Source organism: Poecile atricapillus, chromosome Z (genome assembly GCF_030490865.1).
Source record: "Poecile atricapillus isolate bPoeAtr1 chromosome Z, bPoeAtr1.hap1, whole genome shotgun sequence".
In the NCBI taxonomy this organism is placed as follows: domain Eukaryota; kingdom Metazoa; phylum Chordata; class Aves; order Passeriformes; family Paridae; genus Poecile; species Poecile atricapillus.
Genome location: NC_081289.1, coordinates 10536138 through 10680316, shown reverse-complemented (window position 1 = coordinate 10680316; position 144179 = coordinate 10536138). Strand labels below are relative to the sequence as shown.

Genomic DNA, 144179 nt, shown 5'->3' with positions numbered 1-144179 from the left:
AGTTCATTCAGCACTTCAAATTCCTGCCTCTGTGACCCTGTGGCAAGCCCCCTAAAGTACATGAGAGAAAGAAAGTTTCAAATAGGGATCTGCACAAGATGACCGTCTCACTTAAAGGCACTTTCTGGAATTGCCAAAAAACATGCTGGGGCTTCTGTCAAGCATATTTCCAGAAGGTTTGTTCCATGGGGCAGACCTAAAGCCCATCACACATATGAGCCCATTCACTCAAACCAATTGTCTATTGGATCTATTACAGCATAATAGCTTTCAATTAAAAAATATAGCAATAATGAATATGCTGAGATAATGGGATTTGCAATAAAGAGAAGAATCTGAAAATGCAGTTTGCCCCAGCCTGAGGGTTAGTACAAGCTGGCACAACTCCTGCCAAGATCAGTAAGAGTTATAGTTTTCTTCACTGAGACCACTCTTTGCAGTTTTGTTGCAGCCTAAAAGGGGAAATACTGTCAAATACTACATCAGCTCCTCAGCCAGCTTGTTTTTCTCTTCTGTGTAGTTAGATACTGAAGGTGTTGCCAGTCATGGTTACGGAAACTGTGTCATGCTGCTCCTATTCCCAAGTCATCACAATTTGGGAATGTGTATGTCTATCTTCCTGTAATGACAAATTCTGCTATTGTGCTGATGATAAATTCTGCAGTCATTTCAATAGTACTTCTGCTGTAAATTATGAGCATTTATAAGGTTGAGACAGCACAAGGGATCACAGAAAACCCAATTTTTAGGGTCTGTGGCTGCAAAAAGAGGAGGGTTGCAGCCTCTCCAAGACAGGAGTCCTCTGAGACCTTTCATATTTGGCTGGATGAACTTTCCAGTAATTCTAGTGTATTGAGAAAATTCTGGATTTCGTGACAAATGACTCAATAAATCCTTTCTTTAGGCTTTTAGTTGGTTTCCACCAGAGAGACATATTTAATTTAATATGTCATTGACTACTCTCAGGTATGAGGCTACCTCCACAAATCTTTTTGTACTGTCACCTCTTGGCTGTTTATTAAATTAGTGCTGTCTACAAATTTATTTGGTCATAAATTATTTGATAATTATTGAGAAGTTCCTTGCACCCTGTGTGTCAGATGGTTGTTGGGAAGTAAAGTAGAAATTAATGGGTTTTTTTCATGGTAATTAAAAAGTGCTTGGGAGTAAATGGAATATAAGAGAAATTGCTATGTTAAATATTTGAATTTTGATTTTAGTATAAATGTCAAACAAAATAGAGTCTCTGGACTAGACATCAAACTTTTTATTTACAAGTCAGATTCTTAAGAACTGTTATGTTTGGTTCAAAATAGCCTGATGAGAAATTTTATATCTAATCAACTTAATTAATTGCTACAGCACTACTCTTTCTTTTATTCTGAAATTGGAAATGAATAAGAGCCTTAATGCCCTCAAAATATGTTTGGCTCCAGAAGCCTTCTTCAGCTTCCAATGTTTACAAGCAATTAGCAGCACAGCCATGGGGGTATTGTCTTTGGCCCAGGAAATAGGGATGGTATTTCAGGTTTTCTTTCTCTAGAAACACTGTGAGTCCATTGGACACTGAGTGCACTGAGGAGCTGCAACTTGGCTTTGCCTTTGCCTTTGGGAGCCGAGGGTCTGTGGTGTGAACAGAAGGGTTTTGGGAACAGTTTGGACTCTGATGTGTGGAGTTCACAGCAGCACATGGTGCTAAGGTGGAGATCACATACTCCATTGCAGAGCAGATCACAGAATATCCTGAGCTGGAGGAGATCCACCGGGATCACTGAGCACAACTCAAGATGCTGCTTGCAGGATCTGCTGCCTTTACACTCCACTTGTGATTCTTTCCTGAGGAAGCTATCAACACCCCAAAACCAACCATCCCCTAATACGAAACACAAGTCATCCAGCTTCCACTGTATTTATGATTTTATGTTTTTCTTAGTGTTGCTCGTCAATTATCATTTATGTGATGGCATCAAGGAAAGAATGAGGGAGCATTAAGTAACTCATGAGCAGCAAACAAGTATCACAAGCATGGCAAAGCATAAAGTCTACTGCTGTATATCGATTTTAAAACAAGGTACTGTCCTGGTTCCAGCCAGAACAGGATTAATTTTTGCAGTGAGAGGGGTCATGGCTAGGACCTGGACATTATTCTATACCACCTCATCTTTTCTGGGGCTGGGGGTAAGGTGAGAAGGGGTCTCTTCCTGTTGAGTAAAGGTGGCTGAGGAAGCCCTTGGGTAACACCAGTTCTGAGTATCACTCACCTCTTTCTTGTACTCTTGAAGCTTGAGAGGTGATCACTGAGATGATTTTCAGTGGGCACTTTTTATTTATTTGGACCTACTGTTCAATCTTAAATTTTCATTTTTTCAGACAGAGCTTCCTATTTCAGTATATTTCTTAGTCGGAAGGTCTGAGCTGATTTCAACTCTCTTTCTTTGCTATTCCATGAAGCTTGAAAAGTTGTGTGCAAAGAGGGTTAAGTTGGCCTTGGTTTAGAGACTTATGTCAGTGACAGAGTGGGATCAGGTTTTAAGTACACACAGTTGCATATCTTTGCTGACAGGTTCTGTCAGACCACATGAATGAATATAAATAAACCTATTCCTGCTTGTTAGACATGGCAGTGGAGGATAAGACCTGGAGCTTAATGAAGAGAAAGCACAAGCTTCTCCTGTCAGTCTATGTGGAGATGGAAGCAGATAACCTGGAGGTTTAGCTGCACTTTCAGTTAATCCTTATGAAGTTCAGCTCAGCTTCATGTAGAGGTTGGCTACAGATTCTGTGCGCTCTCCTTGCCCAATTCATTACCACAGTATGACAGTTCCTGCACACAGGATATTGTCATTTACTTGCAACCAGGTTAATTTTTAGCCTGATCAGTCTGGTCATACAGACAAATTGATGGTTCTCTGCTCATGGTTTCTCTAATCTTCCCCTCCACTAAGTTTAAAGCAAATAGCCAAACCAAGAAAAATAATAAAAAAAGAAATATTAAATATTAGCCATTAAAAATTTGGATGTAGCTGGATAACCCTAAATAGCATAAAATTCTTGGCCATTATGTGACTTTTATTTAAAATTCATGTCATTGTTAATGCCAGGCTGGTGGTCCTCTGAGCAAGATGGTCTAGTGGAAGGTATCCCTGCCCAAGGCAAACTAAACTACCAACTATCAAACTACCTTCAAGCTCCCTTCCAACTCTAACCATTCTGGGATTCTGTGATTCTATGTCCTGGGAACCTGAAGGATTTGCACATGGAACACTCCCATACAGCTCAATAGGGCTGTGCCATTAAGCCAAGTAAGTAATTCTCAGCATTTATCACCTGATGACGTCTGTTACCACTAAGACTTTGTTCTGCTTTTGCTCTGATCTTTGGTAGCCATTTATGCTCTTGTAAGATGTTGCATTTGTGGATTTTCAGGTTAGTTAGGGACAGACCAGGATTGAGGCTGTGGGAAGGAGTTGAATGTCAGGACACAGCTCACAGGTCTCAGTTCCAGGTGACTCTGTGCTCTCTGCTGAAGTTCCACTGCCAGTGGGCCCTGCTAAACTGGGCAGTGGAGAGTAGGGTCAGGTTCTGGGTGAAGCAGAAGCATCCCCTTAACTTGATGAGAAAGGCACCACCCTTCTAAAATTTTTTTTAATTCTCCAAGAGCCTCAGATTTTGAACAAAAGGCCAGATGTCTTAGAATTTAAATCTATTAATCCTGCATTTTTTTACCACAATGCTTTTCTACCTTTTTAAAGTTAGGCATTTCCCAGTGGAGATACTGAGTTGTTGCATTCTTAGATGAGTGAGCAGGGAGGCTCAGTTTGCATGGGTATTTTATACTTGGAGCCACAGCTCTGATGCCTTCAGGACTAGAGACACCTCCTGCAAGAATTGTTAGATTAAATCCTCAGACTCTGGTAAATAAATAGTTCTGATGTTTGCATCCCTTCAAAGTCATTTCGTCACACCCACTTTTCTCTGAAGTCCATGTTTTCAGACAATACTGCTGAATATCATCTTCCTTCTGCACAGGCCTAAAAATGTGTGTCTGACATTGAAACTCATTGTTTTATTCTGGTCCTCCCATTTTAATCTGCAAAATTCTTGTTATACTGGCATATTTAGCTAAGAAAGTGATAAAGCCTCTTCCACGGATGCCACTACTTGAGCACAGTATTGAAATCTGCTTAAAAGAAATACTGAGTGATTTGGACCATAAAAAATCTTCTATTTCATTGTTTCTCACTTTTCTGCTCTGCTCTTTTCCTGATGAGCTGCTGATAAAGTAAATTTGTAACAGGTTTATGAGGCTATTGTTCTTTTACCATGGGTGTAAAAAAAGTATTCTCAGGTACCAAGAACACTCTTGTCTCCAGAAGTTTCATCTTGACTAGGATTGTCCTGTTGGAAAAATTCAGGAAAATATTCACTACAGATTTTCACACTGGTTTAAACAGAAGAATTTTTAATTATATATCTTAAAATTACTTTCAAAATATCTTTCCTCCATGCCTCCCTTTTGCTAGACCTGAGAAGGCTGTGGGGCCACCCAGCTTCTCTGGAGGGGAAGGCAACAAGGCTCGTGAATGCATCTCCCTTTCTTCTCCCTTTCTTAATTTTTTTTTTTCAGCTTTTCTTTAAGATTTCCACAGCTTGAAATGACTGCTGTTCAGTACCAAAATCCATGTGAGAGAACAGAAAAACAGACAAACATCACTTTTTTCTGTGTGCTATTTGCATCATTTTTTGTGTAGTTATTTGGGAGAAACCTGGCCAAACCAAATTAATCCCCAGGCTCCTTGACTGAAGAATGTCCTGAATTTCAGTTTCTAGGGAGAGAGTTCTATACCACACAACAAATGTGCAGCCATGATCTGGTGTCCATGATGTCCTGCTTTGGGGTGTCCTGCTTTGGCTGTGACCAGAACAGCTCCCAGCACTCAGTGTCATCCATTCATCTCTTTTGTTTCATCCCACCCCGTTCACCTCTTAAAATTCTTTGTTACCATGAACTTTTACCTCCTGCTTCTACATCTCTCCTTTTAAGCCAGCTGTGAGTTTCTCAGCTGATTGAACTCTTGCTGGGAGATAACTGCACATTGTTTTCATGATCAGCAAGGTCTCTCAGCGACCAGCTTGTCTTACCAGAAAAAAAATCTGCAAAATATTCACGGCACATTTAGCCCAAGCCACAGACTGGGCTTGAGGATAAAAAACATATTGAAAAGAGAGAACTTTTCTCTGTTGACCCTGGACTGTAAGTGATGCCAGCCAGCTCTGCTGAATGAAAGCATGGCTTCAGATCTTCCAGTAGTCATGAGCATTTCTGCCTTTACAAATGCAACCATGAAATTCTTCATATATAGACTGAAATGTATCTGTCCTCTCACAACCTGAGTCGGCTTTGTCAGCTGGCATCTTCTTGTGCAGGCCTGAGGAAGCAGAGTGTTTCTCTGTATCTGAACTGATAATTTTCTGTGGCTATTTTTAGAGACCTGAGGGTGGACTTTTGTTTTTTTCCATTTCTTTCGCAAATGAAATTTCAGAGTGCCTCAGTGAGTTTTGACTGCTTGTTTTATTCCTTATGTCTCTTCAGTTATCATTACTCCAGGGTGATTCACACTGCTTTCTAAGTGCATATGTTTGGATGCCTATTGTGGGGAGCTTAGCAACTGCATCATGCTGAAAGCCCAGGCTGGCTGAGGCACGGCTGATGCTTAACCTTTACTTCTCTTTACAGGAAAAAGGTCACTGCTGTGAGCTCATGACTGAGCAATGTTCTGAAATGTTTGATTATCCTGCTTTGTACCTCTGCTTTCTTCCTCCCACAGTCTTCTCCTTTCCTGGCCACGGTGACTTTTACTCTGTTACCTGTTATCCTTCAAATGAGATTTTGCAGCACAGGCAGTCGTACACCGAGACACCACAGGTACCTCAACAGAGCCCTTACTCTGGGACACTACTATTTCATTTTAATGATGCAACAAGAAGTCACAGGCCAGACTTTCCTCTGGCACACCTAACACTACTCCATTGTTTTTTATTGAATTTTCTGAATGGACAGTCTTCAGAACTCAGGACTTTAATTCCAAGCCTTGCCTACAAGTCACTTTCACAGAATCTTGGCCTAGATTCAATTCATTCTAGTAGACTTCAGTCATATCCTTTATTCATAACATTAGTTTCTGGTTTTCTTCCTAAATCTGCAGGCTAAAATAATTTCAGATAGAATATTTTTATTTCTGGTGACTGACTGACTGATGATTTCTAAAAAATTAAAAAAAAATAAAAAGGAAAGAAAGGAAGAATTTATCTTTTTAAAACTATGTGTGCCATCAGTGTATGTTGTCAGCCCAACATACAGCACTGAAAAGCAAATAGTAATACAGAATGGAAAACTGCTTGTTATATTTTAAGCACAAGCAAAATCATAGACTGACAAACTGCAAAAAGCTTCTTATTTTTAAGAAAAAATGCTCTTTTAGAGAAAAAATTTCTACCACAATTTATATAGGGATAGAATAAAAGCTCTGTAATGGACCAAATGGAGAAGGTAGGCTCTGTTAAATGATATCAGAGGGCCCATGCTTCCCTTGAGTTACATGGGAAACATGAATAAATGCTTCAAGGAAAGCTTCACACACTGTGTGCGTAGAAACTGAATTTACAGCATGTATTCTTCAAGAAATCATATTCAGACATTTTCTATAGCAAAGCCTGGAGACTTTAAGGACAGCATGCTCTTTAAACCATCAATGTGCTGGACCTGCCCTTGGTGGCTGCTTGGCTGATGCCAGAGCTGCCATCTGCTCTCATTCCCACCACAAGAAAAGCTGATGTATTTTGTTTATCTTTCCATCTTTATCTTTCTTTATCTATCCACCTTTATCATCTACTTTAGATTATTTTACTGGGTTGCAATATCAGTGCAGTTAGGTTTATCCTCTTTGCCCATTAGTAACAAGCCCACCCTGAGTGGAGTTCAAGCTGGGCTTGCTGCAGGTCAGGCTCTACCAGCCTGCATGGACCAGTCTCAGTCCTTCTACCACTTGTGAGAACCTGAATCCCAAAAATAAAAGCCTTCCTTTCTAACCCCGTGCTTTCCTAACCTGTTAGTGAATAAATTCAAAGCTCCACATCTGCAAGCCCGAAGGTCAGCACTGAGCCTGAGAGGTTTATTTCTCTTAACCAGTCCCTCAAAGCACCCACCTCAGCAGGCACAAATTCCCTACATGGAAGGTCTTTCACCTTGCTGAAAGTACAAAGAGAAAAACTTGTGTCAAAGTAAAGGAGGATAATGACTTTTGGAAGACATTAGCTGGGTAAGAACCAATATCAACATCAAACACAAATTATCATGGATAAATAATAAATGCATGGATAAAAACAAATTATCATGGATACTGAGAAGTATATTTTCATTTATTTTCTGAACAGACCACTGTGAATGACAGCAAGTAAAATATAAGCAGCAAAACCAGCAGTGGCATACTAAGAATATTTTTTAGACTTGTCCTTTGTTTCAAAATGGAACTGCTGACCTTTTTTCTAATGAAGGTAGAAGTCACAGACCTGCTATTCCTGCTCTTAATTGCAGCCTGGAAGTTAAGCAGCGTTCTGAGCTAATTTTTTCTGATGAAGGTGAATTCTTGCAATTAACCATGTTAAATTCACTTTTTAAATGAATCTAGCAAAATAAATCTGCCATTTTGCATATGGTAGCACACGTGATTGTTCACCATGAGTGCTGCCCTCACATAACATAGTTTACTTAATTCAACTCTTAGTGTAGTAAACCCAAATGTCAAACCTATGAAATTGGGTGGATTAAAATAATGAGACTTTTACACGTAAAAAACCTTGTTTTTATTTTTTTTTTCCCCCTCATTTTAAGATTTCTGATCTTGAGCTCACTTTGCAGAAAATAGAGAAAATGTAGAAAATGTAGAAAAGACCAAAGTTCAGTGGAATATGTCTTCTAATTCGTGCTTGATTGGAAATGGGTTTTGGTTTTGGCTTTTGGGGTTTTTCTAGCTTCTGAATGAAGCAGAGGGGCTGCAAGCTCCGCTTCTCAGTCCAGGTGTCTTGATAGCTGGGTTACCTCCTGCCAGGAATAAACTTCTGCCTCTCTGCTTGCTGTCTCCCTCGTTCTTCCTTTCCACTCTTGTTTTGTTCTATCCCTATCACATGTTTCTGCAAACTTTCTTTCTACATGTATTGGGTGTCACAAGATTATTTTGGTTTAAGGTCATGAGACTTCAAGTTCTGCTTTTTTTCCTACTTTTAATAGGCCTCTCAGAATTTAGTGGTTTCTGTAGCACTGGGCTGTGTGGGCTATCCCAGGCTTCCCAAACAGAGCAACTGTGGCCTTATTTAAAACTCTAGTGGAATTCCAAAGCTTGAGTTGGTGGTTTTAGTCAGGATTTTTTAATTAGTAAAAGAACAATACCTCTCCTTTCTTCTGTAAATCCATGTGTGCAGCTCTCTTTCTGTTGTGGATCTAAGCTGCTCTGTGTTACTCATAGGCAGTCTGTCAAGGGCTTGAAAGGAAGTGGGATATTTGCAAGACAGTGCCTCCACCTGGGTTTGAAATTGCACCTTTCATTCTTTTAATTAATTTTCTGATTTTGCCTTTTGATTTTTAGCACTAATATTTCCAAAGTGTGTGAATAAACTACCCTGCAGCAGGCTATAAAAAGTTTAATAATGGAAACATAGATGCATTCTACTGAATTGAAAAGATGCTTCAGGATTTCCATTGGCAAATCTCATTACCTTGAATTTGTCAGTATAAATCATGACACACCTTTTGATGCTGTAGAATAAATAATTGTATTCATAAAAGGTTACAGGGGGTGTTAAAAACTGCACCAAACACAACAGCCCTTGCCCCCATACAGTGCTACAGGAGACCCTGGTGGTGGATGGCCCAGGTCTTTAACCCCATTTTTCAGAAAGCAGTTATTGGTTAGATTTCACTGTGTTTGTTACTGAAGGGCTCTGACACTAATTCAAGATTCCTTTCATGGCATTTGCTAAGTGCTTTTGTTTAGAATTTGGGACCACACACAGTTTGGTTGTTCAGGTTTTTTTTAATTGACATCACCACTAATAAAATCCAGTATCTGTCCTCGCTACAATTTATTACCTTGTTTTTTGTCATTTTGTTCTCTTATCTTGTATATTTGAGTTCCTCACTTCCAATGCTTAAAATCTCAGCCTTCAGTGTGAATAGTTCTGTTTATCTTCATAATAGAATTAGTAACCAGATATGTCAACAAGATAAACTTGTCTCACAGAAGGAAAAATCTCCCACTTTCTTAACCATCCAGGGAAGTAGGCACTGGATCCTGCATACATTCTGGATGAGATCTTATCCCAAAATGTTTTTGTACTACCCTGATGCTCCAAGAGCTCATTCAGAGCAAACATGCCATCCAGGAAACAACGGGAGAGCACAGTATTCTTGCCAAGCCTCAAATATTTGCTGTGAGACAGCCCTCGTCAGCTGCTTGCACAGGCTGCAGCAGGGCCGGGCACGAAAGCGCTGCCTTCGGGCTTGGCAGCCGGACTGGGGGATTGTCATGCATTTCTCAGACATGGCCACAAATATTTATTTTCTTGCTGGGGCAGTGGCTTGAGTGTAAATTTGTTTGGAATTCTTTAAAACCTCTTTTTTACCTTTTGTGGTTAGATGATTTTCAAGGACATAAGGAAAAAAAAAGAGAAGGGGTCTTGAAATGTCCCAGAGTTGAGCAGGTACAATAAATCTGGTGGAGGAAGGATTACCACCCCAAGACATACAGCTGCTCCACAACCCCTGTGTGGGAGAAGAAATGCTGGGCACAGATCTCTCTTAAAGGGAGGTGGAAATCTCTCTTCTACCACAGCATCCATCCTCCAGACCACTGCAGGAGAAGCCACGAAATGGCTCCTCGTTCACGGCATGTCTGGCAAATGTTGAGGTCAGCCCTCAGTAAGAACGTCCCAGCTCTGAGCTAAGCAATTTCTGTGCGGGGGTGTTCTTGTTAACATCAGTACAGCAAGAACAAACACAGGTTTCATGGAAATTTGATGATCCTGATAAAATTATTCAGTCCAGAAGATAAACAGCAGCACATTTGTGTTCATTTAATCCACCATTTTCTTTTCCTTTGACTATAAAAGATGTGACTTGAAAGGAGAGAAACCTCCACAAAATATCACAACTGATCTTTCAGCCTAACAACAGAAAGTGGAAAATTTTGATTAGAAAATGACACATGATACTTTCAGAGGTAGAGGCAGCTCATGATTATGCTTTGTCTAAGGGATGAAACCCTCTCCACCACAGCTGCAGATCCTGGTGTCTTGCTCTTCTGCACCAGAAGAGGTCTGAACCTGAGGCACCAGAAATGCAAGTGGCCTGCACTGCTGTCCCCACAAAGCACTACACCAGCATTTCTGAACTCTAACAGTACATAACCTGTTATTTGATTTTAAATTTCATGGAAAGCAGCCATTTTTAAAGAGAAATATTTTATTGAAAAAGCAGATTTTGTATTTGTTTTGATAGGTAGATTTTGGATGGCCAGCAGCCTTAGTTGCCCATAGATACGGAACCACAAGTGAAGCTTTGTAGGAGTGAAGATACTGATGTTGCAATTCAGATTATGCTTCAGTGTTGGTAATCACAAAATGGGTATCAACACTCCTCTGCTATCTTATCTTTGAAGATTCCTTTGCAGCTTGTTTCAATGGGTGTGTGCTGGTGAAGAGCACAGTACCACGTCTCTTAGCAAAAGGAGTTTGTTTTCTGGCAAAACAGTTATTCAATAAAGCATATTTTGAATGTAAAACACATAATAATCAGGCTTCACTTTATTTTGGAATATTAAAATTTTCTTGGACTGAGATAAAGTGGTCAATCCAGACGTAAGAATTTAATTTAACCTGGTTGCTAAAGAGAGAAAATATCAATTGCCAAATCCAGTTTGAACCTGCAGCTTTGCAAAGCCTCTGTCCTGAATCTGTAGTTCAAAGTAGATTTTGTCTGAGAGATGGTGGGCTTTTTATTTTTGTGAGGAAAGTGATGTTCCAGGCTATTTCTTTTTGCTGAAAGACTTCCCAAGGTGAAACTCTACAGTAATAAGCAAATTAATCACACCTAATTTTTTTTCTCCTGTGAAATTTTTTGATTGATTCAGCTCTCCTTTTAGTCCCATGACACATGAGGTAAATTGGAGGAGGCAGTAACTCTATTAACAAACAAAAGATATAGGGGATGGTCCCTTTAAGTAAAGGATGGTTTACTACCTTAATGAGAGCCATGGTGTGATGCTTCTGCCCTTGAGCACTCTTTTCCTTCTTTGATGTCTTCTATCTATTTATAAAGCACTCTGAGATTACAAGGATGAAGCACTCCATATAAAGTACAAGGTCATTGTCTGTCTGCATTAAAAAAAGGCAAGACAATTTATGTTTTAAAAAGGGGGAAAGAATTTGGCAAAGAAATCAGCTTTCCATGTTTTAAGATCTGTGAAAAATTGATAAAGGTGACACACTTTTGCATTACAGCCTAAATTACACACATAGCTTCAGAAAGATTCATCTGGTTTTCTACTCGGTGCAAAAGAATCTGAAAAAATAGAAACTAAATCTTAACAATAAAAAAAAAAATGCTGAAAGTTGAAATGGATGCAGAATTGTGGGTTCTAGGCTGTAATTACAGTCTAATTCAGGCAAACTGCAATTATACATAAATAATAAGTTGAAGTTACACTGCCCTGTGCAGATGAAGTACTGAAACCAATCTCTGCTTTAAGGAAAATTTGCTGCGCCAAGCCTGAATAAAACATGCTGAAACAACCATAAAAAATGCTTGGTCTGTGCAGAAGACTATTTTATTAAACATATTGAAAATGATACACCTACAAATATCTAAAATAATGGTTCTTCTGGCTGGTATCATTGATTTTTTTGTTTTAAGGAGCAAATCAAAACACAGAAGATAACTCCTGGATCTGTTCAATACCATGCAACATTTTGATGCTGTTTCCAAGGTATGTGAATCCACACATGCAGGTAACCAGGGTGACAACCAAACCACAGCTGAAAGGCAAGGAGAAGATTTATTTAATTACCTTATTAACAAGTCCAGGTGGCAGAGACACGTGCCTCCATCAGGCTCAGCTTGCCCCACTGCCCACAGGCACACAGGGACACAGGCTGCTGTAGGCTCAGCTCATCCTAGCAGTGTGTGTGTGTGAGCCCTTGCCTGCCCCACTGTATCTAAGAGCTTCATGAATGTGCAGTTTTATCACAGGGTTCTGATTTTGTGGTGTCTGAGCTTTTGATTTTTCTCTCTCTCTCTCCATTAGGAGGCCCAAGAGTGTCTGTGAGAATGTGCTGTATCTTCACAAGAATTCTACTTCTGAAACAAGGAGAGGATGAACAGCACTAGGCTCAATATCTGGGGTTTTCCCACTCTGGCATTTTTAGCACTCTCAGCTGTAAGGTCACTTGAATGAATTTAACTCTTTGACATCCTTGTGCTTTCAACCCTTTCATCCCAACACCAGGTTTTGTCTTGTATTTCTAAGCTAGACCTACCACTTTTATGGCCCAGGTCCTCTTTGGCTGAGGAAAGCTTTAGAGTTTAGGAATCCTACATGGGCTGTCTGGAGTCCTGGCTGAGTTTGTATGATCAGGCTCTTAACCCCTGCTCTGTGTCACTGAGGTTGGCAGGCTGGATGCTCCACACTGCGTGCAGCAAGTCCTGGGCAGGGCCTCCTGCTGAAGACCATCCCATGCTGGATTCCATCTGCCAAGAGATCCATGAACCTCATCCTTCTCAGTTCATGTATCCACTGGCAGGACATTTGGGGCAGTCCTGCTTCAAAAGGGCTTCAAGCACATTGAGCTAAACAGTCCCAGTTCAGCAAAGCTGCCAAGCCCATCCTTCATTGCCCTGCTGAAGGACAAGTGAGTTCAGCTGTCGTGTTCATTTGCACACAGAGGCCAATGAGACTGTCACACTGCCTGCCCTGCTCGAAAGAGAAGATTAAAAATGACACTCTTTTTTCCTGTGTCACAGATTTTCCAGTTCTTTTATATTTAGGAGTTTGAGAGCTGTGTGAGACTGGCTGTTATGAACAAATCCAGTTAGCTGATTATCTGCTGAAAAGCCACCCCTAATAAATACAAAGGATTTTGAAAAAAACCCAGTTCCAAGCCCTTGAGTTGTCTTTGTATTTGAAGTTAGCCATCAGTCCTCTGGTTGACATATATATTACATCAAGTAGCAGAAACGAGTAAATTATTGGACATGGTGTTAATTTATTCTTGCTTAACTCTGGGCCCTGGGTGAGGGCAGCTATTGCTCTGTACGTGGCAGATATTTGATATGGTGTGTGCCCTGCTATTGCGACTCTGTAAAGCTTCTGAAGATTAACAAAGAAAGGATGTAGAAATATACTGCCTGACATGTCAAACACAGTAGTGAAATAAAAATAAATATATAGGAAAAATGGGCATATTAGTACCTAAACCTTTCAGGGAATCAGATAATGTAGGTTCAATTTCTGATTCCACTATCAGTTTTTTATGTGACCTTGGGCAAATCATTTAACTTCCCTCTCACTTAATTCTCTTCTGTAAAACTGAAACCAGGCTTTGTCAAAGGAAAGGGAACGGGATAAGCCTTATTTCAGCACAGAGATCATCTCATGTGGACAATGAAAATATGAATCAATTTTCTTTAAGAAAATAATTTATAATATATGTTCCTCCTGATCTAGACATACAGTATGCAGTACTTAAATTTTCCCTTTTGTGTTGTAGATGTCATATCTGAATAAAATAGATTGTACTGAAAACTAACTGCCCACACCTCCCCAAAGCCATTCACTCAAATGAAAGTATTTGAGCAGATATTTGACCTCTTAAAGCATAAAAATAAGCATTCTACTCAATTTCTTCCCCCATTAAACTGATAGAGTTTTTCCTAGAATAATTACCTTTGGCAAAACATTCATTTGTTGTAAATCTTCAGGAGCTGTGGCAGAAATGGGATCAGAACAGTATCTTACACGTTTCAACAGCAGCTATAAAAATGTTGAGAAGATTAAGGTATATCTCTTGTCACCAGTAGACTTTTGCTAGACCTCCCTTGGGCTCACATAATTTTTTCAACATTTACATGACCTAGGATTTATATCCTAATGGTGTGCAAGTAAAAATTTACCCTAATTGGTATCAAAAAGTCTTAGTGGATGTATTATTTTGGAAAACATTTATTTTGCTTCATGCTGAGCTGAAATCATATGTTCTGCCTTGAAGAACTGCTTCTGTTCCACAGTTTCCATACCATGAATAAATATTTAAATCAGTCCTTCCTATGAGCAAAGCCCAAAGGAGAAATCTTGGCCACTCTTTAGTGAAGACAGGTGAGATGTGGTGCTGCAAGATCCTGAGGGCTCACAAAGAGCTGAGCTTCTTCCTGGCCCCACCACGCTGTGGTCAGAGGAAGTGCCTGGATTGCTCTGTAACCTCCTATTTCAGAAATACCAGGAATCTGACCTGCAAAACAAAAAAAAATGCCTCTAAGCAGTATCAAATTTATGATAAACCGGTATCTTTGAGCTCTTATAACGTGGCTATCTGGAATATCTATGGGGGAAAGAAAACTTAGGATTATATAATTAAAATTATCTAATATTGCAAATACATAAAGACATTGAACAGGGTTGTTTCCCTATTTCTGTCACATCCTAACTTTTCTGTGTTTAACTTGGCATCTTTGGTTGTATCTTTTACTGCTCCTGAGTAATCTGGGCAGCACATGCTCTCTGAATGAACAGATTTTAAAAACATCATTATTCATATTTTTATGAGCAAAACCTCCTTCTCAAACAGTATGTAGAAAAATCACAGTCATCTGAGTATTCAAGGGAAAGGGACTGGAATGGTATGAAATGCAGAAGTTATGCTTTATCTCACCTTCCATAAACTCACTCATTCTATCTACAGCTCTGTATTTGTGAGTCTCAGGTCTGTCTAAATACCTACTAATTCAGAGAAAGTACAGCTTCACTGTTTTCCCAACAGTAATAAAAGAGATGTTTTTATGTGTTCATCACAATAAAAATCTACTCCAGTTTTTTGGTTTTTTTAAAAACGATGATTTGACAGCCCCTTTCTTTACAAGAGTTCTTCCTTTTAGAAGTTGTCTTTCAATGTGTCCCTGAATTTTTTAGCATTATGCACTGATGTGGTACAGGAATAAGGCTGAATTGGAGGCTTTTATTCTAGGAAAATACAGAAGGTATTGTCTCCTTTCTGTCCTGGAACTGTTTTTTTAATGCCTTTCACATTTCAGGGTCAAGGCCTGAGGAATACTTAAGGTAATATGCATTATGAATTGCACATGGCATGCTGACCTCTTTTTCAATACACTCTATTTTTTAGTAGACAAATCCCTTTTTTCCTCTGTTCATGTAAAGTTTGCATCCAGGCAAAGGACACAGCAGCACTCGGTGATCCAGGCCTATGAGTTATTCTGCCAGGTTATGCCTTGTTAAATTTACACACACCACATCATCTTCTTGACCTCATTTACCTCTCAAACAGCAACCGCCTGAAGCAAAGGATATTTAGTTTTAAAGCAGTTGTTTTTGCTTCTTATGTTTAAAGCTATTGAATAAATGTCTCTCTGTAAAAAGGCTGGTGTCCCTGCAGCAACTCTTCTGTACATAGAAAACACCGGAAAGTATTATACTCTACTGGAACAGCAAGCGGGCAACCTTCGACAAAAACATGAGGAGAAAACAGATATGATAGTTACAAACATTCCTGTTCTCAACCTTTTGTTTCATTGCACATAAAGAAAAAAAACTTTTTCAAATGAGTTAATGTGCAAGAATGGCACTATAGTTTCCTGGAGGATAAGAGTCTAAATATAAAGGTGAGTGCTGGCAGAGGTCTGTTCTCCCTGGAATGCAGATGATCCACAATAGGATTTGAAAATTCCTTGAAAAAGTGCACTGGAGTCCTTTGGTCAGAGAGGGTTTGGTTATGTGGACAGGGTGCTCAAGAGTGTTTCTGCTTGAAAGGGGACTGGTACAAATAAACAGGCATGGAGCGCTGAAATGCAGGTGAACTGCAAAAGAAACAGCATATTTCAAAATAGTTCATATGACACACAGTTTATTTCCCTTTCTCAAAATATTACTTCAGTCTCTGCAGCAGCTGGAGGGCTAAAGGCTTCTAGCTCCATCAGAATGATTTAATCATCCAAGACAGGGAGGCATATGTATAAAAAGATAGGTACAGAAAAGGTGGTGCTCACAGATGTGGCTTGTTTATATGAAAACACGTGTTGCTGATTCTGTGTGGTACCAGTGCTACTCCTCAGCTCAGGGGAGACACTGCCACTGGCACTGAGGTGTGATTCTCTTCCTGGGCCTGCTTATCAGATGTGTGTGAAATCATGTAGATTTTTTCTTTCTTCCTTAGGTCCTCTGTATTCTCAAACCCCACCTGCATTCTAGCACAAAATACTGGATATATACTCTGGCATTTCTTCACTGCACCCTAATCTAGTGCAGGCCAATTCACGGATTTGAGGAGAAGAACAAACCACATGTGCTCAATTCTAATTCAGTCTTTCGTTATTTTCATAAAACCAGTGTGTGATTCATGGAATACTAACTACATATTTCTTTTGCAGCCACTCATTCTATGCTCACTTATGGAAGTAATTTCCACCTAAGTCTTGCTTCCATGGCAGTGAATTTTCTGGTTTCCTTGTCTGACCCTTTGTTTGTGGTGTCCCAACACCCACCCATCATAAAAGCCAGCTTTACAAGCTAAAATACAAGCTCTCCAGGAGCCAGCATCCACTTTTCCACAATGGAACAATGAAGAAATGGATATGTGTTTATTACTGGGTTGATGAATTCTTCAAGATTATTTTACATCAAATTCTGCACAATTTAGTCTTTTATTGAGGTTTAGCTTCATTACATTTATCAAATTTCTTCTAAATATTTTTTCTGTTAAAGGAAAGAAGAAAGTGATGAGATCATCTGTACTAAAGTATGACACTCTGGGGATATCATATTATTGATTTGAGATTAAAAAATAACCACAAAAGGAATCAAAATGTTTAGCATCCCTACAGGTATTTCATCATAGTTTCATTCTGTGAGTCTTACAGTTCCCAAAATCTCCCCTTCCAGGAATAAACAATTATGAGCTAAACAGTGATATAATGAATTTATTGCATTTCAAGAGAATTTTCAAAGATTAAAAGTTTCTTGCCCCTTATGTAATTTTCACTTGTTCTATAACGGCTCCTTTAATGGATTTTTTTCCAAATTTTTGACCTGAATTTTGTTATTTTAATAGATGAGTGCCATTAAGAAGACATGAAATTGTTAATTATTTAGTAAATTATATTAAAAAGGAAGATTGTTAATAATAAGATAATGATAATGAGAAGATATTATTTATTTATTCTAAAGGCACAAAATTCTGAATCAAATCTTATTTGAAAGTAGTAGTTAATGATTAGTTAATGGTGTTGCTAATATCTAGCCTGCAAAGAGATTTAATATTTTTCAGTGCACAGGAAGTGATTAAATTAAAGGTAGAAAATATTGATGTCTCCAAGCACTCAGCTGGTACTGCAGGTTAGAAATAAAGCATGAAATGTTTGAGGCTGATAATTGTAACCCAGATAATTTTACAGAGAGATTTTTGTCCTCCTCTATGGCCTCTGTTTTTCAGCATGTTTTCTGATGGTTGCCTGAAGAATGTAAACACAAATGTGAAGGTTGTCATTAATCAGTGCAAGAGTGGGCTCCTGTCTTTTACAGAAAGACACTTCCCAAGCAGGCAAACATATCAGCAAGATCTCACAGCCTTGAATTTGTGAGTTTTTCAAGTAAACGGCAGGTAGAGACCAATTCAGTACCAAAATGATACAGCTCTGGGGAGGATGATAAAAAAGCACTCACGATGCAGAAGATGTGTGGAGTAGGTTATGGTGATTACACTGACCTCACCTGTATTTCATCCTGTGAGATGAAAAAGGCTGTGTCACAATTCAAGGGAACATTTCTTTGCCAGCAGCCAATGATTGCAGCCCTGGCACAGGGATCAGCTCTGCCCCAGCACTCCCAAACAGTGCCTGCTTTGGCTGGCATTGACTGAAATGAGGCTGGAAAGAAAAGGAGGAGAGGATTATTCTGTTCACAGACATGTAACAGTAGACAGTTAAATTACTAGGGCTCTTCAACTCCCTTCCAGAATCCATTTTTGGGTATTGGGATGGTCTTTGTGGATGCATAGGGAGTCAAGATGTGATGCAGGGAACCAGGTTGATCAAGACCTAGAACACATCTGTATTTCAAAGGCATCTATTGCCACTTTAAAATTTAATGGAGTCCAGATTCTTAAAGATCAAGGTATTCTTATTTTCCAGAATGCAGATTGAAGATTAAGTCTTATCTTGATTTGTAAAAACACATATGGATAACACAAACTTCACATACACACTTGGCCTCTTTCAAAATAAGATATTTAATGAGTTTACCTGCAATATAGATGGGGTGTGTTTATGAAAACCAGATGTGGTGCATGTGCACGAGACAAAACCTTAAGTTATGCATTTACAGGCACCAGTAGAGGGTGAACACTTTGTCACTGATGTCAATAGTACACTTTTGCAGCTTACTTGAGATTCAGGCTTTCCTGCTTGTGAGTTTCTAGCAACTGAAGATTTTCCATGTTTCTGATTCCATGATTTACTAATGCCTGTGGGTGATGCTGAGCCTGTTGCACTGTACCTGTAAAAAATATGGCTGCTTGTACACACAAAATATCTGTTCCTTTACATGCTTTTTCAGTCTCATTTTCAAATTATGTCATTTTGCAGAGTGGCTTAGAAAGATAGCCAAAATTCTGTAATTACTGTTTGCACCTCATAGTTTTGTTACTGGGGAAACTGGGGACTTTTACTATGCAAATGCTGCTTTCAGACTTTGAGATATTTATCAGCAGTGCTGCACAGACTTATTTCAATTCCTTAATTTTTAAAGATGAAACTGGAGTTTGAAAAAAATTGAAAAAAAACCCAGTAATGGGTATGCTTTGAGACAGGGCTGAAATACCTTGATGTAAAAAGCTAGACTAACTACAGCAGGAAATTAACAAAAAGGCAGTAAAATGAACTTCAAACCATTTCAACATCAATAAGACTTACTGTCAGAAGGGAGAAAATCTACATTAGCAGTTTGCTGGACCAAGGCCTCAAATACAAATTGATGTCTTGAAACTGATGGCTCCTGAAAGACAATGTGGACACTGAAAGAACATGCTGAGTGCCACCTTGATCAAGACCTTCACTAATCTTTCCTGATCCTCTGTTTTATGCTTCCCTCCCCACATTTTTTTTTTTTTTTGCCTGATACTGATTTCTTATACACCATGATGTGTTAAGAATCAAATCTCAAAGCTCAGCTTCTCTCTGATGTGTTTGATTGTGTGACAGAACAGGAGCAGCAGCTTCAGAGCATCAAAGCTGGAGCCCTAACTGGCTGGTATCACTGAAGTCCAGGCAGACCCCCCTGCTGTCCTCCTTCAGCTGCTGTTAGAGGTCTGCAAAGGGCCATGTGCCAGTCAGACAGAGCAGAACTGTCTGTGGTCCTCCCTAGATCTTACTGGACTGCCAAAATCTTTCCCAGGATGCTGACTTGACCCACAGCGCAGTTTTCTGCTAATATTTGCTGGTACTCCTATTGCTGTCTACAGTGGCTTCTCCTTCTCCTCTGGAGGAATGAATGGAGGTGAGGGCTTTCACATTTTTTTCCCACATCCTTTTCTCAATATGTTCCCACAAAAAAGGTGTCTTGACTCTAGTGCAAATCCTTTCCTAAGCCACTGCTCAAAGTGAGCTAAGTCATAGGAATTTGAGGGGATAGAAGAAAATAAGGAGTCATCTCATCTCAAATGATTATCAAAAGCAATGTGATCAGTATCCTCTTACCCTTGTTGTCTTCAGTATGGCTGCTTCCATCACAGCTAATCACCCTTGGAGTTCCTGCAAAAACCAAACCAGGAAAATAGGCATCTTTAAAGCTGTCACCTGGCCTATTTTATCTTTATTAGACTGCTTCAAAATTGATTCCATCTCTCCATGAACTAAACAGCCTAAATGACTGGCTCTGTGCCTGGGATGCCTGCATTTAATGAGATGAATTCCGGTGTTTCTGACATTTTTTTGCCACGTAATGAAGACTCTCCTGACGGAACAGAGACATCAGTACCTGTTTGTCACCCACACTGCTGTGAAGCACTGTGAGCAGGCAGTGGGAGGAAGTGATCACTCTCCCTGCTATTTCTGGACCAAAAAGGCATGCCTTACTAGGAAAAGTGCAGTGGGATTTTTATCTTATTAAGGGTGGATAGAAAGGGGTGAAAGTCAGCCAGCAATGCCTAAACAGAGGATTTGTATCTCTCAGCATCAGTCTGACATCTCTCACCTTCTATGCTCATCAGAAAAACACACATGCAGAGAAGTCAAAATTGCAGAAAATTTAAAACACAGCAAGAAAAGAAACTGAATGCTTATGAGAATTTCTCAGAAACATGGTTTCTAGAATTAAGATGCCTGTTGTTACCTATTCTTCCCTATACCTGATGCAGTTCTCTGAAATACGGAATTACACTGTTTCTCACTAGATTTTCTCTCATATTTGCTGGTTACTCATCAACAAAATTCCATTTTTGAGTGTAAGTAACAGGAAAGAAAGGTTTCCTTGAGGCTTCTGTGTTGCAGCTCACAAGCTGGTCCCAGCTGCTTGTGAATCATCACCTCCTGGCTGGACACAGCCCATCCCTGGCTCTTTGAGGAAGGCTTTGTAATTCCTTTGGGGAGGCAGATAGGAGAGAGCCTGCCACCTACTTGTAGGCCTGGATTTTCCTGGGATTTAGTCAGCCTGACAAAAGGTACTTCTAGGTTTTGTTTTGTCCAATGCAAAAAGTGCCCGAGAGGCTGCAGAGAGCTGCTGCACTACCTAATTAACAGTAAGTGGAGTATTTTCCATGGATGGTCAGAGAAGAATCACTCCCACAGTTTGTTCACAGGGACAAGTTCTTAATGTTAGTGGTCTTGATTCCCAGCAGGCTCTGACTTTAGGTTGTCACAGTGAAAGGGAATGGTCTTGGCATACTGAAATCAGAATGTTTTAATAACATTACAATTTTTAGGGACTTTTTTTATTCCCAAAGTTTTTCAATCAGCCCCACATTTCCGTTTCACTAGTGCCCCGTTGTGAATCAAGTGAAATTTTCCTTCAGTGGAAAATGGCTCCTGGGTTTCAAATGAGGGTTTCAAAAACAAGGAAGGTGAAATAGAAGCTTGGAAAAATGTTATTTTACAAAAACCTTTCTCTTCAGTGTCCTGAAAGTTGCAGCCAAAACCTAACTTGACAGAGAAACGTATGACTGGATGATTGATCAATAGCCTGAAGATGCTTTTCCTGAAGTTAATTCACCCAGACAGATTCTTTAGGGAATTCTCACACTCTGAAAGATCCTGGGAGGTAAATTGTATTGATGAATCTTCAAATGCTAGTCACATTAAAATAATTTAGTTTAAATTTGTCCTCTGTCTTGTACCTGCTCTAATTGCCTACAGAGAGTAAACTGGATGCCATATCTGAGCATTGGTATGGTGAATGTCTGTGATGTAGATAATACAGAACAGATAGCTTGGAAAACTCAGCCTGTGATTGTCACCCACATTCCAAGGCTAGAAGTACAGGGCTTAATTTAATAAGAATTGTGACACTAAATTAGTGATAGCAGGGATATTGTTCTGTTTCACATGTAGGAATTCCTGGCCTGCTACCAAAGGACAAATTAATATTCAGGAAGAAGCAACTGAGAAAGGAAGTGGTGGTTGCATTTTGTTATTCCTGATTCCCTCAGCGTGTAAATGCAAAAGAGGAGAATCCTGCAGGTCCCTCTCACAGATGCTGAGTTCTGCTCTGACTCTTGCTCCAGGATGGGGTCATTAGCATGAGGTTGCAAGAGGAGCCATCAGGGAGCTCAGACACCCAGCCCCAAGATGTGCTCAGTGGTGAGGCAGGAAGAGCTATCTGAGCCAAAAGGTTTCTCAGATCAGATGAGTCAGACAACTAAAGCTGAAATCTATCTGGAAGTGTGTCTGCTTCTCTTGATCACAGGAAAACGTGCTGAAGCAAGTATTTTCAGTTCTGTGTCTAGACCAGCCATAGGTAACCAGTCATGATGAAAGGAACTCGAATCTCTCAATCTCAGAGGTAGTCTCCCATTTAAAAAAGTTGTTTGGCTCTGGCTCTTAAGCTTCCCTGATGCACCAGCAGGGAATAAAACCTTGCCACATGCAAGTGCAAGCCTCAAGGAATGCCAAGATGAGTTTCCCCAAACCAGAGGAGCAATGTGAGGTGAGGGACTTGGCAGGGCACTAGTGGCTGAAAATAAAACCCCTAAAAGTGAGTCGTGATCAGCTCCTGTTGTACTTTAGTTAGGCTTTTAATGGGAGTGAGTTGCTGCCTGTGTGTTGCTTTAGAACCTAGGAGTGCTAATCCTAGTGCTTTGTTCAGGGAATTCAAGTCACTCATAAAGGATTTAAAATATTGGATTAGAAGATCTGTAGAGAATATTTTTCTAGTGGTACATGTAAGTAAAAAAGGATGTTGTCATTTCAGGTAAATTCCCATTTGCATTTCCTTTATGACTGAGCATAACCTGTGGAGGAAGGCAGATCTGGAAAGCTTTATAATTAGGGATCCCAAGCAAACTGGCACCCTCTCCCTCCCCTGGGCAATCCCCTGGGACTCACTGTCAAAAGTGAATATCCCACAGGATAGGTTATTTCAGTGCTCCTTTGCAAGCTTTTCCTCAGTGTATGGACTTGGAAGTCTGGAAAGTAAAGAAATTGAGGGGTGGGAGGGACTCAGTGAGTGGAGCAGAGGAACCAAATTTAAAACATTAAGTCTTAAATTTACCTCCTGACAACCATGGCCACATTTCAGGGCAGCAAGCAGAGACTTCAGTCCTGGTATAAGCATTTAATGTTCTCACAGGGTAAATTTTGTTGCTCAGCAGATGTCCAGCGGGAGATCTGGTTATTTATACATTTCAGTGAGGGTGTAGTGAACATGTGAAGTGCTTGGTGTGATATCCAGACAGCAAACTTTGGAAGCAGATGTGCAGTGGGGACAGTTGGCTTCAAAAATAATTGTGTCAACACCTGCTGTCATTTCTCTAGTGCAGCACGTATAGGGCTTGGACCTACACTTGCCCCCTTTTTGAGCCCTAAAGACAAGTCTGATGTGCAGAAACTGCTCACAGTCCCTGCCTGCCAAAAGGCATAGTCAAAAAGCCTTTGTTATAATTTTTGTCTGATTCTCCTCAGGAAAAGAAGCCAAATTTAGTAATGATAATTATTTTTGAGATTCTAATATTTTTGGACCCTGAATTTCAAAATGGGTAGGAAAGTAGATGTTGTTGACTATAAAGTGATGTATAAGGTAAATATATAAAGATTTTCATGAGCCTGAAGATGAAATTTATCACAATTTAAATTCCTTTGTAGTTTATGTATACACACTCCTGATAAGAAAGACCTATTTCCTCTCTGTTTTTACATATCAGTAACATTCAAGCATCAAGCATCTTTCATTTTTCTTGTTCAACTAACCATTAATATGGAATATGCTACTCAAGGAATTTGAAAGGATTCCCAAAACCACCTGTAGATGTGCTATAATACAGTACCAAAATCCAAATGAATGGTTCCTACAGCAACTGCTGCTTGTATCACCTGTCACAACCCATTCAGTGATGCCTGAATCAGATACGGGTTACAGTTATGGCATTTTATGTTACAGCAATTTAAAATCCTAATACTTTCTCACCAAGGCTAAAATCACACACTAAGTGGACTATTACCAGACTGTTGCTGTGCTGGGGTGCATTTAAAAGATTGTATCTGTCTGTGGCAAGGATGTTGACAATTCCTTCTAATAGCATTTGACAATTTATAATTGCTAAGTTCTTTCTGAATACCTTCTGTCATGCTCATGTAATCTCTGTCAGAGATTTCCAAACAAAATGATTCATAAAGAGCTATAATTAATTGGAAGAAAGCCAGCTATCTAAAACAAACACTACCATTAGCATCTCCAGCAAGCCCAAAAATAGTCTCTTGAGATGCCACTGTCACAATGAAAAAGCTTTCAAAACAGTATAAAGATGTATGCTACACGTTAAAGGAATTCTGCCCAGTCCAAGACCTTGAGACCCTACATTAATGAAATTTAAGGTGGACATGAACCTCTGGAGTGAGTCCAGAGGAAGCCATGAAGATGACCAGCAGGCTGGAGCACCTGCTCAAGAAGAAAAGCTGAGACAGTTGGGGTTGCTCAGCCTGGAGAGAAGAAGGCTCCAGGGAGACTTTAGAGAATCTTCCAGTAACTAAAGTGGGCTTCAAGAGAGCTGGAGCATGTAATGACAGGACAAGCATGTGAGCATGTTACTGGTATTAATTCAGGGGAAAAAAAACAACCTTTCAGCAATCAAAAGAATGTTTCATAGAAGAAACCCACAGGAAAACAGTACAGATAAATTAGATGGAGGATGCTATTCAAGACTCCTTCAATTGAATCAAACATGCTTCATTAGTAACTTTTCTAATCAATAGTGATACCAAAAATGTACATAGTTCATCTTTTATTATAATGGGCCAAATTTCTACTTCATCAGCAAAAGCCATAAGCAGAAAGTTATGGCTTCTTGGTCCTTTGCCCAACAGTGGCTTGTGAGCTGGTCTGGGCAGCCTTGACACTGCTCGTAAGTGCATCTGCTGGCCAGAGTATCCTCTGGGGAATTCAGAGCTGTGGGTTAGCTAAGTGCACATTTTTATAACCACATTTCCTCTCTGCCCCTCCTTGCGCCCAGCAGTGACCCTGCTTTCAGAGGAGATAAGAGGGAGTGGCAAAACCTCATTTATAACCTTATATATAAGCTTAATAGCTTAACCTAGTATACACAGAAGTGAAAAAGTCATCTTTATGTGGCTCACTTGTAATCTCCTTAGGGTAAAAGACTTTAAGTCTTTTTTTAATAGCGTATTTAATCAGTTAAGATATATTAAGAGTTTTGTAATATAAACAATTAAGACAATACTATAACCCAGTCTTGTAAAGAGATGCTTTCATGACATGTTTTTTTTCTTTTATTAAAACTTTGACAATATTTGCTACATTGAATATAAAGCAGTGAAAGCTTTATTTGTAGTGCATATGCTACCTATTAGAAATCTGAATTAAATAGATACTTTCTACTCTGTTAGACTGAATTTTAAATTCCTCCCAAATTCTGTATGTGCGTAGTGGAGTTGAAGATCTATTTAAGATACTGATGAAAAATATATTACTTCTCTCCAGTTTTCTGATATACCAAAACTAATCAAGTTTTGTTGAAGATGCCTGCAGATATGTAATGTCATTTAGCATGATGCAGAAAGAATTGCATATAACTGATTGGCTAAAGAGGAAAGGTAGGTGATTATGGGAACTTTGTGAGGTGAAACATCCTGTCCTCAATGAATTAAAAATGTGAACGCCTGTGTTGACCTATAGGTGTGCACCTTCCTCCTGGAATGCCAAGAGGAAGCACTAGCAGCAGTCCAGGGTGATGCTAGAGGAGACTGATTAGAAAGTCTGTTTTCACCATTGTTGCCATTCCATTACTGGGAAATGCAATCAAGCACCACCCCTTCCCATTTAAAGGGGGATGCTGGTCTGAAATGTGAGCATGGCAACCATCAAGGGCTAGCACTGCTGGGGGAATGGATTTGTAGATGAGTCCTGCTGATTAGCAGGCCTGTAAACCAAGGTTCATTAAAAGTCTGCTTTGCCTCTGTGCTACTGGCAAACTCTTCTATAGAACTAAGAAATGGAGTAAAAATCAAAGGAGATTTTAAAATTTGTAAGATCTGTGTTTCACCTCTTTCTGTACAGCTTTGAAGATACACTGTTTAGATAATACAGGCAATAAAAACAACATAGCTTTACCTCTGTGAACTGCTCCAAGGGAAGAGCTATTCACTGTATGTTCACTTTCTCTGCATGCAATAACTCATCAGCTGCAGACTCCTTGTTTTTGCAGTCAACTTTAACAATTTCCTTGCCTGCTCCCTGCATGCAATAACACATAACCCCTTTGGTAAAACTGTTGCTTCCTCTACAGGCACAACTGGAATATGTATGAATAATCTGTACACAGTGACTCAATTCTTTCCAATTCAAAATAAAAGCATTTCAGAGTAGGTAAACAAGATTCCTTCAGCAGCTTCAGGAGTGTTTGACTAACTAACCTGGATAACTGTGAAAGTGTCAGAGTCCAACAGAGTACACTAAATGCATCTACCCTGACCTCTAAACTCCTCATTGCAAGCCTACACAGCAAGATGACTGATTTGCTGAGATTCATTCCCAGCCTATACTGTGCTTCCTTCCTGATAGTAAATTAAAAGTGTCTGAAATCACTGTTGGTTTCTCTGATAAGCTCTTAATTTCCATGTTGCAAAAGTTAGAAGAAGTATATTCCATTCACCTCCTGGTTTTATCCTCATGATAATACTATCCTTTTTATCCTCTTCTGATTTGGAAACCACAGACTTAGTGATATTGCCATGTGTAGTTCACTGATATGTTGGCATTGCAGCTGCCTTCCAAAAGCACAATACACTTAGGTTTGCACTAAGCAGGGACCATGTTTCAGAGTTACTGCCAGGATGTTGTCAGACGAAATCTAAGGGATCTGTACATTTTCCATGTGTTAGCAGGGGGAGATGGGCACATGGAGACTGGGAACTCATTAGCTTGATTATCTTAAATCTAAGATGCATCTTTCTCTCTCTCTCTCTCACACTTTCCTGAGACCTAAGAAGGCATAGAGTGTAACTCACCCAAAGATATAAGTCCTTCGATTTTCAGAAATTTGGGATGTATCTTTGTAAGGGATCTCTGAGAGGGAGCTGCAGGTCAACATCTCTGTCCAAGGAGTACATGGTATTGCCGAGAAATGCAATGAAAATGAGAAATGGAATGAAAATGAGAAATGGAATGAGGAGGTGTCTGCAGACAGAGCAGTATTTCCCACTAGCACAAACAGTGAAACTACTGTGATGTATATTATTACACTCTTACTGTTCCTCTTCATTACCTTGTCTTCTTTAGGGTCCTTCAGGATGACTGTCTTGCAGCTGTTGCTACACTGGTATCTCCTGCCAGAGCAAAAATCCCTACTGTGCCTGAATAGACTTTCCTTTTCCAGTGAGAATTTGTGCTGAAGTGGATTATCTTTCCAACACAAGAAATGTTACAAGACATCCGATGACTTAATTTTGCTTTGTTCTAGACGATTTTGCTTAGTCAATGAAAACATTTAGAAACTGTGACCTTCCTCTGGAGGATACCTTGCTTAGTGTTTTGATTTTAACCTACTGATAAGAATAAAAAAAAAAAAGATCTCCATACTTTTATAGGGAGATGGGAAGTAAGAAACAGTTTAAATCCTGCTCTTACTAACAGAAATTAAAAAGAGTGAGAATCTGATTCTTTTTATCTCAACTGATCCACTTTGTATCCAGACTACAGCAAACTGAAATAACCAGTATCTTATGTCATCTTTTCCCCTAGCTGAAGCTGGGGAAGAATGATAAAGCAGCTGTATTCCTGCCCTGAAAGAGGAATTCATCTCTTCAGATGGCCCTTTACATGCTGGTATACTTTCCTCCTAACAGTGCCTGCACCACAGCTTGAAATTCTGGCAGTGACTGAAAACTACACATTAATGAACCTTTGATAAAAATTGTCACCCAGATCCTGTTATTGATATTCAAAGAGCCAAAAACATGTCATGGACTATTTAATGGCAGTAGTTCTTCAATAATTAGGAAAAAATGTTAAATACACTGTGTAAAACCTCATCTGATAGGAAGTCACAGTCATGAAAGGCTTTTTCAATAGTAGAATATAATAAAGATGTAAGACCTAAGTGAAATGTTACTAAAACTATGATCTCTGATCTCTGTCTCCTGTGGCATCATTCACATCTTTGTAGTTATTCTACTGAAGTGTGCTTTGTTTCATTTTTCTTTCTTTTCGTCTACAAAGGCAAAAAACCTCAACTAAAGACCTCACTTCTGTAATGAGAAATGAAGTGTGCAAGCCCTTGTACTCTGAGATCCAAATGTATCAGACTGCAAAGTGAATTCACCTTTAGAAAACCAATTTAAATTCAAATTAAAGTCATATCTTATGAATTTAATATACAACAGTAGTATTTTTTTCCATTGAAGTCTACTAATCACTCTGTGAAGAGTGAAAACAGAACTTTCCAAATGAAAGCGGTCATAAAAGAGAGAAAGCTGTTCCACTTTTTATACAGAAATCAATTTAGAACTTAGTTAAATATTTATATTAGCCCAACTTAAGTCCTTCCCTTCCCTTCCCTTCCCTTCCCTTCCCTTCCCTTCCCTTCCCTTCCCTTCCCTTCCCTTCCCTTCCCTTCCCTTCCCTTCCCTTCCCTTCCCTTCCCTTCCCTTCCCTTCCCTTCCCTTCCCTTCCCTTCCCTTCCCTTCCCTTCCCTTCCCTTCCCTTCCCTTCCCTTCCCTTCCCTTCCCTTCCCTTCCCTTCCCTTCCCTTCCCTTCCCTTCCCTTCCCTTCCCGCACCTTCCCTTCCCTTCCCTTCCCTTCCCTTCCCTTCCCTTCCCTTCCCTTCCCTTCCCTTCCCTTCCCTTCCCTTCCCTTCCCTTCCCTTCCCTTCCCTTCCCTTCCCTTCCCTTCCCTTCCCTTCCCTTCCCTTCCCTTCCCTTCCCTTCCCTTCCCTTCCCTTCCCTTCCCTTCCCTTCCCTTCCCTTCCCTTCCCTTCCCTTCCCTTCCCTTCCCTTCCCTTCCCTTCCCTTCCCTTCCCTTCCCTTCCCTTCCCTTCCCTTCCCTTCCCTTCCCTTCCCTTCCCTTCCCTTCCCTTCCCTTCCCTTCCCTTCCCTTCCCTTCCCTTCCCTTCCCTTCCCTTCCCTTCCCTTCCCTTCCCTTCCCTTCCCTCCCCTTCCCCTTCCCCTTCCCCTTCCCCTTCCCCTTCCCCTTCCCCTTCCCCTTCCCCTTCCCCTTCCCCTTCCCCTTTCTTGCTTAGACATAACAGATAATGAGACTAGGAAGACATTCTTTATATGTACTCTACAATTCTAGGAAATGTATCACAAAAGAAAACAAAGTCCATAAAACTATTGTTTATCTTATAAAACCATGCAATAAGTAGATACCGGCATATAGAAATAAATATTTTCTATCTTCTCAGATACAGTATGAGTGTACAGATAGAGTGTTTGATGCATACACATTTATGCTAATGAAAATTTTAATTCATATATATATGTGTATATACACACACAGGCTAATGAGAAACATGAGAGTCATAACCCATCAGACAGGTATCAATTTGCATTAGACTTTGCCCTAATGGTTTCTTGACTCGCCATTAGATCAATTCCTTGCCCAGAAACATTTTGTCTTGTGTCAGTGAGCAGGGGAATGGCACAAGGGAGCAGCATCAACGTGGAGCAGCAGAGGTTTCACCAGCACAGCAGAGGAGCCTCAGGCATGGAACTTTTCACAACCTGACATTAGCAGCTGAAGTCTCATTCACTGAATTTTGGCCTGTAGGAAGGACAGCAGAGTCAGTGATTCCTGTGGGATATCTGCCCTGGGAAGGGCTGAACTCAGCAAGGCTGGTTCCATTGACTGGACCAGGCTTCACGCTGCGAAACAGAACGGCTGCTCTGGGTCAGACCAGCCTCTCTCTAAATTAGAAGCTTGACTCCAATACTAATTTTAACCTTGAGAGAAGGTCAAAAAAAAGCTATAAAGGACAACAGCAGGATTAACATAGCCCATGGCATGCTTTCTTCCAGTCTTTCATATTTGGAGGTGTCCCTAATGAGGCAGATCACAAAGCAGATTGAATCCTCTCCCAGACTATGATTGTTTGAGGTTGTCATTTAAAAATCATTAAAAAAACATACTTAAGGATATTGCTTTTCAGAAAAACACAGAAATATTCTGACTTGTAATACATAGTATACAATATATACAATACTGCTTGCATGCAGCTGCAGTTCAAAGAGCTCCCCCACCCATAAAACAGGTAGAAACCAATTTCAAATCTGGAAACTATGAGTAGAAATAATTTACTGAAGAGTGTGACCTAATTAGCCATGCTAGACGGGAATTGTAGTAGATGAATGGTATTCATCCTAACAGTCCAGAGTACAGATTCTCCTTCTCCCTTGCACCACTCCCACACGACCTCAGGAACGTCTGTGTGACTTCTGATCTCTGAAATGGCCCCTGTGCCTATATTTTTACATCATTTAAATGGTCCACTCTTTATTTTCAATTAAAGCTTTGCAAGTTTTGAGAATTCCTCTGAGGACTCAAGCACTCTTTTCTCCCTTCTTATAGAACAGGCAGAGCAGCAGTTTTCCCATTGCTGTCTGTGACCTGTGCACTTGTGTGTGCATGTGTTTACTTGTGTAGTTTGGAGGTCATGGAAAATACAAATGTGAAAAAATTCTATTATGATGTACTTTCTGTAATTCATTCTGTTCCTTTGGTTGCCAGTATTGCACTCTATACAAAAGTTGTTTTGGAAACAATATTTTCAAAGAATTCTGACACAGAATTCTGACACCCCTATGTGTTAAGGATAACAATAATCACCTAACAGAGGATTTATTTTTTAAGTGCCCTGAAGTAAGGCTGGTTCACTTTTTCTGTTGCCATTGTTATTTTCTCAAGCTTCAAATAGACTTAAAGAAAACATACCAAAAAATCCTTTTACTCACAAAAGAGCCTTCAAAGTTCTTGAGGAAAGCAAGAAATGATTCATAGAAAGTCCTTGAAGCTTACAGAAACCTCTGAAACTTCAGGATGACTGAAACTCTGAGAGCTGAAATGGAAAAACAGAGGTTAAACCTTGATCTCTACAGAAACTTGGAAAGCATTTGGTTGCTTATTTCTTTAATTTACTATATAAAAATACTTTAAAAGATTTTAGATAATTTTATATAAAATATTTTCTCAATTTCAAAGTGTTTTTTATTATTTTCCCTTCTTTTGTTGATTTGAAGTGATAGTGTCAGCTTTTTTTTGTCTTGCAAATATGAAGTTAAGTGTTTTAACTATGCTTCTAACACATCAGAGATTATGCCTGCATATGCATGTTTATCTATGTTTACACACGTGGGCCATCCCATGAAAATCAGTGGCAAATATGTAAATATTATGCAAAGTTTGTCACCTTTTTCAGCTTTTATCAGAAATCTATTTCCTTTACCCCTTTTTTATACTAAAGGCTAAGAACAACCTATCAGCAAATTCAGTGCAAGTCCAAAATAAACCTCCCAGAATCCACTGGAATCATCTGGGATTTACACCAGAGTCTCCAGGAAATGGCAGCACTTTGCCAATGCCCCTGGCAGGGGGAGCCCACATGCAGGGCTGCAAAGAGCTCAGGGAAAATCCAGGATGGAACTGAGCAGCCAGCTGGGTACTGGGTGCTGGGATGGGTCAGTGCCTCCAGCACAACCCTGGGGGCTGCTCCTGATGAGAAAAGGCAGCAGGCTGAGCTCAGAGCATCCTCTGCCTAAGGGAAATACTGCAACAGCAAATTTCCCTGCTAAACTGCATGAAAATAAAACCATCAATAAACTTGAAATACTTTAATGCAAGGTCTGCTTCACATTTTTTCTCCAGTCTGGCTATAAAGTGACATCAGCACTGAACTCAGACTTTATAGCTGTTCATTTGTCACCATGCCCAGAATTCCCCTACTAGGCAGAGTATTTTATGTAGCACAAACTAGATCCCCAAGGTGATGGGTGGCTACGCATCATGGGTGACTATCTGACAAGTGATTCAGATAACAGGGTGAGATTGAGGAGAGGAAAAACAGGATCACATCCTAAAAATTTCTGCCCCAAGAAAGAACCCAGCAAATTGTAACAGAGAGAAAAAATTTGCAGTGATCTAATATTCCTATTATGTTATGATTATCTGCAGAGCTCAAGCTCTGCAGTCTTTCCCTCTTTCTCTTACTCTAATTTATGCAGGCATTTCTATTATGCCTGTCAGCACAGCGTCTGAATGTCTTCTGAGCAAGAAGAAATAGTAACTTTTTTTCTCCCATCAACAAAATATGGACTTTATCTCTGCTAGCTTGAAGTCTTCTAAAAATGTCAGTGTGCCGAGAAGGGGAGCATGGAAATTTATCATGGATACAACACCTCATTCCCCAGTCTGCTTTCTGCTCTATTTATGCATTGCTTTGAGTCTCTGTGACGATGGGAACGAGCTGATGTCTGTGGTATTTATAGGGTATTTATATAAGGAATGTTTCTTTAAGTATAGCAACAAGGTTAAGTGTGATGTAGCAACTCAAGAAGTGCTTTTGACAGCTGAGTACCCCCTTCCAGAAAAACATTGTCTGCTTTATTTTTATTGCAAATGCCACTTAAATGTAAGATTCTTAGCAATACTGCCTGCAGCACTAGTTCTGTCATACACAGAAAGACTGGTGACCAGAAGTGACGAAATAATCACATGTAATTTTGTAACAGATGTTTTAGTCACATTTTATATGATGCAGAACTCATTCAAAAACAGTTGACAATAAGTTAAGCTGCCTTGACAGTGCTTTGATTAAAGTTTTACCTCAGTCAGCCCCTTCTCTGCTGCTGGCCAGAGTAACCGGGTAGAGCCCTTTTACCTCCATTCACATTTCAAAGTGAATGAAGCTACAAACAATGTTTTGTTTGCATCTTCACTGAATAGAAAGAGAGATAGAGAGGTAAAGTGTAAAGGTCCTTATAATTCTAAGAAAATATATTTTACACTTATGCTTCATATTAGTAATTCAAACTGCCATACTGTACACTTTAAGAATGAGACAGGAAGGAACTTGTTCACTTTGTGAGTTTTTTCTCAGAGCAGTCCTTTGAAGCCTTATTTGCATTGAAAATAGTTATTGAAAAGCTGAGTGTCATGTCAGGGTTCCTATTCCACTCAGAGGATGTAATTTTGCTTTGAAAATTGGTCTCTCATCTTGAACAAGCAAATAAGCATCCTGGTGGATGCTAATTAGATGAACTTTTGTATCCCAAGTAGAACTGCTGAGAGCAATTTTGATGGACTGAATTTGCATCTGAATATGCTTTCAACTGGATCTAAAACACATTGTAAAATCAGATTGATCCAGAGTTCCTTCAATAGAAAAGATTCCAGCAATGTAAAATGGAAAGATTCAGAGCAAGACATTTGGATTTCTGTTTAGTTCATAAGATTTTCTTTTAACTATCCAATAACGTATCTTAAAAAGTCAGTATGAAAGTATTTCAGTTTTTCTAAAAGTAAACATTGAGAATGGTTCCAGCTTTTTGTTTCTGTGCTTTTGGGACTTATCTTCAAGGAAAAAAAAATCAGTAACACTGATTCCTATCAGAATAAACTCATACACTGAAATCTTGAAATTCTTTTGAAAAACAGCTTCCATTCTCAGATTTAATCTGTAGAGGGAGAAGCTTTGATTGCTTAAAATGTTTCCAGCTGCAATAGTCTAAATCAGGAATATAAAAATATTTTTGATAGATGCTGCCTTTGCTAATGGCAGCACTGGGTATAATCACTGACAGGAATAGCACTGATTACTGGTATCAGGCAAAAGCACTTCCAGCTCTGACTGTCTGTCTATCCTTCAGAGCCAGCTTCCATACCATTATGATTTATGCTGTGATCCCAGAACTGCTGAGATTTGTACCAGGGTTTTTGGACACTAGAATGTATAACAGCCTGGACTTTCATTGTCTCCCTGCATCTGAGGCTGATGTTAAGGCAATTCTAAGTAGATTCAGAGAAACTATTTTTGGGAGAAGCTGTTGATCACCATCCTTCCATGAGCAGGCAGGATTGGTGTGCACTTTGAAAATCTGTTCCTCTGCATCCTAAACACCCCAGGCTACAGTAAAAGTGCATAATTACTTCATCTTGCCTTTAGACAAATGATATGCCAGTCTTTTGCAGTAAAAATACTTTTTTCTCAGCTCCATGGAGCTACAGATTGGTGCTATTGATGTACTACTGTCATTCTTGTTCATCTGGACTCACAAAAAAACTCCAACATATTTTTTGAAGAGACTGTCAGGGAAGATGAAAGGAGCTGTACTGCCTCTTAAACCTCTTGTGAATTGTTGATTCTGCTTAGATTTAAAAGAATAGTTTCAGCAGTGGTGGGCATTGCAATATAAGAACAGGTGGTGACCAGTGCTCTGTGGTAAGGGATCACACCAATGGAACAAAGAGTATCCAAGACATCACTCTTGTGTAGTTCCTGAAGTCTAAAATAAAATCCTGTGTTAGTATGAGGCATTAATGCCAGCAATCCCTAAAGGAAAGACACCTTAGTGAACATACAGAGAGTCTCCTGTACTTAAAAGTAGCAATGGTAAAATTATTGTGCTTCACTGAAATGGGGAGAATGAGCAGGAGATGCCTCCCTCCCTTGAGCAGACTCCTCTAAGTCAAAGTTATTTTTCTAAGGAATTTCCAGCATGACTGACCTTATCCAGTGCTAGACCTGGAGGAAGCCCTGATGAAGGTATTTGGTGGCTACCTTTGTTCCATATCTCAGAATAAATACAGCTGAATCAGTCCTTTAAAATTAGCAGCCAGAGGCCAAGGTGGAGAAGTTGTTCTGTGAAAGCCTTCTCCTGTGTTGGGCTGCAAAGATCAGCTGCAGGACTGCTCTGCAACCTGGACTTTCCTGAGAGTGGCCATCCTGAGATACCCCATGGCCCCTGAGATGGCTCAGTTCCCAGCCCCAGCCTCCCTGCTCTGATGGAGTTTTCAAGAGATGGAGTGTAACACCGCTCCTGAGGAGCTGAGCTGCTTTTACTGCCTCCCACAGCACCTGTGTGCACTCAGGAGAAATGAGGAGGTGGGAGAAATGTCTTTCCTAGGTTTTTGTGTTTCCTTTTGAAGGGAGATATTTCTTCAGTCACCACCTTTACTATTCCCCTGTGCTCCTGTGCTATGAGCTGTCTCTTTGTAGCCAAAAGGAGGCTGAATTTATCAGATGCTCTGTTCAGCCACTCAGTCTGTACTGTGATGAATGTTGCCGTGGGCAGACGATGTAATGGCAGGGAACCTTTGAAGAGCCTGCAAGGGACAACAGTGTCATCCTGACATCTCAAAAGCCCATCAGTTTCCAGGAATATAGATCACCCGTATCCGTTCCCCACCCTTCCAGACAAAGCTCTGACCTGTGCTGCTTTCTGAAGGAGAGCCCCACATCCCTCACAGTGGTTACATAAAGACCTGATGCACACAAAGGCAGGCCTGTGTTTACAGTGGCAGCTAGACAAACTCATAAACAATACCTCTCCCAGAAGCAAAAGTTCTTACAAAATCCCAGTCTTCAGTGAGCTGGAAGATAAACATGAATCCGTGTTTTTCTTTTAAATAGAAAATTCTACAGCAAATGATAGCTTTATCACTTTAAATGCCTACTTCACAATTTTGGGGGATAAAGTTTGAATCCTTATTATAGGTTACTACAAGCACAAGAAACATTATGCTGCAGCTAAGAAAAGATTTCAGATGATTATGAGTTTAAAACTTCATGTTGTATATGCTGCTGCATTAGCAGCCTCCTAACTGTGCTGTACTTTTTGTAGCTGCAGAAAATGGCATGTTGCACTTGAATTGTTTGGGACAAAATATCTATTGCATACAGATGGAGAGATTGGGAATTCTTACCCCCAGGAGGGCACTGTGAAATTGAATATATCAAAAGCAACCCTTAAACTTTTCATATGCTCATAAAAATATGCTTGCATATATGCACACATGCACATTTTGGCACATCACTGTCCTATGTCCAGTGACAGAGCTTCATCATGTAGGCCAAGAGTGCTTCAGCCATTTCTTCTCCAGAGAGACCTGGCTGAACATCTTCACCTCGCTTTTAGCCAGCTAGCCTGAGGAGAGGTCAAAGTTAGGGTTACAGAATTTCCAGGGACTGTATAATCAACACTAGGGATAGCCAGCTATAATAAGATGATTGTAGTCAACAAAATTATCCAGGTCATCTTGCCCCTATGAAAAATGGGAAAATAGAAATCCTCTCCAGATGGTTCAAAAGCTTTTGGATTGCTTGTCACAAGTTATGAGGGGAAACATTATCCTAATTGTACTTGAGCTTCTTTTTGTGGTGGTCAGCTGGTGTTGGTGACCTGGCCTTCTCCTCATACAACAAAAAGGGTTACTGGAAAATGTTCATGCAGATCTCTGGGAAAATGAACTGGAGATGTGAATCAGTCTCACTGAAGGCTGCAAGCTTCTCTGGGAAATGCTTTAAGCATTTGACCCTCAGTACACAGCATTTTTTACCTCTCATCAAACAAAATTGCCAAAGTATGAAAGGTTTCCCTGTAAATCACTTTCCTCAGAGGAAGACAGTGAAGCTAATGAACCTGGGAAAGGAAAACTCAGTGTTAGCAATACAGAATCTCTCCTATTTATGAGGAACTCTCTGTTTCAGCCTGCCAAATTGAACAGTCATTATTAATCCCATTTCACAGTACTGATTACATTAAAATTATTCTTTTGTATTGTACAATACTATATAACAGTGAAACCTTGAGGAGGTAGAAGCTAAACAGGGAGACTAACAAGAAGAATCCATTACTCTATAAGCTAAAAATATCTGGCTTGTGGCAGCTTCCACCTGAGCAGGAAAGATCCACTTGCTAATAAGCTATCCAGAGAGAGGGAGAAGGAGAGAGAGAACAGGCTGAACCTTCTACAAGATGCCAAATGGAAGTTTTTTTCCTGGCTAACATATTTTCACTCATGACAACTCTCACTCAATTCCAGTTGAAAGCAGCTGCTTCCCTAGAATGGGCTGCAGCTTTCCCAACTTTTCTCTCTTGGCCTCACGTCTGTCAGAATTAGGCATAAAAACTTGCATTGAAAACATTTATGTAAACCTTTTTTGGTTTTGGTTGGCCATGAAATATTCTTGCAATAATCTTTAAAGGTAACACACAGGTTTTTTTTCCTCAGAAATGTGTTCTCTGTAATATCTTTTTTTTTTCAATATTGTCTTTATGACCACCAGGGCGCAGCTTTTTTTCTTATTTTGATTGTATATATAAATTCCAAGGTACGTTGTTATTCTCTTCCATTAAGTGTATGTTATTTGATTTTAGCATTCAGTTAATGGAAATGGAAACCATGAGGTATATTCAGACTCTCGGCAATTTTTCTTATTTTCACAAATTCTATTATTTACCATTCTTGTTGCAGAACCCATTTATGAAGTAACATTTCAGATTCCAGTTCTATCAAGTACTAAATACTCCCAGCAAAGTGCTCGAGTCCTTCCACAGAGGACCAAATAGCAAGGTCTCTTTGGGTATCAGATTCTCCTTGAAGGAGGTGTCTGGATTCCCACTTATGTTTAGGAAAGTCAATCTCTGCAGCAAAACCTTTGCTGCAGGATTTTCTATTGACTGCCCTGAGCTCCTTCTGCTGCATGCTGGCTCTTGGTAGCTCATGCTCACTTGCTGAGCTGAACTTTTCCCTCTCACTTTGTAGGGAACTTCACCACTGTCCTCAGGGGAGTGAATTTTACTTCAAAAACTGCTTCTCTGTGTCTAAATCCCTTTACCTTGTGTTAACTGCAGCATTCCCCAGCACCCAGGTCTGGGTATCTGTCTGAACTATGAGAGTCCTCACCTTACTTTAGGTTCTTAAGAACCAAGAAATCAAAAAGCAAGGGCTACATCTAATATGCCATATTTTAAAATCTATGAGTCTCTTTGCATTTTGCTTTCTTCTTCTTACTCCTTCTCAATCCATCTGCTGGATCTGTACCAGCAGACAGAACCACATGACTTGCACTACAGGATGAAATGACTTTAAATGGAAATGTGGCACTAGTACAGCAATAACATCTCAGCAGCAGACAGTGTGAGATTAATGTCACAATTAGCAAGTGGATGTTTGATATCTTAACCTCAAGGATTCACTGGGCTTGTAAATCTGTAGGGGCTCAGCTGGGTTCTGAGTTACAGACCACAGAAATAATGTAAACAGGCATTTACTGGGGCCTCGTGGAACTAGAAAGACTGTGTTTGCTGGAACAGTCTTCATAAAGAGTAGAAATCTTGTTATAATATAAACACGAATGTATATGTATATAAACATTGTTTTATGGAATAAAACTTAAGAAACCTAAATTCAGTAAGCAAAAGTTAAAAGCAACTACATATTAAATATCGAAAGGAGAAAGCAGCAGCTCCTTCATACTTGTGAACTTATAGATGGCAAGCAAATATTTTGGGCATAATTCCCCACTGTTCTTGTCAACCTGAACAAAAATATAAAGGAGAATATCAAAATACCTGCACCTGTGCAGCCTTTGAGGTGGGAGAGCTGAGGAATGGCGAGCAGACCAGACTCAGAGTTTTCTGGGTGCCACTTTTTCAGCTGGTGCCCACAGACCCCACTGTGTCCCTAAATCAAACAAAACCCACACATCTGGCAGGGTCTAGCCCTTAATGATGGGACTACTACTGCTCTCTGCTGGTGCAGACTCACACTCAGGGAAACTGCTGAACCAAACCAGCTCTGAAAACAAGTGCTGCTGCCTAGAGCTGTGCAAAGAGTGGGCATTCCCCTTCAGGCAGGTTCTGATTTTCAGCCTTTGTTTTTCTTTCTGATTTTAATTCTCAAAGAGCCAACATAAAAACTAACTACTAATTGATGTTCTATTATAACATACAATGAGCATCAATTTTAAGCAAAACTCCTAAACAAGGTTATATTGGTTTTTCAAAAATAGCACAATAAGGAATATAAAAAAATTATAAAATCAAAGTAATCATGAGGAAATGTATCACCTATAGTACACCATGATGTTGATGTTATGCAGAACAATCCACTAACATTTAATCCATGGTGAGATCTGACCAAAACTCAGTATTGTGAGTATCTATATGCTGGGTGTATCTTGCAAGCCAAATAACTGCCTATTTTACAGGGGAAAAAACTCACTTAAGAGAGACATTAAGGCTTCCTTTTTGCAAATCTCTACTTCTAACTGGAATGAACATGATGTCCCCTTAAGCTGCAGCTCTTTACCACAGCCTCAATCAACATACACAACTTGTTAAACTTGCAAAAATATCCTCAGATTTACTATGTTCTTTGCCCTCATAAACTAAATAGAGTATCAGTCTATCTCATTCCTCCCTAAACATCTTGCCATCACAAAGCCACCCACTGAACAGTCCCAGTAGGTAGCAAATTGTAGGTTAGTATCATTTGAGTAAGATCTCATGTGAACGCCTCTCGTAGCTGAATATTTTCATTTTCCAGTTCCCTGCTCCTGTGTGGACAGGATTTTCACTCAAGGGTAAACAGAGCTAACAGGTTTGATAAATGCATGTTCAACATGTAAGTGCCCTTTGATGTTAGGCCTCAGAGGATCCTCATATGTGCTACTTCAGAATTTGTGATTTGTTTTTAATGGGTTGTAGCAAGGATAAGAAGCTTTCACAATGCTCATCCTCAGAGTATCACTGTCTTGTGATTTATATGCCATTCCTATGTTTTTAAAATGTTACAGAAATGGGTCTGTATTTATGGCAGGTTTTCTATGATGTTACAGAAAGTGGTTTCAGAGCATGTAATACATCACATAAGCACACATTGTAAGAAGGGTATGTTACCTGAGTGTCCTGCCACTTTCATTCACATTAATCAGATTTAAATGTCCCAGTGGATGAAAAAATGGACTGGAGAGATTTTAACACCATCTGTTAGGATAAGTGGCTGACTCAGAGTTGAGAATGAGCATGACCTTTCCTCATCAGTATTCTCTTAGGGCAAATGTAGAGAATCTTGTAATCCTCAGTGAGGAAAATTAAAACTTTGGTGTTTCTTGAGTGGCCTTTCTGGCCACTTTGTCCCCAGTACAGCTGTAGTGCATAGAACAGGTTTCACACTGTTGGAGACACCTGTTCTTCATCATTCTCAGCTTATGGGATCAACTTAGTTTCTAGCTAAGGCAAAAATTGCAGTTAGGGTTAACATTGGAGTGGCTTCTATTATTCAGTGCCTTTTCTAGGGCAGACACATTCCTGGGAAAATATTCCGAAACCTCTGGCTATTTTTTCTCTGGAAGTCATGTTTCATGTTCCATCTAATCTCAAAAATTTGTTTTCCTTGTGAAAAATTCTTTTCAATCACAAAGTGTGTACATAATAAAAAAAGGCTAAAAAGTCACCATGTACTAAACTCACATAGCAGATATCACAGTCTTCACTCTTCCTGTCCTCCACTACAGCCTGTTCACCATGATCCTCCTCACCCCTCACTTTTTGGCCCTTCCAGGGAATTCAGGCTGAGTTCAGATTGCTGCAGGGCTATACAGGGTCAGGCTTCAGTGCAGGTGCCAGTGCAGGTTTGGCCCTGCTGACCACAGGTGGGTGTCTGAATCCAGAAGCTCAGTGACTCCACAGGGTACATTCAGAAATACTTAATGACCTTAAAGGAGTAGCCAGGACTGAGAAGAAAGTGATCCTGCTTGGTCTGTGGGGTAGCTCAGCCCAAGCAGGTGCAGGTGAGCTGGGTTTCACCCCATGCAGTAAGAGCTGCCGCCCTTGGGCCCTGTCTCCCTCTGTGTGTCTGGAGGAGGGAATTAGAGGCATCAGGAGCCTGCACTCCTGGGGATGGCTTGGCTGCTGCTCCTGCCTGGCCTGGGGCTGGGGCTGTGGGTGGCAGCAGCAGCCCCTGGAATGGGATTATTTGGGATACAGGCCCAGGGTGAGATGCCTGCAGCACTGCTGCACACAGCACTGGGTGCAGGCACCCATCCCAGCTGAGTGTGTCATGGGGACACTGACTGGGCTGCAGGACATCCCGAGCACCCCGACCTGTGCTGCTCCCCCAGCGTGTTCCTCAGTGCCCTGGGGTCCTGCTGACACTGCCTGCAGCCTCTTCTCTCAGAGGATCATGAGCTGAAAGATCACTCCTGTCACGGGGCACGCTTAGGCCTCCCAAACCTCGTCCACATGAGCTGGAAACCCAATCTGAGCAGTCTTACCTGTATGAGCTTTGAGGCTGTGGTGTAAAACCTTTTTGATTTCTCAGGCATTTGATGAAGAATATGTTTGAGATATATTTATTCATGGATTTTTTCTTAAAGACCTTGGCTTTTATTATGCCATCAAGGGATCAGGAATTAATGTTGATGTCACCATAGTTCAAATTACTCATTTTAAATTAGATTTATTGCTGGAAATGAATCCAGAATCCTTACCACTGGAAATCCATTAAATACAAACAAGGAATTAATCAAGTGAAGCACTAAAAATGAGGCAGCAGCAGAAATCCCAGCAATGCAAAATGTATTTTGGCTCTTCACATCCAACTTCTTTTGGGAGACCTACAGACCCTGATGTCCCTGCTCATGCAGACAGCTTGCAGGATGCTGCTGTTCAGTGGCCAAGTTCCCTGTTCTAATTAAATTAAGTAAAACACAGGGAGTTTATGGTGAAAATTAGGTTGAAATATATTAAAAAAATAAAAAAGACAAAGGCAGAAAGAAACCCTTTATCAAGGATTTTGTTTAAAAAGTGTTATTTCAAGGCCAAATTTCAAGTTTCAGTTGAATATTTTTAGAACTCTGTCATGCTCTAACTTCAGCTGGCAAATAAATACCACACAGCTGTTTGCTCACACACACACACCAAAACCTGCATTGAGATGGGGAAGAGAATGAGGAAAAGGTAAAGTCTGTGGGTTGATACTAGAACAGTTTAATAACTGAAAGAAAGTAAAATACAATAATAATAATAGCAACAATAGTAACAATAATCATAGTAAGGAGAATGAAAAAGAAAGAGAGCAATAAAACCTTAGAGTGTGGCTGCTCACTACCTGCTAACCCATTCCTTGTCTGTCCCTCAGCATCATCAAACTCTCCTGGCCAATCACCCCCAGTCACTTTCCTGGGCATGATGTTCTGTGCTATGGAATGTCCCTTTTTGGTCAGTTTTTTGTCCTCGTGTCCATGCATGCATCTTGTGGCATCTCTCACTGGCAGAGCCTGAGATGCTGAAAAGTCTTGGATGCAGAATCAGCACTACTGAGCAAAAACTAAACCATCAATGTGCTATCATTATTCTTACACTAAATGCAACACTCAGCACTGTGGCAGCTACTCGGAAGAAAATTAACTCTATCCCAGCTGAAACCAGGAAAAAGTCCCATTCTGTTTAAAATAGTCAAATATTTCCTCTAGTTAGTCACAATGAACCAACAGGAGTTAAGGGAGAGCAGATCTGCATTAGCAAGATCTCTGTGAAGAGAAAGGTGCTCTGTGCCAGAGTCCCAAGGATGTGCTTTTGTCATGAGAACTGTGGGTTTACATCTGCTCTGCACTGGTAGAAGTTACTGCTGCCATTCCTGCTGAGTAGCAGGATTATTAATCACATTTTAAGAAAGTCTCATATTTAATTATAAACCAAAAATGTTTCAACTTGCCTTTGTGACTTAGGCAGAAACTGACAGTCATTATAATTTTTATTTTTTTTTCTCCTTAGGGATTTACAAAACTTGCCTCCATCTTATTGCGTTTAATTTTTCTCAAACTGGGAATTTTGTCAATTTTGTATGTGTGCAGTTTTTATGCATATGTTCTTTAGCTATCCTAACTAAACAGTATAATTAAACATTCAGATTTTCACTGCTTTTCATCATCCACCATCTAAGTGTGGGGAGGTTTGCTTTTGTTGAATCAATGGCATGTCGCTTTCAGTTGTTTGTGTAACACAAACACAAAACAGATTGTAAATTATGTATTGGTACTGTGTAAAGGTATAGTTTTCTTTAGGCTTCAATTGCAAGTAAGTCAGTTGTCTGTTATATATTAACTTTTGTCATCCTATCACTAGAAGACTCAGGATACTGAGGTGTCCCCAGATTTCTGAGAAGTGCTGATTGCCTGCTCTAGTGGAAGAGTTTGCTGCCTATGGCATCAGGGCTGGAACTAGAAGTTCTTTAAGGTCTCTTCCAAACCAAAGAATTCGATGATTCTTTGATATTGATTTAAGTAGGAATGCAACTTCGATTCCAATAGGATTTATCAGCAGCTGTCATCTTTGTAGAGCAGGAACAATTTTTTTAATCTTCTTGTATCTGGAAGGTCTGTGTTGCTCTGCAATGCTTAGGCTGTACCCAACTAATGGTACAGCCAATGGTAATGATGCTAATGGGTGCCTAACTGATATTGATTCTTACCTAGAGGGGCTTTTTATTTCAGCCAGCACATCAGATGAAGAGAGGAAAGTGGAGTGAAGCTCTGAGCAAGGGAATTAATGGTTAGAAAAGCCCACAGTCTTTCAGATTTTCTTTGATTATTATGTCTGTGACTGCATCAAAAACAAATTTGACATTCTGGGTGTCTGTGGCACAGGTCAAGTGACAATATATCTCTTTATCTTGTTTCCTTATGTTCAAGTCTAGAAATTGTTTCTTGATGTAATTTGCAGCATCTTCAAATGTGTTTTGTCCTAGCGGAAAGAAAAGCAAAAGAAGACACATTTTGACTGGCAGGTCCTCACAACTGCAAAGAGACAAGAAATATTTTCTGCCTTTTTTTTTTTTTTCTTTTCTTTCTATTTGAATTGACTTCATGCATTAGGTATGAAAATTTTTTATCTAAACTAGTTTTTCTCTTGCAATTTCTGACACATATTCTCTTGCATATGAGATGAGTTGAATTCTGGCCATGTCTGTCTCATACCATTCTTTCATGAGAAGATGCTTGGATAAGAGCCTTAATATTTAAAGGCTTATATACTGGTGACCTGAGTCAAAGTCTCAGTCTTTAATGCATGGGCTACACTAAACATCTGAATGTGCTTTCTCTCAGACACTCCAAACTTACCATTATACTCAGGAAAGCAGATATTCAGGTGAACTTTTATTATTTTCTCTTGAAAGAGGTCTTTTTTGTTTAGGAACAGCACAATGGAAGTGGCTGCAAAGCACTTATGGTTGCAGATGCTGTTGAACAGATGAAGGCTTTCATGCATTCTGTTCTGTTGAGGTGCAAAAGATAAACACAAGACTGACAAATCTCATCCCCATATGTCATTTTACTGCAATGTTCTTTACTGGAAAGAACCAATACAGTGTAAAAGCCTTTAAATGGTTATCAGAGAATGGGAATGTACCATCAGAGAGTACATTAAAACTTAGCAGCAAAAAGGGCTTTTTGTCTGTTCTGACTCACCACTTCTTTATCTTCCACCAGAACCATGTCATAGGCACTGAGTGCAGCACAGAATATGATGCAAGTCACTCCTTCAAAGCAGTGAATCCACTTTTTCCTCTCTGATCGTTGTCCACCCACATCAAACATCCTTTGCAGAAAAAATAACATATGTACAGTGTAAAGCACTAATAAGGATGTAGTCATGCTTTTAATGCACAGAGTTCAAATGGAGATGAAAAATACCCAGTTTTCTCAAATACTGGTCTGTTTCTACCCCAATAGGTTGAGTGCTTTGTTACTCATGGTTTTGTAGTGGGTATAAAATGAAATAAAAAGGCTTAAATGCCTGCATTTAGGATTAATGGTACTTTGATGTGGCACTTTGTGTTGAGGAAGTGGGGCTCAGTGAAGGACTAAGACTTGCAGGCTAGGATTTAATTAGGGCAGAGTTCTGAGACATTGGTAGCAGACCCTCAAGCTCAGTGTCATTTACCAATTCATGGTTTTGCTTGCAGTGAACTAACATATTGACCATTAGACATTCAGCTGAAGGCCAGTCACACATTGACCCCTGGTTGTTCATGAATAGATGTTGCCATCTGCTCACTGCCCTGGAGTGATCACTGAGCTCACCACACAGCCTGCACCACACCTTTGGAGGGTCCCTTCCCTGTCCATCTCATCAGCTGCTCTTAAGCAGCAATTCCTGGAGAGCAGGAATCCCTTCCTTTGTACAGTGGGAATTGTAGGGCTCTCCTTCTCTGCAATAATTTCCTTCCATCTTTGCCAGGAATCGCTACTGCCTTTGGGTAGTGTCATATGAACTCTCTATGGACTCTCTATGGGATCCAAAGCCAGCTGGGCACACCTAGCTGGGAACTAGTTAGGGCCCTTAGCCCTAGCTCCCAAAACTCACACTTAGATTCGCAGTTCTTCAGTGACAAGGGCTAGGGCTTCCTTTTCACTGTTTTTCTGAAACAAAAGGTGTTAAACTTGAAGATTTTTTAAGTGCATTAGAAAGCAGGGAAAAAAATAAAACAAAAATCAAATTTATCCTGCCCATAGGTTTTCTGTTTCCTAGTGTGCATGATGACTTTTCCCTTTGTTGCTGGTTGTTGAACTTAGTACCGTAAAAACTAATCCCCTGTTGGGTTATCCCTTCCTTCAAGAATATGCATTAGATCTCTGGATGCTGCAGTGTCTGAAAATTAAACACAACTCAACAGCTCTTATAGCAACAAATACAATGGGATTCAGTAAGAAAAAATCATGTCAGTAGTAAACAGAATAACAATAATTTGTTACTGAAATATTTTTTTTTTTCAGTATCTTAATCCTTTGCTTCCTTCACCATCAGCAGTGCAGTTGATGTTTAAAAAGGTTATTTTTTTGTAATTTTTCATCCTTCTAAGAAAAAAATGAAACCCTTTCCAATGCTCATAATGTTTTTTTCATCTGAGGAGTAATTTTTTTTTTTTCTGGTACATTTAATCTCTTTTTTTATTGGGTGTCTATAAAAGTGAATTATTTTGGAAATTGGGAAATTGTTGTGGAACAAGATTTTGATAATAGTAATGGCATTCTTTCAAGCATATCTTCACTGAGTTCAGAAGGCCTGCTGAGGAGTGGGGTCAACACAAATAAAGTATCTTGACTTTTGTCTCTGATTAGTACTCAAAAGTCTCCTATAATTACATGCCTTTCTTGATTTGTGGTGTATAACTGAAATGAGGGTTATGGCAGGAAAAAAAAATTTAAAAGCTTCAAAATTTAATCTTCAGAAAAGTTTTGTTTCAGTATACATAATCATGTGAAGCAGTATTCACTTCCTGTGACCTTTTAGCTTGTGGCTCTTTGAATATTCATGAGAAGTCAGTTAAAAAGGACAAGACCAAGGCCAGAGGTAATGTTAATGGGTAGATTTGCTTCTTCTAACCTTAGTTTGCTTCTCTCCTCTCAGCCCAGAACTTAACACTTGCACATGTAAAACCAAAGTCCCTCCATAAATGATAGAAAATTAGATTATCTTATTTTACTAAGATAGTCAAAGTTAGTCTAGAAATCTCTATATTTTCCCAGAATTTCTCTTGAAAAGTTTAGCTGAAGATGCAGAGTTAGCTATAAACTCATTCAGTGAGGTATACACAGAGGCCTGATGATTGAAATAAAGCTTGATTGATTTCAGTCAAACTCTTCCTAGCACACCAATAGAAAGGACACTAGAAGATGACATATCATAGATCATAGATCATAGCTCAGATCTTTTCTGAAAAACATTAAAATATGTTCTAAGTCAACATTATCGAAATAAATTGAAAAGCACATGGAAGCTAAATTGCACTAAACCAGCAAAGTAACCACTAAACAAGGAGCAAATAAAAATTGATATTTTCTGTGCAACAGTAATTCAGTTCCCTGGAGCGGTACTGGGATTTAGCCTTTTACTGCACAAATACAAAATATTTTCTGTCTCATTCAATTCAGTGAAGGGATAAGTGTTTAGTAAATGAGGCATCTGTTCATGGGCTTCTTGTATTCATGTGTGGCTTGTGACCTGACGCCCCATCAGTGCATCAGCCAAAACTCACTCTGAATGTGTAAGTGCTCCTCTCTTTCGAGATGTTTCTATGGTACTCACCTAACTTGGTGCAGAGACATCAGGATCCTCCAGCTGTTTTGCTTTGCTATGGCAATGCAAAGTAGCAGTACCTGGCTGGTTAACATGGATTTATAATTATTCTGCACCACTTCAGCAGCTCAAACCCCTCAGACTCCTTTGTAGAGATTTTACCTGCTATTACTCAACTGCCTAAAGCCACCAATGAATTTGCTCACATAACACTACTGTGATGCACAGCAGAGAGGGTAAAAACAGCGAGTTTGTGTTTGTGATGTCATTAAGATCATTCCTCTTTTTGCAGACACTCAAGTATCTAAATTCCCAGTTGTGCTGCATTTCAGCTAGACCCAAACACTAATGCTGATATTGTCATATCAGGACTGATAGCATCCATGTCAATGAGGATTTCCCTCTGGTGGTTTCTTTCTCCACCCTGAATTTATTTCTTTCATGAACTATGATTGTAACTGAAGACATTCAAGTTTCCACTGTTCAAAGCTGTCTGGAAATATGTTAATCAGAGAAAAATAAGATGATGTTTATGAAATTGCACTGTATCATTTGCTGGAAACTCATGAATTTTCATGAATGACCAGAATATTGATAGATGATAATAAGTTATTTGTAAGACATCTACCTCAGGATCTCATTTTGTATGTGCAGTCTCTGTTGTGTTAAAGCATCTGCGTGGTAGCATAGATGGTTTGGGGAATGCTTAATTGGCACATGAGGAGAAAGAAAGAAGCCAAATGAAAAATGTAAAAGTTATAATCCTCATGCTTTATAAATCTGTCTGTCTCTACAGGCAGTTTCTTGTCTAGACTGCATTCCTCAATATGTGCCCCAGCCTTTAAATTAAGAATTAAATGGATTTCAGTCCACAGAGAAAAGCATTATAGAACTCTGAAATGATAATAATTCATTCAAACTGTTTTCATGTGCAATTAGATGTTTTTAATTGGTTTACCAAGCATAACTAGATCTTGAATATCTGAAAGTGAAAAACATTCAGTCAAATTTCTCAGAGGCATTATTTTCAAAATTTTTTTCTGAACCTTTTGGTTATCATCTTAAATGAGCATGAAGACATGCTTGATAATGCTGAAATTTCTCATGGGACAGAATTTTTTTTTTTTTAGCCAACTGCAGTGCATTCCAGTGCTAAAAGCAGTTATTTCCACTCTCAAAAGAAGAGCGAAGGTTGAGAGTGCATGTAAATTGGTAGACATCAAATGTTTTTTGCATGCTCTTAAGGATATTTAAGTAAGCAAATTTCATAAATGTCACAATTACTCAAATGGCAGGATATAGCTAAAGCTTTTTAGACATTTACATATGTAAAAATGTCCTTTTAGAACCTAGTATTCTGTGACCTGTTTATAATGGTCCATTATATGCTCAAAGTTGGAGTACTGATGATAAAACCTCTTTCTTTTTTCAGCTGTGTAAACTGTTAAATTAAACTAGATTCAATGATATCACAATGATATCACCTGTGTCAATAAGGTGATAACAAATCAATACCTGTGAAAGAAAATACTTAAGATAAACCCCAAGAAAACTGCAAAATATGGCATTCATACCTGAAGTTTAAATCCTTGAAAGAAAACTGAGTCTCTATTATCCCAGTTGTCTGCACTCGGGAGTGCAGGACATCTTGCTCGGTAGGGACATAGTCTGGCATTGCCAACCTGTCCAAATCATCGAGGTAACTAGGGAGAGTAAGAAAGAAATGGAGGCTGGTGAATTCAAAAAGTGAAATGTCCATTACATAATCACTCCACACTGAGGCACTTTTAAATACATTAGGCAAATTACACATTTAAATACAGTACTTTGGTTTTTGTTCAACTGAGTTCCACAATTCAGAGCTTTTTTTTTTTTTTTCTTGTACATAGAAGTGTAATTCAATTGCACATAATAAAAGATCTTTCTGAGAATTGCAGCAAAGGAAAATCCTTATTTTCCTTAGGGATGCTTGAAAACCACCTTGTCAGCAAAGGGGTTTTGACCATTTTTCTCTCAGCAAGTGGGAATTGCTACCTCAGGGGAAGAATCACAAGCATCCTGCAGAAACAGATGCATAAGGAATCACCTCAGCCTGTCAGACTGGTTACAACAGTATTTTCCTTCCTAAGTGAAAGGGAAGGAATAGTATTTTGGAGGAATTCACTCTGAAGGCTGTTTTCTCTGTAGATCTCTCAATTTACAACAAGACTGTACATGGTGGTTTTAAAAAATATATATTTTTTAGTAAAAACCAGAAGCTTCAATAAAGCTGAGGATCCCCTGGGTTAGTGTTCTGATGAGCCCTTGAAAAACTGGATTATCTGTTTTTACTTCTGGTATACAGAGACAAAATCTGCATAATATGAGAACTCAAGCCAGATCTTTGAAGCATGTTTTTGTCCAACACTTCTGTCTCTTCTTGGGGCAAACAACTTTCTTTAAATGACTGGGCAGAACCTCTGAATCCCACTGGCTGGTCTGGGAATCTGTGTAGAGGGGTTTTGAGCTGACAAAAGGGGAAGAAAAAGTGATGCCTGAGTAACCTCCTGCATTTTAGCCACAAATATTCAAACAAAGACCAAAGCAAGAAACCACACAACAGCTGGAGCATTTTCAGTGTCCAGTTGGCACCTTCCTATTTGTAGTCTCATGTCTCTGACAAACAAAACACTATGTCTCTAATGTCTGTTAGGCTCCATGCCTTCTTTTTCCCTCTCTACACTAAGTCTGCCCTGCAGGAAGTTCTGATGCTCAGTTTAACCAGAATCTTCCAAAAGAAACCTCACAGATCATCCTCTTTGTCTGCAATATTTGATAGATCTGTGTGGTAGTTTCACAGTTAATTAAAAAAAATAATTAAAAAATAGAATAATAAAAGGAAATAAAATAAAAATTAAAAAAAGCTTGAATCTTTCACTTGGATATTTCCAAGTAATGTCTGGAAGTGGGATTTCTTATTTTAAGTCAAATAAACTTTATCCAGTCTGCAAGGGATGTTGAACCCGATCTGAGTAATTCAATATTTCCCCATTATCTGAGGCCAGGAAACAATCTGTTGGGAAAAGAAAAAAGAAGCTATATATCTCTGTTTCTCTGAATAGGGCCTGAGGCAAGCTCAGCTCACCTTTGTGGAAGGCAGAAACAAAAGGCGTTTTGTTGTCTTTAAAGCATGTAAGCACTAAAATAAACACTTGAATATAAAATAAAATTCTGATAGTTCTTAGCCACAAATGCCTAAATTCAATTCAACACAGCCAGCTGTAATTGCAGAAAAAATTAGACCAAGTCAATTATCTAGTTAAAGGAGCAGGAGGCAATTTCAGGCTCTTCCTCGAGCCGTAGGCAGCTCCAAGGAGAGGCTGCAGACCATCACTGGGAAAGGAGGGAATGATAACTGGTAGGTCAGTAAATGCTGGTCTTTCCTTGGCTTGGATGAGGTGACAGGACTCCTGTCCCAAGAGGAAAATGACTGAGCTAGCAAAATGCACCATGTAGTACTGGTAGCTGTACAATGACATTTAAAGTCACAATTTATAATCCCAACCTTGCCCTTCCACAGCCATCATTCCATTTTAAAACAGAATTAGTTGCAGGTGAGTTTAAGGGAGAAATTCCAGCCAAGTTTGACAAAGAGGAAATTTTTCTATTATTCATAACATGCAAATTTTTTTTTTCAATTAAAGCACACAAAGGAAAAGCAGTGATGAAACTTCATTAGCATGAATTAACAGTGAAATATCTCAGAGAAGATAACCTCAGAAAGCCAGTTTACACAGTATTAATCAATAGTCTTTGTAGGATTTGATTCACAGGTGCTGAGAAACAGGGTTGTGGCTTTAAAAGAAATTTAACTGCAGCATTAGATGGTTGATTGACTGTAGCTGACTTTGAACTTATCATTAGAAACCCAGCAGCAAGGGCAAATATTAAGTTGATTTTAATGGTTCAGAGCCAAAGGCTAGAATTTCAGAAACATCAGGTGCCAAAAGATGAAGACAGAGAAGCAGGATTTTCAAGAAATTAGCAGAAATGTTCAAGCAGATGAAAAACATCACGGTAGTTGTTTTTAATGTAAGTCTAGAAATAAATAATAACTACAAATACAATCTATATTAACTTCCTTAAATACTGAAACCTATTGCAAGGTTACAACAGGACACAAAAATAACACTGAAAGGGAATTAATTTAGGTTCTTCTATCTTCTTTGTAGACAACAAAACCTAATTTGCCCGGCAGAGTGTACACAAAAGAATGTCAACTGGTAAACAGTGTTTAGTTGTTTTTGTTTTTTGGGTTTTTTTTTGGTTTTTTTTTTTTAATTTAAGAGTCAGTTTTCCTTTTACTTATTATGGCTAGCTTGTTATGGGCTTTTAGTGGGTAAGGCAGTGGAGCCTGTCAGAAGGGGTACATTAGAAAAAAATTTCTCTGTACCATTCTTATAAAGATAGAGAGCTGCTATAAAATACTGTCAAATCAGGCACAAATCAACATAGGCAGTATTTTCTTTGTTTAGGGCTCTTGCAAAAGGTCTTCATTCTTGTTTGGAGGATATAAAGCGATGAAGAATTTTTAATATTTTTTCTGCATATTCCCTGCACTTTATCTACAATTATTGAACTATGGTTGCCCCCTGGATCCCAACATTCAGCCATGCCTTTCTTTTCCTGCCTGCAGAAGGACGCACCCAACACCTCGGAAAGCTGCACCCTGCAGGTGCCCTCAGGCTGTAGGAGGAGCTCCAGGAGTGGGAAAACCTCCACCTCCAGGTCTCAGAAGATGGATCTCGGCTGGAACAAACCTCTGCCCCAGGTCTGGACAGGCTGGAGCACTCTCAGAAGACTCTGACCCAGTGACACCTCCCTTCATGGCCGAGTATGAGCTGAGTGAGAAGGCAGCTGGACTGCAGTCTGCAAGAACAGCTGCAGGAACAGCCAGGCCAGGGACTCCTGAAAAGTCTAAAGTCACTGGCTACATCTGAGGTGAGATGTGCCCCAGCTGGATGGTGATCCTCTGTAGGGTTGAGCAGCCCTGCTCAGCCCCCTGCTCATGTGTCTGGCAGCCCCCAGGGCTCAGAGAGGGAGCTGGGGCTGTCAGGCTGGAGACTGGTTCAGAGGAGGGGGAATGGTCCAGGGAACACATGTGCATACAGCCGGGTTAGCTTAGAGGAAAGTTTGTATAGTTTCCGCTGGATTTATACTTAGCGTCTTGCAACATATACAAAGTATCACTCTAGATAAAACCTAAGCTGCTTCAAGTCACCTTTCCCTCATTTTGTCAATCCTAGAAATACGCAGAGGAAGCATATGCTTTTTTTTTTTGTTTGTTTACCATTTGTAAAGTTTTACCATTCTGTAAGTTTTTTACCAAAAACTTACTGAAACAAATTGTTTCTGAAACCTTGTTTTCACTTGTTTCCGCCAATTAACCATTTCTGTTACATTATAAACCTTAGCAACCCCCTCTTTTTTCAGGTTAATGAGCCATGATTTTCGCAGGCCATTCTACGTGGGGGCAGTCATTGTGGCAGCAGCATCCAGCTGTGCAGCATCCAGCTGTGCAGCATCCAGCTGTTCAGGAGCCAGCTGTGCAGCATCCAGCTGTGCAGCATCCAGCTGTGCAGCATCCAGCTGTGCAGCAGCTGGTGTCACCTACTAGGCTGCCGAGTCGCTGAGCTGGTACTCGGCCGCCCTGGCGAAGCAGGCCTGTGTCCCCCCGTCACGCCACAGTTGTTTGATGAGCTCAACCAGTTCAGAAGACATGCTGCCATCCTCCAGAGTTGTTGCCATGGCACACAGCTTCCTCTCGTCTTCCTAAAGAGAAATTTCAGTAAATATTGTGCAAGCGCGCTGTGCCCCTTCACCTCCTTGAGGATGTGCTTGGTTTATAATGAGTTGCAAGGGCAAAATTTCTCACTTTCACTGTTTTTTTTTCCAGGTTGCTGCACTGGCCTGTGCATGTAAACATCCTTTTACAAGCTTGCTTCCCTTTAGGTAGTGCCAAGGTTAGACTGAAATTGTGATACACAGAGTTTTCATCTTTTTACTGTTTCATTTTGCCTCAGTTTCATCTTTCCATAAGCCTTCACAAGTAGTCTAGCTTGGATAGAAGGCTTTTATATCAAGAGAGAGTAATAGGGTATCAAAAATTAAGTTTAAAAGTTTTTTAAACCTTTTACATTTAAAGTTAAAATGTATTATAACTATATCAATGCAGAAATCTGTATTTAAAAGTGTTTTTGAAAGTGTTGGTACGAAAAAATTCTTTAGACCCCAATAAGAAATATGACAAAGTGAATATGATCAGTGAATGCATTTCCCATATGTGGGGAAGAAAAAACCTGTACAGAATAAAATCCCAAATATTTTAAATATATTATTCTGTAATTTCTTCCTATCATAGTCAAATAAAAAAATATTTTAAATAATCTATTTCATTAAAAAAATATTTATTTTCAGTAGTTAACAGCTTAGGAATTTTCTGTAAATGAAGAGCATTATTAATATAGTCACTTGCTGTAAATAAAGAGCATGATTAAAATAGTCATTTGAAACACTGCCACAGCAAGGGATAATTATAAAACATAATTCCTTCCTAGTCGTAGAAGTAGACAACTCAAGTGACTTGCAGTCAATAGTTGCAAAAGTATAAATGGATTCTGAGAGACTCTGTTTTGGCAGGGAGTATGTTTTATTCAAAACCAGGAAGCATGTTCACAAAAAAATTTAACAAATTTATTTTAGGAATGCTCTATATCTTTATGTCTCAAGAGAAACTGCAGTTTATGGAAACTTTATAAAAGTCAGAGACAGATCAAAAATTGAACACTGAATTTTTTTCTGAAAGAGAAATTGAGTAGGCACAGAGAGAAAAACCCAAAAACTGGGGAAATAACCACTAGAAAATTGCCTTCACTGGAACAAGGGAGGAGGACAGCAGGATAATTGCCCTTCTACATCAAACAGCAGCAGCTCCATTTCCACCCCCATGCCCTCCTGCAGTGCTGGGATCAGCAGAAGCGAGTCACGCTCTCGTGTGTGCCCGCATTTGTCTCCAGGGTGCACACTTGCTCAGCTGCAAGATAAGAGTTGGAATGTTCTCTGCTTCAAGATATGACATATCACGGAATGATTACAGCTATCCACCTACTAGGTTGTAGGTTGCATGGTCTACAATGAAAAGCCTTGAGTTCAGAGTCTCTAGGTGTAGAGGGTGAATGTTCATTGACTATTATGCGAAAGGGAGAAAGTGTGGATTTTGGTGCTTACGCAATAAAGGAAGATATCAGCAGATTGAATTTATCATAAACCTGATTTGTACAATGGTTTTTTGTTTCTCTCTGGCATTTACAAAGACTTCAGATGATTTTCAAAAATAGATTGGAATGATGTTTTAGAAAGAAATAATTACCTTGCTTCCCAGAACAGATGTTCTGTAAATTAAGTGCTAAGGCCTTTTCTGTACCAGTGAGATGTATTTGCAGGCAGACCTGGAACATGGATAAGCACATTGCTTTTGGGACCAAGATAATCCCAGTCCTTGAATTAGATGATTTTGAGCATCTAAATCTGGCCAGAACACACAGCAAGAACAAAGTCCAGCTGAAATCAAAGCTTATATAAAAACAACTCAAGATTACCAAAGGTTTATGATTTTATGTAAGCTAAGATTGTGGAGGATTTTGTAAGAAAAAAAAAATGTTTACTGGCAATTCAAATAAATGTGACCAAAATTTCTATTTTCTCCAAAAAATCACATCCAGGCTGCTCTTCTGTCATTCTGCGCGAAAAGAAGACAGGCACTGCAAACATTCTGTACAGCTGTATTCAACTGTGTTCCTAGAACCTATCTGCAAAGAAAGCAAGAGTGAGCTGACTGTGCTATAAATGATAAATTTACAAAAGCTGTATTTTATGCATTTGGTTACAGATAATGTTAAGAAATGGACTGGGCTGTTTAACACATTCTCCATGCTGTGAAGTCCCTTCAAAAGAGTGTCTATGTATCTGGCATAGAGTGAACCTGTACAGATATCTCAGAAAATTTGTCAGGGTTGAGAAAAGAGGCTGAAATACTGGGCCACAGAACATATCTCAGTAACAGGTGGCAGAGTCTGCACCACGTAGTGGATATCATGGGCTGAACCAGGCAGGACTTGTGGCCAGTGCTGCAAGGTCCAGCTGTAGCCATGGCTTGGGCCATGCAGGGTGGTTGATGGCTTCTTATGCAGTACAGCACATTAATATTGCCCTGTTTTGTGTGTGCTGTTTTTGGGCCTTGTTACATTTGTTTGAATGACTTGCATTCATGGAAAATATTTAATTTCTATTTTGACAAATGCCAGTATGAGCTTTAGTAACCTTTGAAGATTTTGTTTATCATATTTTAGGTCAAAGTACCACATGTCGTTATAATGAAATGTAGACTTCTGGAACAAGTAAAGTTCTTTCAGATAAGCAGATGTTATTCCCTCCAAGATAAACCTCTAGGGATTAGGCAGAATTTGCCCAAACTGGAATCAATTGATATTCTGACAGGCATTTGAGAAATTCTCAGCAAGATCTGAATTACAGGCTAATCATTAGATTTAAGAGAGTCTACAGTTTTTCTTATGTAGAAGAGAATTAAGCATGGAGAAGAAAAGCTTTCCCTTTGTTTCTGTCCTTGAATATTTGGCATGATTGACAGAAGACGGCAGATCTTCTTCCTGTGGCTTTGCCTCCACATGCCTGTGCAGAGGATTATTGACAGTGTCAGGAATGTTGGGCTCCACTGCCCTGTGGTGCCAGTGTGCCAGTACTGTGTCCACACAGCAGGGAGGTCTCTGCTCCAGGAGCAATGACACATTGAAACGCTCCCAACATGTCTACATGACCTTTCCTTACAAGGCTGAAACCCCAAGGTTTGGTCATAAGAGGAAAATATTTTTTACATTTCCCAATAGCAATAAGTAAGTGTCTAAGCAGCTAAGAAAATGTTCTTTGTTTTTTGTTTTTTTTTCTTTTTCTGCTTTTTTAAAATGTCTTTTCAACTTGAACATTTCTTTTGTAGCAATCAAAATGTGAGTATATGCAAAGGTTAGACCTCAGGCAACAGTTCTGAGAAAATAAAAATAAGGGAGGACATTTTGTCACATGTAACTCACATGGTACTCCGTTTCAAGAGTCATAAAGAAAATACTGGATCCTCTTTGTTCTACTAGTCTCTACTATTATATTACCAAAAAAGAAAAGGTGTTCTAATGCCTATTTCAAGAAAAAAGGTGTCAATACTCACAGTTCTAGCAGGATTTTCGTAACTGATTCCTAACTTAGTCATTGCTTTCACAATAGCCAGGATGGACTGCACTGCATTACTGTAAACAATAGGTCTGAACTCCATGCGTTCCTCATAGGTGAAACCGTCTTTATGGATGATCCTGGTGAAAAAATAAACAACACAAAGCTTATGGGATACTTTAAAAATAATTAAAAAAAACAAAAGAAAAGAAAATAGTAATTAAAAGTTAGGTCAGGTGCTTTTGTGGTCAATGTGAGAAAGAACTGAATCCATATGGCCCTTGGAAAAGCGTTTTTTAATGGTTAATCTGCCTATTCTGCTAGAACAGGAAAAGAGCAGTTTTTGTCTATGTGAGGTTAACTGTCTGCACCCAGTCTGAGTGAATAGATGCTGGTTTTTCCCCTTGGGGAATAATCTAAAACAAAGTATTATTCTAGAACAGGGACCAGGCCTATCTCTGGAGATATAGGGCAAGATGCATTTCCGTACCTAGATCCGTAGTTTCACTATTAACAACAACATTAGTTATGGGCTGTCATTCCTATATTTATCCAGAATCTTACCTAGATAGAAAAAATATTGGAAAAAATGTTTCAACACCGGGAGGCACTTATCAAAAAAACAAGAAAAAAAAATGTTAGTATTTCTTTGTGCATCTTCCAGTTATAGCAATGTCTTATTATATCCAGGCTTTGGAGACAGGCATTTTACTCCAGAGGGTAAAGAGCCTTAGTAATCAATTTCAGTAATCTAATTCTGACAGAGGAACTAGAATTTCATAATCCTCCTTGACTGGAGAATGGCATGTGGCTAAAATTCTCCAAATCAGTGTACAGATTATGTCATGGCTTAGAGGAATCTTTTTTCATGAGTTCTGAAAAGGATGAAATCTTCACTGACTTTGGCCTGGTGTGCTCTCAATGAAAAGACACCAAACTGCTTTGGCTGCTGGAACCAAGGCTCTATTCCTCCTCACCTCAGGTGGTCGGAGATGAAGGCTATTAAATACAGAATTTCTGGGATTTGGGGTTTGGTGTTTTACCCAATCGTGCCTGAGATACACTCTGGACAGAGTTACCTAAGTGGCCAAGTCAGCCCTGTAAAAAAATAATACTCTCACATACACCCACACAAAACCCAAATGTGTCTTATCATCTGTCTGATTTATGGATGTCAGAAAACTCAGAAGTTGCATTCTGTAGGAATAACATCTGTAGGAAAAAAAAAGGCTCTCTAAAATGTTTTCCCAATCACTTCTAGATAAGACAACTCTATGAACACTCTTTTGAAGCTTCATTGTTTGTTTGTTTTTTCTGAGTGCTGTTTTAATCACGAATTCAAACAAATTCTGCAAGATTCAAAGGAGTCCTGTTGAACTTGGGAGAAAGAAAAAAGAGGAGCTCATGGAGCAGAGACCCTCCATTTTATGGATGTATCTTCTGAGGCTTTTATTCACAAAAGCAGGGCTATTATCAGATAGGTGGCTTTGATTCAATCTCAACAGGCACGATGAGTTACCAAATATTTTTCTTCCTGCTTTTCATTCACTGAAGTATTTGTAGAAACTTCGTACTGCTAAATGAGGGCACAGCACAGAGATACACAACTTGGTTTTAAAAAACTTAGATTGTGCATTGGAAATTATGCAGTTAGAAGCACAGAGCTTCAGAGATTTTTTTTTTTAGTAACTCTCATAACCATCCTCATCTTTTTATGCTGCAAGGGCCTTGCAGCATATCTATATTGTGAGTTTCAGAAGATATTTTCTAAAGCTTAGTGGAGGGTTATAACTTTGATTGAGACTAAAAAAAATGTGATTTATTAATTAGAAAATTGTATTATTAGTCATAAAATTATTATGATTTTTCTGGAAATGGTATTTTCAAAATTATTTCTTTTGTAAGCATTTATCAGTATTCTTTAGAAAATGTTATGCTTCATTGAACAAAATTAACTGATATTGTGGGTTTTAACTAAAAAAATTCCTTTAAAATGTCCTTGCTAGTGACAGAAAGATGACATATGAAAAAATACAATTTTTGTGAACAATTTTCCTGTAAAATAGTTCATATTTGTGATCAATTTGACAGGTCATAAATGCAAAAGTCTTTAAATATAACTCTCAGCTTTGCAGTGCTCTCCCCCTCTTCCATGCTGTTAAAGCTTATCAGCCTTCTTGGAGTTCTCAGTTCAGAGGAAGAACTTTAATCTGCTCCTGTTTGGGGAAGCTTTGAGCACAATACACCTCACTGATTTGCTGAGTAGGGAGGGTCTCCAGAATGGAACTCAAACCAGAAATAAATTTATCTACTATTTAACTGGAAAAAAAATTATTTAGTGGATAGTTCTGAATCAGCTGTTTTATGAGTTGCTTAAATAGTTGAAATTGTTCTTATGACATACTATTTTTTACTTAACTCTTTAAAATGCATTGGTGAAGATAATAAATAGGAGGGGAACTTAAGCTCAGAATAGTATTACCAATTGCAGGCTGCTTGATTTTTACACAGGAAGAGATTGATGCTTACAAAGTGGGATCAAATATAAACAGCTGCAATGTACTTTTACTGCATTTGGACAAGTTTAGGAATCAGGCCTGGACCTCTTTATGAAAATAAGACTAAACACAACAGCAATATTTTATCAGGTTGTGCAGTAAAGGAGGACTTTTGCTATCAGTGTAAGTATGGTCCCTTGAACTTTGGTGGATCATTAATTTAAACCAGATACATGATTAGCATTTTTGGTAGCCTTTAAAACAAAAAACATGTATGAATTTAGTTGTAACCTGCTTTACTAGATATGAAAATACTATCAAACTAAAATATAAATCAGCACACACAGGCAGAGAGATTTGACCTTTCTTTGAAGCCAAGGGAAGTGAAGCTCCTGACTTCAGTCTGTGAGGCACCTTAAACACTTAGAGCAAACAACCACAAGTATTCTTGCAGTAGATTTATGATGCACTCACAGTATCTCTGTAACCAGATAATCGGTCCAAATTTTGAACTGGGATTTCTGCATATGAGCTTGTACAGCCTCTCTTGGTTGTTTTTTCCAGGTTGATTAATGCATAAAAACTTTTTGTATTGATAATGTTCTTACTAACAGGAGTTCTTACATCAGTCCCTACCCATGGCATCATGGGTAGCAGCTGCTCATTCTGCAGGCGGCTAAATATATTCTCCCCTGGCCTGTGGGATACCTTTTTAACCTCAGCAGGAGCTCTGGAGACCAAGAATGATCTATAGAGGCCAATTTGGGGAAAAAAACCCAATCAACCAACCAAGAAAACAACCAACACCACCGAAATAACCCCATCCTCCCAAAATAACAGGAAGAAAACCTTCTCTGTTCTATGGTAAAATGTGAATATTTTAATACTTGCTCTTGAAATGCAGTGAAGTCAAATGAAATTAATAGGAGAGATGATTCACAGCAAGTGTAATTTAACTGTGGAACTACTTGCTGTAGAATGCTGTGGATGTTGTTTGCATTGGTTCAAGATCCAGGGGTAGACATGGATTAACTGAGGGCTGCTATAGACACAGAGTGGTGCTGTCTTGGTTTCAGGATGGTTCCCAAGCCACAGACTGTCAGATACTGCCAGGGTATCCAGCACGAGTGTGTTGGCTTGGCTGCTCTGATGGTCTTCTGCAAACATCCTCCATTGGCATCTGCTGGAGACAGGCTGTGCCAGGTGGATCAGCCAGCACTGCTTGTCTCACACAGTCTCACTCCCACTGCAGCATTCCCACCAAAGCCAAGGGAGCAGATTCTCGTCTCTGTGCATGGGACCAGTGCATGGTTTGGTCAGTCAGATTTGACTACCAATCCACCTGTGTGTCTCAGACATTTTGTAATTTTCTTTATATTGTGTTTGAATCGAAGCTTGATTTGAATGATGTTTCTTTGCATTTTATTCAAATAAGCATAAACATTGTAATAAGACTTTAGCTAGACAGCTTATACTACAAATACCAAATTCAACAGCTGATATGCATATTCAGATACTTACTTCATTTGCTTTACAATAGTGCTCTTTCCTGACTCTCCAGCACCTGCAGAAAGGGGAATGTTGAGAAGATATGATTGATAGATGAATAAGAAGCAAGTATTAAAAATAACTCTCTGGAACACAGAATTTTCTATCTACGAAGAGAAATACAGATGTCTTAGTTTCTCATTGTACTAAGTATAAACCCTCTCAAAAGTCCATTTGGATTTAAAAAGAACAAAGTCTAGGTAAAAGTATTAATACTGAAAAGGAAAGGGACACTTGAAGTGAATGTTTAGTCAATTAAAAAAAATTACAGAATTTTTAATTAGCAAGTAAATAAAATATGGATAATATTTTGATTTCATCTCTGGCAGATGGGCAGGAAAACATGAACAAAGTACAGCCTCTGATAGTGTCCCATTTATTACCTGGTTTATAGCTGTTCCTTTAATGTGTATTATGGCCTGTAAGTCAAGTAAACCAGCTCCATGCCCTTCAGCCAGCTTTCATGAGCAGCTGGAACCAGAGTGTAAAGACTTACATGTGGTCTAGCTCATGATGCAAAGGCAGCAGATGAACAAAAGTCTTGACACTTTTTTTTCGCATCAGTTCCTCTGCCACATGGTCTTCTGCCATGAAGTATTGTGGCTGAAAATGGGAAACCTGCAGAGCAGTGGGCCAGCTCCACCCTGGGAATGATTATACAGGAAGACCCCACAGCTGCTGAGGAGGTGCAGGCATTTGCTTACACAGCCAGTTGAAGAAACTAGGCCATAGGTTTGGCCAGATTATGTACTACTAATTAGGCCTTTTATCTCATGGAAAGTGCGTAATCACAATGCAAAGTGTCTCCACTGCAAATCAACACCAGTGACTATCATCTTCGGTCAATGAGAGTGATGAGGGTTGGCAAGAGCTGACAAAGAAGAGATGGATTTTGAAAGCACCTGAAGAGAGGATTTAACTTTGGGAATCCATGGGACAGGATTCATAGCATCAGAGAATATGCTGGTCCTCACAATACACCCCCAGACTCATACCCTGTGCCTGAGAGCATTGTCCAAACACTTCTTGAACTCTGTCAGGCTGGTGCTGTGACCAATTCTCTGGGGAGCCTGTTCTGGTGCCCAGACACCCTCTGGGTGAAGAAACTTTTCCCAATATCCAGTCTAAAGTTCCCCTGACACAACTTCATGCATTTTCTTTAAGTCCTGAACCAGGCTGAGGATGGAGCCTGGTGGAACCCCAGCAGTGACAGGTCCCCAGCCTGGTGTCCCCCCAGTCACTGTGACCTTTGTGCCTGACCCGTGAGCCCATTGCTCATCCATTGTGTAACTCGGTTATCCAGCCATGAGCTGCACATTTTATCTAGAAGGATCTTGTGAGAGAAAGTAACAAAAGCTCTGCTGAAGTACAAAAAGATTAATCACTGCTTTCTCCTTGTAGATTGCCTTTTCCCTGGTGGTATGGTGTCAAATACTTCTGAAAAAACCAAAATCCAAGGCCTAAGTTTTTTAAACAAGGACTTCTCAGTAATTGGAACAAATTGATTAATTTTCAAACAGATTTTATAAAGGTAACAGTATTCAAATGAAAGGGATTAATTTAATCAAATGAATCACAAAAGACAGCAAACCATACTCAAAGCGTTTTCTGAAACCCATGATGTGAACGGTAGAAAGTGTGAGAGAAAAACAAGCCCATGCAAAATGGGCTGATGCTGCCATCTGCCACAGTTTGGAAAAAATGCAAATTTGTTGTAGATCATTTATTATCCTTTCAGTGACCTTCTGAAGAACTTGGTAAAGCCCTGTCTGCAGCGTAGTGTTTGCTACACTTTTTGTAGGGAAGCCTATACTGAGAATTTGTACATTCGCTTCATGGGAAGATGCCAGGAAACATAATATAGAAATTAACTTCTCTTCCAGATCTGAAAGATGGTGCTAAAATAGAGTGAGAGGCATAATTTATATCTTTTGGATGTATTTTTCTACCTCTGTTCATCTTTAATTTTCAATCCAATAATGCTTTTATCTAAACAACAGATGACAGCTTTCAGACTTTTGCTTTACCATGGAGTATCATCTTAGTTGTAACAGCATTTTCACCCCAGGAAGTGGGTCAGGAATAATTTTCTTTGCACCTAATTTTTTTATTCCTTCCCTTCGCCGTGTACCCTCCTCCTTTGGCCAGTCCCCGGCGCAGAAGACCAGGGATAGGGTTGTACTTCCACCTGTTGTGGTGGATTTCTTCTTGCAGAAATAGTGGCAGAAGTGCATCACAAAAGACCTGGTGTGACTACACAGGAAGCTGAAGGCATCTTCCTCAAGCCCAGATTTTCTGAATCATAGACAAAAACTTACGAGAAAGAGTCTTGTTCTGAAGCTCAGAAAGAACTTAATTAAACTGAGTTTTAAAAAACTCTGTCAGCTGTGATGATTTATAGCTCCAGCAGACAGGTACTAGTGATAAATCATTGCCATATTTTATATTTCACATATTTAAGATCTTAAATCTTAACTTAAATTCAGTTCTCATTTCTGTCTCTATTTCCTTGATATGGGTAACTGCACAGAGAATACAGGCACAAGAATCTCAGTCAATGCCTGAAACTCTGGCACAGTTCCTGGGAGCTGAAATATGTCCCCACTGCCAGTAACATCGAGATTTCTTCCCAAAGATCACCTCAAAGGGCACACCACATTCACCTTCAGTGAGGTGCTGAGCTCTGTCTGGCTGTGACCTGCATCTTTCCATGCTTTGGGTATTCCAGAACTGCATCCCACCCTGTGCCAAGCCTGCCGTGGCTCTGGGCATCCTGGGGCTGAAGAGCAGGCTCAGGAGGAGCGGTCATGCAGCAAGGCTGCAAAGGAGCTGTCCCCCAGCAGCTTGACACAGATCTCCCTCCAGCTCTAGGAGTCATGTAGACAGAGCAGAAATAGGAAAAAAACCCAGAGGTGTCTTGAAACCCAGTGAGAATCTCACAAATTCAAGTGGAAACAGAACCCAGGCCCTCAGCTGTGATTTGACATTTTTGTTTTTCTAAGCAGAATTTCCTTGAGTAATTGTGGAGAGTATTGGCTTTCGAAATTAGCATCTGCTCAGAAATTCTTATATATTAAAGGTCTTATGTGTTTCAGATAAAGAATTATTATCTCTTTATAGTTATTATTCCTGTGGAAGGAAATGTTTAGTTTTGAAAATTTTCCAGAATTAAACATAAGGAAATAAAAAAACCCTGCTGAATACTTTGTTTAAAACCTGTCAGAAAAACCACTGACAATGACATAAATCAGCAAAAAGCAGAAGAAAATATTCAAATAAAATTAGAAAATGTTTCCCACTCCTCCCTGAGGTTTGTCTGTGCCATTCAGAGCTCTGGATGTTGTGAACTAGAATGGAAATCATATCTTCCTGTTCATCTTATGAGACTCAACAAACTTAGTCTATAAGAGAAAGAAACTTGAGAAAAAAAATTCTAAGATATAACCCTCCTGAGAGAACGAAGTCTTTAAATACTGCCCCACCCTCCAAAAAAGAAAATCTGTATATTCCCAACAATGGGATTATTGGGCTGTCTTTGTGCCCAAAGTCTGTGTTTCCAGAACAGGAAGTTAAGCTCCTGTACTACAGTAACTGATTAATTTAACTGGTGTTAAGTATCCATACTATAAATTTCTACACTCAGACTACTTACCAGAGACCTTTCATAGTCAGTGGAGAGAAATATTTGTTACAAAAACTAAATCAAACAGCTTCAATTTCTGCTCCCCTGAAGCAGATGTTTAAATTAAATTGTGTGAGTTTTGCCCCAGAAAGGAGTAAAGTAAGATGAGGATGACCAGTTCTGTGGTCATTGTAGATAATGAGACATGGAGTAATACTTTGAAAATAAATAAGTTAAAATGTTAATGATTGTTTAGACTGAACCTAAGTTCTTATTTCTGTGAAACATCACTGTGAGCATCAGCTATTTTGGCCATATTTGGAACGTGCACTGCACTTTGCACACCTATAAATTGAAAGCTGTCATCCTGCCAATAATACAAACTACGTGATATGGCAGGCCAGGTACAGCCCTGATGTAAAGGAAAACAATCACCTTGGAATTTGTTCCAGACCCATAAAACAACCTGATCTTTTTCAAGTATAAATATGTAGAGACCAGATTCTTGGAAATGTTGGGGGATGGGATGGCTTTGATAGCATGGGAACACCCAGCATAGAGCACTTTATGCTCTTGGCTGCTGGCCAGCTTGTGGGGAACATCAGAAAGTGACACCATTTCTCTCCTCACCCATACAAACTTTAAATCATAGTGTGTCTGCCTGGGTCACAGAACTTGACACAAACAAACACGGTGTCTTTTCTTCTGAATATAATTTCTATTTTTTGTAAAGGGATCTACTGGAGGCTGTAGAGACAACAAACTATATTTCAAATATTCCTCTCAGAAAAGAGTCAGAATACACAGTTTTTTTCACATTTTAGGTGTAAGGAAAAAAGTGATAACACTAAAAAGCTTATGATATACATCTCAATTTTTTTCTTAATATTTTCTACCAACCTACCTATTGCAAAAAGAAATGATGATATCTGGTCTGAAATATAAAGGCAATGTAAAGTCTGACTGAAGAGAAATCTAGGACTATGTAGCACTAGGCTGGCTTGAGTAGAGCTGCCCTTGATTTATGAAGTCTAAAATTTGTGTAATTTCTGATATCATCTCAGAGGTGTGGAAAGATAACAGGTACAAATCAGAACATGGTAGATTTAATCCTTTCCTATCTGACCCTTTCACACAGCCCCTATGGAAGGCATGATATGGTGCCCCCTTGAACATTGCTTCAGCATCTCTGGTTCCAGATGTTTGAGAGACACTTCCACTCTTGTGGTGCAATGGGCTCCAGATACACAATTTATTAACTTCTCATTTTTTTAAGAACAAGAAAATTTAGGTTATGAATATTTTTTTAATTTTTTTTTTTTTTGTCTCTTCATTATGTGTTTTACGAAGAGTTTCTGACTTGTTCAGGAGAAAAAAAGCCTTCCAAAACACTATCCACTGACAAATTTGAATTTTTATCATGTGTGACATGAGTAAAGGAAGATACTGTAAAAATCTATAAAGAAGTATTTCAGATCCAAACGACTATCTTGTCTCATGAAAAGAGTGCTTCCACAGCTAATGAAACTGAAATCTGTTCAGGCTGGAAATGAAGCCTTTTTCATGTAGCTTGCATTGAATTTCAAAGTATTTTACTAAAAGTATCTCAAGTATATTAATAGTGTCAGAAGAAGACTGATTATATAGGAAACATTTAAAACTAAATTCCTGAATACTAAATACATACATATGTTCAGTAAATTCACCAATTTACTTGGTGTCCTGCTGTAAACCAGCTTTCAGTAATACTGTAAGGGCATAAAACCTTGAAGATAAAACTGCTTAACTTATATAAATTCCTCTTTATCTGGAAAATTCCTCTTTATCCTATACATTCTTCTTAAAGGATTTCTTACTTTTTCCTCGTGGATAAGGTTGGATAAGGTCAAAGACAGAATGCTGAATTAGATAGATCCTGGTTCTAACTCAGTGTCCCAATTTATTTTTGTAAAACTACATATAAATTATTTTAAATTTATGGAATTTTAAATTAAAACATTGTTCTGGGTGTTTTTGACCAACTTAAACTTTCCTCATTAGGAGCAATATTTTATATTACTGTGGCACAGAAAATCTGTATTCTTAATTGGACTGAAAAGCTTTGTACACTCCAAATACTGATGGTACATAAAGAGTACCAAAAACTGCTGTTTTCCTATTATTATTTGAGAAACCTGCTTGTTCTTCCCTTATTTATTTTTGAATGATAATTGTTTGATTTTTAACAGGTATAAATAGACCTTTTTCCTAAGATACAAAAAACCAGAGTTGATTTACTTTAGATAAAGGATCTAGTTGTCTGAATAAACATCAGTTTAAAAGCATTTGCAAGAACTGCAGTTACAAGAAAGGCAAAAAGAGAAACACTAATGATTAAAGACTGTTTTTCTATTCATTGGGAGAAACACTGTTAACTTTTACAAGAGGCTGTTAGAAGAAAAATAGTAAGACAATGGTGGTGTTAATGTGCTCTTGGATATTCCTTGTAAGCTACAGAGCACCATGGGAATAAAAAGACAAGAATAAAGCTGTATCAAGAAAAAGAATATCTTTTCTTTTGTAATTATAGCCTCTGTCTCCTAATAAATTGATCACAGTGGGAATTAGAAGTAGTAGTTTGTGAGAATATTATCTCTATTCATCTGAGTACTTTTCATTCCACTCTCCATTATACATCAAAAAAAAGCCATTCTAAATCACTTTCTGTGTCTTTAAAAAATGGAATGAAACACTTTGCAAGACAAATAATATCAATATCTTGTGACACATGTGGATTTTTTACCACTTGTCTTATTTAATCCTCCTGCAAATTAATGCATGTAGATCCATGAAAAAAAGAGATGTCTGCTATGTTCTGTGTAAGTTTGTATCATAACATTTATTCTAAATGCAAGTTCTCATTTCTCAAATATATTCAAAGTCAAGGATTTATAACATTTAAAATTTAATACATGCAGCAACATGGCCATTTCCAGCCTATTCCTTGTGTCTTTGTAAGTGGCCATAACCAGAAAATATTTTAAACATATATTACAGAATATTTTTCAAATAAATTAGTGAGAGCTGAGAAATTCACTGTACTGAAATGTAATTCCAGAGGAAAAACAATCCCTCAATGGAAAAGCATTGTGAGCAATTTTTATTCTATTTACCCAACAGCAGCAGTTTGACTGTCCTGGCTTCCCTCTCTGCATCTTCCTGGAGTTTCTTTTCCAGTTCTCTGGATCTCCTGGCCGACTCCTTGCTCTCTGAACTGGCTCCACTGCCCATTTTGAGACAGTAAAAATTCTTTTTATGCAGCTGATTTACTTCTTATCAGCTTTAATTCAGGACAACCATCAGTGCTTAAAGAAAATTTTCAAATCCTGTTCCACCTCTCTGGTCAGCCTTCAAATCAAATGGTCCTTTTTCACCTGTCACATGAGCTGGAGATGCTGTGGGCAGGCATTTACATAGGAACACAAAAAAGAGGTGTTGTGATGTCATACAACTGGAGTTACCCATTCAAGAGAAAACTAAGGTGTACATAGATCTCTCTTCTGGTTCAGGGAGGTTTTGCTTCACACACTCCAAAAAAAATGTGTAAAATGTCTTGAAACAGGATTGGAAATAACTATAGAGTAAAATTTTCAGCTTGTGTAGCAGCATGCATGCCCTGAAGCAAAAACCCCAGCATTTCCACTTTTAAATTTTCATCTTTCTCAGCGATTATAGCTCTAAATATATATATCCTATATTTTCAAATGACAGAATTTGAATTATTTTGATTTATTATTTTTGATTTATTAATTAGCATGTGGAATGTTTGCTGCATTTTCATATTATGGCAAGCACATTTATTTTCTTGGAATGGTAAAGGACACCTTACAGTAATTTGCAATAATTTTGCACAGACATTCCTTCATTAATATCATAGTCTTAGCCATTTTTAAAAATTATTTTATTAGCAATTATCAGTTTTGGCTGAAAGCACCACACCTTTTCTTAAAGAAAGGGCACAGGCCAGGTTCTCCCCATGGATGTAATATTTTCAATTAGTTTCTTCATAGTGCAGAAATGTTTTAATTTCATTTTCATTTTCAGTTTCTTCATAGTATTATAGAAATGTGATATGGTGGAAATATTACCTGACACGTGGTGTCAGCAGTATATTGAGAAAATATATCTACTGTAATAGTGTGGCAGTGAAAAAGTATACAATTACTGCCAGAACTAAAAGATAAAAAATACTTCTTTTTGCCCTTTCTCTTCGGATTAAGGATTTAAATTAAATAAATCTCACCAGTGTGAAAGACTATTATTCATTCTAGACTTATACTAGCTCACTTCATAAGGTGAAGTTATTCTGGTTATGTAAAAAGCATAAACATGAAATTATATTACAATTCTACAATCATTCACTAATACTAGTTAATAAAGCTCTAACTTCACAGTATGTAAATATATAAGGTTCAGCATGAAAATAATGTTTAAGGGTAAAATAAGCATGCAGGTTGTTTTGATTCATGTTAGAAGTATTTTTAGGTCAGAAGATAGATGAGGAAGAGGGCCAGAGGCAAGCTCATCCCATCGCAGTGGAAGGAAACCTCCCCACAGCAATGTGGAGCCCAGATGCAACAGGCAGGCAACTGCTACTGGCTGGGGAAGGTGAGAGTGAGCAGAACAAATATCAGCAGAACAAATATCACCAGTGCACTCATGAGCTCTGAGCTACTGCTGCTGGAGAGAGAGAGCTGTCTCCTGACAAAAGACAGGTCCTTTGCTGTGCTCATCCCCTTCAGCACTGGCTGACTTCTCAGGACTGATTTTTGACCCCAGTGCAGTGAAGACACAAAGCTGTGGCTTGTCTGCATGTTCTTCAGCCAGCAGCACACGAAGCCATGCAGCTTTCAGTCTCCATGCACCAAAATGAGCAATCAGTGCTTGTAAATGGCTCAATTTTTGCATGTATATTCACAATGCAAGGAAATTCTCTGTTTTGTTAAGCTTATGTTCCTACTTTGTTTATCATTTAAAACAGGCCATCATAAGATGTTTACACAGCCATAGTAGTAACTGATTTGTTTAAAAAATGAAAATAAGCAACTTTGGAAGTGTGATATGAGGGCCAGGTGTCTGTTTATCAGAACTGTAGGCAAGTACAGTGTTCCTATGGATTTCAGGGGGGTTGAAAAGTAAGCATTTTTGAAAACTAACAGAACTAAATATTAACTGATATCACAAATCCTGGAGATGAACATCATCTCCAAATTACTGGCCCAATTCACTACTGAGTTGTTCTACACATTTACTAGTGCAATTCTATTAATTTTGCATTTAATTTTTGCGGTATCAAACTGGAAGAGGGTAAGGGTAAACCATTCAGCTCACTGGACAGATGTAAGTGAATCTTAATATACATAATTTTTCCTAGATGGAAAATAATGGAAAATTAATGTCCATCCCAAAATAGATGTTTCCTAACATTCTCTGTTATTATAGCTATGTACAGGAATTGGCTTTAAGTAAGTAGATGTCTAAATCAAGCAGGTAAAGAGAATGTGCATAAATAAAGATAAAACCTATTATTCCATAAACATGCAGTGTCTATATTATCCATTTTATTTACTCAGCTCTACCTTCAAACTTTTAATAGTTTATTGAAAAAAGCCCCACAACAATATTTCTACTTCTTTAGAGAGTAAACAGGATTATGTTTTTCTTTAGACATCCTCTTCCTCCTCATCATCACTAACAATGTTTTGATTGAGAAAATTTCTGCTGATGATTATTAAGCCAGAACTAATAGAGAATGCCTTACAGGGCTCAGTTGATTCTAAAATGCTTTTCAATATATTTTCTTGAGCTCTTCTAGGTGCAATAATAAAAATATGGTCTCGCCTTGCTTTTCTTCTATTGTTTCAGCCACCTTTATTTGGTATGGAAATCTTTGAAGGTAAGTCTGGAAAATGCTCCTTTGAAATGAAGTTCTGCTTTGTAAAGAATATAGGTTTTGGGGCTGGAGTTGTTTCTGGTGATTCGCTCTAGGTGGTGCTGATTAAATATAGAGTGTTCACTAAAACATTCTGCAGCTGTGCCAGCTCTCAGACCGTCTGAAAGGCTGTTTCAAAATCTCTTCAAAATCCTTGGATGGGGCATTTCAGATTCCAGTTGCAAATTTTTGTTTTGTATTAAAGTTTTACTGGTCTGGGATTTTTTGGCAAATGATATAGATTCTCCTGGTAACAGAATTCTCACGTAACTTAGGTTTTAATTTCCAATTTCATCTGAAAGTACTAAATATGTCCTAGCCAAAGAAAGAGGAATAGCTAAGGAAAGTCATACCTTTTAAATTTTGTCTCTTACTTTCTCTCTAGGACTTTGAATTTATAATTTGTTCAGAGTGGAATTTGTTAATATTTTCCATTTTTTCACTAAAATGAACTTTTTGTCTTTTCCTTGATAAAATTTAGTGGAATGACATGGATGAAAAAGGAGGAAGTTTTAGAAAAAATAGATTTCTCTAAATTTAGGAACTTTTAATACAAATCCTTCAATATGTTTCTAAATAAAGGAAGCTTGAAAAATCTCCAGTACAATGCCTTTTAGAATCAGAGGAAACTGTTCATCTCTTTTGTCTGGCTACTGAATTTCTTGCAATGTGCCTCCCAATTACACACTGGCAACATTTCAGTGGGAAAAAACCCACTGAAACATTGACAAACCCATCCAGACTTTAGTAATTTCCAATGTGCAAAGATACCTGCTCAGTGACAGATATTTTAGCTTTTGAGACCTGTTCTGAGCCTTATCTCTGGCACTGGGCCACAGTCACGGGGTCAGAATGTTTGTGGAGCTGAGCTGGTGTCCCCAGGCAGGGCTGTGCTGTGTCCCCTGCTCAGGCTGCATTGTCACCTGCACAGGGCAGGCACTGCCTGCCTGCTGCTGACATCCTCCTGGCAGCTTTGCACAGGAATGTAAGATGGACCCAGAGGAAGCCTCCTAATTCAGCAAGGAAAAGCCCTGGGAAACTTTAAGTTTGAATTTATTTCTACTTAGAGCTGAGGGTTAGACTAGAGACCACAGGAAGTCTCTCCCAACAAAAATAGTTCTATTGTTTTCTTAGAGAAATTTCAACTAGCTTTACCTTAGCTTTAATTTATAAAGCTTGGGCTTTATAAATATATTGGGCTTAAAAAATATATTTGGGCTACCAAGGCCTTTGTTTTACTTCTTTTTTTTACCCTCAATATAAACAAAAACATAGGACCTGATTTTTTTTTTATTTGCTCTGCTTCTTCCTAAGCTTTCTGTTTCCCTTTTCAGTACAGGATATAAATATGAAAATCTAAGTGAAATCTAAGGTTTTTGTGTCATTTCAGCTCCTCACCACCCAATTTGTCATCTTCTCTCTGGGAAACCTTACCAAATAGCAGTAGAAAAAAAAGAAAATCTTGGCTCTTAGCTCTATCTTAGTACAGTGATGATACTGCAAAATTTGCAAAGCCATTTAGTTCTATAAGAAAGGTAAAAGGAATGGTCATTCATTTCCACTTCTCACAGAGGTGAAAAATAAAAAAAGGATAGAAACAACATTACAGATGTCTAAAGAAAATGTTTTTAAAACAATAAAGAGTTCCTACATTTTCAATCCTGTCAAACATTTTTCCTCAAGTATTGATATAAGAAGTATTGATATTTCCCTTTTTGTGAAAATCTTAGTCCCACTATGACCTAGCTGAGCTGCTGTGGCTTCAGTACACTCATTATCCTTTGTTCTGTAATTGCAGTTTATGCTGATTCAATGGAATGCAACACTGTGCGAGAAAAAGTTACTGAGCACTAGGGGGGACTCACTGGCTGAGATTGGTCCAGGTAAGAGCCACTGAGCTCTGACAAGTTTGCCAGTACCTCAGCTGAAACATTGCCTGCGTTATCAGGAGTCCTACGCCAATTTTTGACAGTAGATGTGTGGCTGAGCTGCCGTGTGCAGATTAAGAACTGGTCATTCCAAAAGTCTGAAACTTGATATACATATTTGGCTGACCTGTGGGGAAAAAAGCAACATCCAGTGCAAAGCTATAAAAGCCCAAACCCTTCAGTGTCTCTTGAACCAATATTCCAGTCTGTGCTTACAGGATGCCTGGGAAGTGTTTGACAGAGCTGCACTGAGCTTAGCAGCTTCCCCTGACTTCTCACATAAGAACAGCAAATATTTCAGGCCCTGACCTTTCTACAAAGATTAACAAATGATCTCTCTGCTATGGTAAGTTTAATTTTTCTTGTGGCTTATTGCTGATTCACACAAGAAAATGGAAAAGAAAGGCCAGGAGTTAGTGCATTATAACATGATTTCAGATCTTTGAACTCATGTACTTCCCACTGGATTGTCCAAGACTCTCTCCTGCTTACTCCTGTAAGAGATGCACCTGGTATGTTCAGCAAGGGGAGAAAAAGGGAAGAAAAGGAAAAGGGAATCTTAATGGAAAAATGGGTGATGCCTGCTGTCTCTGATGAAAGAATTAAGTTTCTAGTACAAGGTGAACAGTCAAAAGGTACATTAAAAAAAAAAAAAGAGCTTAAAACAATAAGGAAATATTTTGTCAACATCCCACTCTGAACAGTTCCAATTCCCTGTAGAGCCATATATTGACTCATCAAGTCCCATTGTTCCTTGACAGCCAGAAATTAAAGAGTAAATGCAAACTCAATTCTGATTTGACTTGTAAAACCTTTTAAATAACAAATATTTTAACCTTTGCTTTTAGTGTCAAACAAACATGCAACACAAATTATGGAAAAAAATAAAGACATCTTTTCCCAGCAGATTAGCATTCCTTATCTTTTGTTTGGCAGACTTTTCCCAGCTAAAAAACTTGTGATTTCAATCCCCTCGTCAGAATCCATGCAGCTCTGTACCGACACAGCTGTGTAGCGGCTGGATAAAATATGATTTCTAAATGCTGACAAGGATGCAAGTGTGTATTTTCAGAGCTTGGAGAGATTTCCAGGATGTCAACTCTTCTGTGTGGAAGGTGTCCACAAGATTTTCATAAGAGCTGTTGCTATATTGCAACAATACCTGCAGAAACATCTGTAGAAGAGGTTATTCTGCTGCTGAGTTAACGTACTTCAATCTGTTTTATTTAGCATGGATTCTTATATTACATACTTATGGAGGCTGACTGACATCTGCTGTGTTATATTTGTTCTTTCAATCACATTCCAGGACATAATTACTAAATAAGATCCTTAATTTGATAGGTTTTTAGAGAGGATTTTTTAAACAAATTTTAATTATTTTAATATTTTTTAATGATTCATATCATTGTTACCCTGTGTTAAATATTTAAAAGGATAAAGCATGGCACCTAAATGTGGTAAGGTAATATCTATAATATTGAAATAATTCTGGGAAAACTCTTCTATCTTGTTCAGTGTAAGTTCTAAAAGAAAAGTTATTTCTTCAGAGAAGAAAAGTTATCTTTTATTATCTTTGTGGTTTGTAACTATTTTAGCCTCTGATTTAGTCCTATACATTGCCTTCCTCCATGGTCAGATCTCCCTAACTTTTTAAGGTCTTTAGCTGAATACCTGAAGTGTTTTCTCTCTTGCAGGTGTCCTGCAGTGCTGTGAGATGGTGACATGGTATACCTCATCCCAAACCATGCAGCATATGAAGGTAATATTGGGAATTTTAACTCTTTGGGGATGTTTATTGTATTCTTCCATTCTAGTTATGAAGCAGTGTTCTAATTAATACAAGTCTAGCTGACACTTCCCCTAGAAAAATATGCATTGTCCTGGGAAAAATTCAAGGGAAAAGGGAAATTATCTCATTCTTCTCAGCTCCCACTCCCCTCAGAGAAATTTTAAACAGCTGAACATTTCTTCCTGAGCTAGGCTGGCCTCCACCCCAAAATGTTCCATCCTGAGATTGGGAAGGAAAAACAAAAACAAAATGTTTTTATTACTCTCCTGAATGGATTAAGAACAGATCAAGCCCCCTGGGTATTTGGGAAGGAAGATCCTAAGCACATATGTTAAGAACTCCACCCACATTCAATAAGTTGATGGGAAGAATGTAAATCTCTGAAAACTCAGGTGTCATAAGAGTTGAGGTCTGGACTTCGGCGCAAAGGAAAGGGAAGGGCCTACAAGGCTAGCCAGACATTTTGTGAATGCCAGTAGTGTCTAAGTGTTGTTCCTTAAGAAATCACAGACAGGAGTGGGTCTATGCCTTCAACAAAAGATCAAAAAGAAATGTAATTGGGTAATTATAAAATGACATGTTGAGATGGGGAACACTACCATACCTTCAGTCAGCGTATTAGTCTATGCCTTCGGGGATGATGTTTTTTGCTTCTCAAAATCAACCTTTTCCAGAATTAAAAATCTCTCCTGTTTTATTCTCAGTTACAAGTTTAAGTGGTCTTAGTTCTAGTCTTTTGAGATTTTGTTTTCTTGGCAGCTACAGATGCTTTGTGAAAATGTGTCTTTAATTTCTTCCCTTTCTTTCATGTCTCAAAGTTATCTTTATTTAAGTCTTCCTCTAACTGAAGTGCAGAGCAGAATCTGCCAGTTTTTTTGTACAATATGTTTTCATATTTGCTTGTTTGAGCAATTTTCTCATTACAGATTCTGCAAGATAAGGCTGCAGGTGTTTAAGACACTCTGTAAAATAGCTTGAGTTACTCCATGTTGTAGTGTTCAATGTCTGAAATGTTTTGTTTATTCTGGAAATTGATGTTGTCTTTTTGTATTTATTACTAAATCTGTTGTGGTAGCACTTTCATGGGATGCAGGGTGACATTTTCTTCAGAAGTCACTGCAGTGCCTGTCTCTTATTTTGATGTGCTGTGCAGCTGGCAAGCTTTGTTACTGATATTTCACACAACTCTGGCAGACTATTTATCTGCGTGCCCTCTGCTGCTCCAGAGTCACCCTGATGAAAAGTCACCTGTGGGCTGAGCTGCTGGTTGGATGCCAGGCCCTGCCCTGTGTGATTCCAGCTCAAAAACCTGCCACGGTCCTGCTGGCTAAGCAGTCACGGCTCGTGCTTCAGTGTGGTGCTCTGCTTGGGTCTTATATTTCATTTGGACCTGCTCAGTTTTTAAGTCTCTCTGAAGCACAGATGCTGCAGGGCTGGACCCCTGTGTGGGTGATCAAACAAACATACACACAGATGTATGTATCCAGTCCCATACTCTGTTCAGATTCCCACTTTGCAGTTAAACTGTTCCTTACAGACATGGTTCAGCGATGCACGCTGCTTTTCCACATCACCTGCTCTCATGGAATATCTTGTGGCATGTGACAAAAAGAAAAACACCTTCTTACTCTGTATTTGCCCCCTGCCTTCAGTTATACGTTGAATTTATAGGCATCAGCTGTATTAGTAAACTCAAGAGTGCCTGAGAATTTTCCTGGAACTGGATTCTCTGTGCTTGTATGTCTTAGGACAGTCCCAATAAAGAATTTGATGTGCTTATGATATCCCCTGAACATTTCATACACTTGGCCAGACAATGTTGGCACAACTAAAGATTGCTTACAACCTGCTTGGTTTGAAGAGTGACAGTTTATTTATAGACCTGAGCTGGACTGTGGCAATTGTTCTCAGTTCCTGTAGGTGTGAGTCACATGTTCTGGAGCTGACATGGCACTTCTGTTAGATGGCTGCAGCATCCTGCTTATTTTACAGCACCATCGACCCCGATCCATGTGTGTGGGCAATACCCATGTGACTCAGGAACACAAAACTTATTCAACAAAGTGGTCCTTCAGTGTTCTGTGGGCATCTGGCAGCTCCCTTCCACTCCTGCTGAAACCCTAAGTACTATCAAGCGAAGAGCAGAAACTCCTCTTCCTGCATTTCCCACCAGTTTATTATTCTCCTCTGGCTTGTGGAGAGTCCTCAAGGTTAACACCTGGAAAGTCCTGTGTTCAGAAGAGAACAGGCAGTGATGTGCTCCCTGGTAATCTGTTGAAATTATTGGCCTGCCTGTATCCAGAACCAGCATTTTTTGCTCAAGGCTCTGATCAGCCACGTGCTCAGCATCCTCCCTGTGTCATCATCTTGGGAAATATGCTCCGACACAGTAAGTAAGGGTAAATTGTAAAATTGCCTTGCCAAAGAAGGGCAACAGAGCTGGAGAAGGGTCTGGGGCACAAGTCTACTGAGGAGCAGCTGGGGGAGCTGGGGACGATTATTCTGGAGAAAAGGAGGCTCAAGGGGGACATTATCACTCTCTACAACTGCCTGAAAGGAAGCTGTAAACAGGTGGAGGTTGGTCTCCTCTCCCAGGTAAAAAGTGTCAGAGCAAGGCAAAATGGCCTCGATCTGCACTGTGGGAGGTCATATAAACTGTAAATCACCTCAGCTCAGAAAAGGTGTACCTAAATTTGGATTCTATATATGTTTACTTATTCACTTCAGTAATGAAAAATGTGTTGTAAATATTTCTAAATACATGATTTTGAACAAAACTATTGCACACACAGTATCCTGTGAAACAAATCTCAGAATTCCCTAACACATGTGTACTTATTGACAGACAATAATAAACCAATTATCTTTTTGGTTTTTGATGACCATAAAATAGAATTCACACCCGTTACATGGAAAATACACACATGTATGAGAGTAAGATAAATTATTCAATAACAGAATGTAAATTTCCCTCTCTCTTTCTTTCTTTCCTTCCATTCTCTCTTCCTTTTCACCCTAGCCCTTTATCCAAAACATACTGTTTTGTACTTGTAGTAGGCCAGGGACTAACATACCAATTTCCATGCCAAGTGTGTAACTTACTGATAAAAGAGAGGTTTTGCAGTTTTTGTGTATATGTACTATTTTATTGCTCTCTTTATGTTATGTATACTCTTTATTTATAAATATTTAAAATCATTAATGGTTAATAAAACTATTCTGTCACTGCTGTTACCATCTTGAAATGTATATTTTGACATGAGTTGCAACTGTCTGCAGATGCCAGCAGTGTACAAGCTGACACCTAGACAAGTCACCTTCAGTCATTTTTATAGACAATAAAAAATAATAGACCCTTCCACAGTTCAGTTTTCTCTCATATTTGAAGCATGCAGTGCAGAGTTCTCATCTTTTGCTGCCAAAAGCCTTCAGCAAGGAAACTAAAACCTTTTTGTCTCACTTACACTGTCACAAAAGTTCTTCTGAGCATTTTTCCCACTAGAAGAAAATCCTTTTCCCCAGCACCATCCTGGTTTTTTTCACTGTTCTAAATTCAGCAGCTCTCCAGGGAGAATTTTAATAGTGTCCTTCTCCCATGCAAGTAGCTGGTGCAGAAGCTGTGGATGAACTGATTTTCTCAAAGTTGTTGGACAGCTGACGATGTCAGCAATGTCTAGAATAACTCCAAGAGACAAAGGTCAGCTTCCCAGTTTAGGAAAACACTGTGTAAAGATCTTGAAGTAAGAAGCTTTTCCAGACTTCAGTTCCTGGACACGTCTGACTTGTTAATGGCAGTTTCCTGCAGAGGTTACTGGAGGCTGCCTTCAGTGGATGGTGGCTGCCACACCAGAGACATCCTGATAAACTCCAGGACCTGCTGGAAAAAGGTCCATGTGAAATTAATGAGTACTACAAAAAAAAAGCCTGGAAAAAAGAAAGAAAGTTGTACAATGGCAGAAGCCAGTGATAATTTCCAACATGTTGTAACAGAAATTAAATGACACAGCAATTTTATTGATAAAATTACATATTTTGTTAAAATACTCCAGTGGTTGATCTATGAACACAAACTGAAATGGTGATTAAGGGCAATGGGGGACAGGGAATGTCCCTGTGTTGACAGCTGCATTCATCTTTGTGTTGACAAGAGATCTTTTGTGTGTAGGGTGGTTGGGTTTTTTTCCTATTTCTCAAGTAATATAACACATTTAATTTCCTTTTACCAGATTAATTGTATAGTTTCCCATTCATCTAAATGTCGCTTTTAAAAGGACAGATTTATGTCAGATGTTATATCTAATTGGTAACTAGGAATAGAATCCATCTCTGGGATAAATTCTACCTGTTCATGTCTTGCAGTCTGAATAATAAAACACTTGTTCAGAACTCATGTGTTTCAAAATGAAAACAAAACAAAACAAACCCAACCCCAAAAAGACAGACCAACAGAAATAAAACAGAACTGTTGTCTCTAGCAGAAAAAGAAATATAAATGAACTGCACAAGCAAGAAAAATATTGGTTACTGTGTATCTGACTACACTGAATTATGATCCACTATAGAAAAACCTCTGTTTTACTACAGGCTGAGTTCTGAATTGTTTTGAGTCTCTGTGGGTGTACATGGAAATCATATGGGGAAAAAAAAAAAAAAAAGAAAAAAAGATCAAGTTTTAGGAGGAGGAAGATGTTGAAAGCCTCATTTCTTCATATATACTAAGGGCAAGAAGAAAGTGGATATACAGACATCTTCTGAATATGATGCCTGTCTTAGAGTTACAGATCTGTCATAACAGGCATACCTGAAAGGAATTATAGCTGATAATATCCAAGTCAACATCGTCAAGGAGAGTTCTACCCAGAAATAACAGTACAAGCAGTTAATAAACAGTACAACAGAAATACAAGCAGAGTTTCATAACACAAGGGGAGGTGCTTGGTTTCATATTCTTAGAGAAGCTTCTTAAGTGCAGAAGCTCATAATGGAGGTAAAAGTCTTCTTTCTCCTTGTTACACATTTTCTGATTGAAAATACAGGCACATTGTAGACAAAAGCTTTATGTACATTCACATTTCCACTTTGTAAATAAACACCAGCTGAATGTAATGGGCAACTGACCTCTTATGATCTAACTTTTTGCAAGAAATACATTGAATTTTTTTTAAGTGTTTATCTAGTGTAATATATACAATCTGAAAGTATGACCATAAATTTATTTTATTTGTAATAGTTTTGACAGATTAGATATGTTTTTCCATTATTAACTGATAAAGAATATGCAAGGGGATTATGGTGTTTAGGTAACAAATCCAAGACAAGTTGCATTGGGCATTAGAAAATAATGAGTTTATGAAAATAAAGGTCACAGTGAGAATAAAAAATAGCACTGATTTTTTTAAGTTTGGAAGATAAACTAACAAGGAAATAAAATGCAAAAGTCTTCATAATAGCCTAAAAATACCAAACAAGCATTTTCAAGAGAATGGAAATCAAATGCACAGGTTAGAAAAAAAAAGGTCATCATTTAAGACAGGAAATGTTTCTATTAGATCTTCTGAAAACTTTCTAACTGTAGTGGAAGTTTAGCACTGTAAGATGTTATATGTGAAGTTTATGGAAATCATAACCACAATAGTCATGTATCAGACACCATTATGGCAAACTAAATCCAGCATATTTAATGCAGAGAGACAGAATACATCTTTTGAAGTTTCTGTAGCCCTATGTACTATTACATTTAATTTCTTTTCTAATTCACATGAATTCTAGTGTGCCTTTACAAAATTTAGCTAGCTCAGTGACTTCTTCCTCAACTAGTCTTTTTGGCTATCTACAAAGATCCTCATGATTGTTTCTCTTTCCTTCCTGAATGATACACTGAAATATTGTAACATATGCCTTAATGTAGGCCAGATTAGAGCACACCTCTTTATTTACTTTAAAGAAAATTACAAGGATTTGAGAAACTTTGTTTAGGCTGGCTTTTTCCTAGAGCCTCCAAACACATGGTCATTCCTTGCTTTTCACAGGATTCCAGGACTCAAAGGGGAGTCCTGAGTAAACAATACAGTATTAAAAAAAAAAAAAAAAAAAAAAAAAGATAAGAAAGAAAAAGCTGCACAGAATTTAGTCCAGATTAACTGAGGAATTCCAAGTTACCTCAGTTTGCAGCTGATGGTTTCACCCAGATTCAAAATGACCATTCAAAATGACTCTGACCATATGGATTAGCCACCCCAATATGTGGTAGGGCTGTCCTGGGCCTGTGAGGTGAGCCAGAGTGCTGACGCTGCTTAGCAAGGGTCCTGCTGCAATCAGGGGTAGGAGCCTCCAGGAGAGCGCCTGAACTCTCCAAAGAGGTGTTGAGCGTGAAATTTAGCTCAGACTTTTCTACCAACAACAGAAAATGCTAAGAAGGAGGTCATAAAGTAAGATGTCTCTGTAGTCTAGTGGTTTGGTTCTCTGTAGTGGATAGGCACTCAAGAAAATACATGTTTTTTCTTTATATCTAGTACTTGACAACTGATAAACCAGAATAAGGATGTTCTCCCCTCTTTTTGGAGAGTTAAACTCATCTTTTAAAGTCTGATTGAGGATGAGAGCTAGGTGGAAATACATGTGGCTGCTCTGATCAAGATTACTTGAAGGACCTTATGGCATAAAATATAAATCTGAACATGACCACATTCAGGGTTACATCAAGCTTGACAGTGAATACTGAGATTCTCTTAATTCTTCCCAAAATTCTTAATTGTTCTTCAGGTTTCTCACTGGCACCAAAATCAGTGATCTGAAACTTATCTTGTGTGTTTTTCACAATAGGAGCATATAAGTTTGTGTAAGTCTTATTACCTTAGGAGATATGAATGGATCTTTACTTAAGAAATTCCTAAGATGTTTTGGTTTATTAAGGATGTATTCAAGACTTGAAAACAGCTATTAAGAGAATTGTTTAACTACTTTAAGCTACTTTAACTACTACCTGTTTCCTTCTTTTGTTGAGCATTTAATAAAAACTAGAACATTGCTTAGGTGGTGATAGAAAACAAAGGTCTTGGGCTGAAACCTCCTCATATTTAGGGAGGTGTGCTCATTTTATTGTTCCTGATCTTCCTTCCCCTCCATCTTTTATTGTTTCACTGATTGATAATTACAAAGAGCCTGCAGAGGGAGTTTTGCAAGAGTGGATCTGTTCGAACAAGAATTTAGGGAAGTCCTGTTTCTTGTTATCCAGTTGGAAATTATATTCATAGTTCAGCACTATATTTTCCAGTTATTGGAAGTCCAGGCTTGTGCTGCATTTCTGCTCAGCTGTGCACAGAAAATGTCCTGATACCCACTTGATGCATTTAAGTGCTGTGGTAACACCAGGAATAAAAGAATGGATAGTGATGTGTGTCAGGGTCCCTAGTAACTCAGGGAACATAGGAGCTGACTCCTTATACTGATGGCAACTAACTGACCACCAGGACATTTACAAGCATTAATGCATGCCATCCTTCTACAAAAGCTTTCAGTAATTCCACTGGCAGTGTTTATAAACTATATTGCTGGTCATCTTTTCCATTCTGCCTCGAACCAGAACCTTTTGTTGTATTGTTCCTTCATGAATGCTTAGATGCAGTAGTAATGCACATATCACTTTGTTCTAATTTTGAATGTATTACTTCCTTTTCTACATATTTTCCTCGTCTTCTCTCCCTTAATTTCATGGTGTTACACCAGGAAGTGGTGAGATCCAAAGATAAAGCAGGACTGGACAAGGGACTCCCTGAAGTCCTGTACTCATACTGGATCTGAAATGGGGGACCTGGTGCTTATGAGCATCCAGATAGCATGAGGCTGAAGAGCAGTGTAAAAAGGAAAAAAGACAGAGAATTAATCAGTCCACCCTCTGCAGGCTGTGAGTCCCTCAGCTGCCCCACTTATGTGAGTTTCCCTTAAGAAGAAGGAGCACAAGGAAAGATAAGAATTTAAATTACTGTACCCATGAATGGATAACTGAGAGTTCTGGCCACCTCCTGTTTATCTCAGTTACACAAATCACAGCAGCCCCATCCTTCTTCTGCTGGACCATTATTCATAACCATTCAAATGATCTGAACATTCAAGTAACCAGCAAAAATATGTGGTTAACAGAGACTCAAGCTCAGACTCATCCTGTAGTTTTGGTGTTTATCTGTGTTCAGACAGAGAAAATTCTAAAAATGTAAGTCAAATTGCATGATGTGCTGGCAGTCTAGAAACCCTGTCTTCAATCACAGAAGAATTATTCCTCTGCCAGATGATGCTGTTGAGGAATTCAAGGAGTTTAGAGTAAACTCATACTAGATATTGAAAAAAGAATACTAGGAAATGTGTTAACTTCCTTTTTTGTACTCCACAGGACCTCAGACAAACAATAAAGTCCAGATAAACAATCAAGGTTTGTTAGGCAGCCAAACCAGGAGAAGCCATCTGTGCAGCATGTGTTCCACTAGAGAGCCCCAATGCAGCAGCAGCAGCAGCAGCAGCAGCAGAATTTGGGATTTTCTCATCATTCTGGTTATGGGTTCATCACATCCTCCCTATTGGTTTGTTCAGAGGAACTCAGTGTTGGGCCCTCCCAGTCAGGGATAACCATGAGGATAAAGGCGATACAAAGGTGACTAAATTCTTGTCAGGATACACCATGCAGGTCCTCTTAAGGACTTCCAGGGTTCATTAATATGACATAAATATATGACCACACCTCAAGCCACAGCCCACCAATATAGTCCCCATCCCCAAGATGATAAAGTTTGTCTCTCTCTCTTTCTCCTACAAATCCTTTTTCTTTCCCCATTTTGCCTCTTAGAGTTTTTTGCCTTAGATGTGAGATTTGAAGCAAAACCAAAAAGGGTGTTTGTTACTGTTTTTCTAAAGGTGAAATCAGAATTTTACCAGAATTTATAACATATATGGCTGAGGCTCTAAAATAAAAATACCGTTAAATTAAAATCACACAGTTTATAAAAAAATAGAAAAAGATGAGAAAGCAAATTCTGTATGCAGACTGGGAAGGAACTAGTGAAATCCTCAAGCCATGTTTTTTCACTTGTTTGGAAAAGTACTGAAACAGACACACAAAAGCACATCAATAATAAATATATTTATAAAAAAAGTTTTATATTAGGGTGAGTTTTAGAAGTAGTCTCCCAGAGAAAAGATAAATTATGTCCTTTAATGGAAACCTGAAATTAAATGAAAAATCTGAAGCTACCCTTAGACAGGTAAGTGTAATGCAATCCTCTAGGGGAGATTTCAGAGAAAATAAGATTACACTGTTCTCATCTCATGCTGTGCTGCATCTTCCCTTTTCTATGTTCTATAAAGCATTTAATAGGAAATAAAATGGAACCATAGGATTAATCTTTATTTGCTCTGGAGTCACATTTTTCCTTCAAGTTGTCTCTCAATGTCTTCCTAGAATTTAGCTTTACCTGGCACAGCAATTCCCACCCCTTGAACATAAGACAGAGCAAGCCTTGGAATTAATTCTGAATTTTGCTACTCCAAGAAATAGACCTGGCACAAGAGGTTGTCTGGGGCTGAGCAGCTCCCCCTAGAAGGAAGGAAGAGGAAGGTGGTGGGAAAATGGGTCAAGCTGGGCTAGCTGCTACTGCTCACTCCCAGGAGACAGGGAAATAAAGGATGGTGTCTGAGGGAGCTCCTCCTGCCCCTCTCCCCAGCACTACACACCAGCCCACTCACCAGAGAGTGACAAAACAGCTTTGTAAAGCTGCAGTTACCATAAACCATTGCAGGGCAGAAGATGTTTGGGTTTTTATTCTCTGTCTGCTTTTCTAAGCAGCTGCCTCCATTGCCCATGGGCAAATCAATCATCAATAGGAGTGAGTTAATATCCTGTAGGACTGAAGGGTGATTTCTGACTCTGCCTGTTAGAGAGAAGAGCGAGGCAATCTGGTTTCTCAGAACAACATTGACAGAAATGGCTGTGGGTAGCTTCTCATCAGTTTATCTCAAGTACAACATATTTCTGGCAAGACAAGTCTCCATTTGAGGTGATTTAGCCTTCTTTATGTCAAGGTTTACTGGTATTAGCCCAATCTGTTGAGAGTTTCCTTTTGGGAAACTCATCAGGTATTTCTATAAAAACTACGAACCATTGTGTTGCTCCATTTGGAACATTTTGTACTGTGGAATCCCTGCCTAGAACTTGTTCCTGCTACACCTCATTTGAGTAGCTGGCTTCTAAAATGTCAAGACGCCCCCTTTCTTGTCTATCTTTTTTTCATTTTTTCCCCCATTTTTCTACAACTTTTTTTAGTTTTTACTCTTTTTATCTTATTGAACCTTTGGGTCCAATACCTGAGTTTGATTTTTTTTTTTTTTGTAAGAAAGGGGTGTAAGGATTAACAGAGAGAAAATAGAAAGTTTATTGGTGTTTGCCCTTGAGCACAAGCACATGCTTCTGACTGCAGAAGTTGGTACCCAGGAATGGTCAGAAGGCCCCTTTTTCATAGAGAAATTTATGTCCTGTGTAGATGGATCATTGCTGTCACTGAAACAAAACACCAGTCAGAATACACTTCCATCTTACTCTTTTAAAACTTAAGTGGATTTTATTAAGTCTGAGTAATGTAGTCATGGCCACTGTCATGGACATGGCTGGTGTTCATAGCCATTCATTCATGGCTGGCATTCATCCACATTTTCAGAAATGCTTAAAAACCTTTGTAAATGTTGAATACATTTTACAAACTGACCTTGATTGTTGGAGGCTGTAAACAAAGTCAAGGAATTCCACTTCCCACAGATGATTATCTGTAGCCTTGCTGGTGATTCTCTTTATCAGTGAATACTGCTTCTAAAATTCTTTTGCCTGTTATGCACAACTGTTGGAGATTGCTCTCTAAAAAGAAATATATTGAGGGAATTTCCTTTAATGGACTAAACATCTCTGGTTGTTCCTTCTTATTAGTATTTTCTAGTTGACATAGTGAATATTTTTATGTACTTCTTGAGATGCTTTGTGAAAGTCATAATTTCAAATGCTTCTCATCTTAATTTTTCATACTACTTCTTCACCTAAGCAGTGGCTATAACTTCTACTAGCAATACAATTTCATGTTTATGTCTTTAAGTATTTTTGAGAGAGGCTGCATGGATTTTACACAGTTGTCCTGATGTTTTTATTTTGAGGAACTGCTGCATTATTACTACAAACATCATAAAAATGACAAAAGAAATCAATGAACTGTGTTTAAATCATGTATATGTATAAATTCTAACAAGCTTTAATGTTCTAGTTGTATAGAAACTGGATTTAAACTAATACAGGGTAATACTTAAGAGCAGCTCACTTCTGATTTATTTACATAGATTTGTACCATGAAAACCAGTGAAGCAATTAGGAGTTCCTGGAAAACTCAGATACTTTCTGAGTATTTCTGACTGAGAATTTAAATTATCAGTCTGCTTTTTGAATGAAAAATGTATATTTGTGTTTGTTTTCAAAATAATTCTGTAACTTTGATGATATTGTAACTATTGACAGGTAAGCTTGTTATAATGTCTTCTTTTGAATTGACATTTTAATGACTTCATTACTATGCCTATGAATTTTTCTTCTTCTTCATTGTATCTGCAATGTAGATGCTATGATTTGGTGAAAAAAAAAAACAACAAACCCCCAAAAAACCCATTTCAAAACACCATACCCCCAAACCCATTTCCAGCTGTAAATGGACTTCCCAGATTTGGTTTTCTGTTACCTGTGTGGGACGTTGACCTCTCGGTTTCCAGAATGGTGCCTAGTGGAGCTGCTGCTCTCTGCAAAGTGGCAAGATGTGTGTCACATTCCCTCTGACCAGCAGCCACTCAGCCTTTTGCTATCCAGAGTCCTCTGTCCAGAACAACCAGCAGCTTCTCTCTTCTCACTGAGTTTTTGTCATTTGCACAACTTTCCCTACTAAAGAGCCAGACCAAATGGATCAAAAAGACATTGAAATATATGGTTTTCTCTTTGGAAGGGGGGAGAATATGGAATTTTTTCAGGGGAACAAAAAGCTTGTGGGAGGGGATATATTATTGTTTTGGGTTTTTAGATGGTTTCTTATATGGTTCTTATGCTTTGTCATCTCATTGTAACCTTTGAAAGCAGTCTTACACAAAAAAAATAAAAAAAAAAATTAAAAAATAAAAATAAAAGGGGGAATTCCAGTGACCTGTAATGAAAACAAAAAAATCCAGGCCAGGAAAGCAAAGTCTGAAAAGATACAGAAGGAAAACAGCAGTGCTTTTCTAAAGTAGAAAAATGGGATCCTGGTCTGGACTTTTAAATTACTGCTCCACTATATCATTCTACTCACTCCAGGGAATTTCTTCCAAATCTTCTCTGTATGGGTGTGGAATATCGTTTTGTGCCCTTAACAGTTAAGAAACAAGAATATCAGTGGGGCTGCTTCCAGGATGGAGTTGCAAAAGCAGCAGAAGGTATTTAATTATCCTTAACATGCTCATGTATATGTAATGAACAGAAACACAGAGCACTCGGTTGTTTCTGTTTTCTCCCTCATTCTCTGTAACTAAATGCAACAGTGAATTTGAGAAATGTATTACACTATAGGTGGATATAAGGGTGTTTAGGTTACTTTTAGTTAATTCTGGCTGTCACATGGTCTCACAGAGCGCTTCAGAGGAGCAGTTATCCTGGTATCCCTGCATTTCCCGAGCTAGGGCTCAGCAAACCCCAGGCACAGTACTAGAGCACAGGTCCTTCCCCTGATTGCTCCGTGATTAGAAGCCACTTCCTGCTTACTTAACTCAAAAATGTGATTACTCTTCAAGATGCAGGAAGGCTCAAATTTAGACACAGTTGGAAACTGCACAATTTTTTTTTTTCCCTCAGTAAAACAACAAGGACAAACTGTTTATACAAATATTGACACGCTGTTCTCAGCAGGACTACAAAATGCAGCTGGTCACTGGTTCACTACTGGGAGTAGTTCTGTGCTACTCCCAGAAGCACAGCTATAGACTTAGTAAAACCTGTTCCCAGGAAGGACTTCACAGCCAGCCTGCTGCTTTAAAGGCCACTGCTGTCACTTACCATGCTTTCTTTAAAATTATAGCCATAGCTCCATTTCGTTGAGAATTTCTGTCAGCGGTCCTTTAAAAAATACTTATTTTAGAATAAAGGCTTCTTGTGCAATTGCTGGATCACACATTTCAAAACGTCTGACTCAGCAGTAAACTCATGGAACATCCCCCACAGTTCCCTGCAAACAGTGCTCACTGCAGGGACCTACCACAGCCACTGAAAAATTCATGGAGGTGTCTCTGGATCTCCCAAAAGCCTTTGCCAATGGCAGAAGGAAATTCATCATGCTCAGGGAACTGAAGATTTGAGTTCTTTAGCCTCACACATTTGATATCAAATAATTCACTTTGATTTAGACTATTTCAGTGTATGTAGCAGAACATAATCAGCTCTGCCCTACTCAAGGCAAAGGGATCTTTCTAGCCATGTTCCACTATGAAAAAGAAGATATCTAAAATCAAAACTTTGTGTACTCTAATTGTGTTACTTTGCAAAGAAAACATTACACTGAATTAATAATTTAAAAGGCCTGTTAGAGCAGCTGATAATTATCTGCTGCAGCAGAACACTGGGAAAATGCTGATGCTAAAAAATTAAAAGCTCTCCAGTTTGCTATCAAGGCGGTGAAGAGCTCCAGGCTGCTCATCTTGTCCTGCTTTCAGCCTGACTTTTTCTGGCAGCATTTTGTGCTCATTTTTGGCATAGCAAAAACTTTTTTCAAAAGTTTACTGCACATATATTTTAATTATATATGTAAATTTGAACTCTTTCCCTATTCTATATAATCATTCGTGTCAGCAATGAAAAATGCATTCCAAGTATTTCTAAATACACGATTTTGACCAAAATTTGTACACACACATTTTTCAGAGTGGCCTGTCAAAAAAAATCTCAGAATTCCTTGCCACTTGTGCAGTTATTGACCAACAATAATAAACAATTCTCTTTCTTTTTGGCTCTTGATGAACATAAGTCAGAACTCACACCCCTTACATGGCAAATACATGCAAAATCAGATTTTCAGAAAGTATTCAGTAATAGAATAAAAATAGCTTTTCTCCACATAAATGGTCTCACTTGTATATTCTAATTAATTTTTTTTTATTTTTACTTAACCTTGATTTTTATTTTTATCTTATATTTATGTAAAAAATGTATTTTCCATTTATATGCAACTTTAGTGTGTTTATTTTTATTTTATGTAATCAAAATATATTTTATATTTACATATAACTTCGTATTTTCCATTTATCTTTTCCATTTATATGATAAAGTAGTAGGGATTATGTAATAACAACAGGCAATATTAGATGGGCACCTTATTAGTTACCAGATCCACTATTCTTGATAAGCTTAGTTAAATATTAAAAAATATTTATTTTAGATTTTCCTTGCTAGGTTAGTTTGTCTGACCTGAGATAAAAGAAAGGCACAGACAGCATGTTCTCTGTGCCTCTGTAAAATTTAACAGTACCTAACTTTTCTTCATGTTGCAATATATTTAGTGTCATCCCACTTGAAAAGGTGGGGGAGCACTGGTCACCCAGCAAAGGGAGGGAGTTGGGAGATTTGCTGTCAGTTCTGGCACCAGACATTTGGGCTCTGGACTAGAAAATCCTGGCTAAAGCTGTGACACCCCTCTGAGGCTGAGCTGTGATTAACCAACCAACCACACAATCCCCAGCACTTTGCAAGAAGCAGAATTTAATGTGATTGTTCTCGGGGACAGAACAATACCTTGGGCTTCACTAAAACATTTTTGGTTTTCATTAAAATGTGTCTTCAAATGCGGGCTGCCGGATTAGCGCAGAAGTGAAAGTCCAGCACCATTTGGAGACGACACCGTCTTGGCTAGATGCCAGTTTTGAAGCAATCCAGGGCAAAGGCACTGGTGAAAGATAACCATTTTTGCAGAGTTGCTCTAAGGTAGGACAAATTCACAGCAGAACGCTGAGATGATACATGAAACAGAAAGGAGATACATGAGATTATGACAACACAGAGGGACAAAATTAGCTGTGTGCCGCTCACATGAACTGAAATAAATGTGTAGTCACACTTCACTGCCCACAAAGTGGCAAACATGCTGTAAGACCCAGGAACTTTTCCAAAACCCTAAGAGAAAGAAGAGAGTTAGAAACAGGAGATCTGGTTCCACTAAGCTCTGACTGGCTTTCATGGCTCCCTTGCACTCACTGTCGTAGCACAGTTGTACAGTGGACAGTCTTGGTATGGTGGTGCTCACCAGCAAGAGCTTCTGCTGGGGCAACACCAAACTGAAAGTTTTTAGTCTCTCTGTATGATCTATAACTTTTCTAACAGAATTCTGACAGAATGAGATGCTCCTAAGGTGAAAGCCCCGTAAGGTTCAGGTCTGAAATTAAATGTGGGCAAATGGCATCAAAATTAGTGCATAAATCCTGATCACAACCTGATGCTCACATAGGAGGTTTTTAGTAGGAGGTGAAGTTTGTTTGTGCATAAAATCTAGGAAATCCTTAGATTCTATTAGGGGAAATGTTCTAGTTCCAGTGCACTGTTTTCTTTGAAAACTTAGAGAATCCAGGTAAGTCTATGTTAGGAAAATCTCATGCCCTAAATGTAGAATTAGTCTTTATACTATAAAATTGCATGAACTTCCTTGATAATATGAAACTGTATTAACTTTGACTTTCTGACCGCAAAAAACTGCTAGTAAATGTGTTTTTAAAGACTGAGGGTAAATGAAACTGCAGTCTGAAAACTACTTGAGAGGAAATTGTACAGAGAAAACCAAAACCTCAGTAGTGGTTGATCCATGAGAAGAGAAGAGAGTCAGAGGCTAAACAGTTTTGAACAATAGAAAAAGTTTTTTTTTTTAGCGGATGCAGGATAATGCAGCATTGGAAGACTATGGAGAATCTGTCCTTTGATATTTTCAAAGCATAGCCAATGAAAGTTGCAGCTGGTGAAACTCTTGCTTTAAACAGGAGATTGGATCTGGGACCTCTGGACATACTCTTTTCAGCTAGCACTTCTGTAAACAGTTTCACTTGTGGATCTTCATTCAGCTCAAGTTCAAATGAATGTCTGTTTCCTTGGTTTATCTAAAGATGTTACACTAAAGAAAAAGAGAAGGAATTTACATCAGGTATTACAGGATTGTCCTGTGGCTTGTATGACATCAAATTGCCACTGTTTTATGAGTTTGCAATGTGACCCTAGAACACACTTTGTACACACAAATGTAAGACACAATACTAGTGAGAAGGTACTACAAATTCAGAGTGGCAACCTCTCCCTGCTTAAACCTAAGACAGTTTCACATGTCTAATGCTTGTGTGGAAAAAGTGCATCATTATGAATTGCTTTGCTTTATATTCTTACTTATTTCACCTTAGGGTTTTTTTTTTGTTTGTTTGTTTTTGTTTTTTTGTTTTTTCCTTTTTCTTATATTTTATTTTCCCTATAAATGCTCTTAGTTTCAGACAAGAGTTTTAAGAGTTCTGGGGACTCTCATTTTAACTAAACCAAACTTAACTTTGCTTCCATTATGCAGCTGTATTTTATCTGACAAATTATTGCTGAGTCAGTTGAATCCTGAATTGCAGCATACTTGGGCTAAGCAATTTTAACAGGGAGATTAACCATGGCACCATGTGCAGGAGTTTGGCCTCATGAAAATGATACTCCAGACAATAATCTACTACACATACAGGTATGGGGTTTTTTGTTTGTTTGTTGTTTATTTGTTTGTTTTGTTTGTGTTTTTTTTTTTTTTGTTCCCTGAGTGAGATACTTTGGATTCAAATCTCTTTCTAGATCTGATCCCCAGCTCAGCAATAAAATGCTGCCCTTTTAATGAGCTGTGATAAAAACTACATTTTAATTAACAGTGGGTGATGCAGCCACTAAACATGATGTTTTAGAACATGGGTTTCCTTCCAGGAGATTTCTAGAAACTCCTTATCAATTCTTTTTGACACTAAAGAATCCCCACTCGTGTCTGGATTATGTTGCAAACAACTATGAGGATGGGGTTAACTTGCTCATCCAGCTGCTACATGCCATGTTTAGGTATTTGGCATAAATATGCATTTAAAATAATTAGGCAACCCCTACACTTTTACCATTCTATTTAATCCCTCTGTTTGTACTGCTTCACATTTGGTGTGCTTGGGAACATACTCAGCTGGAAACTAAGCAAGGAATAAAGAGGGGTTTGGTTGTAATGATCAAGAAGAAGGAGCAGATCAAGGGCTGCTGCTTGATGAGGAATGCTTAAAATAACACAGCAAAAGAAGACATTATTATTCAAATCTTTTTTGTAGGGCTGAACTATTTCTAGGAGATCTTCTGTTAGAAAAGAGACAGCTGAAGGTTCTCCTGTGCAGGAGCTCATTTTTCAGTTCTGATTTGTAGCAGTCAATAATCTGTACCTGTGCTGAAGGGACACTCTCATCATGCAGGAATGGTGTCTAAGCTGACCATCTGACGTAAATTGTCTCACCATTTAATTAAAAAATGTGTGGCCATCACCATCACCATCTAAATGCTTGTAACACACAATTATGTAATGTGTATCTCCACTCACTGCTTAGACCAATCCTTTGTGCTGTGGCCTCTTCACATCTATCAGCCCTCACATTTCATAATTAGAAGTAAACATTCTTATTTTATTCCCTTCAAAGAAACTGGTTGTTTTGAAAAGCACAAATTCTCCACTGAGCCTTCAGGACAATATATGATGATAATAGTAATTAATTAGGCATGCCCTTTCTAAAGATCTCACAGAAGATTACAGGAGATTTTAAGAAATTAATCTTTAGAACATTACTATGACTGAGGGAATATCAATATCAGGCTTTTAGAATAAACCCCTTGTCTATGTCCAGAAACAAATTTTGGCTGACTACAGATTGGAGTTCAACCAGAATCAATGATCTTAACCATTTGGTGCTCATATCATTAGAAATTTACTTAGTTGGCAAGTCCAGTAAACATAGTGGGGCTGACTTCATAATTTGACCATAATTTTCAGAAAACTAGATAAAGAATTGGAAAGATGCATTCAAGTCTTTCTCTGTGGGCCACAGTCTTGCTCTTTGAGTACAGATAGATGTAGAACTGTGCAATGCACAAAGCTGTAAAATTATGCAAAATTAAAAAAGATAACCCTATTTAGAGTGTTTTTTCCACCAAGTGAGTTTTGAGAGAGCCTGTAACAAGTTCTGAACAAATTCTTCATGAGAAGATGCTGACTGCAATGTGATCTACAAATGTGAATTTAGGGGCTTAGAAATGTTTGACCTTCTCTGCTGTCAAGAATGTACTGTAGAACAAGATTTCTGGTCCTGCTAACACTTAAAGCACTTAAAACATTTCTCCTGACATGAGAAGACTTTTATTTGGTTTAATTAGCTGTCATGCACAAGTACCAGTGGGGATTTGTTCTTCTCTGGTTCTAGAAATGTGTTATACAACTATTAACCACCACTGTGGCCATTTGGGTACTTTCTGCCATGGCCCATCTGACTGAAAGCCAACACTAGGTATACTTTGATCCCTAAAAGTAATTTTTGCTTGGTTTAAGCTTATATTCTGTCAGAGGTTAAGCCAGGACACCTAAATTATCATCTCTGGGTGAAAGATTTCCTTGATTGTGTATGTAAGTAGATTTTTCATGTGACTCTTCACTTGTGGCTTTCCTGTCATGACACTTACTCATAATGCACAAGCTATTTTTGTGTCTTTTCTGATACTTCCCCTTGCAAATAGTTCTTTGTTCTCTTACACTAGAGGCTGTTTAATTGGAGCAGTTTTCCTTATATGTAGTTCTAAAGATTAACCTCAAATCTGTCTCTGGAGGGTCCCCATGATGTGCTTGGTACAACTTCTCTCCTGTGCTTCATCTTTATATTGTAAATAATTTTTTTAAATTCAAAGGCTATTGTGATGATTTAGGAGAAATTTCATGTGTCCTGAAAACAAGATTTGAATGCAGCTTAAGCCATGTTCTATGCTTGCTGTACTCTCAATATTGGAATTATTATTTTTAGCTTTGGAGCTTTAATCCCATATTTGTTAACAGCACAGGTGAAACAGCCATGTGAGCAGTGCAAGGATTTAACTTTTATCTGTTTAATCTAACAGAAAATCTGGGATGATCCATAACCATTCAAAGTATATTTTTAAACAGGCTAAGAAAAATAATTTATATTGGTTATGATTTGAAATATTTTGGGGGATCACAAATATTATAGTTTATGTATATGGGTAATAACAGATAGCTGTGAAACAGAACTATTTACACAGTGGCTATGCCAAGCCAGTGAACTTTTCTGACCCTCCTCAAAATGCAATGTTTTTTTTTAATAAATATCAATCAATTTTATGCAAAAAACACTTTTGACTCTCAAAAGTCAAGACAAATTTGAATCAGTAACACTGTTGTGGAGGTAGAAGATTTTCAGCATCAGTGATTAAATATTGGTCCTTGATTTATGCAACTTTCTCTTTTAAAACTCTGTGTCAGAATGACAAAATTCATTAAACTTTATAAAAAAGTCATTCCATACAAGAGGTCTTAGGGATGCCACCTCACTGGAAATCGTGACACAGGTGATTACTGTGTTCTTCCAAGACTTTCAAGGCTTAAGCATTACCTTAAAAAGTACCAGGTTGCAGGTTGCCATTTGTGTCTTTAGCTGCAGGCATTGGTGCAGTTTATGAAACACTCAAAGGAAAAATCTCTGAAATTAAAATCCCTCAACAAAACAGTGGGGATTTTCACCACTCTCCTCCAAAGAGCTGAATCAGGATTTCAGATTCTGCACCATTTGCCAAGATGATGCCTTAATGGTGGTGAAGGTCCAGAACACACGGCCTGGGTTGAGTGGAATATTTGGTCCACACCCTGCAATTCTGGATTAGAGACCATTGCGCTAATTAAAGAATATTTTGTGCGAACATGGTGCAACCAACATTTGTGCAAACTAGGAATATTTAAGGGTTTTTTCTTAAGGAATAATTATAGTAAGTACTTATTTTTAATTAGTGGGATTAGGCTGCTATTTCTTTTCTTTTGTTTTTAACTATTATTATTATTATATATTGTAAGAACTGTTTAGGTCATTCATGCTTTAAGAAAAAAAAGAGGCTCTTGTGTTCCAGCTCTGTGAAGGCAGAGATGATTTCAGCATTGAAGTGAATGACATGGAAGTGTCTAAAAAGGAATATTATGGTGAGGCCCTCACACAGGCAAGAAGATCCCAGTGGCTTTTTCCCTTGGTGAAGGCACAGAGTAAGAGCCCCTGCCCCACTGCCAGCATTTGCAGTGTCTCATCCTTACCTGCACACACAGCACCCACTGTTTTCTCCAGCCCCAGTCACTCTGCCTGTCAAACCTACACATACACTCATCCTCAGAGCTAGCGTGAGGTAGAAAATTACACCCAGGAGGATTTGGGGAACAAATCCAGTTATTTAGTAGATTCAGTGAGATTAGGAAGTTAGTCTATATATAGTACAGCTATATATATACATATAAATATATATATTTCTATACTGTTTCTGGACTATATACAGCAATCCAGGCTACCCCTGCTTCTCTAACTAGACTAGACACAGGCTGCCAGTGAACATACTGAAAGCTGCCGAGATCTAAGGTGGAGCCATGCTTGGTGAACCAGGTAGGAAAAAACAACACCTTGATCCTTTCAGTGTCCCCTGAGCAACATTATGGCAAAAGATCTGTCATTCAGAGGTAGGTGGGGAAAAGTGAATTGATTCAAGTATTGAAATGGGGGTGATCTGTCCAACAATCCCACTTAGGAGGAACTGCCCATGGAGGAGCCTTTCACCACAGCTGAGAGTTCATGGCTAAACATCCTGTGATGAATGAGGAACTAACATACAGACCCTTGTTCACTTTTCCTCTATGGGTAAGTTAGACAGCTGTTTCCTTGTTTGTGCTTTGTATGAAGGACCCATAGTTCACTCTAGGAATTATGTGATATATTAAGAATTATTTCAAAGCCTTGCAGCACTTAGGGGACCTATGAAGGTATGGAGTTAATTAACTTGAAAGTGACAATTAAGAAATGGGTGAAAAATCTGGAACTTAATTGGATTTCCACAGCACAGGGAAGTCTCTCTTAAAAATGAGCCAGTTTTGTACCTTCTAAAGTACCTCACACTGGTACTCCCTTCTTTAGTGCTTCTTTCCCTCTTTGATCCTTCTGATGCTTATTTGATATTTCAATAATAATCAGAGTACTGGACAACAGGTAGCTCAAAGGCAAGAGGATAACAAGTGGGAGAAGATGTTCTAGTGGGAAAAGTACAGAGGATTTTTACACAATCAGGGGCTGAAAGAGATTCTGGTGATCATATCACTACACTGCATTTTTAATGTCTGTGCTGTTTTATCTGCACCCTTCATTTCAAGGGTTGATATCACACTCAGCTATCTTGGTCAGAAATCCTGCAATCTTTTCTTTTGGAATTAAAAATAATTTAAGGGAGGCATGACTGTGGGAACACAGTGATTTGCTGAGGTCAGTGTAAACAAGTAACAAAATATCATACCAGCAAGGAGACAAAGAGGACAAGGGGACTGGTACTACAAAGAGGATATGGAAAATGTTAGGAAAAAACATGCTATTGAGCAGAAAACAGGAATAACCTTGGGGAAACACAGATTTCATTGTAGAAAGCAATCTAAAAGCTCAGGGCTGATAGGAAAGGCAATATGAATGGTCATTAGTTAGAGAGAAAACAAATAGCTGGGTAGAGAAAGTGAACTGTTACCTGCATAGAAGAGTGATCTACTATAAATTAAAGATATTTTTACTCTTAAAAGGTAAAATGATAGTAGAAAATAGAACAATAGATTGGAAAATAAATTGGTGGGAGTTGTTTATAAATCTTAATTGTTGTTGGAGTGCTGCCAGAATATTTTCTGAATACTTTTCTCCTTTTCGTAGGATTTTTCTCTTCCCCTTCTAAGCAAGTCTAAATAGTATATAAAATGTAAAATTTATCACAAAAGCCACACTCTCAGAGCTTTAAGATTCTTGACTAATTACAGTTGTTCATCCCTTTGAAAAAACACAACCTGTAAAAGTGAAAAAAAATTACTCCACTATTAAGATCCTCATGTGGCTTGTTTTGTAATTCAAATTCAAATAGATATTCAAACAAGAAGGATACTCAGCTTTCATTCAGCTGTGTTCATGAGGAAACTCTTTGTGACTCCTTTAATTAACCCACTTGGTCTGAGTATATCTATCACAACCTTGGGGGATAGAGATTCCTTATTCACTATTTGCATGAAAAGAACTACACCTACACAACAAATCAACAACAGAGTGCCAAACAGCTAGCAGCAATAAGAACATCTGCATACAAGACCTATCCTGCCAAATATTTCTATCTCACAATTCTGGCTAGCCAAACTACTCTACAGACTGCCCCAAAGTGAAATGAGTTGAAATAACAAAACAAAAAAGATTTACCTACAGAAGAAACAAATTTGTGAAAGAATTGTGAAAGAAACAAGTGAGCAAAAGGGACAAACAAAGCATTTCTAAAGGTCAACTTGTTATTGATTGTCTCCTGCTAGCCCCTAGAACTACAACTCTGTTCCCCAGCACCATGCCATTTCACTCAAAATAGCCAGAAGAGGAAGATAATTGAGGAACAGAAAGCCCATTTTGTTTAGTTTAATTTCAGGGACCAGAATCAATCAGATTCCTTGGTATTATATGAAATTACTAATTTTCATAGGGATGTGAAAACTAAAGAATGACATGAAACAGAAAAACCTCATTATTTCTACTTGAGGTCTGTTGCCCATTTTTTGTACAGTTCTTTGTTCACTTAAGGATTTTCCTTCTTGTGCTTTTCCACTTTAGTTTCTTCAACAATATTTGGTGGATGGCTGATTTAAACAACGTTTTTGAATTGACATAACTGACACACAGGTTTCCCGCTTCCACTGTTGCTTGTTTCTTCAAAGAAAACTCTGAGACATGACTTTCCTTGACAAAAGGGAGGCATTTATTAATTCTTCCCTGGGACTTACCTATTTCCTTGAGTTATGTCAGAACCAAGTTCATATCACCTCCCAGCTTCAAATTAAAAACAATATTTTCTGTGTACTAAGACTAATTTCAGGCTATGTGATTAATGTTTGCATGTGGACCTGGAAGACTAGATATTCAAAAACATGGTCATACTTTTTAAAAATTTAAACTATTTAACAAATTAAATACAGTTCTTCTCAACTTCAGCTACTTAAATTTTAGGTGAGAAATTAAGAAGAGGCATAAGTAGTCTAAGAGCAGTTCTTCATATTCTGTTATAGGACTAGATTATAAACAAAATCTTGATGTTTCCAGGCTCCAGAAAAGGCTGTAGGAGTGGGATTTGTTATGCTAGCAAATGCACCTTTAGTGAATGGGATGAACCTAAGCACAGGTGATGAGTGATGCACTCTTGGCAAAAGTGCTTTCATTTTTTGCAAAAGTCTGGTGGTTAGGAATGCAAAGTTAGGGTCTGGAAAGCGGTGTTCAGATTCTCTCCCATCCTGTCTCATTTCACTCCTTTGTTGTTCAAAACACCACACAGTGGAACCACAGAGAGGAAGACAGGACTTAACCATCATGTATCCAACTCAAAATGCACTGAAGACTGCTGTGCAGGTCTTCACCTTGGTAGAAGATGTAGATACTAGCAGATGACTGGCTATTTTTACCATCTTATCAAACCTTTCCCATTTTCACACTGCTGTGAGTTTCCATCCCTCTTAATGTTTTCTTGTGGAGCTCTTCCCCCCCAGATCTCTGCTCATAGCAGGCGTCTTCTTTCACTGAAAAAATATTGAGCTTATGTGTAAAACTTTTTTTTATTTTTTGTTCAATGAAGTTTCTGTAAAGATCCATGATTGTGTGTCTATATTACTCTAATAGTGTTGAGGTACAGTAGTTTCCCACTGAATTTGTTTTATCTTGCCTTGTATCTGGGCCTCTCCTCTGTATATTTTTATCTTTTTTTCCTCCCTTCCACCTGCAGCAAGCAGCACTTAGCTATTGTTGAAATATGTCCTAGATAGTCAGTGTTGCTCATTCAATTTCCTTGATTGTTACTCATCTCCCCCAGGAAACCTGGCAGACAGCATCACTTAGAAGAGATCTGCTCAATGGTTCCAACTGCAGCCCTAATGTTATGATTTGCTTTCAGTTCTTGATAAAATTACTACAATAATTTTATCTCACTCTTTAAAATAGGGCAATATTATCTTAATCCTTTACCTGAATAATTTGGACTGTATTCTAACCAGTGGATTAATCCTCTACTGTTTTGATTTATTTCTAAGGCCAGAGCTATAATAAAACATTTTCCAGGTCTTTTCTGCACTACATTCCATGTAAAGCAGAATGAGCTAAAAGCTCTTCTTCACAATGACATGGAATACTGTAGGATGACATCTATGTGTCCTGTCTCTGATAAAGAATTTTTCATTTAATCATTTTTGATCATGGTTTTCCAGGCTATGTTTCAATTTGGACAGACTTTGAACACTTTTTATTGTATCTTCTCTCAGATAAATTCCTGGCGCCAGAGAGAATTTCAGGACTTTGCCTTACAATTGATTTTTTTATGCAAATAAAGTGAGGATGTGTGCAAGAGTATTCATATGGTATGCTGACTGAATTGGAAAAGTCCCAACCAGCTATTCACTGCACTGAGTGTTGGACTTACTATTGTAGATTGAAACGTCTATCCCAGCTAAAAAAGAAGATAATTTCCTACACAGAAGGACACATACTCCTCAAAAGGTGATGGCATTTATTGTACTAGTTTTGATCTATATAAACAGGGCTTGGATTTTGTTTTGTATAGAAATTTAGCATAGAAATTACAACTGAAACACCCCAGATAAAAAGTTTAATTTCAGCAATTGCCCTGACTTCTTATTGAAGTAAAAAAGCGCATCTGCTTCTCTTTACCAATCACATCTGAACAGAACAGACTCTTCAACCACAGGTCACATAACTGAGCTTTCAGCTTTCTCCAAACACTAGTAAACTACACAGAGTAGCAAAACAATCTTATTAAACCAGTTTTCATTCCCATCAGCTCAGCCTCACGTACTCCAGTTGTTTCTTCACAGCAGCTATCAGGAAATCAATCACTCAAAGCAGGCGTGCTGAAGTGGGAGGCAAGGAAGGAAGGTCGGGATCTGCAGTCATCAGTCAGAGATGTCAGTTCAGCCCAACTTTTCTGTTTTAATGAAGGCATGACTTGGGATGAGAGGAAAAATGAATAATGTGAAAACCTTGGAGCAGAGTAAGATACTTGATACCATTGAAGGGCTCAGATAAGTCTTATTTTAATTAAACAAACACAATAGGAAGCCTGAAAAAAGTGATGACCATGGCATGTCATGAAAACAGATACTCTTTTAAGCTCTCACAGTAAGCAAAATTATAATCTCAAAATACTGTTGGTTGCTTTGTCCCTTAACAAAAAAACAGGATTTACAGTGAAAACCTACATGAGTCTATTTATCACAAATGAATGCAACCTCACGTTTTCAAGAACCTACAATCCATTGTATTGTCATAAAAGCTATTATGAACTGCCTTGTGGTAATACATCCATGCTCTTGCTTAGTAAAGACCAATTAAATACTTCTTGAAAGGAGTTTTATTGCTTTTAGGAGGGTTAATATACTACACTATACTACTCAGCTGCAACTACAGCATTTATAGGTTTGTTTGTCTATCAAGCCTTCAGTGGCTGTTGAATCCTTTTAAATAGGCCAGTGTTAAATCACATATGTGGTATGAAGTAATTACTGATTTAGGCAGCATTGTAAGTGACAGAGCTTTTAATTGCTAGATGGATGATGAGACACCAAAATAGCAATGCATGAAACAAAGCAATTGAGAAATCCTCTCTTGGATCCTAACAACACATGCAAGGTCAGGCCTGTCAGATTCATGATTAAGGGCTGTCTTCCTTGTTTTGTTCATGTACTTTTCTGTGCAGAGAAACCCTGTGCCACTGGGGAATCACTACAGAACATTTTCTTTGTAAGCAATGGGGTTTTCTTTTTCACTTATTTCACTTACTTTTACTCAGATTCTTTTGAAAGAATGGCTGGTTCCTTAGATGCTACAGATACAGCTGCATATTCCAGAACATTGCCTTACTTTTTCTGTTAGAGTACTGCCTAAAAATCAGTGCAGGGTTAGAAGAATCAGAAATGTTAATCCATTAAAACAATGCTGTTTATAGAACATTTCTTATAGCAATTTCCTGCATTTGTGTGTTTAGAAAATGTAGGAAGAGGAATTCATTTTTAGGACATTCAGAAGTGGTGTCCAAATATATTCTGAGTTTAAAAAAAAAGTTGAAACACAGAACCCCCCACTGAAATATAACAGATCATTAACAAAACCAAAGGAGGAAATCTGCCTCTCCAGGCACTTTTGGAAGTCTGTAATAATATATTTTATGTAAAAGTATATGCCTTATTTGAAAACTCCTGAGACAGCACTGACTCTTGTAATTTCCTTTTTATTTCTTTACAAAAAAAGCTGTAAAGATTGTATTCCTTTCTGAGTATAGTTCTTAAATTAGTACCAATGTGCCAGAATTAAGGAAAGAGAAAATATCCTTTAAAAATATTATTTGCCCTCAAGAATTTTGTAATAATGATGCATTCCAATATTTAAAATGCATCCATTAGAATTCTCCCAAAATGATGATAATTTTTGCAAAAATTGGAAATTTTCAACACACACAAGCCCACCACAGCCCTCAGGAATAATAAATTAATCTTGTTAGAAGTAGGAGACTGGATTCACTTCAATTTTTTTTTCTCCAGTTTTTTGCTATAGCTCTACTAGTGACAAACTTTTCCTCAGAAACGAAAGTTGAGGTGCTCTTGCTAAAGCTCTGCTCTACAATTGAGAGTCATACCATCCCAAATATTGTAAGCTTCACAAGGAAATGATGAGCCTGTTGGGTAATGCTGATTTCAAAAGAGTCAAAGCTACCTGAGGTACTCCTGATGTTTCATTATTTTTTATTTTTTATTTTTTTTAATATCTCCTACATTGGGATTGTATGGCAATGTGTTGGTAGCCAGGAATGAAGGCTGCAAGTGCAGTTTCTCTGATAAGCTGCCAGAAATTGTCCCCATATCTGGCACAGGCACCTGCAGCTGGCTCCAAGAGGGAGCTGTCACTGCCACCTGGCCAAAGGCAAGGTGGTGTCATAGCTGTGCAAGAGATGGGAGGGACAGGAGTGAAAACATGTGAGAGAAAACCCTGCAGACACCGAGGTCAGTGCAGAAGAAGGGTGAGGAGGTGATCCAGATGCCAGAGAGGACCTGCAGCCCATGGTGAGGAAGGATGCCCTTCTTCATGTTGGAGAAGTTCATGGAGGACTGTCTGCCATGGGAGGGACCCTGTGCTGGAGCAGGGGAAGCATGTGAGGAGTCCTTCCCCTGCAGAGGGAGGAGTTGGAGGGATGGCATGTGATGAACTGACCACAGCCCCCATTCCATCCCCCTGTGCCACTGAGGAGGAGGGGGTAGAAGAGTTTGGACTGAAGCAAAATCCAGAAGGGTGTGTGTAGGAAGTTGGTTTCAGAAGTGCTTTTCTTTCTCATTATCCTACTCTGCCTAATTGGCAATGAAGTAAATGAATTTCCCTAAGATGAATCTATTTTGCCTGTGACAGTAACTGGTGAATGATCCTTATCCCAAAGCATGAACTTTCCAATGCATTTTCTTCCCCTGTCCAGTCGAGGAGGGGAGTGATAGAGCAACTTGGTGGGCACATAGTGTCCAGCAAGTCAATCTATCACACTTACCTAGTTTTGGTTTTTTTCTTAGTTATTTTTAGCACCTCTTTTGAACCTTTACTTTTTTCCTACTTCCCCTCCACAGCACACTCATGAGTGAGAATTGTTAGTCAATTTGCTGTCAGGTCCCTTGAGGCTGTTCAGATAGTACGTCTTAAGTCTTGTTCTTCATTATGAACATCAGGGTTTCCTTTACCCTTTCACATACTCCTTGGATTTAAAAATTGCCTCCCAGCTTTCCTACAATTAGGTATTGTTTATACGTGTCTGGAACAGGATGATTAAAGTGAAAAGAAAAGCCAAGTATCTTTGGGCTACTGGCCTCTGAGTAGTCATTCTTGGCACTCATCTAAGTATGACTTGTGCAATGTCAAGATCTGTCTCAGTCCCAGTATGTTTCTTTTGCTCATGTTCTTACTTTCTGGCATAGCTGCTACTCTTCCCACAATTACTGCAAGAGCCATTACAGACCCAAAGTGCATGTGTGATTCCAAGTCCTGACAAAGTGCAAGAAGCATTCTTGTGACATTTTGTTCAGTATCTTTCTAATTTAACCGTGATCAGCTTTTGTTACAACTGCTCAGTAGGGCAGGAGGTCCTTGAGCAAAAGATGCATTTTCAGTCTTCCCACTGGATTCTGCATTCTGATTTTGATAATAATGCAAATATCAGTTGATTTTGAACACGAGTTTTTACTTAGGATCATTTCACTTATCTCATTAATTAGAAAGACTGCATATTGCCTAAAAGAAAACATCAATTATCTGTTTAAGTTTGAAAATGCTGAAATAAAAGAATGTTCATTCAAAATAAAAAGAGATGAAAACTCTTACCACTGCTTAATTCACAGGGGACCACTGCCTCAAGGAAGCAAGAGCAGTCCAGACATTCATGCACCTTATTAAAGGATCCTTTATTTCAGAAGTGTAACAACGAGGAGATTGGTGAAGCTGACAGCCTTTATATAAAAGCTTAAGGGTTTTAAATAGGAAATTCATGAATTAATGTTAATAGCATCCTCTGATGATAGACCTGTGGCCTGATTTTTAAGAACTCCCAAACAGGCGTTCCAAGGAAGTTGTGTTGAAGAAACTTGGGCTAAACTGGAAGCCAGCATTTGTTCAAAAGACATAAGGCATATTTAGTCTTACATTTTCATCAGAAGGTGTTTTACAGACACAGAAATTTTGTTTGGAAGATAAAAGGCCAAAGAAATGAGAGCTAATTGAATTCTCCTGAGATGAAAAACAAATCTTAAGAAGCTTTGTAGTAGGAGAGTAGCTAGCCACTGTGAGAGCTCTGCTGGGAACAACCCAGCTAAACCTGGTGGAAAGAATTCTGAGTTGTGTGGCTAAAAACCAGACAGAAATTCTTCTTACTTAGGTTTTCAGAGATAGCAGATAACTATTCACCTGAGCAATCTAGATCTAAGGGGTTTGGGGTTTTGCTTGTTTTGAGCATAAAATGACTACATTTGACTGCTAATGACTACAGCAATTGCCACTTAGCAAGACTGAAATAATCAAAAACTATTTTATTTTTCACTGTGTACATACTGTATAAACAAACACAACACTCTCATTATCTAAGTAACCAGAAATTCCTTATTTTAAAAGTTTTTTTGGCAAAGCTGATTTCTCTGTTTTGAGGAACATGTAAATTTCAATTGAACAGTACCTGATTTTTCAGAGGACAAAGAGCAATCTTATTAAATCAGCAGTATAAATTTCAAGGCATCCAGTACAATTTGTGACGTCTGAAAATAAAAATTTTAGGATTTATATACATTAGCATATTGCAGTGCTTGGTTTTCAGAAATAGAGCAGAAATGTTTTCAGACATGCTGAGACTAAATGCATGGAAATAAACAGGTATTATCTCTGAAAATTTAAATAAAACCATGGAGGTTCTGCCTTTACACTGCCTTAGATTTATATAACTTCGTTACTTCAGTAATGTAAATACTTGTGGATTCCTGTGGCCTGTCACTTGGTCTGGCTTCTACGTCTGGAAGGCACTGAGTACCTCAGGACCCAGCTACAGAAAGGGACAGCAGCTGTCACTAATGCCAGGAGTGTGGGCAGCAGGCAACAGGACGGGATAAAAATCCTCCTCTGACATTCTGCTTTGCGCCACTGGAGTTTCCAGTCTCACCGCCCTGACTTGGCACCTGCTTCCCCCAGGCTCTGCGGGGGCTCTGTGAACACTCAATTACCTGAATAAATCTGGCAGGGGCAGGCTGTCTTTAAATAAGTGCACCACTTTGCAGTTTTTAAGCTCAGACTAACTTTGAACCTTGGAACCTTGGATATATAGGAAGAGTAAGAGTGTATAAATTTATTTCTTACATTTTTATTCATAACTTTGTTAGGATCTCTTTTGATAAAAAGCAGGTAGAGCACTACTTCTAAGGGCTCTTAACTTTATAAACTCTATAAAAATCTATTTGTCATATCAGAGACTAAACCACTGAACTTTTAATGAAATATTTTGTTTTTCCCGTAGAAAAATAATTTGGCTATCCCACTGTTTTACCTGAAGTATCAATTACTCACATAATACACACCATAATGCTGTAGTTTCTGAAAAAGGATGTGACATACCCAATATATCCTGGTTTTTTCATATTATTAGAGATATGTTATGACAGATATAAATGTCAAATATTTGTTACTGTAATATTTCTTCATAAATATCACTCATCATTGCATGGTCTGTCTAAGTTAGCATGCTCCTTGCTAAGCCTTAATAGTGAACTAATTAGTCACTAATTTATTTTGAGTCATAAATATTTAATTCATGTTATGGCTCTATTATGTATCCAAAACCACTTGACACAAACCATTGATTGAAATTCCATCTGCACTCTGTGCTGCACTCCATGAAGCTTAAGCTTCATGCACTGGAAGCACAGGATGTTTGAAAACTTTTAATTATTAATCAATTGAATATTAAATTGATTTTTACTAATTGCAACATGGTGGAATAAAGAACATGAAAAGAAAGAGAATAAAAACTTAGTGAATTAGGTAATATATGAGAATTTATGTTGTGATTATTTAACAAAGGGTATTATGAGCTCTTTGAACAGCGATGAAATTTATCCTGAGTAAAACCCAGGGACAATGTTTATAGGCTGTTTAAATCCTACTCATTGTATGAAGTCTCACTAACTACGGTCACTTTTTGAGGAGTAAGCTCTTTTCAGAGAAATAATTCCACTAATCAAATAAATCTGAATAACAAAATGAGGATTAGAACAAATCAGACAAAGCTTATATTGTAATTTTGTTTCTGCTCCCTTCTAAGGCCTCATGAGTTTGAGTAGGAGACATATCTGCAATAATGAAATTCCTTTAAAAGCTTTGGATTCACTCGATACATGCCCAGTATACAATGTGAATTAAACATGAAATATGGAAGTGGTATTTAGAGGAGGGATAGCTGTAAAAGAGGGAGTCTCTTCATGGATGAATTTGATCGTAAGACAGGGAAGATTACATACAAATGCAGGAGCCACATCAAAGAGAGCTGTAGCACCCCAGCAAGCACCTCACTTTAAGCAGCACACCAAGCATGGCAACATGCCAAAGCAATGGGTCTGTATTCCTGCCGTGTTCTTCAGGTGAGCAACCTGGATGGTATGAAAAGTATGGCCCTGCAAGGAATTACAGCATAGCTTCAAAGTTAGGCACAAGTCCTCCCAGCCACATGCATTTCAGTGAGGCACACATGGGATTTTCCAAGGAAAAGGTAGCATTTTGCAGGGTGCTTGCAAGGCGGAAAATGGCAAGAGGCAAAAAAAAGCTCGGCTTGACACTAAGTTTCAGGTAGATTCTTCAGAATTGAAGCAAGGCACCAGCATGTATGTTCACATGTACATGAAGGCATGTATAAAGTATTTAGTTGGTCAAAACCAGAGTATTGACCTCAGAGAGGAAAGCCTTCACATTTGACTGGGTCGAAGGAAAGTAAAATATCCACAGGAAAATATGCCCCCACGGTTACTATTCAAGAAAATATCTTCTCATAAGCCTCGCCAGCTCATGAGTCAGCATATGCCTGTCATGCCAAGGTAAAAATTCTTCTCATTACATGCAGATGAAGAAGGAAAATACCAGGATCTGCTGGGTCTAAAAGTCTTTTAGTAGGTTTTTCATAAGGCAATGGATGGAAGCTGTTTGCCATGAATGCTATTCTGAAGCTGAAAAACCACCTCCACTGCAGTTGTTTCTGTCTTTTTTAAGGAGATCCATAGATATTATTGGAATGTGCACACATTGTTTAGTTATGTGTGCATTAAAACCACAGGAACACTAAACTATAGTCAGAGACATTGTAGTTATCCTGACAGACATCAGCTGCTAGGTGTCCATGGTGTTTGTTTGACCAATACACCAGAATGCTCCCTTGGGCACACAGACTGAAAAGTACAGTTCAGTAAGACTTGCAATGTGTAACTGCTGTTAAAACAGTGTCACACACAGAAGTACAGCAGGAAAAAAAGCTTCCTCTGTGGCATGAATGTGCAATGCTGAATGAGCACACAAGACTTTTAGAGATACTATTCTGACATGGTTATCCTCTGAGAGGAGGTGGGCAGACAGCCTGGTAGTGAGATCTGGGGAAAGGAAAAGACTGAGATAGAATTGCAGAGTGAGAAAAGGAATTGTGAGAGATAGACTGGTGAAAAACTGACTAGAAAACCACTAAGAGAACAGAATGCAGCATGGAATAAATAATTTCCAGAAACTGGAAGGACTAAACATTTATGTGTCTGCAATCCTCTGTCTGCTACTACCCAGAAAGTCTTGGGAGTGTCCTGCTGAATCCTCTCCAATACCACTTTGAGAATCTAACAAGTGACTGTTGTTACTTTTTGCCTAAAACAGAGAAGCCTGTCTATAATTATACGGAGGGTGTGTGCTTTGCCACAAACATGCCTGGGGTGTTTCATGTTGTGACGAAATGTTTACAATTCTGTAATCTTGAGCCTATCTAATTTTATGGATTTTTTTTTTTAAATGCTAAACACTAATGAGTGCTCTGACTTCTCAAATCATAAGAAAAAGATGAAGGATACATCCCATTTCCTTTCTAGCTGTTGTGGGTTGGAAGGAAGGGCACAGCACTGGTTTTGGTAGCCCAGTACGCCTGCTTTGCCACTGAACCTGCCTGGCACTGTATTCAGAAAACTCTGAGCTGTTTCCAGCCTCATCTCAGATCCTTTCCCAGTTCTAGTGCAGGTAAGAGGGGAAGAAATTTTTCTTTTTAATATTTTTTCTTTTTTAATATTTTTTCTTTTTAATTTTTTTCTTTTCAATTTTTTTCTTTTCAATTTTTCTCTTTTCAATTTTCCTTTTCTTTTCTTTTCTTTTCAATTTTCCTTTTCTTTTCTCTTTTCTTTTCTTTTCTTTTCTTTTCTTTTCTTTTCTTTTCTTTTCTTTTCTTTTCTTTTCTTTTCTTTTCTTTTCTTTTCTTTTCTTTTCTTTTCTTTTCTTTTCTTTTCTTTTCTTTTCTTTTCTTTTCTTTTCTTTTCTTTTCTTTTCTTTTCTTTTCTTTTCATCTGTTTCTTTGGGTATGGCTGAAGCTGCTCAGTTTTAATTTTCTTAAAAGCGGGAGGACTGAAAAGAGTGCTGAATGACAGCTGTGGAGCAAATAGGTAATGGGTAGAAATACTGGGTGCTTTACTGTTCTGAGACTTTAGGAAGAAACACAAACAAGACAACAGTATTAAGTTACCAAACTTAAATTATTATTTATAATTAGCCTTTTCAGGTAAAACTTGTCTGTGGTGTACCAAAGAACACTGAAAAATATGACTTTCTTTTGCAACCAGCTTTTTGATTAACTGATGGTGTGAGAAGGTTATGTACCAGAACTTCATGCAGAGGGAGAAAAGATAAATAGAAGGAAAAAATTATAAAGGGAGATTGGGGGAAAATAAATGTTAATGCTAAGGAACAAGGACAGAATTGATTGAAAGCAGTAAATTCTGGATAAACGGGGAAAAAAACCCCAGGGGATAATCCAAGGAGGGAGGAGACAAACTAGGGGAGATGCTGTGAGATGATAGGGTGGAAGGTGAGAGACATACACAGAGCTGGAGGCGGGAGGAGATTCCTGGAGAAGGAAACAGGGGTAAAAGGAAGCGTTTGTAGAAAGGAAGGCAGAAGTCTGGCAACAAGCTGGAGGCTGCAGCTGTGAAAGGCACACAGGAAGCAATCAATAGGACTCCAAGAAGACCAAAGGTAGAACAACAGCGTTTACATAGGGGATGGGTCAGAAAATATGCAGATTAATGCAAATTTCAGGAATATTTTTTTATTCCTACCTTTTCCTTGTCACTTGATTTTCCATCTAACTTTAGAGAAGCAGAAGTTTCATAGAAAACCAGGTTAAAGGTTTATGCCATGGAGTGCCCCTTGAGTTAGTACATATGGAGTTTTATAGCACCTGTCATAATAACTCACCTCCAAGGTCCTTATAATCCTCTGGGACAGCTATTATCTTAATTATGAAAGCACTTGGCAGACAGGCTGATAACTGTTGCTATCTGCTGTAACTTTCTGGAAGGAGGTCCTTTATAGGCTGTTCAAATAAAAAAAAATAATACAGTGCTTAATTATTAATATTTTAATAATTTTAGAAAAATATCAGCCCTGCTATGATAAAAGGATGTAGAAAAGATTCAAAAAGACAGGCAGAGGAGGCAATAGCACTGCCACTTGGTTTGGATGTTTTTTTAGACAACCAACTTTGAAGCAAAGCCTGTGGAAATGTTAGTCTTGTGAATTTGGACGGCTGTATTCACAGCTGGGATCCCTCATGCTTACCTGTCTCTATGCTTTGTGAAAATAAATATAATAAACCCAAATCTGAAAAATTACCTCTAATATGACATGTATTACCTGGCTTCCAGTACTTTATGGGGATTAAATGGGATTAGACTGTGTTTGCAAAGAATTACTGCAAAGAGCAAAATCAATTAAACTTGTTCTGGATTGGCAACAGGGACCTGATACATTGCCTCCAATTGCAGAGGTTTAAGGGGTCAGAGGCAAAGGCTGGTCCTGAACGGGTATTTTAGGACTGGTCTTTCTTGTAAAGCATAAGTGTGAGAGGGTATTACCTTGGGCTCAGAGCTTTCATAATTCCTTATCACTGGAGACAGCTTGCCTAGAGTTTAGAAGGTCTGTGCAGCTTTCTCCTTGTGGCTGATACAGGATCAAACTGTCTGGTGGGGCACTGGGCAGCAGGGTTGCTTCAGGCTGCCAGGGCAGCTCTAACCTTCTGTTAATAAGGAGGTAAATTTGCAGGCTCTTCTGCACCTCTGCAGTTCCTTGTGGCAAGAGTTGTGAGAGCAGCTCTCCCTCCATACGGGTATGTGACCCTGCTCCCAGGCTGGAGGCAGATTCTGAGCACACAGCTGGATATTGTACAAACTTCTTGTAACTGTATTATTGCATTCTATAACTTGCAAAATGTTCCTAACTGCTAGTTACTGAAAGCAGAGAGATGTCATTCAGCCTCTATTTTCTTGACTCTGTATAAATCCAAGAAAAGTTCATTCAGTAAAATTTATAAAGAATAAATATACTGGTAATCAAATTGTTTCACCTGCATATCTTGATAATATTGTGTATATTGCTAGTATTTCACTGTATATTGCAACTAGAAAGAAATATATTGAAATTTTAACTGCAGAAAATGTATTAATCATTTGCCATATATCTTATATATATATATCTATATATATATTGTATATGCCTTACTATCTTATAATTAATTATATGATAATTATAATTATCTTGTATATAGAAGCCTATTATATAAGCAACTAAATATATGTTATAAAAATATGAGCAGGTAGAGTTTATGGCTCTATGCATTTAATAACTGATATAAAAGAACATATGAAAGATACTGTAATCAATATTAATTACAGGAATTGTATAATTCTTAATTAAATGAAAAAAAGCATATATATGCATTTCAGTGTAGTTTTAAAACTATAATTTTTGTGTAATAAGTATGCCAATGTAACATGAATCAATTTTATATGGAAATCCTGAGATTAAACCAATAAATATAGCATAATCATATGCTATTTTGGTGATTTATTTTCTTGACAATTGACACAATAACTATATTTACTCAGTGATTTTTTTTTTTAACTTGGCAAAAAAATCCTACTAATAAAAATATGTAGTCTGTAGTTACTTAGTTTGTTTTTTTTTTTTTTTCCTGTCCTCAATCAAGTGAGACTTCAAAAACATTTATATAATTGGGACAACCAGGAAAATTATCAGAAATGTAAGGAGCCTGGGTTAAATTACTGTATTTTAAGACTATTTTTTTTTTCTGTAACTGATAGTTATATGCATATTTCTGTAACATGTTTTCATCTGAAAGAACAATACCATATCTTTGGATTGAAAATTACATGATCTGAGAAGTTCAGGGTATCATTAGTTCCCTCACGTATTTACTGCTAGTGCACAGAAATTGCTGCTGGTACTTTTTCTACTGCTCTGTTCTTCATAGGTGTTAATATTTCTCAATACATCATGATATTACACAATTTTTCATAATCTCTTTAGTTTCTGCCAAGGGATCTCCTGTGGCAAGGGTAATTTTATTTTTTAGTGTTGGGGTTTTGTGTTTTTTCTTGTCTGCATGTGAATTATGTTTGATTCCTTTATTTTGGCAATTAAATATCTTCTCAAGAAAAATATGAAAAAAAGGAAAAAAAGTCCTTTTTTGTATTACAAGAAGTTTTTACCTACTCTAGCCACCAATTCATGTTCCCTGAGTGGAGTTGGCAGCTGCCCCAGGGGTAGCTTCAGTAAAACTTTCTTCTTGTGCTGGCCTGATGGGGAGCAGGGCTCTTCCTCGTTGATGGTTTGGCTTTGGTGTTTGAGGCTGGACTGAAGCCCCAGGGAAGGTCTTCTGTAGATTTTTCAGACCAAGGACATGTCTCCAGGTCTGGAACATGTAAACTGAAAGATAAGGGTGTCAGTCATTTGACAGGTCTTTAATAATAGAGAAGTCACCAAGAAGTTGACCTCAAACTTAGGTCTTCACAGCTGGAAAAATCCCCTGTACGTATGTTGTTCTTAATTATTATGGAGACAAAATTACAGTGTAGCTGGTAGGCAAAAACTAACATAAGGACTACACTACCCAGTCACTCTTCAAAACCACTGACATTGCCTGGGATGATTCATTATGGTGACTATTTCTCAACCAGGTATTGCACTAGTGAAAGATTTTAGAATTACTCCATTATTCTGTGACTTCTGATCTAAGGAGAAGAGTTTTGCAAGAAATGGAATATATCCAAGTGGGGATAAGATTTATTAAATTTCCCCTGACTTTCAGAAGATGTTTGCTTTAAATCTTTTGTCTCCTGCCATTGGAAGCCTCCTCTCTGTCCCTCCTTGTAATGTCTAAGACAATATTTTTCTCAGTAGCATTGTCTTATTTCAGGGCTCAACCCACTTCAAATGTCATAGAACGAGGGGAGTAACAAAGACTGGGAGGAAGAATCTGTTACTGCAGAACACCCAAGATAAGAAGAAATTAAGGAAGACAGCCTGACAATGATAGAATTGTAAACACCAATGAGCCCCAGGCCATCCAAGATAAGAAGCCAGCTCAGCACAACTCAGAAATAGTCAAATACTAAACACTGAATATATTAGATAAGCAGAGCATATAAAAATTAACAGCATATTAAGAGCCCTTATTGTTTTACTTAGGGTGATAGCTTTGTGGATTGACCACACAACACCCATCTTCGTGCAAATATGAAATAACAAAGCCCTTGGCTCTGTCTGTGGTTGACTCACTGCACACTGGGGGATGAATCCTAATTTTTGGGGCAACACTTAGGTTTCACTGAGAAATGTCTCGAGCGTTAATAGACCAAACTAACCCTTTCAGTAGGAGATTTTCATAGCCCTTCACTGTTCCAGACTCACAAGAATTCTGTGTTATAATATTACAGTTTCTGGGTTGAATTCTGTTGTACTATCTGTGTTCTCAGTTACTCTCACATGAACCCACAGGTGTAGGAGAATCAGAGTCTGGTCTATCCCTGCTGCTCTTGGGCTTTCTTCACCTAACACCTCAGCTAAAGTCCCTTGAAAACAAGTTTTAAAAGTGATTTTGAGGACTGACAAAGGCAACAGTTTATGCATGACACAATCAGTGAAGAAGGGCTCAAAAGCAGTATCTACAGGGGAAAAAACTGAAGCAATTGCTGGGTTTTCCATCACCCATTTTCCCCTTAAAGAACTTCACTACGGTTTGAGGGAGGAACTCATCAGTGACAGGAGCCAAATATATCACACTGTTTCCACTGTACTGCTGCCAAGTTGGCTTGAGCAGCTGGTATTTTAGGATGTTTTTCCATATCGTCAGGACACATTGAGAACCACAAGGGACAGCACCTTAGGACCTTACACTTAACAGAGCTGGGAAAGCTACAGCTGGGAGTCTCTGGTGGGTAATGAAGGAGGTGTACAGCAGTTTGAGAAGAGTCTTCCAAGCTCTTGTGAGGAGAAATAAGGTATTAATGCATGCTGGGGAGGATTTTTTTCAGGAGGTTGAATAATGCTTGATATGAGTGGTTGGACCATGACTTGGGGCATGCACTGGCAATCCTCGAAGGCCATCACATCTTGCAGTAAAATCTGTGATGTGACCTGAAGCAAAAGAGTGCTATACCATGCCTGCAATCTTTGTCCCAACTTTCTATTAATGCCAAATGGTAAATATTTTGAAGTTTTCTTCTTGAATTTTCTGTTGTTTCACAACTTGTATGCATTTACCAGAACCTTGTGCAGCTGTTCTGGTACTATCAGTATGGTGCACTGATGTGGAAAGGAAATTAAAGTCCTTTTTAGGGACTTTGAGTAGAATTGTTCTAACATTAACATTCTAATCATTAGATACCTAACTTAGGTCCATTGTTTTGATTCTTTGCAGTTAAAGGGGAGACATCAGTACCTCTAAAAGATATTCATTCCCTGGAACTGTTCAAAAATAAGTAGTTGTAACTCTGTGTTATGGTTTAGTGAACACGGTGGTACTTGGTCAAACGTTGGACTTGATGATCTTGGAGGTCTTTTCCGACCCTAATGATTGTATGATTCTATGATTCTATGTATTCTTGCCCAAGAAAATATTTCAGGTACTTGGGATGAGTTATGTTTATTCATCTCTAGTGAGAGGAAAGGAAAGCAGTTGGTCTCCCGTAGGCCAGATGCCTGCTTTTAGCTGGATAAGTTTGTTGGTAACAAATATTTGTCATTAACTTAAACAAGAAAAATAAATAATACGAAACTATGTCCTTCTTTTATTTTAGAGCCTTATGGATAAGATAGTAAAAAGAAAGCTGAAGCACTAAAATATCTTTGTTCTTCCTTCCTTTCATGTGAGGAGACCTGACTGATAAAACTGTTGTATCCTCTGGCTTTTGGAAAATGAGGTGATATAAAATAGCAGTCACTGTGAAAATAGATAAGACAGAAATAAGGAATATGAAATTCAGGAATCATATTAGTTCTGCATTATAATTTTATAATTTGTGTGTTATACATTCATTCTCTTTATGTGAAATTTGTGAAGATAGGCCATGTTCACTCTAGGATGGCTCTTGTGAAATGGAAGTGAATTGTCAAAGCTGGTTTGAGTGGATAGCTCACGTGCTGCTTCTCATGTACTGTGTGATGTGATATACAGAAGGTTTTGATTTCCTTAGGAAATCAAATGAACTTTCATGAATACAAAATTTCTCTCTCTATAAAGTAGTACCTCATAGTACCTCCAGTACACATAGAGAGGCAGAAGTCTCACCCAGCTGGTGACATATTACATACTTTCTTTTTTCTTCTCCAGATGATTCATTTTCATCATTCTCCTCAGTAGAACTAAGGGCACATGGGTGAACATGAGTGCGTTGAATCAGAAAGAGCTTATTTGGGGACAGAAAACATGGTTGGTTTTTTGTTTGGGTTTTTTTTTTTTTTCATGTATATATGTATGGTTTTTCTTTTGAGGGGGGCAGGTTTAATGATTTAATTTTTCACTACTGAGCAAGGTACAACCCTTCCTGTGGGACTTTTCTACTTCCTGTGAAGAAGTCAGAGGGCCACTGAGTGGTGACAACAGGATTTTCAGTAGAGAGAATAGAAGCCACATAAAATAATGCTAATATAATAAACTGGGTAAATAATAAATTTGTGCATAAACTTATCATGGAAAGAAAGTAAACATAATTCCTTCTACCTTTGTGTCAAAATCAGGGAGAGTACCCAAAAGCTTATAAAAATTCATGTTTTGGATGCTGAGAATATTAACTTCATCTGTTGCCCCAGGGGTTGGCATTTTACCTAAGAACTAAAAAGAAGATTTTCTTGGGTGTTTTTTAACAGTTAATGTCCTTTAAAAGTTCAGAGGGTGCAAAAGCACGGACAGGAATTTCCTGGAGCGTTCTAATTTGCTTCCTAGTGTCATCTAACATATGCTAGCATTTCCACATATGAAAAAGAATTAATGTTAACATTAGCTTTTATAAGCTTCGTGATAGGCAGTTGAAGAAAAGTCCTGAGTGTAATAACTGGGAAACACAGAAATATAAACTCATGCTGTGCTATACTGTACAGCAAAGAATTCCCACAGGAATGTGGGAATGTTTATGTAATCATCTTGAAAATTCAAATTCTATGTACCATAAAGGTATGCCTGATAGAATGGATCTTAAAAAAAAAAAAAAAAAAAGGGAGACATAACCTATTTAGGAATCTCAGGGCATATAGGAAAGCAGCCTGAAGAAAGTGTTTTCCAAAAGGATCACTATTAGATATGTATAAAAGCCATGAACAACACTCATCTCTCCAGCATTTTCTTGTCAGTAGTATGTTTACTTCAGAAAATGTATGTGGACTTCATTTGGAAATAACAACAGGATTTCCCTTTTTCTGCTTCCTGCAGTTTTCTGTGTCTTCATGAGGCATGTGAGTGTCATTTACTCTGTTTCTCCTTTTTGACAACTTTTCCTTGTGGGCAGTTTTTCTGTTGCTGCACCACTGGGGACTCTGAAGAAGTGCACAATTGTTTGTTTTATGTGTTTTTCCTCTGTTGCTGTGTCTCTACTTTCTCTGCAACCTCTGAACTCTGATATGAAGCCAGAGGACACAGGACCATTAAATACTTATGGTTTGTTTTAGTTTGGTTTTAAGATACAGAAATGACTGACATCCAAAAGTTTACAGCTTCTCTGTGATCTTCCCATCCTTTTAGCTGGTTTCTGCGGTTGACCCAGGCAGTCTTCATTTCACTGCCAAGCCCTGCTGCAAGAAGAGATTTTGCTAATTCAGGATGATAGTAGGATACTGTAAATCATAATGCTAGGTGATACAATTCAGCACGCATGTGTTGAAAACTGAACATCATTACATTGACAGCAGCAGATTCCAACAAAAAACCCCAGTAGATATTTTCTTCATGAGAGGTGCACACTGACTCCCACACACTGCAAAAAGAGAAAAGGGGCATGGTAGGGAGCAGCTTCACAGGCAGCAGTAAAGGAGGATCCCAAACCAGAACATCCTCAGGAGACCATCATAGGAGAACATGTACAATAGAAACTATTAATGACAATAAAAGTAGCTCATGGCAAGCACAGTGTGGAGGACTGCTTAACTGTCAGCAGTAAAGCATCTCTAATTAGAAAACAGAAAAAGACAAAATTTCTGCACTTTTCAAGGATGAGAAGCTGGAGTTATTCAGGGTCACTAACTTGCCCTGGCAGTGAGCCTTGTACTGAAAACTGCACAAAAGGCTGTTTTCAAAAGACCAGGGTCACTTGCAGTCTTGCCTTCACTACTAGGAGATTAAAACCTCAAATTCATTAATTTTCATCCACCTTAGATTTGCTTAGCAGAAATAGATTAGAAAAAGGCAAGTTTTTCCACAAAAGCTAAACTCCCAAGTAGACCAGCATAAAATGACAGAACAGCAGTCAGTCAAAACATATAGAAAATATTTGTGAATTGCAAGCTATTCAGTGCTGTACTGTCAAAGTCTGGACCTAAGGATCTATTTTTAGGAATATTTTCTCTGTCATAATTAAGCCAAATAAAAGTCACTTCCTCTTGCTGCTGCCAGAGGAATCTTTTGCAACAATCTATTAATTGAATTTACCTGAGAAAAAGAGGTATTTATAAAATATTTATGCAAAAGTTTGCCAAACTGTTATTATTTAGTAGTAGACACTGTGATGGAGAAATATGTTGGTTGACAGAGACGTCAGTGTAAAAATAAATGATTTTTAGATACATTCAGAAAAAGAAGCTTCTGGGATGATGTTCACTGAACTTCCAGTAAAATAGGAAGAGCCTTCACACTTTGTAAGGAAATGTTGTATCTGATACCTGAAAAGAAATCCTATTAAAAATATTCTAAAATTTCCTAATTTTTATGGTTTGAAAATACACTATCATGATGAGTAAAATAAACATATGCAGATATGAAAGAAGTGACTAGAAGCCAAATAAGTAAGTTACCCTTTTGTCTCCTTGACCTTTGACTCACTTGGATCAAAACTGGATAAAGATTGCAGTTGCTAAGTATATTACCACGAGATGTAGGTAGTGGCTTTTAGTCAGGCTGCAAAAATAACCCCTTCCCCCAGCAGCAGTACAAGTTAACTTTTTCTTCTGGCAAAAAGATAAAGAGGGAACTGACGTCTCTGGGAATATATAATCACTCCCTCACAGCTCCCAGCCTATGTGCTTGGTGGGGAGATTTAGCTGCTTGTCTGCTGGTAACTTGATGCAAGTCATGTGCTAAGTACTTCTATGTTCAGCTGAAAAATCAGTTGCCCTTATTCAAGGTGAGTCATACGATACAAGATTTAAAATCAGAGGGTTTTCCACAGGAATACTTTTAAGGTCAGTTGGGTGGAAGTTCTTGAAAATACTTATTTTTAATGCAAAATAAAATGGAAGGATTTTACAAAGCTGCTTGCAAGAAAAAGTGACATTTTACATGGATGAGTGAAATGGTTTGTTACTATGATAACATTGGTGTTTTATGTTCAGTGTGGCTGGCTTTTCCAATTGCATTCTGTCTTTTAATATTTAATGTTCTTGAAAGTACAGTTCTGGAGTCATGTGAATTTATAAGAAATACGTATTTTGAAGTAATTTTTTCTAACATTTACTGTTGCAGCTAAAAAGCTTGAAACTATAATTTCAAAGAACATCAAATATATAATGAGATTATTTGTATTTACAAGGGCTTGCTTTAAGCTGATGTACAGAAACTTAAATTGAATAGTGAAGAAAGTATTTAATAACATTTTGCATCTCTTCTATACAGTTGCTTATAAATTGTCTTTCAGATATCTGAATGGACCATTTTCATTGTTATTAATTAATATTCTCTAAAAGATCTTTGAAACAATATTAAAAAGTACATACCCAACACTCTAGAATGGGGTGAAAGATCATATTAATCCCACAGTCAAATCTGAGTGTAAATGATATAACAGCCTCATAGACCAGAGCTAATTTTGTTATGGTACTTTCTATTCTGCTTAAGGAACATAATTTTCACTTGAATATAAGTTCCTAGAAAGTGCATTCTTATTGGAAATTTCTACCTTAATCTTCATATTTTTAATTCAGTTCTGATAGATGAGAATAGTGTGTTGACTTCTATAAGAATTAAATGTTATGATATGAGTGCTCTTCACTCACAGTTGTGTAATTTATAGTTTGAATTGCATAAATTTGGATGTCTAGACTGCGATTACATTGTGTTTGGTGGGAGAAGGGTGAATATTTTTCAATTTGCAGAAGCTTGGAATAGACACAAGTTGTTAGCAATCACTTTCTTTCTAGCTATTCATTTCTAGTACTCCTGAGAGATGCCTAATCTGCCAAAAAAAAAAAAAAACAAAAAAAAAACCATTGGAAAAGCTTTTAGAAACTTAAGTGGAAATGTATTTGGTGGAAAGTATATTACTGTGGAATTTGAAAAGCTTCAGTATGCAAGTCAAGGAAAAAAGTCTGATGATATCTAAAAGACACCCTTAAACATTTCTGAAAGATCTAATTTTCATTTTAAATTTTAAAATGTGTGTTTCCACACAGGAAAAAAAAAAATAAAAATGCTTGTATTGGGGGAAAAATCGAGTGGAGTTAGGTACTTTTCAGAATCTGATTTAATTGAAATGTCTGCTTTTCCATAGATTTGCTACAATATGTAACAGCAATCAGATTTTCAAATCCCCACATGACCTACCCAATTAATTGCCTTCTACTGTTCTGTCTTTGCCAAACTAAGGATCCTGATCTCAGCCTAGCTACAACAATACAAGATTTGGCCCAAGCTATTTTCACTTAAAAGTTCCTCAAGTCTAATAAATTTCTAACTTAAATATACTTTGGAATTTGTGGTTATACACATCCACTACATCAAAAAGCCTTTAATGGCTTTGGAGTGGGAAGCACACAGAATAACCTGGTGGCAAGTGGACAGACAGGCTGAATTTTACAATAAGGATAGCAGGGATATTTTTCCAAGACTGCAAACAGTCTTTTGGTCATTCTGCTTGACAATATCCAAGGAGAAATTCTTAACATACCAAACAATCTCAAATATTCAGAAACAGACATTGTCAAAGGCAAGGGAGCCATAACCTGCTGCTGGTACAAGAGGTGGGTTTCCAGTGCAGTTAAAGGGAGGTGTCTGGTGACAGGTAGAAATGTGACATAATTGTGAGTTTAGGATGACAAGGGAGGACACATCAGTGGCCCGCTGACCATGGTACTGTTATAAATCCATATTGTGATATTGGCTGTCACAAGTATTAGGATGAATATTATATGTTAAATACTTTTTGGCTATGTATGTACTTTTCTTCTTGCTAACAACTTTTAAGCTTAAGGGAATTTTGTGGTACAAAGCAAGGAAACCCCAGAGGGCAAAGACAGTGGGGCCAAGCTGTTATCAGAAGGACAGTGAAGACCAGGGTGTTATCAGCAGCCAGGACCAGGCGGTTGGCAGCAGAAGGATGTGAAGCCCAGCTGTCACCAGTGGCAGGATGAGGGGCCCAGACTTATCAGCACTGACCTCTTGCAAAGAAAGGAAATCAAATTCAAATAAAATGATGATCACCAAAAATAAAAATCATATGAAGTGTGCTCTGAAGAGGCGGGTTCAGGGTGTAATCATGCAAAATGCTTCTTAGAAAAGTTTGAATATGCATTAAACCCCCACAGCAGGAGGGGATAAAAAGAATGTTCCAAAGATATCAGGTGTGTTCCTGGCAACACGCCAGGGCACCCGGCCGTTTTAACCCTTTGATTTATTTCCTCTGTCTCCTAATTGTCTTTTTGTTTATATTAAACTTTTTTTATAATTTATTAAGAAAAATGAATCTCGTTTTTCACAGTACCTAATCTGTTAGGGCATGTTGTATGTCTTTCTGTGATAAAAGGATATATACCCATACCTGCTTTACTATTTAGAAATTCATGAAGCCCTTCTGATTCTTTAGTCCTCATGAGCAAACTGGTTGACTTGTTCTTCCACTTTATCTTTCTGTTTTCCTTCTCTCTGTGTTTGGCCTTGAATATGTAATTAACTCTTAACTAATACCTGCTTGAGAATTGATTTAGAGATGGACACAACATATTTACAAGCAGAAATTATTAAGAATAAAAAGGAGATGGAAGTGACATCTAACACAGAAAAAGGCAGATTTTTTTGTTAACTGGAGATCTAAAGAAATAACTAACTTGGAAATCCTGTGTATGTGATTATTTCATAATAATAAAGAATAAATTACAAATTAGGCAGCTCTTTGTCTCAATTATTCATAAACAATAAACAAATCAGAAAAAAATATCACTGGGAGTTTATACTTTACCACTTCAGCACTAGTGTCATTCTGATTTTCTTTACAACCCTTTTCACTAGGGGCCAGTTTGTAAGATATATTAATATATATTACTAACAACTCTTATTTTCCAATGACTAATCACAGACATTTTTCTTCTGAGACTGAATAATCTTGAAATTTTAGGCATTAACTCCTTCAAAGATGAAGCTCTAGTCTTGCTTTAAAAACTCTGATGTTCTATAAGGCAATTGGGATTGATGAAATTACTTGGTGGCAAGAATTCAGCTGTAAAAGAGAAATCCAGTTGTGCCTTTGTAATGAAGTTGCTGAAACAAAGTTCTGGCTGTTCAGTAGAGGACCATGGGCTGATAGAGATCTGGAAAGAGGCTTCTTGTGGGTGCCTCCCTTTAGAGATTGCCTTTCCCAGGGAGATGCTGATGGGCTTTGAGGACTTTCTTACCGGCACAGGGCAGAAGCAGCCAGTGGAGTGTAGCTCCTGCTTTTGCCTGAAGTGGGAGCCATGGGCATGGCAGGCTGAGATAAAAGCAGAGCTCTCTATACCCTCCTCCTTTGGCAGAGGGAGATTTAAAGATGTCTACAGCAGGAAGAATGTCCTATGAATAATAACAATGTCAGCTTGCCCTAATGTGACAGAGCCAAAAAAAAAAAAAAAAAAAAAAAAGACTAGTGAAAAAAACTTTGCAGTTTGTTTAGGCAACTGGAATGAAGAAAGATAGATAGTCATATGTAGCAAGCAATTAACACGGCAAAAGTACCCGCAACTTTTTTTTGTTTTTTTTCTGCCTGTAGCTGGCTGCTGTCTGTCTGTGTTTGACTTGTTATCTTCCTACTTGCTTCATGTCGTGTGCTTTGTACTTTGAGCTTTGGAATTTGATTTTTTGATCACTTTTTGCTTATATTAGCAGCTCCTCTAAAGAAGATCAGCAAGTCTGTTGGGATCAAGAAGTGAGGAAAACCATCAAGCCTTACAGCAAGGATATTTTTGTACAGTTTACCTGTACCCTAACTAAAAAGAGGAATGGCCTGTAACAGAAACTGTGGGCTCCTCACTGGGGCCATCATCGGTGGTGTACTGGCCATCTTTGGAGGAGTTCTAATACCAGTTGGAGATCATCTTATAAGCAAAGCAGTAAAAAAGGTACTTTTATTTTTCTCACCTTCCCTGGACATATGGTTTGTGGTTATTGAATAGTCATTATTTTTATATCTTATGTGCTGATTCTGGTTTGTTTGTTTGTTTTTTCTTTAACATAGTTTTTATAAATTAGATGCTTCAAACTTCTCTGGAAATATATGCAACAGCAAAAGTTTTAAAAATATACTCATTATATTGTCACATTTACTTATTTGCTCTGTCTTGTGCTTCACATTATAAGCTAAAATATGGTGTTTTCAGAATACAATTTAGAAGTAAGTGGATTTTATTTTTGTTGTATTTATGATATTTTCTTTTTTCTTGATATTTTCCTTTTTTAATTTTTTTTAGAAGTTATTTTCATACTTTGGTGTTCACTCCATGCAGTTATATACTGCAAATAATCTAAACAGTCCTCTGCTGCAGAATCTAATCCTGCACTTCATGGATTCAGCTCACATTCTATGATTGTATGATCCAAGTCGATGTTCTCCACATGACTGGAGGATCTAATAAAATGCATCGCTCTGTTTTGAGATTGAAGTAGAATGCTTTAGACCCAGCAGACACAGGGTTTTTTTTCTGATTTTTAGATTATATCCCTAAAATCTAGATTATTTTGTAAAGAAAACAGAAAAAAATTACTTAGATCTTTGGTGAAAAGTGTACATAACTGAAGGTTTAAATTGTGGAATAATCTGGAATGGCAGCCCTGGAGTGTCCACTGTGGTGACAAAATCTCCTTGGGGTCAGGGCAGCCAAGGTTGGTTCTCTGAATGTTAAAAATCTGATAATCTTAAGATCCTGGTCTATTGCTCAGTCCTGCTATTGATCTTCTGTGGTGTTGAAGATCGTGGACATGTTGGAGACACTTATCCAAAGGCTCTGCTGGAAGAGCAGCCTTAGCTCAATAGCTGTAGAAGTCAAGTAAGGAGGTGGACACCTGAAGTGTCAGGAAATGTTGAACTGTCTGTTGAGGCCTTGGCTATATTATAATGTTATTTTTTAAAAAAAATTGAAAAAAATGGCTCCTATATATCATCTTATTTTTTTCAGGTAACCCAATAAAAACCAGCCTGTAGAGAAATTTTCCAATTGTTAGTGTATTTTTCAAGAATTCAAATTTTAAAGTTCATAGAGAATAAAAAAAATCTCACTAGATAATGCCTCAACTGCCTTGAAACATTTTACAGAGGAGTCAGACTCTCTATATTTGCAAACAATTTAGTTGTTTGCCATATTGAGGAAATGACAGGTTTTCTAGAAGACACATAAATTTAAAATTATGTATATCTCCTTATACTGAATACTTACTTAAATTAATCCTGCATGTTGTCTCATATCATTCAATATTTTGAAAGCAAATTACAAATGCTTGCAGTGTTATGTGCTCATCCATTTACAAACAGTAATGAACCAGTTATACAGCATGGTTTGTAAATGCCTACATACTCAATTATACCTGCATGAGTCCGTGGTGGTAAAGCATTAGAGGGAGTAATTTTCTCCTCAACCACTTTTTAATTTTCTGCATTGTCATCATGCTTCAGATGCTTGTACCTATTTGAAGACAGCTTGTTTGATGTATATAAAAAAAAAATTGTACCAGTAGTCACATAAAACATAAAAGAGTAAATTTGTAGAGACTTTATTTACTGAAGTAAATAGCTATGTTTTTTTTCCTAAGCACAAGTCATACCAAACTATTGTCTTTCTGTTTAGTATGCTGATTATTCAGTGGCATCATAAGACTCTTGAGACAATTCCATTTCAGACAAGATGGGCCAAGGTCCAACAGCTGAAATATGTGATCAGTTCAGCAGATGCTCCAGAGGGACCTGAATTTAACTAATTCTGATTTTGCTGTGTGGATGAAAGGTCTGTTAATAAGAACAAATTTGTTATTCTTTGCAGTTATATTTAGGATAAATATGGAGCTGACTGCAAAGGAAACAGATCTTCCAAGCAGAGAGTGCTCAAAATACATTTTTTTTCTGAAATATTTCACTTTTGGAAATGTTTTTATGAAAAATCTTTGGTAGAAACAGATCAGTTTCCATGACAAATTTGTTTGGAATTTCTCAAGAATAAGGATCTCAGGACAGGAAAAAAACAGAGATATGTTCTTTCAGATATGGCCTGTAAGCATTTATATGGAGCAGCCTGCCTATGGAAGAGTTGTAGTCACCAGCCCTGGAAGTGCTTAAAAAATTAGTATATATGGCACTTCAAGATATGGTTTAGTGAACATTGTAGTCAAAGATTGGAGTGGATGACCTTGGAGGCCTTTTCCCACCTTATTGAATCTATGTTATTTCCATTTTTACTCATATGAGGAAAAATCTAAGAGAGGTCCTCAGCCTCTCTTGGATTAGGTGCAAACAAAACTCAGTATGCCGTATTTCTAATGAAAGGTAAAAACTGTTTCAGACACAACCAGTAAAGGCAAAATCTTCTCTTATATTCTTCAGCATCAAAGCTTGAAAAAAGAACCCTAGTTTTTCTTCTGGCTATCCTATCTTAGAAAAAATTCCAGTCTTTTTCATGGTAGTAGGACCAATTCTATATTTTTGGAGGAAATGAAAGTTGCTTTCAAATGTTAAAGCTGGATTAGAATAACAAATGTTGAATAGTTTTAGGACACTCTGTACTATACCAAGACAAATTGCCCTAAATTAACCTGTTATCAAAGTTTAATCAAAAACTATTACTGTCAATTTACTCTAAAGCAAGATGAATCAAGTCCAGATGAACTTTCTTGCATCTCCCAATGAATTGGAGGAACTTTCATTTTAAAAATCGATGCAATCAATAGGTTTTTTTTGTCCTTTTCTGCTAGCAGCAGCAGCAGTCTAACCATGCTTTCCTTAAGCTTCCCTTAAGCACACATCTTTACACTTTACCAGCCTCGTTTCTCTTTTATTGTAGTCACTGAGAGATTAGCCAGAGTAAACACAGCAGGGTATATTTTGCTGGAAGGCTGCAAACTGGTTTTGAAGCAAAGAGAAAACATCTACAACTGTACAGAAAATCTCAGGTGCCCTTAGGAACTGGACAGAGACTCTGAGTCTGTTGGCTGTTACCTCCTGGCAGGTGGGTGCTGTGTTCCACCCGTGAGGAGTCTGTGAGAGAGCAACCCAAACAAAGTCCATGTGACATAAAACACTTGGATGCCTTCATTTGTTCCAATTTATTACCAAACATCTGTGCTTCAAATCAGAACACATGGCTATGTTCTCTAGCCCTAGAATTCTTTACCTGTGGCTCCAAAAATTTGCATAAGTTGTTTCAGCTCCAATGTCCAGCAGAGGACAGAGTTAAAAAAAAAACAAAACATATATATATATATATATATATATATATATTTTTTTTTTTTTTTTTATATGTTCTGAATAGTTTTCAAGACACTTAAAAGAAACTGTCATTTGAAGAGCACACTCAAAATGACACCAGCAGCAGCAGCAGCTTGGCAGGGATCCACAGGAGATTAGTGTTAAACTATTTCAGCTCTGGTACTATTCATGGAAAGGTGCCCTTGATTTCAGGAGCAAAGGGCGAAAGTCCTGTCCCAATTTCTACAAACACTGAATCTGTCCACAGGGGTGAAAATTTTCCATAAAGGTCTTAAGGGTTTAGAAAATTTGTCTTAGTAGAGTTATGAGTGAAACATAGAACTTTCCGAGTTCTCTACAAATACTTTGTTTGAGATTGTAAAAATATTTTTTAACTGACTCCACACATTTCAGTTGGACATTATCATGTCTGTTGTCATTAATACTAGATACAATCAAGTCTAAAATTAAAAAAAGAATAAAAAAAAGTGAAAGGAAATGAGCATTCAAAGCAACAAATCAGAAAGATTTTATCTGATATTGTTGGAAAAAGATATTTTGACATGGCTCAATTTCTACTTTTTGCCTTTCCCTCCTTAAAACAATATTATCTTTTTAGGCAAAAGTCCCATCACTTCAGTTATGGGTTTTCTTTCCCAGCTAGGTTTAACCACTCAAAGCTATTGGTAGTGTATTAATTTCCTAGAAAAATCTTTATCATGACTTCTCTAAGTTCTTCCACTTTCTACCTGAGTGCATGTGCTCAGGAGCTGAACAGAAGCCACATAACAATACTTAAAATCTTGAACTCCTGATGAACTGATAATATAGAATGGTGAATGATTTGCCACAATGCCTCAATGCTCTACTGGGTTAGTCTCAGTTATTTTTAGAAATAAGGCTTTCAATTGTAGCTATTATTATATTTATTCATTTGTTTCTACATATCTGTGATCTATGATTGTCCAGATTGTATCTCCTCAGCTACTGGAGGCATCGGAAACACCTTAGTTTAAAACTCTGTTTGTGACATTCATATGCCACTTCTTTATACAAAGTAATGAAGCTAAAGCAACTGCTAGCTCTCAGCAGAACACAAAAGTTCTAACCACACATATTCCCACATTATCAATTTTAAGCTTTATTGAGTCCCAGAATTCTTTATTATCAAGGACTGAAAAGGAATAAAAGTTGTGATCCAAGAAAACCTGAGTAGAAAGGCTAATAATAAGATATAAATCATCATTTAAGATGTGATGTGTTACTCTTCCAGCTGCAAAATGGGAAAAGATTATTTGCTTTTTTTGATCTTTTTCAGTTTTAGAGAATTGTATTGTTTGTTTCCTCCAGTTTACGTAGGCAGCCCAACATACACAATTTTGATACAGTCCAAAGTATTCATATCGCTTCTCAGTTCCCTGAAAATGGTATCTTCTGTCCATCTGGCCAGATTCTTTGTCAAGACAGAAACTTTGTCTTAATTTTGTGGTTTTCATCAGAAATCACGATGGCTTAATTTACTTTGAACCAATGAAGTACAGCAGCCTTCTACTGCTGACTGTTCAGCACTTCTTGAATTTATGTATTGCTACTTGACCCACCTCTAGTGGGGGGAAAATTGTCAGAAGCAAAAAGGGTCAAAGTTCCCACCAGTTTCACTCAATCTTGCACAGCTGGGTCATGGCATGAATTTGGCTGTGTAGCAATCACATTTGGGTAGCTACTTTGGCTGAGAGAAGTTAACTATTGCGTGAGATACTAGAGCTGATGCACTGATGCAGATGGACTAGGGAGCTGAGAAGTGTTTTGTATGATCAGTTGCATATTAGTTTCCAAAATCACTCGTCCTCTCACAACATCCCAAAACACAGCAGTGTTAATAGGGAGATATGTAACTGCCCAGCTAGGGAGAGGCATATTTAGGGATTGATCACCAGTGATCAAACAGCAAAAACAAAGGGCTTGCTGGTGTGACGGTATTAGTTTATAAAATGAAGACATGAAAAAGAGCTCTAGATTTTATTCCACTTTAACCCACCATTTTCACTCTTAAAGTATGTGACAGGGAATCACACACACCTCTTTTGTGGGAGAAATATTAACAATAATGGCTAAATGCCACAGAAAATAATGGTCTTGTTATCTTCCTTCCCTCTCCTTCTTTTGTCCTGCTGCTTCCCATGTCCTAGTGCTGATTCCCTCTACACAGACCCCTGAGCCAAATGGCTAACTGGTAGAAAGGTAACACAGAAAGCAAAAAACAATAAGGGAATTATATTCCTCCTGTCTGTCAGGCAGAAACAGCTCCCTGAGCTGGTGCAAAGGACGAGGATGTCACATAGATCAGGAATTGTTCATTGTGGGAGCCAGTTTCCCCTTGGCTGCAGAACTGCCAGGTGAGATCAGCTGTACCCTTGAAGCATTCCCCAGGGAGGAGTGTCCACAGTGGCATTAGCTCACAGTGAATGGTGGGCTGCAAATCCACACTTTGTGACCTGGCAGAATGCAGTGGCAGAGTTGGCACTTCATCTGCACTGCTCCAACCCCTGGCAAAGGGTTATAAGGAGAAGGGGAATGGATGTAGTGGAACAATTTCAAAATGTAAGTAACATCACTTTAACAGATATTATTGTCACAAGGTTGAAACTTCTCTATTCTCTGTTCCTGACTATTGTCTTCTAGAGAGATTAGTGTGTCTTATTGACAATATATCTGTTAGAAATGTAACCATTCTCCCACTCCAGTTACACAGTGGGAGGTCAAATCCTGGCATCTGTCCTGGTCTCAGGACCCTGCTGAGTACTGATCACAGGCAGAGTCTGGGCAGACTGAGTTGCACTTTTTATACCATCTTGTTTCTCCCAGATTATTTGAACAATTCTCTGTGAAAATGAGGAAGGCAATCTCTGAACCATGTAAATTTGTCCCTCTTCATCCAGGTGGTGGGCTGCCCCATGCTGGGCCACAGCTGGGATAATCTTTGACCTTGCAAGGTTTGAGTGCAAGACACACTTGCTGCAGCAAGGTTTCCTTCCCCTCTCACACGAATGCACACAAATTATAGCAGACATTCAGGCAGCAAGCCTGCTGCTTTACACCATCAGCAAGTGTTTGCACCTCCACCAGACAAACAGGCTTTTCACTGACAGAACCCTGACTGTGCTACAACTTTCCAAAATGAGATATTTGTTTCTAACTGCAGGAGCTAGTGACTGGCAGTATCTATTTTGTTTACCTGTTGATTGCTAAGCAAACTTTAGAGGCACAAACTTAAACTAGAAAAAAAAAAAAAAAACACACCAAAACTAGAAACTTTCTATTTAAAATGTCTTTCCTTGCTCTCTGGAGAAATCAGAGCCTTTTAATTTCTGGACTTTATGAGCTGTGAAAATTAGCTAATTCATCTTCAATCACTCTAATAAAGAAAAGCATCTTTTATGTTAGAGACACGCAGCCTAGATTTTTCTTCTTGCTGAGAAACACTTTTATGAATTTTTACTGCCATGGGGAAAAATTACATTATCCCAGGGCTTTGGGAAAAACCTATTGAAGAGGCCTGATACAGACCAGGCAAATCAGGCATTCCCCTGACTATACATGGTAACATACTTTAAAACTCTCCTTCTCACTCTACAGTCCTGAGACCTGAACTGCCATTTTTCATATGGCTGAGTGGCACAGACTTAAAGCTGTTGATTCCTCTACAGGGGTTCCTGATATAGTTTTTTCCCTTCTTCCTTAAATCTGGGAAAATTTCCTAATAAAATGTTATCATAATTAGAGAGATTTCTTAGAAAGTCTCAGCTTTGGTGACAAGAAATTTTTGTCAAAGAAACAATCCTTCAAGAGTACTATGTGATTTCTCTGGGTGCAAAATTATTATTAAATTATTATTTAGAGCCTGAAAAATGCTCAGGCACAACTCTCATTTCCTCCCTTGGGCTATTTGCAATGTATGAAAAGTACTTTATGGATTCTGTGACCTGCTGGGTATCATTCAGTCATCAAAGATTTTCCCTTTATAAATAATCACTGGTTTTGGAAGTGTTTGAGAACTAAGGGAATGCCCCACCACAGCAATAGCAAAGCTTTGCTACCAGCTACATCAGCAGTTAAATCAGCTTTGTGGTCTTTTGTTTTAGGGGGATTCACTTTTGCTCTCACTGAGCAGGAATGTCAAGCTGCCTCCAGATGTCGGCCAACTGGGCTGTACATCTCATACTGATGCTAAAGTGGAGTATTTTTCTGTTTGCTTTGAAATCTTCAACAAGCATCTAAAAAGTAAATGCAACTTCTCACTTGTTTCTTTTGTGGATAATTTTAACTTTGATTTTTGTACTTTCAGGAAGCTGTCATTGTCAATGGTTCCGCTGCTTATCAAAATTGGCTTGTGCCAGGAAGCTCAGTTTACAGGGAATTTTGGATTTTCCATGTGTTAAATCCTTCAGAGGTTATCAATGGGTCTAAACCAAAATTTGAACAAAGAGGACCTTACACATACAGGTAAAAAAAGACACTTTAATATGTGACATTATATCTGCTGAAATAAAATTTATTTTTGAAATTCCATCATCATACTTTAGTTAGACATGACAAAAAATGCCTAAATTGCAGCTACACACAGCAATCCTAAATATTTTCTGGATTGTGTCTAACATAATGAAAACACAAATAGAAATAGGTAATTTGATGTGAAGCTGCTTGTACTTGTGAAAAACAATAATTCATTTGCCACAGTATCACAGAGACAGTTGCATTCCTTCCTGTTCAGTTTTCATCAGCTTTATAATGGGAGAAAATGTGCCAGATGCCCTAAAACCAAGAGATTATCTTATCATCCATGCATCACTAATACTTATTTTAACAACAAGGTTTGCTTTTGTTTTTTCTCCTTTATGAGATTTTTAATCAATAGCTTTTCTTTTTTCAAATTTTGCTTGGAAAAGCATTCCTTTTTCTGAGTGTACTAGCTAGGATGTAGATGCAGCAGTCCTCCCACATTCAGGGGAGGTTTTATTATCTGTTTAATGTTAAATGTGATGTTGACATAGGACTAGTTGATGCTTCTTGAGCATCAACTTATTTAGCCAAATATTTGTTATCACTGGCACCCTTGTTAGGAAATTTCTTTCCTATGATGATAGGATATTTCTTTCTCAATAACTTTAGGGATGTATATTATATTCACAAGATAGTTTCCCATTTCAGCATCTTCAGCCAAAATGCCTTGATGCCTAAAAGCTTATTTATTTCTCAATGGAAAGAGAGAACGTTTGTTTCATAGAGTACCTGGGAAGACAAAGGAAAGACTTACACAGGAATTGGGAAAAAAACAGTTAAGAAATAATGCAGAACGTGAATTCCCACCAAACAGAAAAAATTTACTGTGGTGCTGCTGATGATGCTTTTTTTTCCCTTAGGGACAAATCTCAGCCAGCAGCCTAAATAAGACTAAGTAAGAAATGATGACTATGAAATGAAGGTTCTTCTCTCTGCTGCACTCCTAGGATATTTGGTCTACCCGAGTAACTGTGACATTGAGTCTCTCTCTCTCTCAATACCCTTTAAATATTTAATAAGTTACTATAGTGTAGAACAACTCAAAAGCACATAAATTAGGAAGAAAAATCACCCAACTTTCAGATAGGCGCTCTACTCATCAGGACAATAGTTAAAATTACATGTATACAAAACAATTCTGAGAAGCCAAGATCCAGCTGCTCTTCAGATAAAACCCACCTTCACTGGCTACATCTATACCATGGGAAAATGCTCTCTGTTCCTTTTGTACCCCCAACACTCATGCTGGAAAATCTGATCCTGGAGTGTCCTGAAGATCCCTTCTGGGCTGGAGCTGTGAGAAGCTTTCTGGACCTGCAGCATGGACTGTAATTTGATCCCTGCTGGCTGCTGTCCCCACAGAGGGGTCAGAAAGAGGGTGGGACTGGAAGAGTGGAGTGAAAACTAGAACTGCAGCTGAAATTTGTACCTTAGAGATCTCCTGGCAGGGCATGACTGGCAGAACCTTAGTGGGACTGAAAGATTTCTTATAAATATCTGCATGCATATTAAATATTATCAAAGTAACATTATGGGATTAACCTGTTTTGTTGCAACACGTCTACCAGACTAAAATTCTGAGGTTTTATGTCTGTGTCACCCCATGACAACCATGAGATAGCTTATGAAATGTGAAAAATCATAATTCATTAAAAAATATACAAAAACATATAAGATCCATTAATGACATAAAAATTTAAAAAAATTAATTATTTCCAAAAGAACAATATTTGTAGAAAATTTAATTTTTACATATAATCACATGAAAAGTTGATAAACCTTTTAGTGGTTATACAATGTTCAACATTCATTTTACTGAAATGTTCATCAAATTCTAAAAAACCTTCAGTCAGGCATGGTTATGTGTTTTCTTAAAAATCGAAGATTAAAAATGTTCTCTGTTTGTGTTTTGTATTTTCAGGGTGCGATATTTACCCAAAGAAAATGTCATGGAAGGTCAGAATGGCACAATATCCTACATGTTGCCTAATATTGCTGATTTTGTACCTGATATGTCTGTTGGGACAGAAAATGACAACGTAACCGTCCTCAATCTTGCTGTTGCAGTAAGTACAGAAACAAATCTATAGTGTCCAGATACAAATGTTGAGCTACTGGAGGAAACAGGGAGGAAGGTCACAGAATCATAGCATGGTTTGGGTAGGAAGGGACCTTAAACATCATCCAGTTCCAACCCCCCTGTCATGGGCAGGGATATCTTTCACTACAGTGTGTTCAGAGCTCAAAAAACATCTTCCTAGTTAATTTTAGCACAGGAATAAATCAAGAGTTTGTGGATGGGTTCCCTTTGTGTGTGAGGCACTGCATAAGGAGTACAGGGTGAATTTTCCATGTTCTTTCCATAATACCCTCAGGTCTGCTTGGCAGGGGAGGCTGCTTTGGTTCCCACATGGAACCAAGTTCCTACGTGGCCTCGCCACCACAGAGCCCCATGGTTCAATCCTGGAACTCTTCTGTCCTACTGAGCATTAGTTATTCAAAGAAAAGCACAGGGATCTTTACACAGAGTAGTGCTAGAGCCTTTTAAGGCTCAGTCACAGGCTGAGAAAGTTTGTCTTTGACTAATATTTAGAGTTTTCATACATATATTCAGCCCTGGTTGTGTTGCACCAAATTTCTGCATGAGTGCTCAGGATTGCTGTGAGGTGTCTGCAAGGGGCAGAGGATGAGGATGGGTGGTGCTAATGCACAACAGAACCATACCAGCAGTCACAGGGTCTCAGAAGAGCCCATGCTGGAAGGCATGATCTTCAGAAGATCATCTGATCCAAGCTTTTGTGAAATCATTACTTGGAGCTCTTCAGAAGCCCATCTGGCCATGGTCCTGGGCAACTGCCTCTCAGTGGTTGTGCTTGAGCAGGGGTTGGACCAGATGGTCTCCAGGGATCCCTGTGAACTTCAGCCGTTCTGTCATTTTGTGATTAGGGCTGATCTAGTGAACTCATGTAATCAGTCAAGAAAAACTGTCTGCAGCTTATGGCCAGTAGTTGTTTTGTTAAGAGGTGTCAGCTTTATGTAAAAACTTAACTTCAAGGGAGTTGCAAATCTGGGAACTGGATTTGGCAGACATTTCTTAGAGTCAGTCTCTTTGCTTTTAATCCAAAGCACATGGAGAATTTTATACTGAACACTGATTTTATTGCTTTTGTAGGCTGTACCTGCCTTGTACCCAGGTGGTTTTATGCAATCAATAATAAACACTTGGATTCCTCCCAACACAACCATACTGCAGAACAGAACCATCAAAGAAATACTGTGGGGATACGAAGACCCTTTCTTAAAAAGTATCCCCTTCCCTGGAGTGAAAGCAACTGTGGGAGTCTTCTACCCAGTAAGTGAAATCAATGAGGAGAAAATGACTTCTGTTACCATTCTGTGAATAAAACCTCCTGCTCTGAGGAAGAAAATGCTATAATTTTGTTCAATATTTCTAACTGTTATTCCTTCTTGTTGCATCTGTTGCAGTATAATGGGACAAGTGATGGACCTTACAATGTGTATACTGGGACAGAAGATATTACAAAAACAGCAATAATTGAAAGCTATAAAAATAAAAGGTATCATAATATTGTAAAGTAATATATATATATATATATATATATGTATTTTCAAGGTATGGCTTTTAAAACTTGTTTCATTAGGAGCTATAGGTAAATGGAAGAAACTTCAATGATTCAAAGGAAACAGGATGAAGCCAAAACCATCACTTTCTTTCAGCTATCAATAATTCTGTAAGGAGCTTGGACTTAAGACTGTTGTTGATTCTTTGATAAAAGTATTTACTTCTGTTTTGCATTCTTAAGTAGATAGACTCCTTTTATCCCCTTCTAATGGATCCTATAATTTATCTGAATAAATTGACATCTCTGTCCTTAGCATTTCCTAAGGGTCAGACTTATCCTGGAACAATTATATTTGGTAATACAGGTAATTAAAGTGTTTACATGGCAGAATTTACTACATGCAGCATGACTTTTTTTTATGTTATAGGACTCTTTCATACTGGGAAGGTCACTGTGATATGGTTAATGGCACAGGTGAGCCTATTAAAGCTTTTTAAAACTTCAACACTTTTCTTCATATTTCAAGGGAATAATGAGTTACAATATTTAAATTAACTCCCCTGGGCTTTGCCAGTTCTGTATTCTGTGTATTAAGTATCTATATATATACAGATATACTACTAACATTATAGATGCATATGTGTGTATCTATTAAAATATATGAATTATTTATTACTGTACATCATTTTATATACACATGCACACAGCCTCTATATCTAGAGTAAATGTGGAAGAGAAACAAAATTATCCAGTTCTCTTGTTTCTATTAATTATTTTCATAGTACAATAAAATTAATATTTTTTTTTCTTTACTATAGCTGTTGAAAATTACCTTGGCATTTTAATAATGTACATTCATTTACACTTTTGAAAATTTAATTAAATGTACCAGAATGAACATCCTGATATATGAATAGAAATTGAGGCAACAAAAGAGGAGGCTGTCAGGTGAATGACTTGTAGATCACTGGAAAATGAAAAGGGATGAAGAAGCAAAGTAGTTTAGACTTGGATGAATAGACTGTAGACAAATACTTTTGAATTTTCTTTTAGACTGCATATGCACACAGCTGAGTTAAGAGACATTTGTTCAAGGTGATATTTTTCTTTTTGAATAGTGAAAGCACTGCTGTGAGGACACCACAATCTGTGGAGCTGAGGCTGGCAGGTGTCTTGATGGAGGCTTTTGCAGAATGTTCCAGACCTTCAGTAAATGAAGGCTTTTGTTTTGTGTTGTGTTGTTTTGTTTGGGGTTTTTTCCTCCATTTTCCATTCTGCTTTACCTGGCATAGATAATTTTCCTGATAACCCAGATCGTGCAACAAGATTTTTTTGAAGTATTTAAATTTCATCACAAGAATCTGTTTTTCCAAAAGTCTGTGAGCCACAAAGGATTAGGTCCTTTTTAAATCATGTAATTAATTTTATAAGAAACAATATTTTCTTACATTCTAGGACTTCCCTCCTTTCTTATGTGGCCTCAATTTTGTTTATTTTTCTTCTGTAACTGATGGAATAAACATACGCTGCTAATTAAGTGCTCCAGTACAGGGAAAATGAGCTTTTACTTGTCACCAAAGATTGCTGCACAGTTTACAAGGTCATTCAGTGCAAAATTGCTACATTTGGAGATGCAACAGGTTTAAAAATTCTTGTAAGTGTAAAGTAATACCTTGTAAGCTTTCAAAAGAAAGCTCAACATGTGTAGCATAAGAAAATACATAGATAAAAATATAAAACAATATACTTGTATGGGTCTTGACATGAATCCATGTTTGCCAATCTTACAAAATGCCAAGATTTAGAAACAGAGAGTGTGTTTAAGATGATCTCAAATCTTTGAAAAAAAGTGCTTCTGTCAGCAATGGGCAAGTGGCAGTGTGTAATTTATCCTTCGTGCTCTTGCCAGCTGGATTCAAAGATATCACAGATGTTTGCAATTGTTGGGTTATGGCTGCTGCCTAAGAAACTAAACAGAAATTGTTGCAAAAAACTAACAAATGTAGTGGTTAAAGGTTTGTTACAACACCTTAATTGGGAAAATGGCAGAGGCTCCTCTTACATAACTCTGGGTGCTTGCAATGCAGAAGGGCAAATCTGAGTGTCTGCACCCTGTTAGTGCAAGTGGAGAGAAGCTGTGTTTCTTGTAAGCCCTGAGTGTCATAACTGCAGATGACTCAAGCATCTCTAGGAGGGTTTAGGTCTATAGACTGCATAAACCTTGCAACAGGTTTTGGCTTCATATTAAGGAGAATTTTTTTTTCTTTTTTTTCTTTTTTTTTTTTTTTTTGCTATCCTCTGTTTTAAATGGGCTGATCATATAGCTTCACATCTGGGGACAAAAAAAAAAACGAAACTGCTGTATCTTGGCTCACTTTCAAAAACAATTACATCTTATCTGTGAAGTGCCTGTCAATGTGCAATAACTTACATAAACATTTTCCCCACAAATTACTCATAGTTTACTTTTGTCACAGCTTTACAGGAAAGTAACAACTGAGCTAGAACTTAAATCATGTCTTCTAAGTAGAATTGCCTTCAAGCTGTTTTTTTATTTTATTCACAGATGGAGCATCCTTCCCACCATTTGTTAAGAAGAATCAGGTACTTCGCTTCTTCTCCTCTGATATTTGCAGGTAGGCTGCTCCCTTCCTGGAGTGTGTTCACACCCACGTGTGCCACTGAATGTTTTTGTTTTCAGGGGAAGGCTGTGGTGGCTGTGCTTGGGCTCAGGACAGCCAGGCAGTGCAGCACAAACTTTTCATCTAAAACACAAGTAACGTTGTGAGTTGTGCTCGTGGCTCAGAGCCTGATTCTACCGCTTTTATGTCAAGTAGCAAGCTAATAAAATGTATTTTATTTCAGATAGTTAAAGATGTATATTCAGAAAAATGAGACATTGTTAGAGATCTGTAAAGGGCACTGAGGGCCACAGGGTTCACAGTCTTGAACCTCTTCTAAGATCAGGACCCAGCCTTGTTTCGTCTGAGAAAGCAACAGGTACAGCAGGGTCTATTTAGGTCCATCTTTGGCATGTCTGGAAAATCTCATCTATGCAGAACAGTATTTACTATCATTCAATAGGTACTCAAAATTGTTTTCTCATGGGATATTTTTACATATTTTATGTATTTACAAGCAAACAATCCTGCTTAATACATGTCATGCTGATGACTTTTAAGCCTGCTGCTTCTCTTGGGCCATCCAGTGTCCCCAGGTTCTCCAGTGGGATCACTGAAAGAAATGTCAAAGATTTAAAGTGCATCACAGTGTATTTACTTTGGGAGGTTCAAACCCTTTATTTATTTTGCTGCCTGGAAACAGATACTTCCTTTTTATTCGGCATAAAGTGGGACTTTGCTTTGCAGAGTGCTTGTTTTCAAAGATCAGTGTTTTTATATGAAGTTAAGGGTTTGTTTTTTTTTGTGAACCAATTTTATCCACAAACTGGAAAACATTTCCCAATTCATAGAAAAGCGAAATCTATGCAGGGGAGAAATGATAAAATTCTTTGGATTTATTGCACACAATAGATCCCTCTGGCCATTAAATTCTCACCATCCATGAACAGCAAAAGACAATAACAATTGCCCAAAGGTCCTGCAGAGGCAGGGTCAGGAAAAATTTTTCTGTCCATATTGCAAAACTCATCTTTTGTTTGGCTTCAATACAAAGTGTTGGTGTCCTGGTTACAGTACAGTGTAGCAACCATATCTCTGTGTCAGCTGATATTGAATTAGCAAGAAGAAGCTTAAGTAGTATTCTGTTTCATATTCAATGGAATAAGGTTATATGCAGGATATTGTCTGCATCATAAAGCTTAGATTATTATGAGGTCAGCAAAAAACCATATCAGAGATGCTTTATATGGATAAGCGTCTCTACTGTAGTCCTGAAACTTTCAAAAACCTTATAATGACTGTTGATGTAGCTGTGTGTAGGGAAAAGAGATCTCAGTTAGTTTGTTTATTCTGTCTATATCGTTTATTATTAATATTTGATTTTTTTTCTGGTGTTTCTTGTACTGGCATGCTCGCCTCTGAGCTTGTAAATCTTTTTGTGAAGGTGTGGAATATTCTCCACTACAGAGAAACACCTCTACAATTCACTGAACAGTGTGGCAGGAGCCTGGGCGTTGTGTCCCTGAGGGGGTTGTTTCTTTTGACAGAGGCATTTGGGAGATCTTTCAGAAGCATTGCCACAAATTTAGACTTTTAATCCAAATGGCTGAAATACATTTCTCCTCTTTTGTGCTCAGATCAATCTATGGAGTTTTCTCCGAGAAGCAGGTTGTGAAGGGAATCACACTGTATCGTTTCATAGTTCCTCGTGAAGCATTTGCATCACCAACTGAAGTTGGAGACAATTATTGCTTCTGCACGGATCGAGAAATATCAGAGAACTGCACATTAGCTGGAGTCCTGGACATCAGTGCCTGCAAAGCAAGTATGGTGGTGACACAGTATTGCCACACAAGATGTTTAACTGGGGACAAGGCACTTGTCCTGGAGATGAAATCTGACTCTGATACTCAGGATGTTTGTCTGTGAATTCTTCCAAAGGTTGCTCGTGAGACCCCTCACATTTCTGCAGCCTCATTGCCCAGAATGAGGACTATGGTATTTCTGTATTTTGCATAGTACTATGCAAGGTCGGGATACCATAGATTATGTACTGAAACTGCAGGAATGTGTGTGGAGAAGGGACAGGAGGGGCACTGTGTAAAACCAGAGACAGTTCTGCACCTTGTGTCTGTGGCAATTCACACACATGGTGGGGGTGGGAATGTACACAGTTGTATGAATGTACACAGACAATATTGGCTTAGTGTGGTGTTGGTAAAATAAATATATACTGAGTCTGCATTTGGTGCAGAGTGAGCTGCAAGAGGTCCCTTCAGGCTAAAACAAGATCATGAAGGTGGGGGAGACAGTGACAGCCATGTCCTCACCACAGCATGAAACTGGGAGCTCTGCCAGCTCCACAGTGTAGACACAGGATAAGCAGGATTTGTAACTGCAGTTTATCTCACTATGCAAATTCTCCTCAGGACAAAAAATAAATCACAAAATGCTCAAATTTTGTATTTTTCTTTTGGTTTGGGTTGGGGTTTTTTGGTTTTTTTTTGGGGGGTGGTGGGATTAGACTATTAACATTTTTATCTGGATTTTACATCTATACAGCAAAACTATGTTTAGAAAATAACCAGCGAAGATGAGTGCCAAAGACTTCATGATTCAAGAGAGTTTGTTGTTTTTTTTTCAATAGAAAGACCGGTATATATCTCTCTTCCTCATTTTCTTCATGCAAGCAAATCTATATTGGATAATGTGGAAGGCCTGAGCCCAAATGAAAAGGAGCATGAGACATATCTAGACATAGAGCCTGTAAGTCCAAGTGTTTAATGCTTGTACCGTGGAAAACTTTCAATGTTTAAATTTAATAGTAGTAGAACTTGGCCTTTTTACCAGAGGGATAAGCAGAAGGTGCAATATTTTCATGCTTGCTTTTCTAAGGTCCTCTTTCAAAGTGGTATGGTTTCAGCAGGGGAAATTTAGAACAGGGCTTTATCTCATTCTGACCTTCAAAGTTTGGACAATCTGTTTTGATTTTTACTTTATGGGGAACATAATAGATTCTGCAAACTGTGAAGTATGTTGTAGCTTTTTTATGATCTTCAGGTACTTTGAGAAAATTTCTGTGTGAATTTGTGAAAATTTCTGAATGAAATTTCTGTTTCCTCTACATTTAATTTTTGATTTTTTTCTTTTTTTTATAACTAGCCATTTTTTGATAACTACTATCTCAATTGAAACTAAATAAACATAGATGAGTTTCTTTCCAGTTGATAGAACTCTGAACAGTATGATTTAAATGGACCTAATTTAAGTCCTTGTGACATGAATTGTCCAGCAGATCTACCAAACAGAATGAATTTGACTTCTTACAAATTTACCTTTATTTCTGTTTCAGTGATTCAGATCTATAGGTGTACTTACCAAAGTTTTGTGAATTGTATGATGAATTCAAAGGTTCCAAAATTCTATTTTGCTCTTACTTTGAATGAAAAGGTAAAATCGATGATTTCTCACTAAAATTAGGCAGTTAAGCTATATAACTTCAATGAGGAGACATGAAGTTAAATCTTTGTTTCACCTTATTTGGAATAGAGATATCAACCATATTTTCCTAAATGTTACACAAAAATTTCAAGAATCACAGCCTTTTTCTGTGAAAGATAGAGAGCAGAAGAGAGATATGAAGAACAGATTTGACCTTTGTATACATCTGTTTGTCCTGATAGGAAAGGGTTTTTTTCTGCCTTATGCAAGGTAAATATCCTTCATTTTTAAAAAGAAAATGTATCTGATTTTTTTGCTGGAAAAAAAACCCTGAAGCATATTTTTATATGAAATATGGCATGACTGATTTAGTAGTTGTTAACGTTGTCTTCAGGTTTAAATGTAAATTACAAAAGTAACTATGGTAAAGCCATAAAATTAGAACTTCTGTGAGAAATGAGAAACCCTTAGAAACATTACCATTTCATAAAAATTAATCCCTCAAAACTTAAGGAGAAAATAATCCCAAAATGCTTTTTGACACAGTCCATATTGTAGGCTTTGACATCTAAGAAATTTAAATCAATGTTTTGTTGGATTTTTTCACTGGTTTTAGGTGACTGGTTTTACACTACGATTTGCAAAAAGGCTGCAAGTAAACCTCCTTGTGAGGCCTTCAAAAATTAAGTAAGTGCTACATCTTTATTTTATTTTTAAAGAATATTTAAGTGGTCTATGAGAGTATGAGTAGAAATGTCTTGGAGAAGAAAGAATAAGAATATTTCTCCAAAGCTTGTTCAAAGTAAATCTTCCTGAGCAGGGCACTGCCCAAGTATTTTAACACACATTTGATTTCCCTACAGAGGTTTACAAGACAAAATGTTCTCAAAAATAACATTCTGATAAAACCCAAATGGGGGCCATGAGGATGAACAAAACGACAAACTGTACTTTCTGTAGTAAATCCAATGAGAAAGAGAATTTATGTATTCCCTATCACTAGATAGTTTTATCATAAGGGTCAGTGGGTCTCTAGCTGTTTTGTTTTTCCTCTTCATTGGCCTAAATGTACATAGATAAACATGCCTTTGGCATCTTGTAAATATGAACACCACACAGATCTTCACCCCTCTCTGTGTCTGAGTCCCCATATGCAGATTAGACAGAAAATGATAGTTGCCCAATATGTAAAATGGCTGTTATTAACTGTAGTTTTGGTTTGGTTTGGTTTTTTTCACTCCAAAAGTATATTTAAAAGGGACATCTGGAAACCAGATAAATATAGTTAGAGAAGAAAAATGTTTAAGTACAGAGTGGGCTTATATAACAAACTAAAAGTAACATACTGTACTTGTTTTCTCATTTCAGGCCTTTAAAAAATATTAAAAAACCCTATGTGTTCCCTCTTCTTTGGCTAAATGAGGTTAGTAAATTTTATGTCTATTAGCATTCTCTGTTTTGAAACAAACAAGCAAATAAACAAACAAAAAAAAACCTACCTAGCTATTTCAGTCTTGGTGCCCTGAAACTGGATAATTAAACTCATGCTGTGATTCTCACCACACCAAGAGTATATTCGACAAGGGAGGTCTTGCATGTGTACCTTTGACTGATGTTCTCTTTGCACTGTTTCAGTCTGCTGTTATTGGGGATGAGAAAGCAGAAATGTTCAGAACGAAAATCTCCGGTCGGCTCCAGATGCTGAGCATGCTGCAGATGGCATTAATCATTGGAGGCTCTGTGCTGTTCCTGGCGTTCATGGGATCCTTCTTCATATGCAGGTCAAAGAAATTAAAATAAGTAAGTAAGCACTTAACAGCTCAGTACTCAGCAGTGACTTCTCACTGTTCCAAGAGTTCAGAATCATTACCTATTTTGTTGTTCTTATTTTCTTACATGCTAGAAAATTCAGTAGCTCTTCTGTAGGAAATCATCCAGATAATTGGCCTAATATTTTCAAGTTCTCTTCCCATCATAAATCTTTCAGGATGCTCTTAACTCAGGAGTGAGTACTGGGAACTAGATCAGAACATTTTTGTTTGTTGAGATTTCTTTATAGTCACTGTTTTGTCCAAGACTGTTGAAGTGCTCAGAAGTGTCCTCTAGCACCTTTCTGAGACTGAGGCCACACGGCTGCAGGTTGCTGTGCTCTCCCAGGACATCCCCTTGTCAGAGGTTCAGAGAACCCACTGTAAATGGCACTTTCTATTTCTCACTTCTTTCTCTCAGTGTGCATCTCAGTAATGTTAGCCTGAGCACCTCCTGGACATACCTAGCCCACAGAGGCAAATATGCTCCCATCAGGGGTAGACTGACCAAGTGCTGGATTGATGTGCTGATATCTGGGGAAGCAAACACAATTTTGAAGTTATTTAAAAGAAGTGCTGAGACATGAACATTATAGTGATAAATATACTATACTAAAGAGGTATTCTTAAACTGAAGACTTCACCATGTGCTGAATTCTGATTTAATTTCACAACAGGTGAAAAGACTTCAGAAGCAGTCAATGTTTAATTGAAATTTCAGCTAAGCAGCTTGTTAAAATTCAGAGACAAAAGGTATGATTCAAGACACATTTAATCCATGTGCTGTGGAATTCAACATGTTTTTCCATTTTGAGAAGACCAGTTTACTAACCCAAATAAGCTGAAGTTTTTGAAGATCCACAATTCTGACATCACTAAATAAGCCACTGTGGAAACTACACTATCAAAAGACTTTGAAACTTTTTACACATTTTAAATTGCATTCAAGCAGACTGAAGTGGAGGTGCAGTTGGATTTTAGTCCACCTTCTGCCGTTATGCAACTTGCTACTCATTTTCTTCTGGATTTGCAAGAAAAATGAAAGCCGCTTGCTGATGTTCCATCTCTGAGCACAGACTGGGAATGAAAACAATTTGGAACTCATGCTGTGCTCTAGATGCTCTCATTGCAATATTTCTCTCTGTTCCTTCAAGGAATGGAAGCTGCTGCAATAGAACTGCTCTCTGTCCTCTATTCAGGGATGTGAATTGCATTGAATGTGAAGTTTATTATGTAAAGTTACTAACTGTAATACATGAAGTTTATAAAAAACTTACTAAAATATGTGGTTCATACATTTTATATGGAGATGGCTCATAGATACACCACAGTCATCCATATGTTGATGGAGCTCATTGACATGTCTCCACATGCTGTTTATTAATCTGGACCACTCCCTAACTTCCAACCTGCTCCACTGCTCTTCCTGTTGCCTCCTGTAAGCTTTTATATCTGCCTCTTGTTTGAACACCAGCCTCTGCAGAGCACTAAGCCCACTTGGCCCACTTCTCCCTTGGAAAATGATCTGTCACGTGACAGGCCAAGAGAAAATATTCCAAAATGCTTCAGAGACAGGAAAGACTGAGATAATGATTTTGATCAAACATCAGAGGGTTCCACTTGCTATAGAAGCACACAAATGAAAACAGGTAGCACCAATTACTTACTGATAAACCATCTGCCACAAGGAAATTTGCGAAACCATTTGTTTAATGAGGTGTATCAGCCTGTAGACAGGTAGCAAACACTGACATCTCCATAAATCATTGACGTTTTCAATTTATCTGAATGCTGTATTTTATTCTGAGAGTAAATGGGGCAAATATGGAGTGTTACGAAGTCTCTTTCCATGGATTCAATAAATTCAGATCAAGAGCCTAAGTTCAGCATTTTCTGAGATTTCTTTTCAAATCTTTTATCCCCTTATTTAAGATAAGAAAAGAAAAGAAAAGAAAAGAAAAAGGGAAATCAAACATTTCCCTTGAGAGGTCAGCCTCTCATATCCTGCTGTTTGGAAACAATGCTACAGTGGACTTTAAGCAAGAAAGGTTTGTCTTGCTATTAAAGGACAATGTCTTTGGCTGGGTAGTGTAAGGTGTTCTTACCTTTGGAAATAACGGGAAAATCCAACTGATTATAATTCTGGTGTTTTATTCCATTGTTCCTTATGGACAAAGTCTTACAGCAATCAGTAGAGCTGATGAGTCACAGAAATCCCAAGATACTATTCTTGAAGGTGAGGTACATGGCTGCACTCTCCTTTCAGCTGTGAGCTGGAGCTGCCAGCTGCCAGGGCAGCTGGTGTGACACTCGAGGGGAGGGCTGCTCTCAGCCTGTGTATTTGACTACTCATGCTGCTGGCTAGTCAATGAAGAACACCTTTCTCTCACATCCTCATTATTGCTGGTGTCATATGTGATGCTCTGTTCCCATATTAGTCTGGGGATAATTTGACACAACTGAAGCCATCCCTAGAGTCCTATTGACTGCTCAAAAATTGTGGGGACAGCTAAAGTAATTCAGCCACATCTCTGAGATAAACACAGCTCTGCTGTGGTTCAAGATCTGACAGCAACTTTTTATAATAAAATGTCCTTTGTGTCAGGATCTAACATGAAAGGAACAACTGCAGTGCTCCTGTAGCTTTTGATATGCTAATATTTCAGCTTCATTTTATTTCACTTCAAGTGCATTGTCAGTTAGTGTTTGCTTTACCAGTGTTCTTTAGTGCTATGTGGTGCTCCAGCAGCAGTGATCCAGCAAGTCAGGCCATGATTTTAAATGTCTCAGGGCCAAATTTTATATGGACAATTTTATATAGAACTATGTTTGTCCATATGCATAATCTCATTGATTTCAATGCAGGTTTGGATTTTAAACTATGTCCAACACCTAGACTGCACTTGAATTGTAATTTGTAGTTCTTTATCCAAAGCATCAGTTACAGTTATTGTTAATTTATGATACTAAGGCTAATGTTAAGTATTTACATTTGTTCACACAGTGCAGGGTAAACTGTCATTAGAAACATTAATGAAAATACAAATAAAATAAAGCTCAAATATTTTTTTTTCTGATATCCTTATGTTTAATTGTAAATAAAAACTTCTGTGTTGAATAATGAAGTTCTTGTGTCTCTTTTCTTGGTATTTTGGGGTATGTTTTATTTTTCTAGAAACTGATTTTATAAATTAATGGATAACTGAGGCTACAGCTAACTTAGTTAAATCATTTTACTCTGGCACACCTCAGCTTCCTAGAAGGGCATGTTGCTGCGTGATATATTAGAAATATCAGTGGCATACAACATTTATTGTCTCTGTTGGTTAGAAGCCAGTGCTAATAACACCAAAGTCGTGCCTTTGATCCCCATGTGGTCAATTCACTTAACAGTCCTATTCAATGATCCTTGTGGGTCCCTTCCACCTCAGAATATTCTGATTCTGTGATTTATGTTCTGGATCACAAAAAGGAGAAGACTTTGCTGAACACGGTGAGCTCAGAATGTCTAAACTGAAGCAATTCTAAACAAACCCAGGAAGCCAAGCTCAGAGAGAGGCACATTTTCAAACCCTTGTGTTGGCAGGTGTTGGCACATCCACTGCACAGCACAACACCAAGGGAATTTCCTGGCTCTGCTGGCCCAGCAGGTTGGGTGGGAGGCAAGACTGGCTATGCTCATGCCTCATGCTCCCCACAAACCCCAGGTCCTTATGTGTGAAAATTGCTGGTCAATTTGAAAGGCAGATCTGACCAAAGATCTAACAGCCCACACACTTACACCCAAGAGTGGGTGTGCCAGCTCTTGATCTCTAACTGTAATTATGTATGTGTTAAAACCTGTTCTTCCCACCTAGCCTACCACTGTCTGTTAAGGTAACATAAACATGTTACTATACCTTGAAAAAGAAAGAAAATTAGTGCCTTCTATGTTCTTTTAACTGTGAGAGTAGGGAAGGGCTTGTTTTATTCATGGGTGTACACATCAGCATAATTAAAAAAGAAATTTAATAACTAATAAAATATGCTTACAGCTTCTTTTTCTTTCTCAGTAGCGATATAAAAACAGAGACCAGAAAGACAAATGACTTGTACATACCAAATG

The 144179-nt window shown here is 38.2% G+C and overlaps 2 protein-coding genes and 3 long non-coding RNA genes across 11 annotated transcripts; 3 read left to right on the top strand and 2 right to left on the bottom strand.

Annotated features, from left to right (window-relative positions):
* Positions 1–43381: 43381 nt before the first annotated feature.
* On the bottom strand, positions 43382–64292 carry LOC131572755 (guanine nucleotide-binding protein G(t) subunit alpha-3-like). Its single transcript, XM_058826075.1, has 8 exons — positions 64043–64292; positions 60364–60406; positions 56343–56484; positions 52722–52879; positions 48643–48771; positions 44458–44587; positions 44110–44263; positions 43382–43732 (listed from the first exon to the last, which is right to left on the bottom strand). Exons 2-8 carry the CDS (start codon positions 60366–60368, stop codon positions 43542–43544), a joined length of 909 nt encoding a protein of 302 aa, XP_058682058.1. The 5' UTR covers positions 60369–60406; positions 64043–64292; the 3' UTR covers positions 43382–43541.
* A 7799-nt stretch (positions 64293–72091) lies between these two features.
* Positions 72092–76580, top strand: LOC131573865 (uncharacterized). The gene is made up of 3 exons (XR_009276277.1): positions 72092–72257; positions 73609–73673; positions 74779–76580. It is a non-coding gene; the product is annotated as an uncharacterized LOC131573865 (long non-coding RNA).
* Positions 76581–76650: 70 nt separating this feature from the next.
* Positions 76651–85517, bottom strand: LOC131572854 (uncharacterized). The gene is made up of 3 exons (XR_009276063.1): positions 85460–85517; positions 84452–84597; positions 76651–77577 (listed from the first exon to the last, which is right to left on the bottom strand). It is a non-coding gene; the product is annotated as an uncharacterized LOC131572854 (long non-coding RNA).
* Positions 85518–90413: 4896 nt separating this feature from the next.
* Positions 90414–106745, top strand: LOC131592932 (uncharacterized). Its single transcript, XR_009280735.1, has 5 exons — positions 90414–90484; positions 94354–94457; positions 94600–94709; positions 98375–98609; positions 106716–106745. It is a non-coding gene; the product is annotated as an uncharacterized LOC131592932 (long non-coding RNA).
* Positions 106746–106768: 23 nt separating this feature from the next.
* LOC131592931 (platelet glycoprotein 4-like) lies at positions 106769–143199 on the top strand. 7 transcript variants are annotated; one of them, XM_058864871.1, is made up of 14 exons: positions 106769–106895; positions 120496–120731; positions 128406–128563; positions 130542–130686; positions 131793–131972; positions 132107–132198; positions 132632–132678; positions 134771–134840; positions 136463–136650; positions 137473–137591; positions 138883–138953; positions 139635–139689; positions 139902–140066; positions 140752–143199. In XM_058864871.1, exons 2-13 carry the CDS (start codon positions 120612–120614, stop codon positions 140064–140066), a joined length of 1410 nt encoding a protein of 469 aa, XP_058720854.1. In that variant the 5' UTR covers positions 106769–106895; positions 120496–120611; the 3' UTR covers positions 140752–143199. The 7 variants fall into 7 exon arrangements, with proteins under 7 accessions (XP_058720854.1, XP_058720851.1, XP_058720853.1 ...); XM_058864868.1 differs by lacking the exon at positions 106769–106895 and adding an exon at positions 112071–112225; XM_058864870.1 differs by lacking the exon at positions 106769–106895 and adding an exon at positions 112088–112225 and having other exon boundaries at positions 120499–120731.
* The last annotated feature ends 980 nt before the right edge of the window (positions 143200–144179 follow it).

Bases quoted from the DNA above. Each gene is read 5' to 3' on its own strand.
- LOC131592931 (XM_058864871.1), top strand. From the start codon at position 120,612: ATGGCCTGTAACAGAAACTGTGGGCTCCTCACTGGGGCCATCATCGGT. The intron at 132,679-134,770 runs GTGAGCCTATTA...TTTTATTCACAG, and splicing joins TGATATGGTTAATGGCACAG to ATGGAGCATCCTTCCCACCA. The intron at 138,954-139,634 runs GTAAGTGCTACA...TTCTCATTTCAG, and splicing joins GTGAGGCCTTCAAAAATTAA to GCCTTTAAAAAATATTAAAA.
- LOC131572755 (XM_058826075.1), bottom strand. The intron at 44,588-48,642 runs GTATGAATGCCA...TTTTCTGCAAAG, and splicing joins TTCAAGGATTTAAACTTCAG to GATGTTTGATGTGGGTGGAC. The intron at 44,264-44,457 runs GTGAGTCAGAAC...GCACCTCAACAG, and splicing joins TGGTGGAAGATAAAGAAGTG to AACAGAATGCATGAAAGCCT.